Source organism: Anoplophora glabripennis, unplaced genomic scaffold, assembly GCF_000390285.2.
Source record: "Anoplophora glabripennis isolate ALB-LARVAE unplaced genomic scaffold, Agla_2.0 scaffold172, whole genome shotgun sequence".
NCBI classification, from domain to species: domain Eukaryota; kingdom Metazoa; phylum Arthropoda; class Insecta; order Coleoptera; family Cerambycidae; genus Anoplophora; species Anoplophora glabripennis.
In genome coordinates, this window is record NW_019416503.1 from 785,262 (window position 1) to 908,951 (window position 123,690).

Below are 123,690 nucleotides of genomic sequence, written 5' to 3' on the forward strand. Positions count from 1 at the left end.
GGTCAATCATTATTATAGGTTCATGTGACTTGTAATTTGCGCGCGAACTTCAAAACAAGTTCGATGCCGTTTTATGCCAGGTTCCCCTAAGAGTTTTATCGATTTTCAAAAAAATTAAAATGTAATGCTACCTTTTTTATTTTATGGCACTTTTACACATAAAATAAAGAAAAAATTGCCGCAAGCAGGAATCAGGTATCTGTTTTCAAACTGAAGTTATTAACAAAAGTTTAGATAAAATGGTATTTTTTTGAGAGATTTATCGATTTTCAAAATAAATTGAAATGTAATGCTACCTTTTTTATTTTATGGTATTTTTACACATAAAATAAAGAAATAAATGCCGCAAACAGGAACCTGGCATCTGTTTTCAAACTGAAGTTATTAACAAAAGTTTAGATAAAATGATGTTCATTTTTATTGAGTACCTGACCAAACTCTTCGGAAATATTAGGAATTTTGTAATCTTATTTTTAATCTGTCTGGTTTAGTGTTAAGTGTTACCGCAAAAGAATATTCTTTGATAATCCCCAGAAAGCATGTTTTCAAAATTGTTATTGAGCAGTAAGTGGCACATTTATGTTATCCATGTTATTTATTTCTATAAATAATATTTTCCATTGCAGTTTAAACGGTTTGAAATGTATCGCAAAATAAACAAAACTTTGAGGAAGATTTGACGTGCTAAAAAACTGGAACAGGAATAAAGGGAAAAAGAACATTTTGTAGATATCGCTATAGGTTCTTTAGTAATAAATGTGAATGATGACGATGAAGATACAGGTGTTAGCGAGGAGTTGGCTGATGATGATGAAGACACCGATGTATGCTTGTAAAATATGCCTTTATTGCCCTTAATAATGTTGACTATGTATAGGTTGCTTTGGAGAAATCTTTGTATTTTTTAAAAATTCAGTATGTATTTTACAATACAAAATATATAAATAACATACTATGAAAGTTTTCTTGATTTTTTAAAATATACTTACTATTTATCGTAAATATTGTAAGTTTCTTAAAAGGCCTCTCTCTGATCCCTACATTTAATTTTCTGTTTCGAATTTTCACGTCTTCAAATTACATAAATAATTTCTTGGTAAATAAACATTTGAAAGTACAGTTAGATAATACTGTTTTTGACAATGATAATTTTATAAAATGCCTTTTTTACTTACTTCTACAAACCATCTACTCTTGAAGTACAGTAGGTATCTTTGAAGGGAAAAAAACAGAAATCGTCCCGTCGATGTCGGTTGTCGGAGCGAGCTCGGGAAATCACATCAAAATTGTCAGCAACGCCATTGCAGCGAACCTCTTACCTCGCACTCCTCGATCGGACCGTGAACGTAATTGACCACTGCGATACAGTTTTTAAGAATATCATATTTATAACTGTATTATTTTAATACATTTTTTCAGATCGTTGTTTACAGTTATTTACTACCTGTCAGTTTTTTATTTTTTTAAAGAACGCAATATTTACGGAGATAGCACCTTTCTGCTTAAATATAAAAAAGAAGAGCTTTTGAGACAAATGACCTTCACAGTAATAAGGACAATAGTTCGACTTATAGTCAGTAAAAATTTGGAATTTTTTTTATCAATTAACAAAAACATTACGTCGAGTTAAAGTGAGAGGTATCAATTTTGTACGTAGAAAACCGTGATTTGGGATAACGAAACTAAGTGAAATTTTAGCACACAATAGAGTAATAGTGAGGCTAGTATATGGTCCAAACTTCAAATGTTTTCGCTCCTACGTTTTCTTAATATCGGTCTATTTCATTTATTTCGATAGTAGATTGTAAAGAAATCTGATGCAGGATATAAATCGCTTTTCTAAAGACTGAAAATTAAACCCAGTTGCTAGTAAGTTTTTGTCAAGGCCCCGTGCCGGATAAATACCAACAGATAAATAAATCAAATGTACTTAAGAAAATTTCTCGGAAGAGATTAAATATTATTAACGTAATATTCACAATATGGATCCCAAATTAAAGAGCGGTATTAAATATTGAATCTAACGAAAGCATAATATAATATTTTGAAGTATTAGGGTCTTTTTCTGTTTGTAATTATAAATCTTAACGTCTTCGAAGCTGCTTTGACATTATAATCAATATGCTGAGAAAAGCTGAAGGTACTGTCAAAAATAACTCCCAAATCCTTAGTAAAACTGTGTCGATTGAGTATCTGCGAATTAATATGGACAGGACAGGATTGAGATTTCAAACACAAGCCTTGTGCGACTGATTATTTTACATTTATTCTCATTTAGTTTAAGTTTTGTACTCGTTCCTACTACAACATTTGTTTTCCATTTCATGTTGCAGTCCTAGAGTGAATGCATTACCCGAATTTAATATAATAGGATGTTAGGAGCTATTTAACACGTGTCTGTGCACGTCAAGCATTCCTCGATTCCGGTACGTTGCCCTGTAGGAACGCCGTACAAAACATCAGCTTTGTTGTAAATACCTAGTCAAATGACCGTAGAACGTGTGCTATGGCTCTAGAGCCTCGACGCGTGTTTCACGTGATTAAGCCTTAATACGGTAATTTCAGGTTACAAGGTAAAGCATTTTTTGTTAATTAATTTGATTAAGTCGTGCAGGACCCTACTGCTAGACGTCCTAATGTTCAAGTGTACCAAATACTAAAACTGAAATGCCTACGCTTAACCTGTCGATGTCCAATCAAATAAAACGTTCCATTATTTTAATATAATTAAAAATAATTATATTCTGATCCAGTAATGCCTACAACACAGATTGCCAGTGTTAAGGTGACAATATTTTTATATCTAAATACTTGTTTTAACCACGTTTGCGTTTCTCTGATATAGTCCAGCCGAATTACAGTTTGAACGTAAAAAAATTAATAGTTCAAGCAAAAAATCTCGGGCGCAGTCGAGAGCGGCGCTTGCGCGCACAGCTCTCCTTTTCCGTTTATTAACGTTAATTTTTACTTGTTTATTTGCGACATTTTGTTTACGACTGGGTAAAAGCCAATAAGATATAACATAGGTTTAATTAAATTACGAAACGGACTGGATGGGACTGAGTTAGATGTTTCAGAAAATGTAATCCATATCTTACTTTACGAAAACCAGAAAACATTTCGATAGCTAGAGCAATGGCTTTTAACAAGCCAGTTATATCCAACTTCTTCAAAGTATATCAAAAAGTTATTGACAAATACAAAACTGCACCAGAAAGAAGCAAGCAAGTAGGTACACAGAAAGGGGAATACAGGTAACAGATGTTGGTTGTACAAATCCAATAGGACTTTACTCCTCCATCATATATTATTCCAAGGAAGAACTGGAAAGGTGGGCTACTAGAAGAAGCTCCGATAGGTTCCTGGTAGTTTCCTCAGGAATCTCGTTGGATGACAAGCGAACTATTTGATAAATGGTTCATTTTCAGAAGTTCAGTCATGCAACTAATAAGTCACTTATATTAGATGAACATGTCAGCCACAAAAACTGGGCAGTTCTGCAATATGCCAAAGAAAATGGTATAGTACTCATATGTCTACCTGCTGATTGTAGCCATCGTGTCCAGTCCCTTGAAGTATCTTTTTTTGCACCTTTAAAAGTTTATTTAAACCAGGAATTGATGAAAAAATTAGATCTAATGACAGGAAACCAATTTCTCAAATACAAATCGCTGGAGTATTTCGCACAGCATATAAGAAATCTACTGCTGTAGAGAACACTGCTGGTGGTTTCAGGTCTTCGGCCCATAAATCCCGATGTTTTTCCGTGTCTTCGAATACAACAGATAAATCTGAAGAAACAGTTGCTAATTAATTTGCTGAACCAGCACTGGAACATAATCCACATCAAGTATCTAATATAATATAACGCATAATGCACAAGTGGGAACGAGGGGATGAGGAAGGGTTAGTTCTATTACCAACGTTAGCCCTATGTTATCCACATCTAAAGTTCGAATAATAAAACACAAAAAAACAACAATATTAACTAGTAGCCTCTTTCATGGCGGAGATTAAACAAAACGAACTTGAAAAGACAAAGAAATTAAGGCGACAATCGGCGCGCCAAATAAAGAAACGCCCAATGATGTATTTGAAGAGGAAATCGAATTCCTTGGCAATAATGAGAACGATGATAATGCATTTTGTTTGTTTTGTGGAGAAACATTTTCAAGATCAAAAACAAGAGATTCAAATGTTGTAATTGTGGAGAATGGGTTCATGTTTATGTTTATTACGCCAGAGTTAGTCCCGAAACTAAAATTTATATTTGTGATGCTTGTAAATAGTATATTCTATTTTTTTTATAGAATAATACATTTTGCGTCCTCTAGCGGCCAAAATTAGAAGCTAAAAATAATTTTATTAAATTTCTAGTTTCCAAGACACAGCTGGTCGATGACCTTAATAGAACATCCGGTTTATACAGGGTATTGCGTTTAAATGTGATACCAGCCTGTGTAGTTTCTTTGTTTTTTGACCGATTTCAAAATATTTTTTTTAGAATGTAAAATAAAAAAACTCTATCTAACTGTAATGCTGCTGTTTTTTTAATGCAATTCACGGCCAACTAAGACGCGTTTTTTTGAAGTCAAAACAGCTAATTGGTATAACCAATTTTTTTTCCAAAAGACAGATTACGTATTCTTATTCAGCATCCCTTAAAATGTCTTATCACCAAGTTTCATCAAATTCGATACATCTTCAGACGAGCACTAGTTGGCCGTATATTGTATTAATAACAAACAATAGTATAACAGTTAGATAGAGTTTTTTTACCCTACATTCCCTAATAAAAATTTTTGAAATCGGCCAAAAAATAAAGAAGTTACAGGCTTGTATCATATTTAAACGCGAAACCCTGTATATGGTGCACCCTGTATACAGGGTGCATATTTCGGATGAGAATTAATGTTTTCCCACTAGCATCTACAATTTTTTTAGTTTGAGTATCAAATTAGAGTAGGAAGCCGTGGTATTATCAATAGAGAATGGAAATACGAAAAAATATAGCTTTAATTGTTCCCTTGCTAAAATAATGTTTAAAATATTCGTGTATCTACTTTTCAATACGTTCTCTGATGAATCTTCTTGTACCTTCTTTTTAAAAAACTTTCCATCTCAAAAATGAGAGCTTTTATATTCCAGTAAGGTCGAGGAATTTTGGAAATCTAACTTTGAGAATACCTATGTTTATCTGTAATGGTAAATGGTGCATACCAAAAATAAATTAATTCTAACAGATGCTTCAGTTACTATCGTCAAACTAAATTTTAGTGAAAATTTAAAAATAACCCTATATAAAAAGTAAGCCTATGAACTTTCTTGGAGGGCAAAGATTGCTGAGTGTGCTTTGCCCCCAAGTAGCTATTGGTTGATTGAATACAGAATACATTAGTGGTACTAGCTTCAAATAATATAGCTTTAACCAAAAAATTGGCCAAATTTAATCAAAAAACAAAAAAGTTACAGTTATTTTCAGTTCTCAACATCAAGAACTGAAAACTTTACAAGGTGAACACGAATGATGATATGATACTGTTAATTTCCTGGACACCCTGTATATTTGAACAGAAGAATTTTCACGCGTCGTCCACATATTTTTAATATTATTACCCTCAAGAAGGTAATAGGTTAGCTAGCTTTAGTATCTAAAGGGAAAGGATCTTATTTTTCTTGAATACTTAAAAAAATGTACGCTAACAGCAAAACGTGAGTACATAAAACCTAGGAATAAACGTTTTTATTTGCAGCAGACGTGCAAAAAGATAACCACCTGTTAGTTTCCGGCGCAAAGATGTATTTTACACCGGATAAATGGCTCCGACAGAGCCAATTTAATTATTTATAGAGGGATAATGTACCTTTCAATCGTAAAGTTAAGTAAGATAGAATGCCTTAATGGTCTCCAGTGTAGGTCTGTTTCCGACGCTTTAATAGGTACGTCTCTCCTGGTCAAGACTGATGCCCTGTACATCTTCCTGGGCTGAGGTTGTTAACTGCCTGTATAGAAAAAGTTGTCGGGCAGGAACTGCCGTTTTATTTCAGCCTTGATTTATTTTACTACTGCGGATTCCTTGTTTCTAATTTTCCCTTTATTTCCTGAATCTCAATATAAACAAAGAAAACGTTTCCCTAGATTTTTTATATACAATATGTCTGAAATTTTGATAATCATTGTGGATAGCTCGGTTAATAATAGCAATGCATTGGCAACTTTTGTTGTAGGTTATTAAATATAGTCCAATCGCTCTAGTAGAAATTGCAATGAAAGATGGCATTAATACCGAAGTGCACAATTCTTGGCATGTCGCTAGTTTTTTGTTAGTATCACATCAGAAAAAGAATTGTTAGGAAAAATTCGAAAATGGCCGGATAACTGCAAAAAGACTTATTTCGTGGATAACTTGAAAAATATTAAGTATTTCACAAACATGCAAAAAACCGAACTTGTACAGTATAAAATTCGTTATGAAAAAGGTATGTATGATATTTTTGAGAAAATTAAATTTTGTTCCATAATTAAATTTTTTAATCAGAAAATTTGGGATAAAGGTGAAATAATATAAAGGAACAAGAGATTTATAGAAAATTGAGGATTTATTACAGCTGGAATATTTGTTTTAATGTAATTTACAGAATATTTACTAGATCCACTGGGTGTTTTTATTTCTGCTTCTTTTTTCTGGTGATAGAGTTATAACGACTTTTTCATGACATATTCGTAAAGAACTACTATACAGAGTTCTTCACGGTAAGTGGTCTATTAAACGTTTTAGAGTAACCAAAGACAAAATGACTGAAATTTTGTTGGGGGGGGGGGGGTTATCAGATATATTCTCTTCAATGAAAATACTGCCATCAACGTAGCACTTCTGGTTAAAACAGAAGTAGCTGTCAATTTCGTTATTTTAAATGGGAGACCCTATATATTATTGCATTGTCGACAAGATAAAATAAAAATAAATCAAAAATGTTAAACCTTCCCTGTACCTAAATTTTACAAAAATTTTGACAGATGCAAGCGTTTCGAAAATTCCTTATATCTTTCTTAGTTCCGGGAGCTTTTACTTACTTTTCGGAATATACAAAGAACATAAGATGCACTACCTCCCGCTATCAAAATTACCCGAGGAAAATTATACTAAGTGTCCCATTTTTCACGTTACATTTTGAAAACTTAAAACCGACAAAACTTTTTAAATTCAATCTGTATCTTTCTGCTTCATATTATAGAAAATCAAATTCTCTTTTCACTGATATAGGCATTGTAGGAGTTACAATGTCAATTTTCTCAGATATTTGAGGTTTACTTACATTCTCAAAAATATTACGTTAAATGTCATCAAATGTGCCTTGAAAGGCAAATATTGGTATTGTCATTCAGTATTCTACAAGTATCAAGTATTTTCTCGACAAAAAAAAAATAGAATAATTATTCTAATGAAGATATTTTTAAAGAAGAAATTATTTTTCCCTGTAAAATAGTACATTGAAGGAAAGTTTGAAGCTTCCCCTTTCTTGTTTCGTGCATTTTCATCAACAAACGAAAGAGTAGTCGCACATTGTGAAACGCCGCTTTCAAATACGTATTTTTCTGGCTGATTTGTATAAGAATCGTCATTTTATGTAAATCCATAAATATCTTTTAAATAACGCACTGTACGAAGAAATTCAATAGCAATCTTTTTTGTAGATAATTTTATGCTCTACAAATTTGATCCTTTTCGTGTTTGCGAAACTCTCAATACTCTTCAAGTTATTCACGAAATACGTTTTTTTTTGCAGTTTTCAGGCCATGCCACGTGCAAAAAATTGTGTAATTCGAAATTACTCTCATATCAAAACCTCTAGCTACTGGACTAATAAATAGTCTATTCACTTAAAAATTGCTGGCCAACAATTCATGTTACACAAGCAATCTACCTCCACGACCAAAAATTTTAATTAGTTTAAACAGATTATGTTATGAACAATTTTTTCTGTGAGATCAGCTGGTTTAAGGACTGTGAAGATTTAGCTTCTCCTAATTCGCTTTGGCAATCACGGTACTAAACTGTTATGTTCACAGACAAGAAATATAAAAAGCCCTGACACACCAGAAACCTTCAAGACATATGTCTACAGAAATAAACTCTGGAAAAAGTTCAAAAGATGATTTCCAGTACTACAGATCATTCTCAAATTCTTTAACTGGTCCCATTTATTGAGAAAGGCAAACTTACGAAAGTCAGTTACTTGAAAAAGGACCTAAAGCATTATATCTAAATATCTAACAGCGTATCCATACTGTTTGTTCGCAACGACAACATGGGAAGTAGCAAAAACGGTTGCAGCTTTTTTAAAAGCTTGTTATTTGGAAACTAACAACCATCTTTAATGAATCGTGCCACTCGAGTAAATAATAGTTCGAATCATGTATAAATTGACTGAAATTTTTCTCCTAACGTAGACAACATACATTCTTTCTTTCAAGATGCGCTGAGGGTCACTGCAATGAGAGAGATCTCATTTGTTATGATGCTTGATACAAGTGTTCTCCAGGGTATAAGATAGTTTACAACCTGACAATACACTGAGAATAAGGAAAAAAAGCATATTTTTACTTCTTATATCTTACCTTACATTTCCTGACTATTCACACATGAATTAGTCATAATTCTTGAGTATTTTTACAAAATTCTCGACAAAACAGGAAATGTACATTCCGATGTTTCTTCTTTCCTCTTTTCCTAGTGGTTGGTTCTGATCAAGCCCCATAGTACCGCAGTCTTATCAGGCCTATTGTGCGTCACTACTCAGTCGTATTCAGCAAGTAGTTTTGTCCTTTTTACAAAGTCCAAAAGAGCGTCATTTTACTACGTGGGCATTCGCCCGGGATATGCAGAGATTTCATTCGCCGAGTCACATCTTCCGCAGACCGGACTGTCTACAAGCTTCAGTTTAGGTAGATGTTTCCTAAAGTGACAGTTTCCTGTCATACGTCCCTTCATTCTCTTGAACCGAATGTTATGCGAGCTAAGCTCATTCGTTCGTTCCTTCAAAGGATACTCTATAAATTCTTTCGAATGAAGTCCAGTATTTCCTGTGTTCTGTCTCAGTCCATTTATCTATAACAACCTGACACACTGGTATGTATGTACCGCAGAAATGCTCAGGACCAATGAAATTGGTCTCTTCCTAGCAAGTTCATCAGCTTTCTCGTTCCCGTTAATGCCTTTGTGACTTGGCAACCAACACAGTCTAACTATATTAGTGGCAGCCAGTTCAGTCAGCATTTGTAAACATTCCTACACAAATTCTGAACTTATCTTGTGTATACCTAAAGCATTAATTGCAGCTCGACTATCAGAGAATATGTATACGAGTTTGTATTTATAACCTCTACATATTATATTCTCTGCTAAATACGCCATTATCGCGAAAATTTCTGCTTGAAATACAGTAGGAAATCTCCCCAGGCTGTAGCTGCACTCAATCTAGGTCTGAGTCCATATGTTCCTGCACCCATCCTGACCATTTTGCAGCCGTTCATAAGTCATATTAGACTCCATCATTCCAAGGTATCAAACGTTCTCTCCCATTTGCTTTGAACCTCTATTCGCGTCTCAAATACCTTATGGAAATGAAACCTTGAAACCATCTTACTGGATACCATCCCAAAAGTTGGTTCCGACATAGATGTTTCCATAACCCTGGAATAAGGACTACCTCATCAGTTGTTATTGTTCCTGAGTCGGTATGCTGCTAGCCACGCTTCCATTTCCACCACTATATGCAACGGTGGTAGATTTAGCATGACTTCTAGTGCAGTCGATGCCATCGACCTCGTTAGATCCAAACAAGCTAGTGTCTGAAACCTATTCAGTTCATATGTTTACGTGGATGTCCATGTTTTCCGTGATCGTTCACTGCGAAAAATTATAGAAACCCTTGCATTTCAATTTTTTTTTTATAGTTTAGATAGATTTTCTTGTTCTATCATTGTCTTCCTAAAGGTGCGATTTCTTGTCTATAAAACGCCAGCCTTAACTTATTTCTAGTATACACAATTACCAGTAGTAGTCGATAGATTCTTGCAATTCTAGGATCTTAGAAGGAAAATCTTATTTCTTTGTGACTGCTCCCAAAATTCTCCGTGCATATTTTTTCTAATATTTCGTATAGTTTATTGAAAGTAGAACAATCATGATTTAAATTTTTGTATCTTCTCAACTTTTAAAATAACAATAAAATTCTGATAACGCATATGATAATATAGTACATTGTGCAACGAGTGGGGAAAAGTTGCCAATAGCGCCACGCGGCAATTGACGCACGAGCGAAGCGAGTGCGGAAAGCGCCCAAGTGCGCTATGGCAACTTTCCGAACGAGTTCCACATACTATTTTCTATCACAAGTGCGAGTCGTTATGGGACCTGAGCGTTGCGCTATGAAAATAACATCACGCTGTTGTACTATCTATCACTTTCCGTGTACCTAACCCCCTACACTATAGGTCCCATAGCGAGCGCGGTGATAGAAATGAACATTGGATACCGAATATTTGTACGCACGAATAACACACGTATCAAGTCGAGGTGAGAGTAGAAGCACACAAAATATATTTTACAATTCACTGTATCACTTCAAATTTTTAATTCATAGGTAGGTTATCTTATACGATATTCTTGTCACTTCAGCGTCATAATATTCCCGGCACTTTTTAACTTCCTTAACTAGAGTAAAGTTGGGAAACATTCCTAATTTAATAAAACTCAACTCATACTTGACGCCTTGTGAAATTATAACAAATTTTTCTTTGAAAGGCGCGCAAAAGGTCTTAAAAACACTTTTCAAGGAAACAAAGGGGCGACAAAGAAAGACCCGGTATTAATTTTAAGTGGATTCCTGTGTAGTTATTAATTACCATTGGATAAAGTTTTGTAGATAACCCGTTTTTGTTTTCGTTTTTTTTTTTTTTGGAAAAGTTTTCTTTCTCCAGTCCAGGAACTTGCGTAACGAGAATATAAATCAGGATTTGCTCTAGTTAAGATCTGTTGCAATCAGCAGCCGTCTGCTGTGTTTTGCTATTTGGAGAATCCATTTATATGTGTCAGTGGCGTTTCAGTTTAGGATAAGCTCTAAGTCAAAAACTTTTTCCGATGCTTCTAGCAATTGTGCGGGATGATCCATAATTCCATTTTTATTGCAATTTACTGTATCGTGAAAAGTTGAGCGGCTACATTTTGTTCCATTCAAATATATTAATTGCAAAGAATTAAATTGCAGTAAAAGAAGAATTGGGGATCACTTTTTAATTAATAATCTTTTTAGTTGATCCCTTACTGCAATTGTTGATGATCAATTACTTGTCTAGGATGAAAAAAGGTCAATCTGTGGTTTAGGTCACCACTACTATGGCGTACTGATGAGAACTAATAAGTTCTAAATTGGACATCGTCTGGTCGATATCGACTGTGTTGCACTGTATTTATTTTAAATAATTAATATCAATTGCAGTAACATATAATTAACGTTTTTCAGAGAGTTTTTAACATTGAAAATATTTAAGGAATCGACATCCTCTAGCTGTTAGGAAAATATGTAGAATCTAACCGTGTATAGGAAAGTAAATTTTTATAATACAGCAAATGTTCGGTCGCGACCGCTGGGCGCTGGGGTGGTCCGGTCGGAGTAATTCGTTGTATAAGTTGGAGTTTTCTACGTCAAGTAGAAGTAGTCTGGTTATTCTACATTTACGAGGGTTAACAAGGTAAAGGAAAACGGCGAACTTCTATATTTTGGTTATTTTTATAAGACTCAAGACTAGATGTTTAAATACCATATAAAACATAAAAAGAACATAAAAACTGTTTTCCAGGACACATAAATTTGCCTGTAGGCAGGCAAGGAAAATGGAAAAAATGACTTGGTACAGACTTGTGTCGATAAGGATGTGCAGTTGGATATGTTGATAAGGGTGTGCAATTGGAGTGGCTGTAGAGGTTTCAGCAGTGTACAGATTTTGAGGCAGGTAATGAAAATTTATCTTGTATACTTTTCTTCTTAAATTTCGGTAAACTGACAAAACCCTATATCTCTCCTTTTAAACTAAATATTGTAAAATAATTTAAATAAGTATTTTCCAGACACTTTTTTGTATATGCTATGACAATAATAATTTTGAGTTTATTTTACTCAGTTATTAATTAAGTTGTCATTTGTCGGTGTTTGTATAAATACTTATTTAAATTCACTTAAAAGGATGTTTCACTTTATTTATGATAACTACGCTCATTTTCAATACTTGGTGGCGAATTCTACAAATTACTTTTTTATGGAAATGTACTACAGATTGGCAAAGTTTGTTACATTATTTTCTGAAGTTATTCAGATCTAGTTCATATTTATTTAAACCATTCTTTCTCTTAAAGGGAGTACCGACTTCAGCCTTTTACTCCGAACGGGCAGTTCGGCTAATCGGAACCTGCCTTTGAGCTGAACTGAACACCCCATGGAATGGAGCAGGGAAAACTGTTTGCCTGACCCTGGTATTCCTAAGTATTTTTAGACGCTTAATCCGAATCCAAGTTCAAAAAAATTAATATACCCCTTAAATATTTCTGTAGAGCCAGAAGCATCCATTAAATAGAGTTAAGTTTTGAAAATCATTACAGAAAGGAGTATGCACTCATTTAGTATTGCCAAAGGCTTCCCCGAAGAATTTGGTAGCTCTTCTACACCCCTTGTACTTCTATACCCTTCCGGACATCTGGGTCATGAAAGCTTCTAGCTTACAAGCTCTTGAGAATTCAATAGAGACGTGGTGGAGGGTGAACACGGCCAAAGAACAAACCCCTTATAGGGGTGAACCACCCTCTGCTGGACAGGATGGAGGGAGATGTGGGATAACAAATTTTTCTTGTTTTTACTGCGCAATAGTCGCAGTTCGTTGAGCAGAACAGCCCTCAGTTGTTTTGCCCGTACCCGTCTAAAGGGGGAAACCACCCCCAAATTCACAAGGAGTAAGTATTCGAAAAACTTTTAAGACCAGAAATATGCACTCTGGAGTTTTTCAATCTGAGAGAAGGGAAATCTGCCAGTCGTATTGAAACGGTTAAGAACATCCCTGGATGAGTGGGAAACAGGAAGGCGGAGAAGGATGTGGGTCAATTAATTTTTTCAGTGCGGTATTTATCGAGCTCTCATACACCTTCTATTATCCCTTGTCCAACCCTCGAACATTTGCTCTGCCTGGTCTGCCTTAACCTTTTACCCTACCTCTGCGTTCTATACATTCAACACACACTTTTTCTAACACACCCCTTCAAAATTCAACGTAAGGAATAACATCAAAGAGTCGACAAAAATGAACAAAATAGGTTTCCACCCCTTAGACGGATACGGGCAAACAGTTGAGGGCTGTTCTGCTCAGTGCACTGCGACTGTTGCGTAGTAAAAACAAGAAAAATTTAATCTCTCACATCTCCTTCTACCCCGTTCAGCAAAGGGTAGTTTTCATCCCTCTAGGGGGTTGATCCTTTGTATGTGTTCACCCTTTGCATTCTCAAGAACTTATAAGCTAGAATCTTTCATTTATGTCCGGAAGGGTATAGAAGTAGAAGGCGTACCAACCCCTTCGACGGAAGCCCTTGGCAGTAGTAGATGAGAGCACGTGGGTTGCAAAGTGCCCATTCATACTCATTTTCGTAATGATATTGATATTCATAACTTTACCCCTATTTAAGGGATTTTTGGCTCTACACAAAAATTTAAGAGGTATACGAATTTTTTTGACCTTTGATTCGGATTCAGAGTCGAAAAGTACAGGCTGGTCCATTTTCGATGGGAATTCAGGGTATATCAGAAACTACTAAAGATATGATAAATCTGACACCACGTTCTCGAGCTCGATTTTTTTCATGGCCAACTCAACTGTCAGATCGGAAATTTGCTATCTTCATTTGTTTCTCAGTTACAGGGCGTTTCTCGTTATTGTGACACTTTTTAACATGTCTGTATCTCAGCTGTTAAATAAGTTAGAGTTAAAATAAAAACTGCTCAAGACTAAATCTTTGGCGTAGAATTGAATGCCGGTATTAGATTAGTAGTAGATCTTATGATTTCGGAGTTATGACCCAAAGTTATATTTTTTTAAATGGAAATCGTAGCTGACTATGGCCTAAAAAAATAGAGATTTTTTCCGCGTTTCAGCAATATATCACATGCTGTAGTTATTTTTTACAAATACGGGAGATACGGGGTGTTTTATATATAAATTATATTTATAATACTAACGGAATTTTAGGACATAGGTGGATAGGAACAAACGGACCGATCAGATGGCCAGCTAGGGTACCTGATTTCAGTCCGTTGGACTTTTTCCTTTGAGGTTTTCTAAAAGACATTATATTTAAAATTCCTTTTAATAATATTTCAAATACCTATACATTTAATGAATGCTACCCGAAGTGTTGCCAAAAGATGCGTGAAATGTGTGACGGCATTTTGAACATTTAGCTATCATTTTTGAAAGTTTTTAAATAAACGTCATATTTTTACAGATATGAGTTTTGTAAAAGTAAGAATTATAGTTTTGTATGTATTTTCATAGCCAGCCATATTAAAATGTAAAAAAGGATCGAATTTATAAATAAAACAACCCGTATCTTCTGTGTTTGGAAAAATAACTATAGCATGTGGTATATTGCTGAAAAGCAAAAAAAAAATATCAATTTTTTTTAGGTCATAACCAGCTACGATTTCCATTTAAAAAATTATACCTTTGGGTCATAACTCCTAAATCTTAAGACCTACTAAAAATCTAATACCGGCATTCAATTCTACGCCAAAGAATTAGTCTTGAGCAGTTTTCACTTTAACCCTAACTTATTTAACAGCTGAGATACAGACATGTTCAAAAGTGTCACAATAACGAGAAACACCCTGTAACTCAGAAACAAATAAAGATAGCAAATTTCTGATTTGACAGTCGAGTTTGCCATGAAAATCGAGCTCGAGAATATCGCGATCATTTGCTCAAAAATGTTCGGTCTGTTCGTCTGTGCAACTTCTGCTGGTTCGGTTCAATGCGGAATAAAATGCTCAAATCAGTGCCCACGTTTAAGAAATGTTATAACATCAATAAATTTTATATTTTTTTCTTATTCTTAATCTATTTCTTTTTGATAGAAAATTGGTATTACTGTACTTTACTCTGACGCGAACTTTGAGCGCAATTTATCAAGTACTTTGCTTATTGCTGTTAATTTTGTTAGTCCACCTAAAGTGTGTTCCGCGATTTTTACTGTAGATAATGTTTGCCTAAAATTTTGTGCTACTAACGGAATTGTTGATAATTCAGTTGTATCGACAACTCAAGCATCCGAATTGTTCAAAGTATGGTCGAGTAGTAGTTGATGATTTTCTACATTCTAGTCGTCCTTCAACGTACTCGGTTGAAGAAAGCATCGATAAAGTGAAAGAAATGGTGCTTTCAAACCATCATTATAATTGGAGAGAGCTCTCACAAATTAGTTCGCACCATTTTTACCATTTTAGTTGGTATTTTTGATATGAAACGTCGCAGCATGGTTGGTTCCAAAAGAGCTGAATTTGCTTCAAAAAGAGCAGTGCAAATATGTTGCTGAAAACATGCTTAAACGAGCTAATTCGGACTCTATATTCATGCAACGCATCATAACGGGTGATGAGATATAGGTTTAAAATTTGAAATGAAGGCGGGCTAGCTCGAAATGGCGCTTTTCTAATGGAACCAAAAAAAAACACGTCAAAGTTGATCAAAACTCAAAATTATGTGGACTGTTTCCTTTGACTATCGTGGTGTTATCCACACAGAATTCCTTCCGGATGAAGAAATAGTCAACAAAAGGGGACCGCCTAGCCGGGTGTCTTGGCCGGTGGATTTCGATCTGCCGAGTTAAGCATCACGGACGCAGGCTGGGACTTGGATGGGTGACCTAAGGCAGGCTCGGGGATATGGCTGTGGCAGCCTACCAGAGGCCTGGGTCGCTCAATATCTTCCGCCTGCGTATGGTCGCCGATAAAAATAGTAATGAGAATAGAACAATAAGACCAACTCAAGACCATGCTATCATACATAAAAATTGTACGAGACTTTGCCACCAAGCCACCCGTGTAGTAATAGGATGGTTTGAAGAAAAGTACTCGAGTAATGAAGGAGCGTGTACAAGGGGCCTAATAAGGCCTAAGTGCCGCGGTGGAAAAAGCAATTCCACCACCCTTCGACATACAGACAGTCAGACAAACAGTCAACAAAGAATATTATCTTGGCGTTATGAGCCGCGAAAGACCAAATTTATGGAAGGACGATTCTTGGATTTGCACCGCGATAATGCGCCATCACACAAAGCGATAATTGTGAATGAATTTTTAATCAAATACCTACTCAACGAATGTCATCGAGTAGCCACTGTATTTTCCGCATATGGCCCCTACTAATTTTTTGAATTAATCCACTCAGTGGAACACGTTTCGAGTCAACCAGAATTTTTTGACACAATGTATATCTCAAATTCTTCCCAAAGTTTAAAACCAATTTCTTTTGATTTTACTTAATTGCATTTCCTGTACCTACATATCACCACATACCACAAACGTATAAGAACTATTTTGTGTTCGCCAGCTTTTGTCCAGGAAAGAAAATAAAATAAAGAATCAGCCACATACAATTTTATATTTATTGATCACATTGCAACAGTCAACTTTGGTATATTTTCACTTAATATCATATAATTATTAGTATACAAAATGTATCAAATACTAAATTTTATGAAACCTATTACTGTGTTTGATACATTTTCTGCTGCTTATTTATATATTACAATAATTTACATTTTGTATTTTTTTATATACACTATAAACTAATCAGTTTCAACCATAATGAATCACTGACTTATTGCTACCTAACCCACACATTGTATAGAATATACAGGGTGTAACTGATAAAAGAAAGTGATTAGCAGGTTTTTGGATGGATACAAATTATTATTTATATAGTGATTCATTAAACTAAAAGAAACAATATTGTCTGTGACTGAATTGAAAATGCACCCTGTATATACCTAAGTCTTCCCGTAAATAATAAAACAGTAAAAATAGATATCTTGAAAACCTCATACATTGTTACCTATTTAAATAAGTCACCTAAAATTAAAATTTTAACGATAATTCATACATCAATAAAAATATCATTGGCACTTTTTTTAAATTATAATTTTTCGTCCTAGTATTTACTAAATAGGTAACATGTCAAAAATAATTATTGAGCATTACAAGTAAACTAAGAAAAACATAACAACTAAAATATCCCTAGCACATTTTTGGTATGAAATGACTATTGCTGCGTGCAGAAAAAAAAAACTCTTTTCAATAATACCAATAACAAACTGATTGTACCTTTACTAATATGATTATCAGACGAGTTGGTAACATTATGTTTTTGGTGTTTAATAAATATAAATTTATTTATATAGTCTCAGAAAAAATTAAATAATTACAGTAATATGTACAAAATTTTTCCTTCCTCTGATATCAAAATGATGCAAATGTTCATAACGGAAAAATAGAAAAAGAAAACAGTTTACTATAGAAAGGAGAAAGTTTAGATCGTGATCTAGATAAAATATTGTTTCACATTCATTGATTAATATATACAGGGTGTTATATAAATGGCATACCCGTAAAACGCTTGCAATCTGTTGGCCAAATTGCTGTTTCCAGTCAGATATAACAGAAACCGGATTTACATATTTGGATACAACTTTTCTTACAGTTACAGTGAAAATGTGCTAATTGTCAGTAGTTGCTTTGCAAAGGAGTCTTTAGCTGACGGAGTGTTTATCTAACATATTATCATAAGCTAGGTACATATCTGAGCATGAATGGTTTGGAAACAAGGCAAAAAACAAGCAAAATCATGGATGAGACACCTCGATATAACGTCTACATACATTTGTGCATTCGTAAGGTTTTTGCTTTGCCTCGTATACGTACCTGGCTGTATGACACACTCTCTTAGATATGTTTCCCTCATCGAATTATATATGACACTAAGAGCAAAATAGGTTTTATCCAAATAAGTAAAAATGTATAGAATGTTTCGTTAAAAAAATATAAATAAGTTTTTTTATTCTGGCAACAACTTGATTGCTTTCAATAGATCGATCATGTCCTTCCGCTCCTGGATATCAAATCTAATATCAATCAGATGGTATAAAATTTCCAAACCATATGCCATAAAAAACACCCTGTATGTTTTAAAATAGGTTCTCAACGAATCAACATAGAAGTTCTTCAATTCTAACGTCATTTAAAATATTTTTCTATACATATTAACATGTATTTATCTTTCGTAATATTGATTTTTATTCGACCTTTTGATGGTAGCAAATCATTTTTTAAGCACATAATTGTTACATTTCCAGTTCATTAAAAGCTATAAACAGAAAATATTAAACACCATTGGCTGTATAAAGTGTCCCAAAGTTTTAACATATAATTAATCAAATACAAGTTTTTAAGATAAGTAACGTTTTGTTAACTGGAACATAAGTTGAATCGTTTAATTGAGACATAAAAAGCTCAAAAATGTCAATGAATAATATTTTGATTTTTAGCATTAAACAACTGCGGAAGTTACTTATATGTTTTTTTAATCCATAGGCAGCTTGTTGGCGTTATTATAATGGGTACAAAATACCGCACGAAAATGTGAATTTCGGGAAAAATTACTAGACAAAAGTTATTGCTTTTGATGAGTTGATAAATGATTAAAATTTTGGGACTTACTTTTGGGTCAATAAGTGTACTCTTCCAGTATAGTTAACTCTTTCATTCACGGTAGAAACAACTAGCTTATTTGTTGTTGACTTTTGCTCTTTGCGAGTATTTTTTGTACTAACTCCAATATCGTAATGTTTATACCGAAATTCTTACTGTTCCGTTAAATGAAATTATTCTTAATATTGAACTAATTTCAAAAACTCTTTGCGGAATATATCAGAGAAAGAAAATCCCAAAGCTGTACATTAGTTTACAAATATTACAATAATTACAATTTGGGCCTATTCAGTGGCATGAGTCACTACGTGTCCTCACTGTTCTCCGAGACGGGGTTTTCGCCTTTCTGCAGGCACTCTCGGAGGCCCCTCAGCACGATCTCCACTCTACGGTCTATGGCGACTAGGTGGGGTTCCCACAGTATAGGGGCGATGGGGTCTCTGGCCAAGCTCTGACGCAGCGCCTCGCTCAGTTTGGTGGGGCCGTTGTGGAACCTAGAAAGATGGAATATTTTTATAAGTCGCGTTAAAAAAAGGAAAAATCTTTCATTAAAATATATATATATATATATGGCTTTTCAAACGGAGAGAGAAAATGTAGTATTTATTTTGTTCTTTAAATATTAAGAAAGATACAAAAATTATATAGCGTATACTTTTCCTACTAATAAAACGGATTTTACTGATGTAATTTCTTGATTTGCCCCTTTTGCAAGAGGTCACATCCCTCCAAGTAATTCATTAGGTACGTATTGCCAATTAAAAATCTGTTTTGATATAGTTCAGATATTTAAAGCAAATTTGACTCTTTTATTTTATCTTAATTCTAATAGGTTTTTAGCAAAAAAAAATCATAAAACAGATCAACGTGCACACATAATTTTGTTCCGCCGGAGAATAATTCTTGTATATTTTGCACACGTTTTTTGTATACTGAAGATTTTAAAAGACTCCATCGCATAAATCTATAAGATTTAATCGGGTGGACCAAGAGGCCAAAATTGAGGTCGGCTACAACCTATCTGATTTCAAAATGCTTCGTTTAAATATTGCTCTTACACTAAAAAAGTGAGTGTATACAGGGTTGTCTAGATTTTAATAGACAAACTTCGGGAAAGTACTAAACTGCAAAAATTAACATCACTTTGCTCTATGAACATAGGCGCAAAAAGCCACTAAGCCGACTAAATTCCGATGTGATTTTAAATATTTTGGACGATAGCCTCTTCCAGTTAATGGAGGACATACCTTGGGACCAACGAATCGGGACCTGGTTTCAAATAACACATTCTGGCCAGGTAGTTCGTGAATGTCTGACAAACAACTACTAAAACAGATAGATTGGTCGGAATGGCCCCATACCTTAGCCACCTAGATCACCTTATCTAAATATTTTAGATTATTTTATTTGGGGGTAACTTAGAAAAATGACGTTTATGCCGTTCCTATAGCAAAATCCAGTTTCAATCAGAGCTGCTGTGAATCCCATAACCAAAAGATGCCAAAAGCAAGAAACATTTTTTTTCTAACCATTTGAAGAACGAATAACCCTAATTTTTTCGCTTTTTTTAATTTGCATCCTATATGCAAAAGTTGACGCCTACTGAGATATAATCCTCTCATTATGGTACTGCCAAACAACATTTTTTAATATTATTTTAAAGCTATTGTAGTTAGATACTTTTTATTTAGTATGTTTTTATTTATTTGAGCGTAATATATTCCTTGAATATGTAAGAAAATAATATAAAAGGTATAATTTTTTCATCACCCTTTTTGTTCCCCTTAACTTTTTTTATATACGCCAGTGGTTACCGGATGTCCGTTTGCTAAAACAGAATTTCTTTATACAATTTTTTATCTCTTGTAAAACATGTAATCTTCGGCGTTAATTGTAACAAATTATCAGGTAATTTCGTTCTCTGGGACAAATTTTTGGAACAAATTTTAAACAGCTATAGTTAGTACCTACTCATTTTTATGTTTGTTTCTAAACGAAAATAGTGTTCGATATAACAGAGAAAAAATGTCAATTTCGTATAAACTAATCCTAAAAAAAACAAAAAAAAAATCCATATTCGCCTATACAAGTAGAAAAAATATTACAAAGCGTCTTATATCTTAAAAATTAAATATCATATGCTGCTGTAGAAATACAATATTGCTATTGAACACCATATAATTTTGACTGGCGATTACAGAAAATTTTATTTTATTTATAACAGGATCATTTTTAAGTTGTTTTATTTAATTTACTGTAAGCCTTCCACCATATTGAATAAATGATTCTAAAACTACCCATTTTGTTTTTTAAAAATAAAATTTTAAATACACTGTACATTGGAAGTTAAACAGTTATTAGCGAAGAAATTTTTAATTTTATAGAAGATAGTATGGAGTAGAGGAGAAGGTCCGAATATGGGCCATGTACTTAATATGGGCCCCATGGCTATTCCTACTAGAACATCTAGCGGCATCACTGAATAATACTTTAAAAGACAGCTATCTAGTAGCGAACTGTTTTACCGACATTGTGCAGTTGATTTCCTATATTGTTAGAAACAAGTGGTGGTGAATGTGTTACTGGAATTCTGAATATTATCTGAAGGTAAGTTGTTATTATGTTTTATACGATTTTTAGTAGGTATGTTTGTATATTCACCTAGATATTTTGTATAAAGATCAAAGTTTGTTTTGTTCAGAAAATATTTTGATTCACTTAAACTCTACTGTCTACGCCTCCGTTTCCTAGTAGATTCTTGTTACCCGATTTTTTTCGAAGCCGCGGCTAGTGAGACTCCTAGGAAGGCGTAGAACTTAGTATTGCTGTTTTTTTTGTAAAAAAAATCACAGAATATTTCTAAAATGGTTTGATACTAAAATAATAGTCAGAGATTTGGTTTACCGTGGCCCGAGAGTCAGTAGTGGATTCGTAATTATGCGTCTGTCACAATTTAATTTAATTGATGACTGATGACAGCGATGTCGCCGTGTTTTTTCGCTGTCTACGATGATTTTTTGCTTATTTTTCATTAATTTTAATTGAAAATCTCTGGTTCGGTGACACTACAAATAATAGGTATTTATTGTTAAATGACATGCAATGCTGGTAATATGGGCCTTTTGTGGGTCCGAATATGGGCCAGGGCCTATATTCTCCCCTGATTTTGAATTCAGTTCTTTTTCCAGGTTGACCATGCCATGTAACAAACCAAAGTTTTCGCCAAAGAATTTAAGGAAACAATGAAACTCCGAAGACATGATGAAGGCTATGGATAGCGTAAATAAAAAAAATTACATTTGTGACTTTTGCAAATAATTTATTTCTTTCCAATTTCTGTTGTTGCCATTACTCTTTTGTATAATCATATATGAAGTTTTTTACTAGAAAATAAAGTTTCCTTTGTTAAACGTAAACGTATGCATCATTTTTATAGGGGCCCATATTTCATACACTCTACCCTCATACAAGATATTGTTCAATTTTCATGTTTTAACTGATATCTCAGTATTTTTTATCTTTTCGGAACGTTGCCGCGCTCATTATTGTAGACGAGTTCTTGGTCTAAGTGTGTCCCAATTTTTAGGTGTAATTTGTTAATAATCTATAAAAAACAAAACAGGGGTCCATATTCGGACCTTCTCATCTATATCTCTTTTAAAAAAAGGAAAAAAATCTTACTACACGATTTTTTACTTAATTAAATACGTACCTATTTCAAATTGTATTTTTCTAAAAAAGTATTCTTTTGTGCAGACCGACACAAATAAGTTTGCGTCTGAGAGAGCTCCGCCTACAAATGGACTAAATGGATAAAGCTCCTATCCCAAATTGAAATAAGTAGCTTTAGAATTATTTGCAATTTGTTTAACTAAGCTTAATAAAAAAAACCTTTACCGTTAAAAATTAAATGCGTTGATAGAATTTCCAAAATTTTCAATGTCGTGGATATCCTGGTAAACTCAGAGGATGTGCCTCTAGTAACTCTACCACATCTTTTCTGGTTGCCACATTTTAATTTTTTCGTTTAATTAGATAAGACGCTAATCCAAATTCTTCCTGTCTAGATAAAATATTTACCAAAATACTTTTGATTATGTTATATTTCTCAAAACTCTCAGAACTTAATTACTGTAGGCAAGTTTTTTGAAAATTATTACAAAAGAAATCAGGACACGGAAATATTACAAAATTAGAATTATCGTTTCATTATATTTTTCTAAGTATATTTAAATTTAGGTTCTCGATTATGAAGAATGTCATATTAACAGATTTGAACCAGCTGGCCGTCCGGTATAAATCGTAAATAGTTTTTTTTATTGCAAGAAGACCAAATACCTTTCATATCCTCCCCTTATTTATCTCCTTTGAGTTTGCAGCGGGCCAATATAAAAGTTTCCCCGTATACAAGCAGGAAAATACCTAGATTGTATTCGCGTAAAGTTAAACAAAAGTTGACATCTAATCTCCTTACCGGGGCAAATAATATCGTATTATAGATATGAAATTCAAGATCACAGAATATTTTATGTATGTTCCGTTTGAGCCGCGAATTCGCCAGGCCCTAAACCTGATAAAGATAAATCGAGAACAAACCATCACCGAAAGCGTAATACCCATAGAGGTAAGCCCCTTCCTTTGTTGTGGCACCGAATTTATTCAGGCAAAGCATAAAAAATATTTTAGTGTTTTTTTTTTCTTGGCGTTTTATTGACACGAAGTTAAGGGATCGTGATCTGAATCTGAGCAATGGTTTAGAGGTTCGTTATGTAATGCTAAAAAAAATGAGATCACAGAGTTTTCAACATGTTAAATACGCAGGAATGTACAGGGTGTACTATATATGTATACTATACTATAGAACGTAGATAAAACAAAATATAACTATCGTGTCCTTTCCAGTGTTTTCAATTTTATGGTTATAAATTTTAATTCGCTTTCCCGTAGCATTAAAATCTTTGTTCAAAATAAAACCCGAGATCAATTACTCGCGTCCGATTTGCTACTGATGTCTCTACAAGAAAGTTATATAGTTGTATGGTTGTACAACCTATTGTACAATAACTTTTTAATAATTATCTGCTAAACTATGAAAAGTAGAAGAAGGAAGAGAAGTCTTGAGGTGTCCAAGTAGACGGTTTTGATTTTAATTCCTTGCACAGTGATATTTAGGAAAATAAATTTTTATAAATTTTCGTCTTGAAAATTATCGGATAAAAAATGTCTTACATAAGAGAATACTGAAAAAATTCTCTTTAACTAATTAGTGCCTTCTAAATTTATTTCTGAAATACGTTTTTCGCTAAAGTTTTAAGGGTACCAAAAGGAACCCCGAAGGTCGAAAACTAGGGAACAACAAATCGCGGACACTGCGACAGATAGTCCAGGAGCTCAGAAATGAGCTACTAGTCCAGAGGCGGGCTTTCTAAGACCTAGACAGAAGCACCAGGGACTGCTCCAGGTCCTCAAGGCTAAACAAGCTCTCGAACGGAACAAAGAGAGACAAACCAGGAACATCATCCCGCTCAGAAGAGGAGCCTCAGCAGACGAAGAAGAAGCCAGCCGGAGTGACGGAAAAGGCCGTCATCGTTGAAATACTATTCTACACAAAGTACCCTTTATTTTTTATGTAGAATCCGAAAAAAATATAAAAAATGTGTGTTTCCATTTAAAAAACCAAAGTTGGTGTCTGTCCAGGAAAAGTAGAACACCCTGTACAGTTGAATATATTTTTAATTTGTACATTTCGAGAAACGTGGCAACACAATAAAAAGAAAAATCCATATATTCCTCATTTTAACATAGATATTGGACTTTCCCGCACTAGTGGGACACGCTGTATAGTTAATATTTTTGTTGAGCCTGATGTAGACATATTTTCATTCTTTTTGCAGGACGATCTCTGCAGGAAGCTGTACAGACAGAACGAGCAGCATTCGAAGATGTATGTTCCTAGTACCTAGACGTTGGATAAATCGTCTGTGTCTAGGAATATATTTTTGTTGTTGCTCCTATCAACATATACAAGGAAATGCAGCGCACAAAATTGTGTGGAGAAATTAAATGAATTTTGTTTTAATAAAACAACGCCCCTTTTTGTTACAGGTTGGCGGACACTTTTCTCTTTATTTAAAAAAAATAATAAACTCCGCCTATCCCATTAATTTTTTGTACCGTTTTTCGTCAATTTTTTACAAAAAATCAAGATGCTACTTTAGATTATGCTAATGAGATAAATGAGGGAGGGTTTTTTGCTACATTTTTTCTTATAAAAAAAATCCCCTCCACCTTTCCACCGAATTTTTTATTACATTTTTTGTCAATTTTTAACAAAAAATAAAAATACCAATTTCAATTAAATTTTAAGGAAAAAGAGGCGGAATTTTTTGTTAAATTTTTTGTTATATATTTTTTGTTATAAAAAAATTCCCCTCCGCCCCCTTCTGAATTTTTTGTGGATGTACTCCCCTACCATTCCAGGCTGGACCGAGAGGAGAGGGATTTTTTTTTAACAAAAAATTAATCAAAAAAATTCTTTCTCGCTCCAAACTTTTCCAGAATTATTTCTAGATTACCTGAAGACTAGTTTAATTTAAATTTTATTATTAATTTGATTATATCAATGAAATAAAACTCATGAAATTTAACTTATTAAATAAAAAAAAAACATTTTACACAATATTTCTGTACCAATATTACACAATTTAGTACACTGTAATAACTGATATAAGATAAGGGTTGCCTAATAACTAGACTGTTTCATCACGCGTCAAAGATACAGCACGAATGAGACAAACCGGTTTCCGTCATTTCTCAAATTGTTTTGTTGGTTTTGATTACGCAACATATTTCACCGTCTTCGTGGTCTAACTTACTCTAAAGAATTCTATAAAATGAAATAAATAGGGTTGTTACATACAAGGCGTTTTTACTATAATATGCAATAAAATGATTTAGACAATAGATCGTTTTTTTTTTCTGGAAACAGCCCTTTATAATTTTTTTACTTAATATTTGATTTCTGTCAAATTTGACATACCGTAAAAAAGAATATATTATTTCCATTATTGCAAGACCGTTGTTTTTGCAGATATAACGAAAAACCTTTTCAATAAAATTACAATTAAAACATAACACTTTTTCACAACAATATCAAAAATGTACAATAAGAATGGAAGATATTCATTTGAAATATTACATAAGTTAATAGTTTCAATACACGAGGTTTGTCCGGAAAATACGTATAAAAGTGGAATAATAACTTTATTTTACAATTATTCGGGTATTTCAATATGGTCTCCTTCAAAGTACTCCCCCTGAGACAAGATGCACTTCTGCTAACGCCGTTTCCACTGTTGATAAGATCGCTGAAAGTCTTCAGTTGCCGTGTCGTTGCTGCCTTGATGGCTTCCACATTCCCCAAGTGCCGCCCCTGAAGCACCATTTTGCATTTTGGAAACAGGAAGAAGTCGCAAGGGGCTAAATCGGGTGAATAAGGTGGCTGTTCTGTCACGGTGATTGAGCTTCGGGCCAAAAAGTCACGCACAACGAGAGACGTGTGAACAGGCGCGTTGTCGTGATGAAGGATCCACCTGCCCCCTTGTGCCAAATCCGGTCGAACTCGGACTACACGAGCTCTGAGACGTCTCAAAACTTCAACGTAGAAATTTCCGGTCACTGTCTGGCCAGGAGGGACAAATTCCTGATGAACAATGCTAGAATCAAAGAAAACAATCAACATTGTTTTCAGTCAGAATTTCGTGGACGATTGTTTTGGGAATTGACAGATCCTCAGCTATCATTCTATTTGCCAATCGACGGTCTTTAAGAACACAAACCCGAATTCGTTCAACATTTCCCTCAGAACTCGATGTGGAGGAGCGTCCTGAGCGAAGATCATCTTTCGGGTCTTCTCGGACTTCTCGGAACCTTTTTAACCACTTGTTGACGGTAGGTTCCTTCAGAGAATTTTACCCGTAAATTTGTTTCAAGCATTCAAAAATCTCACAGCCATTCTTGCCTAACTTTGCAAGAAACTTGATGTTGATGCCTGTTCCTCAATCAGAGAGAGGTCCATGCCGACGGCAAGTAAAAAAAGGATTATTTTCAACAAGCAGACGTAAACTCCTACTTACTCGCAGAACGCTCTGGCTCGAACCGAGCGTTGAGAGGATTGCATAACGAGGGAGGACCACCGGGCCACCCCTCCATAACGCCTTGACACGTCGCCCCGAATTTTTTATACGTATTTTCCGGACAAACCTCGTATCAGGTATGTATTTTAATTAATAATATTTACCTACGACCACTACTGTACGTACTTAAAAACGCACTGTCTGCAATCAATGTAAGATTCCTATTACGTACGGTAAAAAAAACGTACAGTTTTCCTAGCAACTGCCTAGCAACGGCCAATACAATACTGTTTGTATTGACCGTTGCTAGGCGGTTACTAGGAAAACTGTACGATTTTTTTACGAAGCTGTGTGATTTTTTTACCGTACGACGTAATAGGAATCTTGCATTGATCGCAGACGGTATGTTTTTAAGTATTTAAAGTAGTGGTCGTAGGTAAAGTATAGTAGGTACGTAATACGTGGTGTAATGCAATTACGCACTCATAGAATTACAAAAAAGGGTTTTTGGTATGATAGAATTATTTACTGGAAACGGCGATACGGCAAAAACATTATGAAAATTTTATAAAGGCTTTTTCCATACAAGTTCTGGTCAGTTCTATTTTAAGCTTTATTATAATGAAAAACTGGTTTTACATGATAATATAATTACAGGATTAGAGTGCTTGTAGAAATTTTAAAGAAATAATTATTATTCTTGTTAAATTTCAGAAAAACTTCTGAAGCGATTTTATTCAAATCGATATGTAAAAGGAAAGCTCATTATAAATAACACAAATTATTTGTGTTATTTGTATTAGTGTCCTACTACTTGACATTGTTGCGGAGCTTGACTGATGAATGATGACGATGACTACGCAACATGCATTTCGGAGATTCGCCCGAAAATTAACCTGTGGGCGATTGACGTTCAACGCTACGAATACATTTGTTAGTTTACCTGTCAGCAAATTTGTGGATGCATTTCACAACAACAAAAATTTTGGTGCAGATTACTGTATTCATATGGAAACTTCCAACTTCCAACACCGCAAATTTTATTTCAAGCTGTAAATAAGTCATGGGTGTACATTTACTAACGAGAGAGTAAGAAACTGTCATGCTGCCGCATGTACCAAGAGACATTCAGACAGACCTAGGGCCCAATAGAATTAAAAATATAATGGGGAGTACAGTCTACTCGTATATGATATTTGCTGAGATAGAATTCCGAAATAGAAGATCCCTGCGTCACTTTTTTTTTTTAAATTAACCGCATTCGACACCCGCAGTAGAAAGATATTGGCGGAAAATTTCACGCCTCTGCCGCGGTAAATTGTTACAGTAGTTCCGATAACAGAACTTTATTGGCTAAAAAGGTCATACCATCAAATTATTTATAAAAATACATAGATCAAATAATCACGTTATTCATGAATCAAATTTTTAACACGAATTTTGTAACAAAGAATTTACAGCCTCATAAGGCGGTTTTTTTTTGTAATCCATGACGTAGAATCTACTTCAAAAATCATAAAAAGTTTCGTGATGATTACATACAGAAATTATTATTTAAATTTTAAATGAAAATTGCGGTTCACATTTGAAGCGCCCCCGTATTTCAGGAATGTGATTAAATGTTTCAGCATGTAAAATGCAGCGGTTTTAAACGGGCATAAATTTTATCTCCGGAAGTATAATTTCTTTGTAGTCAGTTTGTTTACCGCAGAAATAAATTTTTACTAAGAACGGGGTAATATAAATTTAAATTACTTTTTCTGGGAGAGAAACAACATCGCTTTGACGAGCATTTCCCTTGTACAACAGCTTGTAACTGAGCTTCATTCAATTTATTCATAAATAAATAAATCAAATCAATAAATATTAATTTCCTACACAAGTCAGTACTAAATTAGTGTATTAAAATACTATAAAATATATGTCGGTTTCTTAAATCAATTAAAATATTTCTAAAAGGAACGGATATCTCGTCAGAAAAGTGTTCATAAATGCTAAAAGATATACAATAAAATAAAAATATCGCCTATGTAGGTAGGTATATAGCTCACAGATATCCTCAATAAAAATCAGATGTTTGTGTACACGTTACACTTATTCACTTGTTTATAAATTATGTTTGTGGCATTGTCGATGGCTTGCAATATACCTTATTGTTCTCTATTAATTGGTCGAATGTACACCGAACTCTTCATATATCGAGGCCCAAGAAATGAAGCCACCGTTTCGACATTCGGCATTAAAATGATATGGTTCATGGTTAAAATACGGAGATGTTAGTTGTGCATAAATCAAACTCTTCCGTACGGTACCTAAAGGCAAATCTTCAAATAATGGGTATTGGAGAAATATCAAGTTATTCACCAGTGATCGTGCTATCTTTTTGATTACTGATCTTCATTCTGCTGATTTTCTTATTAGTCAATAGAATTTTTCGTAAATTGCAACATGAAATGGTCACGAAATCTTTGGAGAGTTTGTAAAATCATTCCTCAATTTGATACACGTCTACCAGGAAATTTGCCCATATCCTCCCGTATACAGGGTGTTTTTGAATGGAGTAGCATAAATGATACCAGTGAATCTGAAAAATCGCCTTAGTAAAATGTTCACACCTGAAGAGATATGGGCCATTAAAGTTTCCAAAAAAATTATGAAAATTGGCTGTAAGTAATTTGAAAACCGAAAGAGGTACAAATAACAATTTTTTACAGGTTGTTTACTAATACAGATGCGAGTTTTGAACTATTTTTCGAAAATTTTAACCCCTCGAAAGGGGTTGAAATAACCACCCCTCAAGCCATTTTTTGCCATAACTTTTATATTTCGTAAAAACTCGATATCCAAAAATACGCATTAGATAAACTGGTTCTTTTAGAAACTTTTACCTCTCTAGCAATTTTCCTTTAAAACTTTTCGTTTATTAATAAAAAAATAAAATGTATTACCATTCACCTCACACCGTATATGATTGCAATCAATCAAAGAAAAACTAAGTGTGCTGCTGTCATGCCAGTTGTCACAATTAACTCTTCTGTAAGTTGTCACTGTTATCAGCTAAATACTTTTTGGGTGTAAATTAACAAGAATTATGCCAAATTTTACTAATGATGAATATGTGGACATGCTACAAGTGTTTTTTTCTACGATCGTGCAAAATTTACTACTTATTGCACTACCTACTGTGCCAAAAGTTTAACTTTTTTTACAGTAGTACAAAAAAAATATTGATTACAAGTTTAATCTAAGCATATCCATAAGTACCTAACGTCTGACATTGACAATTTGCGCAATTAATTTCCAGTTGTCAGTTAAAATTTTAATATTATGTAAAATACTGTTAAATAAAATTTGAAATAAAAACAATCGTAGAAAAAATGTTGCGTGCAACATGTGCAAAAAGCATATTTGTTGCACTTAACATGATTGCAGCTCTCAACTTCGTCTCGAGCTGCAAACTTCATGCATCGTACAACAAATACACACTCTTTACAGTAGTTGCACAAATAACTGTTTGAATGTCGCAGAAACTTTTATTAAATAGAAGTACAATGAAAACGAAACTAAGAAATAATTTATTATCAAAAAGAGAAAAAACAAAAAACTTAGTTAAAGGACATTTTCAAAATAATTGCCATTTCTTTCTAAACACAACCTAACACGTTTATCAAAGTTGTTACGGACTCGAGCAAAAATTATGGGATTGTTGCGAATCTCATCAGCCGCCGCGAATATTCTTTCCTGTAGCTCTTCAACACTGTCAACTGGGGTCGCATAAACAATACTTTTTATATGTCCCCAAAAGAAAAAATCCATGGGCGTTAGATCGGGAGAACGTGCAGGCCAAGAGATAGGTGCCTCATTGCCGCGACCTATCCAACGATTCGGGTAATTTAAATTAAGCCACCGCCTAACTACTACAGTGCTGTGAGCAGGAGCCCCGTCATGCATGTACCACATGGCCTGACGTACATTTAATGGTACTTCCTCCAGAAGTGGTGGTAGATGCTCATTTAAGAACTGCAAATATTCAACAGCACCAAGTCGATGAGGTAAAACAAAAGGGCCGACAAGCACATTTTCTACAATTCCTGCCCAAATGTTTAAACTAAAATTATGTTGAAATGTTGTCATAGATACTTCGTGAGGATTTTCATGAGCCCAGGAATGAAGATTGTGCATATTGGTTAAACCATGTCTTTGAAAAGTTGCTTCATCTGTGAAAAGTATCTTTGAGGCAAAATTCAAATTATTTCTTAGAATATTAAGATACGATTCGCAAAAAACAACTCGCTTATGCATGTCTGGTTCAAGTAGAGCTTGAACTGGCCGGTGGTGAAAAGGATATAATAAATTATCATGGACAATATTCCAAACAACACTATGGGACACATTTAAGTGCATTGCTGTTTTTCTCGTACTAGTCTGACGATTTTCGTCAAACTCTTCAAGTACTGCATCCTCAAGATAAATAGTACGAACAGTAGGTCTTCGGCCGGTACCCTCAATATGCGGCTGTATTTTTCCAGTTTCCCGAAGTCTTCGTTCTACCGCCGAAAAAGTTTGTCTGTGGGGAACTTGACGATTTGGATATCTCTCATTATACGCTCTTGTTGCCGCAGCACAGTTTTTGCGACATTCAAAATACACTTGTAGCATGTCCACATATTCATCATTAGTAAAATTTGGCATAATTCTTGTTAATTTACACCCAAAAAGTATTTAGCTGATAACAGTGACAACTTACAGAAGAGTTAATTGTGACAACTGGCATGACAGCAGCACACTTAGTTTTTCTTTGATTGATTGCAATCATATACGGTGTGAGGTGAATGGTAATACATTTTATTTTTTTATTAATAAACGAAAAGTTTTAAAGGAAAATTGCTAGAGAGGTAAAAGTTTCTAAAAGAACCAGTTTATCTAATGCGTATTTTTGGATATCGAGTTTTTACGAAATATAAAAGTTATGGCAAAAAATGGCTTGAGGGGTGGTTATTTCAACCCCTTTCGAGGGGTTAAAATTTTCGAAAAATAGTTGAAAACTCGCATCTGTATTAGTAAACAACCTGTAAAAAATTTGTTATTTGTACCTCGTTCGGTTTTCAAATTACAGCCAATTTTCATAATTTTTTTGGAAACTTTGATGGCCCATATCTCTTCAGGGGTGAACATTTTACTAAGGCGATTTTTTGCAGATCGTGTTCTTTTGAAATGTAGATTCACTGGTATCATTTATGCTACTCCATTCAAACACACCCTGTATATGGATTTGTTACTTAGATATAATAGTCTTCTTTAACTAGTTATAGCCGTAATATTTTATATTGTACGATTAGAGAAAAACATTGGATTGATAATTTTATATTGACAATTATTAAATTTAACAAAACAGTTCTCATGACACTCGATATTCGCTATTATAATGTTCATAGAAATTTTTCCAAACAGAAAATGGGATTATATAAATGCATCATAAATTCCCTGACATCTACAGTCCAATTTTTCCAATCAGCGTTAATGATTCTCCAATATCCCATCAAAGAGAGTCCGGTGCATTAAATGGTCGTCTGATTTCAATTCGTGGGTTAGCTGAATCTTGAACGGATGCAGATGCAGATCAGTTGTTAAAATCTGCTGCTTTGAGCTTCTTGAAATGTTTAATTGCAGTGACCGACGGTGCTCTGAGGTTACGGGAATTTCCGCCACACTATCACTCACCATAGCAATATTTTTTACTCAATGGCCAGTACAACAGCGGCCTGTTTTTTTACTGTCTGCAACCAAACCTGTTTGCTCGAATTTGGTAACTAATATTTCCGTAGTTGTTTCATTTGGGGCGTTCCCCCTATCAAAAATTCCACGTAATTTGCCCATAGTCTCAGCTACACACTCTCCGTACTTTTGCAACACTCTTTACTTGTAAGTTTTTAGTAATACATTTTAATTAGGTGGTTTACAGTAATGCGGATCGTCGTTGTGTAATGTGAAGCAGATGCAAATAAAGGGGGGCGTCTCCAGACTGAGGGTAAACACGATGAAATATTCTCCAGTGGCAGAAGGCACCTAACAGGAAATTGACACGTATGAAATATGTGTACTGTTTATTCAACGCTCTGCAGCAGGAAGAGCTTAGCCGGGTCGTGCATCTTTAAAGCCGGGCGGCCGACTATGAACTTGGCACTGTGAGGATTCACTCTTATCGTAATTACCGTGTCGGGGGAGGCAGACGGTTTGTAATGGCCCCGCTCCCCTCGGCGGCGGCGACACTTAGACGGGTTAAATTATTTAGGAGGTCCAGATGAAGGACAATGTAACGTTTGACGAGGGGCGCTTGTACCCAAATAGTCAGATATTTGATTTATTAACAAGAGCGGTATGAAATTAATTCCATTACGCACTTTGACTAAATAGAATATACAACATAATTCAGAATATATCCCAAAATAATAATAAAAATGAAAGTATAGTATCAAAATTGAAGTCGATTATGTTGTAATTGTTCAATTCTTTTCAGTGCTACAAGAAAATGGTCTGGGTCATGGACTAGACCAATGTACTCTACACTGTTTTGAATTGATAAATCCGAATCTAAAGCCAGAACTTCCGGGTTGGTTAATTGTTTGACTCTAACACCAAAAACTCCTCCCAAAAGTGGTTTTCAATATTTCAAACTAACTTGATTAGTTTACCGTTTAGTTGAAACATTTCAACAAACGGGCTCATAGAACATCGTTTCTGTAGATACAGTGTAAGAAATAACCAGAACCTCTCTATTCCTTGTCACTATTAAGAGCATGGTCTTTCTCAGACGACGATGTGGCCAATTTTGCATCAATATCTTCATCTAATAGCTCTACTCAGAAACTGAAGCCAGCTGATCATTATCTACGTTGAATTTTCACGAACTGGACTTTAGAGAAATTGGAACTCGATTCATATTTTGAGTAATTTTTTTTTCTGATGGAGGGTTTTTCTAGCTCAATGGACATAAACATAATTTGCTGATGAAAATCCTCAAGTGATTCAAAAGGTGAGTCTTTATCCTCAGAAGGTTACTATTTGGTGTGGTTCGTGCAATCAAAGTGTGATGAAACCTTATTATTTTGAAGGCGATGATGGAAATCGTGTTACTCTTAATGGTAAAAGATACAGGGATACGCTAATAGAGTATCTTCGGTCTGAATTAATAGATACTGACATGATCAATGTTTTTTTTTTTCAACAAAATGCGACTTGTCAGATATGTCGTCAGACAATTGATTTATTGCAACAGTTTTCTGGGCGGGTTATCCCAAGAAATACTAATGTCAATTGACCACCAAGATCCTGTGATCTCACCCCCTTGAAATTTTTCCTATGGAGTTATGCGAAATGACTGAAATCTTTGATTAGGTACAGAAATAAGCAATTCTCGACCTTAAACTGAATACGTAAAATGTGAGAGCAAATTGTCGAAAATTGGACCTCCATTATTCATTTAGTCAGATGAAGTCAAAATAAAGCAAATGTTATATCATTAGTAATTATTACTGTGTTCACTTTAAAGTTCTGACATATTTATTGGAAAACCGTAACGTAAAATTTTGCGCTCTTTCTGAATCTGGTATAAAAAATAGGTTTCTATTTAAAAAATTATATTTGACCTTCTAATGACCTTGAAGGTCACGATCAAGGTCAAATTGAGGATCACCATCCGATGTCCCCCTCCGAACCCAACAACTTATTTTCGTAAGAGTTATTTTCGGATTGACGGTTTCCTTGAAGATATATTGAGGTGCATAGTTTAAATACTTTGTCCTTGAAATAACTTTTAATGGTCAGTCCAAAGAAGAGCCTTAAATACCTATCTAAACGTAAAATTTTGTACTCTTTCCGAATCCGGGGTCAAAAATAATGTTTCCTATTTAAACAATTCCAACCTTCAATTGACTCTGAAAGTTAATGTCAAGGTCAAATTGAAAGTCAGCATCGTTGTCCCCCTCTGAATCCAACAATTTTGTAAGGGTGATATTCAGATGCGTAATTTAAAATGGGACGCCCTGTATATACCAAACAACCAAAATAGGATATTTTCGTCTAATAAGATTTGTGTGGTCTTATTTACAAAAATCTTTTACAGCAGATTACAGTGAGGTTGATAATATTACATCAGTACATTACTTGGGATACTCTGTGTTTGTATACAGGGTGGCACAAACATATGGAAACCCCTGAAAAACTCGTTAGAAGTGCATTTTCTTGAAAAATTATAAATACAAAAGTTTTAGGAATTTTTCCTGGATATTCAATGGCGCCCCTGTATTCAACCTTGACCTTGACCTTCGAGGTTATTTCAAGGTCAAAATTGTTTTTTCAAGTGGGAACCCTATTTTTTATTGCGGATTTGGAAAGAGCAGGCAATTTTACGTCCAATAATGGTCTTGACCATGACTGACAATGACCTTGCTCTTTCCAAATCCGCAATAAAAAATAGGGGTCCCAATTTAAAAAACTTAACTTGACCTTCAAATGACCTTGAAGGTCAAATCCAAGGTTACCATCAGATAGCCAGGGAAAAATCCTTACACTTTTGTCTGAAACGTTTTTTCCCAAAATGCATTCTTCGAAAGTTCTGCCGTAGCGGGAATTTTGGAAGTCGACCCACATTTGAGACCATATTTGGACGTAAAATTTTTTACTTTCTCCAAATCCGCAATAAAAACTAGGAGTTCCAATTTGAAAAATCAATTTTGACCTTGAAATGACCTTGAAGGTCAAGGTCAAAGTCGAATACAAGGGCGCCATTGAATAGCCAGAGAAAAATCCTAAAACTTTTGTGTTTATCATTTTTCAAGGAAATGCACTCCTGACTAATTATTCAGGGGTTTCCATACTTTTGTGTCACCCTGTATATTTTAATTGTGAATATTTCCTAAAAATATTTTGACTCTATCTAATACATATTCCAAAATCCTAGATTTCTAAAAGCACTCTTTATAATTCTAATTCTATTCTACTTATACTACTTTTTTTTTATACTACTTAAACGAAATATGTAGTTAATCAAGCAATAAAACCACATAAATAGAGTAAACACCCAAGAAAAAAATTATTACAATACCGGTTGATTTAGTTGATTAAAAAATGACAAAGCATTTCAATTAAAATCCACTGTTTATTAACACAGCCTTTTGTATCGCCGATAACTCTTCCTGAATCTTTATGCGTAGACCGACAAAAATGTTACGACGTTTCCATTCCCGAACCACCTGTCACCTCAAATGAACTGCGGTTCTTTATCTTGTAATTACTGGGGAAAATGGGGGACTTTGCGTGACCCTCGGTGATTTCCCTTGATTTATAAAAGCTTGCAAATATTTACTAAGTAAAATATATCTGGAATTATAAACAGAGCCGCCATATATTTATATAATGATTACATCGAATGGGGGGGGATTAGCGCGTAAACAACGAAGGTTAACATCTCTAGAAATAAAACGATTCGGAAAATACAAAAATAACCGACGGATGGAGCTGTATCTGTTTCTGAAGTAACTATTTTAATATTTGTCATAAATATGTATTTTAGAAATGTCAACTAAAAAATTTAAACTGTTCTGTACAGGGTGTTAGCGAACTCATGCCAAAAATTTAAAAGGGTGAAAAAGCAGCAAAAACTGAGATAACTGATGTCACAAACTTGTACCACATCGGAAGTTTAAAGTCATAAAGAAAAAAGCTAATTAAAAATGTGTTTAAAACTGTTTTGGAACCACTGAAATACATGTATTTTATCGCGGTGAGTACTTACAAAAAATTCTGTAATACTTTTTACGAGTTTGTAGGTTTTTTATTAAGTCAGTTTGTAATACATTGTTGTAGTGATTGCTGTGATGTTTTTCGATAGTACATTAATAGACGTATTTCCAAGTTTTCTTTTAAAAATGGCGCATTTATTTAGCAATCGCGAATATTATGATATGGTAATATCATAATATGGTAATTATCGTAATTTATGGCAAAGCAAACGAAAAGGCCCACAGAGCTTGTCAAGTGTACCGTATACTAAGATATCATGAACGACGTGCCAGGGGCAAAGAGTTTTGGAGACAGGTGACACGCGGTTACATCGAGGTCGAGACGGTGGCCCAGGGCGACCACTAAGAATCTTAAATGTCGAGGAGATGATTTTAGTTATCGTCGAAGAAGATCCGCATCGTAGCACCAGAAATATCGCACAGCAAGTAAATATTTCACATCCTGTTGTATGGCGGACATTACAAGAAGCTCAGTTGTACCCATTTCATATTCAACGTGTTCAAGCACTTACTCCTGAAGATTTTCCACTACGTCGAGGTTTTTGCGAATGGTTGCTTCAGAAACATGCAAGAAATCCTCAATTTACGGAACAAATACTTGTTTCAGATGAAGCTTGTTTCAGTCGAAATAGTATATGTAACATCCACAACACTCACCACGAAAATCCACACGAAATACGTCACGGTGCCTTTCAGTAACAGTTTTCAGTAAACATGTGGGCCGGTAATGTTAATGACACTTTAATAGGGCTTTTTAAATTGCTTAGGTGCTTAGACGGTGCTTCATATCAAGACTTTTTGCGAAACCGCTTGCCGGAGTTATTGGGAGACGTACCACTAAATGTTCGGCAAAATATGTGGTTACTGCATGACGGAACCACCGCTCACTTTTTTCGGAGAGTGCGCGACTTTCTAAACATTACTTTTCCCGATCGCTGGATAGGCCGCGGTAGCCTAGTTAGATGGTCATCCCTTTAGACTTCTATTTGTGGGGATATGTGAAAAGTGTTGTGTATTCCACGGACGTTCATGACATCGACCAACTGCGACATCGTATTGCCGAAGTTTGTAATACGATTCGAGAGGACGTGGCAATGTTGCAATGCGTGCGAGCGAATTGGATACGTCGCGTTGAAGCTTGTTTGCAAGCAACTGGTACATACATACATCGAACATCTTCTATGAAAATCAGCAGTTCTCAAAAGGTGGCTCCTTGCAATGTTGAGGTAAATCAGATTTTAAAATTACATTTTACTCAACACAAATCCGTGTAATTATCTCATTCTGCCATAACATGTGGCAAAAATATTTGACATACGTTAATTAACGCCCTGTATAAAGATACTTTTAAAATTTTTCAAAAGGACTTCTAATTTAATTTTGTAAATATTAATATCGTTAAAAAAATTTGTAAACATTACAAACAGATCATCCTTTTCCTACGCTGAGGCTGCTGTGGACTTTGTTAAAACCCTAGCAATGTGGTCCTTTATCGAGCGGGTTAATTTCGCATATGCGGGTGATAAAATTTAACTAATTAACCCTGGCGAGTAGAAATTGAGCTTATACAGAGTATTGTATACAATTTGCGCCACACGGTTGCAAATTCAGCGTGTTATTTCTTCTAACAAAGTTCCGCTACACGTGCAAAATGTTTGTTTTAGTACCTACCATATTGCTGACCCTCATATTAATTGAATTTAAATAATATAAGTTCATTTTCAGTTTCTGTGGTTAGTGCAATGTTAGTAGAGCAATTCTAAATTCTGGCGGATGCGCTGGTATGAAGATAAGTAGATACAATAATCTTAATATTTTAAATTAACTAATCTAACGATTCGCATATATTTACCACAAATAAACACAAAGGCTTTTAAAATTTCTGAAAACTAGTCATAATTTTCTATTAAATTTATAAATATACAAGACAAAAATTAATACCTATTAAATCAACCATGAAGTAGTTACTTAAGAAAATTTATAGGAGATATTCACCTTATAGTAAATCTTATTTGTTATCTTAAGGAGGTATATCGGGTTTACTCAAATGCACAGATGTACTTGAAATTTATAAAGCGTATTACCCAGGGCTCCCTCTGTGCGTCATATTTTTTTGAAATTTTTTTTGAATCTAGATTTTGAGATATTGTTGTGGAAAGTTGTTTATTTTAACATAGGTTTATATGGCGAAGATGGACGGTGCGGCTCTTTTTCTGCCCATAGATGAGAAAAAAATGTAGAAATTGTAAAACAAAACTTTTCCATAGATACACAGTATAACTTATTTTTGATGTAAAAATAATGTAAGTTTTGAACATAGTACAGCTGTATTAATTAGAAACAGAAACCAATAATTGCATTTCTGTCTGACTTGAGGATTAATGGGGCAACGTCGCAATCAGCTGACAGCAAGGAGGGAATACATTTGAAAGACTTGCTAAAAACGAAATTGATTTCAAACATATACATTTTTCATAAATCCCATTGTTATCAACAATAAATTATCCACAACAGATGATGATTTTGTAATGTTTTTAAAAAACTAGATTAATTAAAAAAGACTAAGAAACTGTGATATATTTATTGGAATAAAAAATACAGTTGATAAATCCTTTTAATATATTTAATGGTTTATAAAAACATCGTGATCATTACCCAGCAATATTTAGGGTTACATAAAGTTTTCTTTACTTGATTAATATAATTAGTAATACCTACTTGAGATAAAAGCATTTATACGGAATAATAAAGGAACATAAATATTTCTCAGCAAACTTTATATCTAAAAAATTAGTTATAGTTGCAAAACTTTTGTAACATTACTAAAATAGAGATTAAAAACACGAACAGTGAGTAATAATGTAATTTCTATCACACAACCTTCAAATAGCATCCAACATTTTCTTTGACTTGGACGAGAGATGGGCGCGAGTGTAATTTAATTTCTTTAGAACTAAATTAACATAATTCTCGTTGTTTTACCAGTTCACATGATTTACGTATTTTAAATAAAGGATACAAATCTTCGCGAGGATAATATGATATATTTGCTATATATAATAATTATATTGTACATAGTTTACACACAATACATTTTTGAACGCGTACGCATCTTTACCCGAATTTGACGAGCAATATCTTCGATGTCCGAGGTCTGTAGGTTCGCAGTGTGTACAACTGCTAGTCAGTTATTAGCGCTTTTGCCACCTCTACATAGTCTTTATGCCTTCATTAAATATAATTTAAAACTACTTAAATATGATATTTTTATGTTGTTAATTAGTCAATATGTATGCTATGTGCATATGAGTAGATTTCTTTGCTATATAGATAATGTTTATCGCAAATATTTTCAATAGAAATTAATTTTTTCAAATTGGCAGCGGATTTTAGTCCCATAAAAAAATATAGGACCCCCCTGCGCTCCTCACTTCCCTCGGACCCTGATATACCCCCTTAAAGGGGTATTTACATGAAACCCAAAACTCGAAAAAAAATTTTTTATTAGTTTGGTAGATAATAAATGTGTAGAATATGGTACTCAAACAGTTTTTTCGAAATTAACTTTGTATGTGAGCTATCCTATCATTTAGGCACAAACTTTATGGCTGTCTTTTTAAGTTTTTATTAGATTTTCTAGAATATTTTTGTTATTGCGAAATAAGCGTAAATGATACAAATGACGGTAGATAGCTGTGTAACAATTTATTTAAGTGACTGTAGATGGCGAAATTTTTCTGTAGACGTTTCACAAACACGAGTTAAAACTCGTGTGTTAGATGTGTTCGATAGTTTTATAAAGTACAGCCAAAACGGTGATAGATACAAAAAATCTGATATCGATATCCCGTCCTCTTCTATTGAGTTTACTTCGCTGGTACATACCAAAAAATCTTGGCTTAATTAGTTTTAGATATATAGGGTTTGAAAAATAGCCCATTTATATTAACCCCTCTTTCTCTCTCTCGCTCTCTCTGTTGTCGTTAAATTTAGAAGAAAAAAGTTTGAACATTATTTGTCTATTTTTTATGAGGAAGCCATTGGCGTATTCAATTTTTTTACAAATCGCACAGTTTTTCCGATATTACATAAACATAGGTGTTTTTAAATAGAACACCCTGTATTTGGCCATCCCGTTGAATAGAATTTTTTTTTACCTTTTCAACCATTTATAATAGATACTTTTTATTTGCCTGAAAGGAGAAAAATGTAAAAAATATATAGGTATTTTTTCAGTTGGCCATGTGATTTATTTAGTACTCATCTTTTGATTGAAAGCTCGTTGAACGAATTATAATAATGCTTGCCAGTCTTGGTTAGTCAACCGTCCAGGGCAAAGGGTTACCATTTATAACATTATTTTCACGTAATAATGATGTAACACAATCTTGGTTATCTATTTCATAAGAAATTAAATTAAAATTTACCCCTGAAGATTTTTTTATTTACTATATTTGGAATAATTGTAGTGCCTTAGAAAACACTATGGATATAAGATAGATTCGTTTAAACCATAGGCGCATCGTTAATGTTATTTAAATGAGTAGAAAATATTGGATTTGATGATTAAATGTGGTTTAACGGTTTTCTGGTACACTCTGTATATTGAGATTTCCCTTCACAAAAACGAAACTGTATTTATGCGGTTCTGGCTCCACCGTTGGCGTACTCGATCTCATCCTTTCGAACAGCGGAGAGCTTTTTGCTAAACGATCCATATCCGTCTTAGCGTTTGTGCCAAGATCGAAATTTTCTACCTACAGAGGTAGGATATGCTCTTTTATGCCTGCTACCTTGTATCTGACCCATTTCATATCGCTTTTGGTCACTAGACACTTTTTGTTACTGTCCTATTTTTTCTTTTAATCTAAATGATACATAAACTAAACACGTACTATTAAACATATCTAATATACTGTGGGGACCATAGTGAATCGATGAAGACAGCAGCTAACATCAGTGGCCATTTAGATTAATGTTTTATGAACCGTTGAGAAATATGAACGTTTTAAATAAATTTTATATCTTCATAGATATGTGAAACAGAACTAGGAGGTCAGTAGTAGCATTACAATTGTCCCCGGTTATATTACAAATCGTCCTTTTAATTAATTTTATTTCAAATGACTAGAAAGAGGTAGAACAATACCAAATAAAATCTTGAAAACCAATTTTACTTACAAAAGGATTAAAAAACACAGACGCAAGCTTTTGAGTTGTCCCATGTGTCCTCAGTGTTGTAAAGAAATAGAGACAATCCTTTGGTGAAAACATTTTAGCTGCCATGAGATACATTCATGTTAAAAGTTTAATTTTAATTAGCTCCTGTGACTGTTATAATTGATCCGAAATTGCGGTCATGTGCACCACCAACCAGATTTTCTTTAAACTGCCAATCTCTTTTTTTGGGCGACGTAATTAAACATATTGGCAGAAATGATAATCAGTTAAGTATTCTATATTCGTATACAGGTTCCAGCTCCTTAATTACATATACGTATTAGCCGCAAATACTCTCCAAAGATAAAATGGTACAATCAACCCCGGTCTCCCTATTCCACAGATTCGTGGACTCAAAATAGGCAAATTTAGGCTAATTCACCTATATCCAAAATTGCTTCGTTTGACCGCTAGATGGACTCAAAGTACGTGAAATTTTTTTAAATTTTATAAATAACTCCAATATGTATTATTCGATTTTGATTATTATTGGGGTGTGGACTTTTGCTTTCGATCTACACATTTTGGTATTATAATGTTTTTTAAAACAACTACAAAATGGTGATAATATCCGTTCATAACTTTTTCCTGTTTCGGGCAATAATGACAACTATTTTTATTTGATAGGTGATACCATTTTGGAAGTTTTTGGGGCTCTTTTTGGTTAAAAGAGTGGTTTGGGTACAAACAAATATTTTTTAAATGTCTACATTATCTTGCCACCCATATTACAATACTTAAAAGTGCTAGTAGTCACTAATTTTGTAGGTTGACTGTAATTTCAGTTTAATCTTTAAGTCATTGTACCTGCCAATTCTTAGTGAGTAACGATAAGATATACCTACCACATGTTACTTCATTTTTCGATATGGATAATCACATACGATGAATTATTTAAGAGTTATTTAGAACGTGCCCAATTTTATTGAAATTATTCGTAAAAACAATCAAATACAATAAAAAATACTGGAGATAAAAGTAACAAAGTTGATGTTATTAAATTTAGTACAACTTATTATAAAAACTGTTCAAAATGACCACCTACAACAAACTACAACAAAGGTTAATTCGGCGAAGGAAATTAAAGGACACCCTTTGCAGTTCTTAAGGGCATTTTTTAAAGACATTTATAGCATTTTGCATATACCTCCACAACTCTTCTTTGGTGTTAGATGTGGAAGCATACACTGTTGTTTTCAGAGTGTCCCAAAGATAATACTTGCAAAGTGTTAAGTCTGGCCAGTTAGCAGGAAAACATTATCCCCTCTACCCATCTATCGACGAGGGAAACGTTGGTTCAGATCCTGCTGGACATTTACAGTGAAATGTGATGGAACGCTATCATGCATAAACCACATATTAGCTTTGAGTAATAACGGCATCTGCCAATAACTCGGGTTTTGCAAAGATTCTAAATAAAATTCCGCTTTCAATCTATTGGGTAGAATAAAAGGGCCAATAACAATGCCATCAATGATCCCAAACCAAACAATGATGTTGATAATGTTTCTGTTTGACAGCATGTGGATTTTCTTGTACATGTTCATTATAAATATTTATTACTCCGCTTCTAGTAAAATAGAATTGGCAGGTACGAGTACAATGATTTAAAGATCAAACTGAAATTACAATCAACCTACAAAATCAGCACTTTGTTAAGTATTGTAATATGGGTGGCAAGATAATGCATACATTTTTTTGTACCCAAACCGCTCATTTAATCAAAATTCTACAAGAAGCCCAAAAACTTCCAAATGGTATCATCTATCAAATAAAAATAGTTGTCATTATTGCCCGAAAGAGAAACAAGTTCTGAACGGATATTATCACCTTACATCAAATTTATAGGAGTTGTAAGATTTAAAAAACACTCTGTATGTGTAGATTGAAAGCAAAAGTCCATACCCCAAAAATAATCAAAATCGAATAATACGTATTCGAGTTTTCACGAATTTTAAGGCCATCTAGCGACCAAACGATGCGATTTCGGATATAGGTTAATTAGCCTAGATCTGACTATATTGAGTCCACGAATCTGTGGTCTTCCATTGTACACGTTATTCTGGGACACCCTGTATAGTCCTGGTTAATTACTGTATCTGCCAGCAGTGAACGCTCGAACGCAATATTCGGTGGCGGAGGGTGAATCCGAAGGAAGTGAAAATCATCAAGTCAATAGTTCTTTTGGTTTGTCGGCTGTGTCGAGTTGCTCGAAAAGATATTTGTCAATATTGCCAATTTATTTCGGAAAAATGAAGATCTTGAGGGAAACCGTTTACACTTTAATGTAGATGATACAGGGCGACCAAAAAAATCTGAACCCTCCCCATAACTTTTCAAAACGGAGTTCTATCAAAAAAATTTCGTATAAATTGTATTGTAGGATACCTACAAAGAAGTCAGCATGCTGGTGACCTGTGATTTAACTTTGACTTTAAGTTTCAATGTCAAAAAAGCTCAAATTGAATATATTAAATGGAACATCCTATTTTTTGTGCCAGAAATTGATAGAGAGCGAAATTTACGCCCGAATATGGTGCATATCTACAGATATCATTTAGAGGTCGGAATAATTTTTCCCTGAATAACTTGACAAGGATATTTTAAGCAAAATTTGTAGGATTTTGAATGTAAAATTAGATGGTATCATAAAATTTTTAATTATTAATCCAACAAAATGTTAAATTTAAAAATTATTGTTAACGTCACAAGTTTTAATTATATAAAAATGTCTATTCACTTCTATTAATTTTTATGTCCATTCTTTACTGTGAAAAATGAACTTGACTTTCAAATAACCTGCAAGGACATTCTGCAAAAATGTTTTGATAAAAGTTTCCAACAAAAAATTTGGGGCTGTATCGCTAGCTAGCATTAAAAATAGAGTACTCAATCCATATAATTTGTCAATCAAAATCCCACAAATTTTGCCAGTTAATCAGAGAAAAATGAGTTTGACTCCCAAATAACTAGAAAAGTTTTCTGACTCCATATTTGGCGGTCTACCGATGGCATAAAAAATATGGTGTTCCATTTAATATTTTCAAGTTGACTTTGGTTTGACTTTGACATTTAAGCTCAAGGTCGAGTGCAAGGTCACCAGAATATTGGTTTCTTGATATTATCTCTTAATCTTAACTAAGATTGATTTCAGAGATACCTACGCATTGTCGAATATGGTAACTTTGGTGTTGGATTTCAAAACTGAGGTGATTTTTTCAAAGTTCGTTTTGTTCTTCTGGTACGACACCTTAAATACATTTACGTTTAACTTCTACATTGTTGGCAGCTAGGACTAAGTGTTTCTCTACTTTTATTTTTTAATTTTGCATAAATCCACGAAGGTTCGCAAACGCCTCGCGAAAAACCTTCCTTTCTCCTCGGCAATTTATAATATCGCAGCCGCCAGTCCCGCCGACGAAATATCCCTAATTACCCAGTCCTTACAGAGCCCCGCCGAAGAAAGAGCAACGCGGCTGCGATCCGACCGGCATTGTTCGGCGAGGGGGTGTCGTGACTGGCGCCTATTACTGCAGCGCGTCTTTAAGGGTCACGGTAGGCCGGGCCAGCAGTAAAAGTAATCTCAGAAACTGCTGCTCATTTCGGATGCGGTTACACGAATCGGACGAATGAATGGGAGATTAGCATCGCGTGCCGCACGCATTCCGATGCCGCACGGCCGCGGCGGGGGTGTATCTGCTCCGCGTGAAATACTGTCTCCTCGCGCTAAAGTATTGCTGGCTGTGAATACCACTTGAACGTTTTTACTATCGTAATAGGCCTCCTTAGTAGGCTTTAGTTAGCAAATTTTCAATACAGAGGCACACAAAAAAGGTGGCCTTGCACTCAGACCAAACTTAATGATTTATATTTATATAAACCTTTGCCCGGAAATGCTCCGTTTTTGAGATACAGGGTGTTGAAATTAGAATTTTATTCTCAATTTTCTTAAATAACTTTTAATCAAGGATACATTTTTCGCACAAAATTTGGTAACCGGAAGTTTTTTGACGTGAGAAATCATAATTTGGTATTAATTTTAGTGCAGCACTTAGAGGGCGCTACGTATGCTATCATTTTAATTTGCCATCACTATTTTGACAGAAGACTTCTGGTGATTTTTCACGAATGAACCGTGTGCCTACATCTTTTTTAGGCAAAAAAGTAGACTTCCTTATCAACGCTTGAAGCCACCATTTTCGAGAAATTAGCAAATTTCTGCAAAGATGCAATTTGCTGGGTCCCTTAGGCGTTAAATGAAGTTGTTGAGAATTTTATGTTCAAAAGTTGTCTATGCGCTTGGTTACAACGTATCCAAATTTTGTTATGTCAAACTTAATCAGTGGGAAGCTGTAAATTATTTGAAGTTTGTAAAATAATTTTCTGGCACTATGACCGATTTTACAAATGCTGAAATGGCTGATTGGTTTCTGCGTACGGCTTAGCTGACGGAAATTCATTCCAAGCAAGACGCATGTATCAAAATACTTATTCCCAGCGCGTGACACCTTGTGCAGTGGCATTTGCTAATCTTTTCTGAATCTGGAAGCTTTAAAAGAAATTCGTATGGAACTCGCACATTGGTTACAGAGAAAAGTGCACAACATCCTCAATTCTTATCCAGTATCCTGTTCACAGATGAAGCTAATTTTTCTAGAAATGGTATTATGAACTTCCATAATAATCATATCTGAACCGAGGATAACTCACATGCAATAACGCAAACTCATTTCCAACACAGATTCTCCGTCAATGTGTGGATATTGATAATTGGGGATTATTTAATTGGACCCTATTTCCTCCCTTTACGATTGGATGGAACCTATCAACATTTTTAGAACATGAGTTGCCCCAACTAATGGAGGATGTTCCCGTTGATATCCGAATTAATTCTTGGTTTGTGCACGACGGAGCGTCTACTCATTTTTGTCCGGCAGCAAGAAAAGCTTAGACGTGGCAAAAGCCCAAAGATGGATCGGTAGAGGAAGTACACACTACTGACCCGCTAGGTCACCCGACCTCAACCCCGTCGGTTTTATCATCTGGGGTCACTTAAAATCCCTAGTTTATGATAGCCCCATTGAAGACAAGGAAATGTTAAGGAACCACAATAGATTGCTGCGAAACGATAAGAAATATTCTTAGTATTTTCCAACGGGTACGGAGGTCTTTGGTGAGGAGGGTAGAAGCTTGTATTAATGTCAGGGGTAGCCACTTTCAGCAGCTGTTGTAATAATGATTGTGTTTATTTTAATTTCAACATCCTATATATCGGAAACGAAGCATTTCCGGACAAAGATTTTATATAAACTTTTTTTCTTAGAATTAACTCAGGAATACCCCACTTAAATATTTTAACGTACCTACTACTTAAGTTACACCCTGTATATTTTTAAATGGGATGTTATTTTCTTTATACTGACGTACAATTTTTTTTTTTTTTCGTCACAGTGTAGAGGAGTGGTGACGTCATCGATATTTTTTTAAATGAGATTATATAAATTTTCTTTCATGATTTGTTAGATTTTTTCTGCTCTTTCCAACCACATGAAATTTGTACGCTTTTGCATAATGAAATTTTTGAGAAGAAATTAAAAAACTTTCAACGTTTGACTTTAGTTTACGAACGATGGTCGCTTTCTAAATCGTAGCAAATAGAACCCCGTTTCCAAAGCCATGTATGGACTCGACGAACAATAATTTTTTAGTATAAAATATATATCTGATCTGATAGTTTTCCCGGTTTTTTTTCAGTCGTTTCACTAGTCCATTTCTTCTGAGATTGTATGTAGAGTAAATTTATAGTTGCAATTCCTTTTGAAATAAGATACTCTTACCTATTCCATAGGTATAAAATTATATCCGCGATCAAAGTAGATATATAAAACTATATCACACAGTAAGAAAATACTATTAAGATGTTTTATATCTGTATTAGCACTCATATCAGGAAATGCAAATGAAAATCTAGAAATTTCATCGATAATACTCAAAAGATAATGTGTGGCTGTGTGGCTGAAAGTAAAGGTTCCAAATCCAATATTAATCTCTCAAATGGCCTCTATTAAATGGTTTTGATATTTATAAAAATGAACTGAAACCGAATACGTAGCTATCGATTTCTTTATTTTAGCCAAGGAATATGGTAAATCTTTATTTTGTTTATCCAATTCAATGAGTCATTCTAGTAACTCCTGGATGACATAATAGCTTTGTTCCTAGAGCAATTCAATTCAATTCCGACAGTAGCATTTGATTCGAAACAATGAATTTTGAGCTTTATGTAAACACTATATCGAAATGCGCATGCGTCTGACTGAAATAAAAAAGTGAAAAAAGTACCAGTAGCTATATTTTTTCCTTGTCATATTTATCATATCATAATAGTTCTATACGCCATCTCAATATTTTGTAATTTTTTGTGTCTCTTCTTTAATGGATGTTTGTCGCTTTTTAGAATGCTTTTTTTTAATTACATGTATACATACAGTATGATGCAAATGTATGGAATAAATTCATTATTTCAAAAATGGACGACTTTTGAAAAAAAATCCTAAAACACGTCAATTTTAAATTTTATATATATTTTAACGGAAGTAACTTTATAATAAATTTGAAGACAAACACGTATTATGTCTCCCAGGCCAATATTCACTACTGACTATATTGCGTCGTAAATTTCAAATTAAATATTCATAAAGCAGTATTTTCACGACGAGATGTGATTCTTTTTCATTATTTTCAAAATTTGATGTAAAAAGCGCTTCACTTTCTGTGGTAGGTACATAATAAGTCCCCAGAAAAGAATAAACGGTTTGCTGTATCGTAAATGAAAATGGCAGCGTGATGAAATTCCGCTTAGAGGCAGATGTTTAACTTTTTTATCAAAGATACGAAAGACACACTAAGGAAAATTAAGTTTCCGACACATTTCTCGCATTGAATAACTTTTAATCAGTAAATGCAGATCGGATGAAAGTCGAAAGTAATAAAAAAAGGACTTTCCAATAAGTTCCTGCCGAGGAATAGCCAAAAATGGTCTTCGAGTTGAAAACCATAGGCGTACGCTGAAACTTTTCGTAAAAAGTTAGGCTGAAATTTGAATTTTAAAAGCAAATGTTGGTTTTAAAATTAAATAGACTAATTGTATGATGACATTAATATAATAGTTTCTCAAATTAAATGAACACTTTTGAAGTACGTATAGGGAAATACGTAGTTTAAATGTATTTATGTCAATGAATTAAGTGTTACATGACTGTTTTTTTAAATATTCAAACTTTTCGATTTACGTGAAAGATTACAGGGCTTGCAATGCGCTCTACACCATAACCAAACAATAACTCGTCCGATTCCATTTTTACTGATTAATATTAATTGGGATTCGTCGGTTTATAACCCGTCAACGCGCCTCATTTTTCACCACTGGCGAAACAGAATTGGATTTTTAATTGATGGGAAATTTACAATGTTTTAATCACAATCAGAACAATTTTAATGCGTCACTTTGAGTTCATTCGCATACATCAAAGGGCTAATGAAAATTCGGCCCGGATTTTTCAGATTTTAAAAGCCACCGAAAACTATTGCGATGCATGTACAGCGTGTTTTTTACGTTTGGCCACACTGCTACACTTAGACTTTTTCTTTAATTTTAGAAGACAAGTCAATTTTTGATGACAGGAAACAATACAGGATGGGATAAAACCTGATAATTTATAATAAATATGACACGAAATATCTGTATTAAGAAATTTTAGTTATACGTACCTCACAATTTATTTTTTTAATTTGTTTTATTATGCATGTATCACTTTATCAACAATTAGTATCTACGTAACACTATATTGTTCTTACACATTTTTCAGTCGCCATCCGTAAATGTCATAAAAAATTAACATGTGATGTACATTTGGACACGCACAGTATTGAAACCGTACTAATTTTGATTTAATTTTACTAATCAAGTTACACATTTTATTTTATATTTAAGTAGCTATGGAATAATAATGATAAAAAATGATGGTAATTATTGTTATCACTGAAAGATCTTTCTCAAACCAAAAATACTTCTGATATAGTTTTGGTCTTGTCGAAATAAAACTTACTGTCATCAGCAATTGTGAGAAAATTAAGTAATAATAAATTATTGTTATGATGATGGTAACAATGATAATGATAGAGGTATGATAACGATTACGATGATGGTGATGACGAGGATGATGATAACGCTGACTATAATGATGATGACGATGACGATAGTGATAATGACAATGATCACGATAACTATGGTGACGATGACGTGGACAACAATGACAAACGAAGACGACGACAATAGACATAACAATGACAACGATGACGGTGATGATAACAATGAGGACGAGGATGAAGATGATGGCTATGAGGATGATGCTGATGATGGTGATGATGATAATGATAAGAATAGTAATAATGACAATAATGATACAAATAATAATAGTTATCATCATAATTACTTGGGAATGATGTTAAGAATGCAAAAACAAGGAAAATAGTTAATTTAATTTTACATTTTGTGTAACTTTTTTATATACTTTTAATGTAAAGATAATTTTCTCATTAATTTGTAACTGTTAATGAAAAAATAATAGTTTTTTAAATATTTGTTAATTAACATTAACTGGAATCACCTCTCATTATGTGAATGTAAAGTAAGGACTAAAAATATTATTAAATATTATAATTAACAAAAGAAGCGGAAATCTATAAATCATAAAATATTCACAAGATATTTCCCCCCTTTATATACGGACTTTTGGTCCGAAACGAAATGTTTTTATTTTCAAAATGAGTCTGGTTACGATATATCGGAGATTCTCAAAGTTGTGTAATTTATTTCAACAGCTGGTAGATCTCCTAAAAAAAAGTCGATTTACCAAAATCGGTTATATAAAAGTTGCCAAATAAAGTCATTACTAACAATTATTTAAAAACATTGAAATTTTAAAACATATAACATAAACTTTGATTTATTGTCATTTTCGACCACTGCGCTGAAAAAATATAAATGGTGTAAACAAATGGTAACAATTTTGAACAATTTTTGTAGAACAATTTGAACAATTTTTGTAGATCAGGATTTTGATAACTCTCTTCTGCAATTTTTAATATAAACGATTTTTGGTAAATCTACTTTTTTACGAGTTCTACCAGCTGTTAAAATAAATTACACAACTTTGAGAACACCTTGTAAATGGTTCTATATTATACATATATAGGGTGTCCCAAAAGTGTGGAAACAGCAAACTTTCGAAAAATGCATTTTAAGGAAAAATGATTCAGACAAAAGATTTAAGATTATTCCCTGGCTATTCAATGGTGACCCTAGATTTGACTTGGACCTTGACCTTCAAGGTTATTTCAAGGTCAAGTTAATTTTTTCAAATGGGATGCCCTACTTTTGACCCCGGAAATGAAAAGAGGGGAAAATTTTACGTTCAGATATATCTTTGACCATTTTCCGAATTTGACCTCTGATGGTCATTAAAGGTCAAATCGAGGTCACGCATGGTTTGGCGCGCTGTATTGAAAACAACGGGTTGCAAAAAAATGATCTGAAATATCTGATGGTGACCCTTGATTTGACCGTGACCTTCACCTTCAAAAACCGCACTACGTATATCAATTTTGGCAAAATTCGGTTGATTTTTTGAAATCGCGTCCGCCATCTTGGACTAAAATTCCTCAAAAACAGATTTCAGATTCGTAGTCAGCAACCCCAAAAAACCCCCTATACCAAATTTGGCGTAAATCGGTTAATTTTTTGGAATCGCGTCCGCCATCTTGGATCCGCCATCTTGGAAAATGGTCAAGGACATATCTGAACGTAAAATTTTACGCTCTTTTCATTTCCGGGGTCAAAAGTAGGGCATCACATTTGAAAAATTTACTTGACCTTGAAATAACCTTGAAGGTCAAGGTCAAATCTAGGGTCACCATTGAATAGCCAGGAAAAAATCCTAAACCTTTTGTCTGAATCATTTTTTCTCAAAATGCATTTTTCGAAAGTTATTGTGCTGTTTCCATACTTTTGGGACACGTTGTATAGAAATGTTATGAGTTTATAAACAGATATATTGTACCATATAAATATTTTGTTTAATGTCGACTTAAACATTTTGCATTTTCGTCTAAAAATCATCTAAATTTGTATTTTTTTGCACCAAATGCACCATGTGAATAATAATTTAACTGAAGTCTGTTATAAAGACAGCGATCTGCGTAAGAAATAATTAATTTAGTATACCGGATTAAAATAATTATTTAATAGAAAACTATAAGCATATTGAGAATTGCGCAAGGTGGCTCAAATTTCAAAAAAGTATTGCAATATTTAACTGAGACATAGATTGATGATTATAAATATGAGTAATATTTTTTTAAATTTACCACTTCAAAAACAGTGGTAATATGTTGGTAGTAGGTTGAAATTCATGTATCTAGGGAATTGAATTTTATTAAATTATATTTATAGGTAAATAAGTTACATTACAAAATAAGTCAAGCATATTTTTTCATTATATTTTGGGAGATATTTCATCAAAATATTGGGAAATCCTTTGTAATTTCACCCACCCTGTATCTCTGACACTTTACGATATCCCTGAATTATCCCATTAAATAGTTCTACCCTGATATAATGCAGTACGTACCAATATTACAACGAAATTTTAAACCAAATAAAAAGTTTAATTACACCTTTTCTGTTTCAGTCACGAACGATATTTAAAAAACTGACTACCTGTTCGTAGTATAAAATCCGATTTATTTAATGGCAGGTTGTAAATATAAACGCTCCGCTCTCCTTTGTGAACGGATTACGGGGTATTAATTATTCAATTTTTTCAGCATCGACAGCCCAACAACCGTTTAAGTATAAAATATTAATAAGCTTTTATGTACGTAGTTCTGAGCTAATATTTGTAGTAGTGCGCTCCCTTTTAGAAGTTACACCTTTAAAAATGGATAAAGCACATGTCAGTCAAAGTTGGAGTGGTAAATATTTCACGGTAATTACTTGCTAGTCCCAGATTTAACGTAGTCTTTTCGTTTAAACTACTGGATAATACTTAATGGCTGCACATAAATTAGTCAGTAATTAATAAATATTAATAATAAAACGTTTCGTTAGTGGAAATTTTGTCCACGAGTGAAAAAGTTATATTACACATGAATATGAGAGGCATATTATTTCAGATACAAGTTTAAAAAGTCATTCTTCACTCATAGTCCAGTTGCGTTAGACAAAAAAAGGGCTTAACCGGGAAAAAATGAGGGACCACAATGTTATTGTTCTAACCTTTAGGGGGTGTCAATAGTAGTATAAATTCAGAATCGCGACTGAATTCCACTCCTGCATCAGCCGCCATCTTGAATTTAAGGAAAAATCGTTTTTGCTCAATATCTCGGCCATTTTCTACTTTACAACAAAAATGGTATGGACTTAAGTTGTTGAAATTGCAATTTTCTACAACTTCTTCAGTTACAAATTTTATCGTGCAAACGATATTTTTCAAGTTAAGGGGGAAAATAGTGACATTATTTAATTATCTCGTTTGTTATTGACTTTACGACATAAATGTACATAAATAAAGTTGGAAAGAATTATATTCTCTACAATTTTGATCACTTTGATTTTTTCGCTACTACCAACATTTAAGGTCCTACGCCTATGGCAAGCCTAACTAAACTCAAGGTATCAACATTCTATAGGCCTGACGTCACCGGCAGCTGGCCATGAACAAGAATGGTCCAAACTATATAAGAAAAAATAAATCTTAAAAAAACATGGCTTACACCTTTAACGCTTGCAAGAAACGTTTATAAAGATGAAGACGGCAGAAGTCGCAACTATCTTGCAATCAATGACACGTGGATTAGGCCTGTTGGGGATACCACGTAAAAAAAAAACGCGCCTGAAACTACCCCGGTGGTGGTGTGGAAAGGAGTTTGCCAAAACGATTTTCATATTGCTATGCGCCTTTACCGCAAGCATAGGACCTTAAATGTTGGTAGTAGCGAAAAAATCAAAGTGATCAAAACTGTAGAAAATATAATTCTTTCCAACTTTATTTATGTACATTTATGTCGTAAAGTCAATAACAAACGAGATAATTCAATAATTATACTTTGTCACTATTTTCCCCTTTAACTTGAAAAATATCGATCGCACGATAAAATTTGTAAATAAAGAAGTTGTAGAAAATCGCATTTGCAACAACTTAAGTCCGTATCATTTTTTTGTAAAGTTGAAAATGGCCGAGATATTGAGCAAAGGGGCCAAAATTGTAGAAAATATAATTCTTTCCAACTTTGTTTATGTACATTTATGTCGTAAAGTCAATAACAAACGAGATAATTAAATAATTATACTTTGTCACTATTTTCCCCCTTAACTTGAAAAATATCGATCGCACGATAAAATTTGTAGGAAATAAGTTGTAGGAAATCGCATTTGCAACAACTTACGTCCTTACCATTTTTGTTGTAAAGTTGAAAATGGCCGAGATATTGAGCAAAAACGATTTTTCCTTAAATTCAAGATGGCGGCTGATGCAAGGGTGGAATTCAGTCGCGATTCTGAATTTACACTACTATTGACCCCCCCCCCCTAAAGGTTAGAACAATAAAATTGTGGTCCCTAATTTTTTCCCGGTTAAATAACAACTCGACTGGGCTATCATTTGAGTGAAGAGTTTTACTAAAAACAGCATGACTGCAATAAAAACACGTTACGCGTATGTCCTACGTTTCATTTTCGATCGTGCAAATTCTCATATCGTATATGTCACTTTGATTGCTCAAATGTCATGGATTGGGTCTACAAAACTTACACTATGTACAGTGTGTTCCACCAAGGTCGGCGAGGTACAGCATTAGGGAAAGTATAGGCCCTAGAACTTTGGGGAACAAATTTTGATCATTAAATCGACCAAAAGAAATCGCTGGAAATAGTTTTCAAGTTCGTACCTCGGCCGCTAGGGGGTGCAATCAACCTATCAAAACATATAGTTGAATTTTTCTCAGAAATGTTTCCTACTCAGATATATTAAATAGTACAAAATAAACCAAATCCATTGCGCATAACTTTTGTTCTTGACATTTTGTTCTATCTCTCGACAGAAAGAGTGGGGAAAGCCCCCAATGTCTGATCAGAAAAATGCATTTTTTTAATGACAGGCTCATCAAAAGCCCATAGTGTTATGCCTCGTTGGAAAGGTCTTTTCATGCTTTATCTCGTGGTGGATGCTTAATGTCATTTACCTCAATATGGAAACCGATAGATGACGTTATTTTAAAAGAACGTCTCTTGTCGATTTATTCATCAAAATTTATTTCCCGAAGCTCTAGGGCTAATGCTTTCTTTAATATCGTACCTGGCCAACCTTAGTGGGACACCCTGTACAGTGGAATCTGTAGCATTGAGTTTTTTTTAAAGTTCCAGTGTTCCAGTTGGGTGGACCAGAAACAATTTTTTTATAGAGCATATAGCTCTTCATATTAAGGATTTTCCATTACAATGCTGATTATATTAAATTAACATTATCAATAATGTTTTGAAGATCATAAATGATTAAATAATAATAACAAAATGTTTACAAAATTCGCCTTATTTTTTACTTTAAGTGAAAAAATTCTTGAATCTATATAAAAAATATATAGATATAAATAGATATAAAAATATAAAAAAGTTTGCTTTGTTTAATCTATTTCTTAAACATTAATGAGTAAATTAGAAATTAGACCCGTCAAAAACGCCCAAGTAACAGTAATTCATAATTAAGACGTTGCTAGGTTGCAATAAATTAAATCTCAGTGAATATCATTATAAGTATACACCACCTTTGCAAAAAAATGCTATAACAGCGCGATACAACGGGAGGACTTGTCCCTACCCAATTTCTATGTCCTATACCAATACTGTTATCGCTCTATAAAGGGTGAGTAGGGAGAACCTCACCAAAAGCCAGGAAATGATTCTACACATCAAAATGTACTATGATATACATTTCAAAAAAAATAATAATTTATTGATATTCTGTTAATTCATGATGTGTCGAATTAGTACCTCCCGAGTGTTCACTGTAACTTTTTACACTTCGTTTTTGAACCAGCCCCATAAACACTAATCTAGTGCTGTGAGGTCTGGAGATCTTGGAGGCCACCGAATAGGACCACAGCAGCCAATCCAACGCCCTGGAAACCTTTAATTCAAATGTAGCTTGACAGGACGAGCGAAATGTGCAGGAGCTCCATCGTACTGGCAGTATATTCGCATTCTCATGTTTATAGTAACATCTTCTAGGATGGGAATGAAGGGGCCAATAAAATAACTATTGATCCTACCACAACACGCGTTTACCAAAAACCTATGCCGAAAATTACTTTTGAATTTGCGTGAGAGCTCCGAGCATTAGTTATGCCGTCACGGGAGAATGTTGCTTCATTCGTAAAAGGTATGCGGTAAGCGTTATTGTTGGACTTTACATTTTATTTTCTTTCTTCTTGTCTCCAGCCTGTTAATTTTAATATTGGCTTATAAATAAAATGCAGATAAAAATCATAAATGCAACAACCTTAGTTTCATGTAAGTCAGACTTTAGATTATAAATGACACCATTAAAACTGATTCCAAAAACATATATTATAGGTATAAGAGTTTTGCATAAGTAAAAATAATTTGCTAATCTTCCTGCTAATATTTCAACGTAATGTGTGCAATACACACACACACACACACTTCTTAAGGCTGGCGTTTTAAAGACAAAAAATCGCAGTTTTAGTAAGGCAATCCATTAGATCCATTCAAGAAGTGACGAAGCCTAATGCTAAACTAGAACGTCCTTAAATTTTTCGCATTGAAATATCACGGAGAACATAAAAACATCAGAAAATATACATTTCCTTTGTTGTCCAGTGAATTTCACGTAACATAAACAACGTGGTAAAAATATGGCTTTTTTCCTTATTTTTAATATATTGTCAGTCTTACACCTTGAAGAAAACTGATATAACTGGTACAGTGCAAAAATATTGTATCTAACTTGCTTAGATTTTCTAAATATATTGGACAAAAAATTGCCCACACGAACGAAATTATTAATTCCATGAGCAATTCCACTTCATCCAACTAAGTTTCTGTGCAGTGCGATCTGAGACCTCGCAAATATGTTAAGACAAGTACCCTTGGGTCCGGGTATGCTACAAGTCCTGCGAGACTATGTACCGGGATATTTTTGTTTCTGTTGGATTATGCATACGACTCAAAATTATTTACGGGGAAATCCAGACAGTACGAGAAGTAAATGTTTCATCTAAGAAGAATGACACGTAATATTTTTTCGGCAAAAATAAGAATTAATAAGAGTTTCCCTACTTTAACTTTTCTAATTACATTTGATTTATGACGGAAATCAAAGATGATAGAACATTTTTCTTCGATATTAAAATGAAAGAATCGACATTCCTTCGTTGAAATCAAGTGGATGTCGTGTTTCGGAAAACGTTTTTAGGAGGTTTATACTAATCTTCTACATATGCGCCACAATTTTTAATAGTATGTATATGTTGAATATAATAAAACATATTTTTTTCATTACCAGCATAAAAAAATAACTTTATGAACACTGTATACTTCTTAAAATTTAACTTTTTCAATGCATTGCGTTTCGGGTGGAAAAATCTACTTTTTACCAACGTTAAAAATATGTAATATTTTAATACTCTCAAGTGTCAAAAGAACGTCATTTTTTTAAAGCAGTGAAAGCGATGGGCAAATTTTTAAATTCATCGGGAAAAAATCGATGAATTAGTGTAGTGAATCGAAATGACGTCACTAATAAATTGGATAAGTGATGGAACATCAATGTTTTAAATTAAAACAACGCTCTGATAGTTTTTTAATTTTTTTCTGATCTCATTATTTGCTAAAATAATAAAAAGTTCAAACTCTGTCATAAATAAATAACTTGAATAGTTTCACTTGCCCCAACCGTTATCTGTGTCAGTTTAATTTGGTTTTTGAAACCATTGAGTTAATATTTTTGTGCTACGACTTACAAAATAACATAATGTTTTCGTCTAAAATTTACCTTTTTACTTTTTGAAATGCTACAACTAATTCCGTTACTATTATGGTTTGTTATTTTAACCAATACAAGTTTCATAACCATAACATAACCTCAACTAATAGGTGTCATTTACTTTACATCTTTTCCGTCGATCTCTGAACCTCAAAGATTTGTTGAGCAATTGGATCGATATGTGCACTTTGTTAAAACGGTTCTATAGAATTCATCGAATGGTACATAATTAATTTAAGAACTTTCCGAAAAAACACTGCATTGTCCAACTGTGACTTTAAAAGCTTGATGTTTGCTTAGAAGACGGACATGTATTTGCGATAAATTTCATCTGAATCATGTCGCTATTGTTGAGAACTGCAATTGTTCTTTGAATTTTGTTTCAAAATCGTAAATATTGACAATTATGAACGAATCTTTGGTCTCCACATCACTTATGGAAACGTTAGACAGGTCTGGAAACCAGAAGTATGTGCTAATCCAATTATCATAATTACCTTTATTCGAAAAATGTTGTAATGTGCAAAAGTAGTAAGGAGCTCAGGAAGAAACGCTTGCTTTTTTTGTTTGTTTATAGCCGGTACTTTGTCATTTAACAAATACTTTATTTACATTCAATCAAGCTGATTTTATTATCGACCACTTTAATCACACAGTTGAAGACTTCAAACTATTGGATTTTGTTCCTAAATAAATACGAATTGAATCCAGAAAACTCTTTTTGGTGACCTTTTGATTCGATTCATATTTATTGTTATACAGAATTCTACATTCCTCCAGAAGAAACGCTTCTGCAGATTCCTTCAGTTTGTGAGGATGTCTAAAGAATTACTATGATCACTTTGTGGTGCTTTAGATAGTTCTGGCTTCAATAACTTTGGTCCCTTTCTAGAAACACACATTATTTTGTTATTTTTATTTTTGGATTTGAACGAAAAATGTTCCATTTAAATTAAATTATTTGTTAACAAAGTTAAATTAAACTCAGTACTTTAAATTATAAATTTGACTTCCTCTTTTTTGTGTATAAAGGCGAACATATATTCATTAGGTTATGGTTGTTTGTCCCACGTATCGAACTCAAACAAGATTGAGAACAATTAATTCTACAAATTGAATAAATATAATTAGCCTAGTCACATCCGGCATTTCTCCTGATACCTTCATTAAGGAACGCTTAGTGCCAAGTTAAATAAGAGCAGAGTTATGTCCAACTTTGGTAAACTTCCACCGGATTAACTGGGTCTTAGACGGGATATGAGAATAAAAGGAGTCATCTAAAGGCACTTATTTTCTCTCAATTATAATTTGGTTGAACTATAAAACGATATCACCACAGAAAATGGCTTCAATTTGTTACCTTAATTTTCTATTGTACGTATTGCTTTTGTTTCTCTAAGTTTTATTTTCATAGCCAGCTATAGCAGAAATATGTTTTACTATATAATCTAATTAGTTAGTCCAAAAATTTAATTAATATTTGTAATTCTCCTACTTTTGAATTATTTTCCAACTCCCTGGCGAAAATAAGATAAAAAATATTAGATCTGTGTTCTTTTGTAAGGAAAGTAAACTCGAAGAATGCTATAAGAAAATTTTAAGAATACAATATGTGGAACAATTAAGGTGGAGATACAAGGACAAATAAAGATGTAGAAGATCTATTTAAAAAACAAATATTTTGGAAACAGTAAAGGTGCAAAGATCCAGGTAGTTGCGACATATAGCTGGATGTTCGACGACAAATGAGTTAAAAGAATACAGGAGGAGGAAAGAGAAGAAAGGAACAACCCTTTCAAAGAATAATTTGACCAAATTAGGAATCATGGACTAGGAAGAAATGTTAGAAGAAAATAGCCAAGAAAAGTAAGAAAACTTGAAGCTAAGTGCTTGTAAATATGTATGAGTAGCGCTGGAACATAATACGCATATAGGTAATGTTTGTAATTGTTTGTAAATTTAGTCTGGAAATAATGAACAAAAAATTAAGGATTCTAATACAAAATACAAGTACAAGTTGTTCTTTCGAAAATGATATTAATGGAGTTACATAACTTCAATTTTTTTTTAAACAGTTATTTTGCCATATATTATTATATATTAAACTGCATACAAAAAAATATATTAAAATCCTAAAGATATACAGTGTGTCCCCGGATGGGGTACCGCACTCTTGTAAACTTTTTCATTGTTAACTTTTCGAATAAAAGTTATTCTTGATAAAAACTTTTACTTATCTTGGAAAAACATGAGCAGTAACCAAATTTGTAATAAACATACAGGGCGTCCAAAAATTAGAAAACGTGACATTTTCCCTAACGAAATTTATCTTGTGAAATGTTATGGATTCGGTAATGTTCCATATCGATATGCTATACAAATTTTTAATGAAAAGTATCCAAATGTAACTGTTACTCGTAGATCAGTTCACAAGCTAATTATAAAATTCGATATATCTGGCGATGTAAAGAATATTAAAAAGATGAAAAAAAATAAAACCATGATAATGATGCTGCTACTGTTGTAGTTATGGACTCTGTACAAGACAATCCAAAGACATTACTCAAGAAAAGATTAGGAAACAGATATTGGCAGATCACATCACACAGTCAAAGAATGTTAGTATACAACAAAATCTGTCCAAACCAAATCATAAATTGCTCGTTGTTTGGATTTTTGTTTGGCAATGGACGAGAAATAGAAACAGATTCTTTCATCAAAATATTTTATTTACTGACGAATCAATATTCACAACTAATGGCGTGGTTTCTTCTTAAAATTAGACTAGATACTGAGCAAAAGATAATTCAAATTTAAAAAAATTTAAAAAACTAAATGTCTGGCGTGGCGTAATGTATCACAAAATAATTAGTCCTTACTTTTTGGTGGAAAATCTTCATCAAAATTCGTATTTGGAAATGTCCAATACTTTTGGATACTTTTGGCAGAACTAGATAGCGAAAATTTAAAGTTCAGAAGAAAACTAATATTTCAACAAGACGGATGCCCTGCACATTCCACACTTCTAGTGAGAAACTGGCTTGACGTTCACTTTCTGAACAAGTGTGCGCTATGGACCAATACCTTGGCGTGCAGGGCACCCGACTTGTCCCCATTAGATTATTTCTTATGGAAGAAAAATGCATAATCAAACGGTTTTGACGATAAGCTGTTCCACCACAAACGAAGAAATTATTTCGTCTGTGTACAAGGAATTTAGGAAAAGGTTAGAAAAATGTGTATCACTTGTAGGTTTACTAGTTGCATAGGACTTGCTCCGTAGTCGTTGTTAATTCCAGTTCTAATTTATTATTTCTATTTTTTAATTAGAAAAGCCACTTTTATTTGCTTTGCTAGTTACCGTAGCAGTTATTAATGGTACAACAATTTCCGGGTCCGTTGCCACGTCGTGGGTTTAGATTTCTTGACGTTCAAAAACTTTCAGAGTTACTTCTGAGGAAGAGAGTGATATATCTCTCGAAACGTCAAGAAACCTAAACCGACGACGTGGCAACCAACCAGGAAATTGTTTTACCGAGCTATTTTTATATTATATTAAATTTAATATAAAAGTTTACTTATTTTTTATAATTTCTGTCTATTTAAGTAAGATAGTTAAAAATCGCATCTTCTTATTTGCAAAATGTGATTATTCTTCTTTTTTGTCTAAACCTCGTTTTTAAGCATTTCTTGAGTTCTCGAACTTTGTTAAATACAGTTTTTAACGAAAACAAAAATTAAAGGCACTTTGTTTGAGGAAAAATTCATATTTTAACATTTTTTCTACGCCCTATATGTTTATTATTATTACATATTTGATTAGCCCATGGTTTCCCAAGATAAGCAAAGTTATTTATCAAGAATAACTTTTTCTTGAAAAATCAACAATAAAAAAGTTTACAAGAGTGCGGTACCCCATCTGGAAACACAGTGTGTATTAAGATATATCGATAAACAAGCATATAGCTAAATAGTTCGTCGGTCGTCTCTCTATAAGAAGTAAATTCGAATGTCCAGCGATTCTGCGGACGAATAAGCTTAGCTCTTCACTAGACATTGCGGGTGTAATGCAATGCTGGACAGGGTTGTAGTCAGCAGAGTAGTTGTTTCCCACAATATCATATGTTATAAAGTACAACTATTATTTCATTGGAAGTGATATTACGTCTTGAATTTTTTAACAGTTTTGCACCTTCCGAGCACCTAATAACTAGGACATGCCGTAGTAAATTCGCTGTGGCTTTTTTCTGACCATCGTATACCTATTAATTCATTGCTTTTCGCATTTCTGCTCCCGTAAATTCGCAACAACGCTTACTGACATTTAAAACGTACAACAGGAGGAAGTATTTTAATGAATATTTGCCCGACGCCGACCGACGGATCGGAGAAACCAACTTTCGATGGGATTCGGTATAATGAAACAAGTTCGAGTTTAATTACGATGGAGCGTTATTAACCGGCGGGGGAGAAAAGAATTCTAACGCAACGAAAACGCGAAACAAAAGAGATAGTGTGAAATTTATTGTTTGCTTCGAGTGTCCCCCGAGGACGCTTCCTCATTCCCGACTAGGAAGCTCGGCAGCGGGTCCGCTGGATCTGCTGCCCCGTCTATGGCCGGAGGCTTTAATTTACTGCAAAACTAAGAGCCGTATTTATGGGCCGCGCAAATTGTAGCGCAACGACTGACGTGGGTAAGACAGTGAACATGCCGGATAAGTTCCAACGCTGCGCTGAGGAAATTGAAAGGTTTGAATTGGCTACGGATCGTTGTTTTTGGGACATAGTTTTGATTTGGTAGGATCATTTTATCACAGAATCATTTAAATTCAGTCAGCGACTGTTGCTGCTCTTACAAATCTTACTCCGTGTGGCCTCTTACAATGCAACTAAAATGCTAAATAAGAAGGTACCTCAAAAGTTGTTAAATAATAGTATATTACATAAAAAGTATGGTAACTAGGTTTTTACCATACGAGACTGAAGATCTCAATCAATCGAATGCTGCAAAAGCCCAGTTACCACAGAAAAGTACAATCTACAACCATTTTGGTATGACTTTTGTAACTTTTTAATATGGCCTATATTCGAACAATTCTGAAAGGGAAATATCAGAAGTATCAGTGAAAGAATCAACACGAGTTTTACTCCTGAAAAAAATCTAGGGCACGATATGAAAAGGAATACAATAATTTCACGCAAAAAGCAATAACTCTCCGATTGTCCCACAAAAAAAATGTAGAATATCCGAAAGACAAGACCCTGGTATCTACATGTTTATGGGATCGCTGAATCCGAATTCGGTGTCCATTTGACCCGACTCTGAGTTAAGGTCTATTCAAGGTCAAATATAGATAATCAATTGCCAACAAAGTAAACCAATATATCTGTATGTTTTTGGGGTTGCTGAATCCGAACCCCGTGTTCGTTTGACATAATCAGATCTGGTTTAAGGTCAGTTCAAGGTTAAATGAGGTCGTTTTTGGGGTCGCTGAAGCCGAATCCGAGGACCTCGAACTGACCTTCAACCAGATCTGATTTTGTCAAACAGACACGTGATTCGAATTCAGCAACCCCAAAAACATACAGATATATTGGTATACTTTGTTGGCAAATAATTCTCTGCATTTGACTTTGAACTAACCTTAACGGACACCGGATTCGGATTTAGCGAACCCAAAAACATATAGATATCAGGGTCCTGTCTTTTAAATATTCCACTTTTTTTTGTGGGGTTGTGTAATTTTACACTTTGATAATATTTGAACTAAAACTGATAATTTTACTCGCAAATTCTTAGTTGCACTCATAATAATAGAGAAAAACGCTTAATCGGGTGTGGACAGAAACTGATACATTATTGAGTGAAATTGAGTAAAAATAAGTCCAATTTTTCTAACAGTGTAACTGAACCACAAAGGCGGCAATACAGGGTGTTCTTCAGTTTTATATATTTTGTATCATATGCAGAAATTCTTTGTTGTAACGAACATTTTAAGAAATAAAAATATAAGTATTTTTACGTAGAATCTAATAACGTAGATGAAACTAACTAGAGTTAAAAACATGAACAGCCTGATATAATTTTAGCATGCTTGCAAAACACTAATCTAAAGATATTTTTTGGCGGTCGATTATAGTTGTGCGGAAAAAATAGGTTTATTAAAAATTATAATTTGTACACTTAATTTTTACTTTATTATAAAGATATTGAGCTCATTTAATAAATTCAAAAAATAAAAAAATACCAGAAATTTAGGCAGGCAAAAGATGTCTAACCTCAGAAGATTACCAACTGTTAATATTGCAGGAAACAACTACTTTATGGGCTGCATACCCCAATTAGCATTGAATTTTTCTAGCAATATGTAGTAAATAATAATAATTACTATTATCCAAGATAAAAATTAAAGATGATATGTCTCAGTATTAATACAAAACACATACCTGACATAATGAGAATGTTAAATAATGTTGAAACACTGCATTATCTGATAATTTAGTTGTCAGGTGGGTATTGCTTTAATATTTCGAAAACGAATCTATCGCACAGATGTTTTAAGAGTCTGTTTCGTTAAACTGTAATGTAGAATGCGAAATTAATGTCTGGCAAATCATTTTATTTACTCCTTCATATTATGAAAATAAAAGAAATACGAGCGTAATGTCTCCTAATAAACAGATCCGAAAATAAAACCCAAACAGTTTTGCGAAGAGAACAAAATTAAGAATGAAGCAGAGAAAAACCTGTCTAAAGAACGAAATAAAGGCAAAGAAAACCGTTCTCATAAATAATAATAGCAAGAATATTATACTTTTTGTAAACTCTTTAGTTTGCTCTAGGTATTGCACTTTGATTCTTTTGGAATATAAAAAAATACAATCGAAAATTATTAAATTCACCCTCGAACCATGTCCTTGAATATAAAAGAAACTATGGCTTTCACATATGTGTATGAATAATCAAAAACTAAAACTGCATATCAAATTTGAATAAAATGAATTTAGTCCAGTCGAATTAGAGTTTTATTACCGTTAACTTTTACTGCTGCTAGCGCATTTATTATGTGAACTATCAAGTAAAACTTTCTGGAAATAAAAGTTTAATCCTTTCTTTAATTGTCTCTAATATCCCGATTCGATACGTCCAATAGTTAATTAACAATTAACGTTATAAAAAAAGTTATTTTGGCAACAAAGAGGATAATTGATTTTTTTAAAATTATCGTAAAAATAAGCTGTATTTAATACAAAAAGAGCGAATTCCCGAGCGGCTTTTGTCTGACCCTGGGACAATCTGTTTATAACGCTGTTTTGCACATCCTACTTTGTTAGTTATAAAGGGGACTAATTTTATGTTTTGAACATCTTGTAGATAAACAAAATATCTAAAGCATCATTAGGAATCAGTGAATTATACTCTAAGCTTTTCTAATTAACCAACATTATTTTTCCATTATTTCAAATTTTATAAAGATATAATGGCCAGCCTAAGTTTTGATCTAAAATAAACCATTAATATCTATTTCGTGGGTTCGGTATCCCTTGTTTAAGGACAAATAACCCTCGCCAGGTTAATTAATACCCCATTGTAATTACACGCAAACTTGTTTCATTACTTCCAATTCCGTCCAAAGTTGGATTCCCAATTCGTTTTGAAGTGCCGGCACCATGAAAATATGCCATTAAATGGTGATTTTTGTACGGGAAAATGCCTGCTCAGCCGTCACACCAAAGCAATAAAGCCGTGTAAATGCATTTAAACCTTTTCGATCCATTAAACTCTATACAGAAATGATTTCGGTTAAATTTATGTTTTTATGTCGAACAGGTTATATTTTATATTTTGAATTGGGGTCTAGGTGTCAAGAGAATCTAGAAACGTATATTTGTCTCTAAAAGTATTTAATGAAATTGTAAAATTTATTGGTCAATTCATTTTAAAGGATTTCAAGCGTTTTCGAATAAAAAAATGCTGTATTTTGGTTTAGTTCCCAAGAACATAGCGCCGAGTTAACTTTTTTTCAAGATTAAAATCAGAAGCAAAGTAAATATTGAATATTCTCATGAAACGTCAAATAAAAAACAACATAATTTTCGTTAAAGAACAAAGTCAAGAAAAAGATAAAGAAAAACTTTATGAACAAAATAAATAGAAAAATAAGGAAATTTGTTGTTAATAACAAAATCAACAACAGGAAAACATAAATTTTCTGTCGAAAGTGAGAACGAAATAGATATACGGGGTGTTTGGAAAAGTTGGTACAAAATTTAAGGAGGTGAAAGTAGAGCCAAAAATAGTAAAAAAGTTGTTAGAAACATTGGTCGTCTGGAGCACCGTTACTGAGATATGGCCCTCCAAAAGAGTCTTATCATTTGGATATTTTTTAAAATAACCTTTTTTTCTGATTAAAATAATGGAATGAAAATTGTAGGTAATAATCATACCATTAGGGTCTTTAACTATCATAAGTTTCATCAAAATCTGTTATAATATAAGGATAGTTTTCTAAGTACCCTTAACATTAACCCTTAACCCAATTTTTTTTTATTCCTTTGAATTATGAAGCAAATAATATTATTTTGTAATTAATTAGACTTTTTTGAAGAAAAAATTTACCTACTTTGTTTTCGAATTCTGAGAAGTTTAGTCAGAAATAGTTATTTTTTAAATAATGTATGGCTCAGACCAGTAACTTTTTTTTTAACGTTTTCACAAAGTAGGCACCTTTCATGGTCTTACGTTTCTTAGTTGTGATCTTTGCATTTTATTCAATTTTTTTACAACCATAAACCATCATGCTTTTACAAACCGTGAATATGCCGATATGCATTTTATTTATGGTTTCTGTAATGGAAATAGTTTGGCGGCTCAAAAAGAGTATCGGCAATGTTTCCCTGATTCTGCAAAATTGTTTGGAAAAATGCATGCATGAACGGTGGAATCAGGAGCCTAACTCCAAGATATCGTGAATTTGGCCGTCCAAGGAGGCGTAGGCATGATTTAGACGAAGTAATTTTAGGATTTTTTTAACATAATCCTACTGCGAGTGTAAGAAGAGCGTCTGCTCATGATGGTTCATGGTTGTAAAAAAATCGAGTGAAAGCAAAGTCAAGCACAAAGATCACAACTAAGAAGACAAAGAAACAAGAATTTAAACGGCACGCGAAAGTGACAATCATTAGTATCATTACAACGAAACTGTCGCCATGAAAGATGCCTACTTTGTGAAAACGTTAAAAAAAAGTTACTGTTCTGAGCCATACATTATTTAAAAAATAATCATTTCTGACTAAACTACGCAGAATTAAAAAAAAAGTAGGGACATGTTAAGGGTAGTTAGAAAAGTATCCTTATTTATAACCGATTTTGATATATATAATTATTACCTATAATTTTCATTCCATTGTCTTAATCAGAAGAAAAAGTTATTTTAAAAAATATCCAAATGATAAGACTCCTTTGGAAGGCCATATCTCAGTAACGGTGCTCCGGAGGGCCAATGTTTATAGCGACTTTTATTACTATTTTTGGCTCTACTTTCACCTCCTTAAATTTTGTACCTAACTTTTCCAAACACCTTGTATATTGATATAATGAATAAAATCGAGAAATACTTTTTGAGTTTTTTCTTATTATTTTGACCTATAGAATCCATTCCTGCAGTTTGCCGTGATTCTCCCGACTTGCTCTAAAATATTAATTATAAATCTAAATACTTTAAATGAATTTTGAATATTTTAAATCATTTTTTAAATAATATGTGCACCTATTAAAAATTGAACTCACATGTATCATCCATTATCTACTCCAAAATAAAATCAACAAAAAGGCAATATGTACAGTGAAAAATAGCTATTATAAATAAAAGTTCATTGAAACTTTGCAATACAAACAATTACATTTATTTGTAAATGTATATTTGCGGAAATCTACTTTTTATTTCAAAATTAATTTTAGGTGGTGTATTTTCAATGAAATACAGTTTTTGCAGTTGTCGAGGTAAATCCTTTTATTGTGAAAATAAAGTTATTTGCAAACAAATTCTCTGCACATTATTTGCATATTGGCGTGCTACATTTTGATTTATTTTATCTATAAATCTGTGGTTTTTAATTAACTAGATATAAAATTTCTAGATGTTCGCTTAGCTTGGTTGCAGCATCAAGAATATTGAACATTTTTCCTAGGATATGAGCTCGCCACTTGAAACTCCAGCAGTGAAGCAATTTAAAGAAAATATTGCGCCACTTGTGGCGTTAATAAAAATTTAATAAGTAATACCGCTTTTATATTTAAATATGTGCGTTCTTTTCATACTCGACAAAACTCCTCGCGAAAAATTACAAGTTTATTGGAGTAGGAATATTGAGTTAGAAAAACAATCAACTCAACAGGACTTAGTCGAAAATCGATTTGTATGAGGAAAAACTAAAGTTCCTTATCTTATATACTTTACCTTTATACAGGGTCTATTTTTGCTACAAGGATCTAAGATAATAGAGTACTTCTAAATAAATCTTTCACCGTTCAACTAAATAATCCCGGTTTATTTTAATTATTTTTAAAGGTATTATTTTCCTTCTCCAACATTTTGGGAGAATTTCATTATGGCCTTTTTCCAAAGGGTCGTAAATTTTTAATTTTTTAATTTCTCATTTGTTAATATAATTTTTGTGCTCATCTATTCTAATATTTACGAGTCGAGAAATGTTTCCAACAAAATGTTTATTGCATTCACAAGGCATGCTATAAAATCAATTTTTCAAATTGTAAATATTATTATTTGAGCACGTCTTTGGCAAAAAAGTCCTCCATAAAGTATTAGTTGTCTGAAAAACTGTTCTAATGTTAAATTTGTTCCTTATTCTCCTTCATTTTTCCGATAATTGAAGAATAATATGGAACTTTTATTGTGGATGTAATTTTTCCTTTTGTGTGACAGAATTTATTTTACTTTTTATATGTCATTATATGTTCAGAAGACGAAAACAAATAGATTTTGGAAATGTTAACGATTTTGTATTTATCTGCTTTTTTCGGCGTGAGATTTATTGTTAGGCAGAACCATTTTCTCAAAAAATAACAATTGACGGGTCCTTTTTAGCGCTATTGATTTAAATAAATTTTTTTACAGTGGTGAAATATCCAATATGTATAGAGAAGAAACTATGCCACAAATAAGTAACTTGCAAAATGTTGTTCATATAATTCTAGAGCAGATTCTACATCCAACAATACGAAAAAAATTTCTATAAGCGTAGAGGGTGTCAAATAAAAATTAAAAAAATGTTTTTTACTGATAATTTCAAAATTTTTCATTGGAAATTGTTTAAATTTGGGTCAATACATTTATGATACGTAGGTTATAATTTGGTATAATCGATTGCATATCAGACCCATCAGGGGCGTAGATATAGGGAAGTACCTATTGATTTTTGCCCAGAAAATCTACGCCGCTGGCTTTTCTACTAGTTTTTACTTTATTTTTAGGAACCTAATTTATTTTAAAGCTCACACATTTGTCATTTAGTGAGCTATTGGAGATTTTTTAAAATTTTTTAAAATCATGCTAATCTATCTATGAAACCATTAACTACTAAAAAACATAGTTGGTGACTGTTACTGAAAAATAACATGCGCTGTCACTATGGAGAAGTAAATGACCCAAATTTAAACGATTTCAAATGAAAAATATAGGAATCATCAATAAAAAAAACATATACCTATTTTTATTTTTTTATTTCGAAAATGAAGCATTTGCGGACCTACGTTTATAGGAATTTTTTCGTATCTTTGGATGTAAAATCTGCTCTAGAATTCTCTTAACAACATTTTGCAACACCCTGTATATAACTAATCGAACTTTTCCTTGGAATATTTCATTCATTATTTATTCACATCAAAAAGAATCATGTCAAGTTATTTCTTACTTTCCCAGCGTAATATTTATAGACAGAGTAAGTAGTGTTTTCACTTACCGAATTTTTTATTAATGCTAATGTAAACGAAAAAAAAATTTAAACTGTCCTACATACAGCACCCATGTGTAGCTGTTTTATGTCAGTAATAACAGTTGTAAATACATTAGATGTTGAAAATATATAGCATGTTTATATTTTATTTCAAAAGAAAGAAAATGGGCATGTCTTCATAATATTTACTTCTTCATTTTTTTAATTATAGATAAAAAAACCTATTATTTATAATTAATAATAACCACAATCTTGAATGGAATAAATACTCTTCAGTCAAGGTATATTTATTTAAGTGAACAAATTTTACTTGGTCCAAAATTAATTATTTTCATAGTATTATTATATCGTTTGGAAAAATATCGAATAAATTCATTATTTCCAATAACGAAGTTTCATAATCATTCATTCACGACAATTTTGTACTTTAAAAGAAAGATTTTTTTTCATTCTTCTTGTTGGGACAATATATGGCAATTTTTTTAACACAAAACTTATTGAGAACCGCTGCTTCATTGTAGAATCTACTCATAAAGTGGATCATCAATGCAGTGTTGCCGGTGTTACAAAGAATCTCCAAATTTTAATTTTTTATATGAAACAGATTGGAAAAAGTTAAATAAACAAGAAACTTTTTAAATGATACGTCAAAGAAACTACGAAATGTCTTTTTAAAAATATTTACGGTCTCCTATCTTCACCAATATGTACAGGGTTATTCACGTACCATCTGTATTGATTTTGTATTTTAAAAAAATTAGATCAGGCAAAATTTAGGAAATATTCTTATGATTTCAATACAATTTAATGCAGTATTTCGGATATATTTATTAAAGTCGTTTAAATGGGAAATGCCTATTCACGATGACCCACCTGCAATCGAATATACTGTTCCATACTGGGGGGTGAAGGATATTTATTCGGGAATACTCGCGCAAGCAAATCCAATAGATTATTTTGATTTGTTCTTGACACACGATATTTTGACACTTATTACCGAGAAAAAGAACTTGTATGCTACCCAAAACTTACTGCCCATTCTAGATCACATGCTTGGTATCCAGTAACAGCTGGTGAAGTTGAGAAATTTCTGGCTCTTGTGGCTTAGTAAAGTTACCGGCAATAAAATATTATTGGCGGACGCATAAACTTTACATCATTTCCTTAGCTCGAACAATAATGCCCAGAAACCGATTCGAGCTAATACTGAAATATATACACTTTTCCGATAATTCTGCTGCTGATCCCAGTGACAGACTTTATAAAGTAAGAGCATTGATGGACAAATTCATTCAGAACTATCAGAAGACATACACTCCCGGCGAAAATATCTGCGTGGATGAGTCTTTGATACCTTGGCGCGGAAGTTTGATATTCCGGCAGTACATACCAAATAAAGCAGCTAAATATGGCATCAAGGTCTTCAAACTTTGTACAGACAAAGGATACACCTGGAATATGATGGTTTATTGCAGCAAATCAAGGGATCCTCAGGGAACTCAGGTTTCTGAAAAAACCGTCATGTCACTAGCAGAGGGTCTGTTAGATGAAGGAAGAACCATATATACAGATAATTATTATACTAGTGTACCAATCGCCCATCGCTTGAGGCGCAGAAACACTCATTTAGTGGGTACACTAAAAGCAAATCGAAAATATCTACCAAAGAATGTTATAAACGCCAAATTGAAGAGCGGTGAAATGTCTGTTATGCAAACAAAGGACGGAATTGTTGTCACCAAATGGCGTGATAAGCGGGATGTCAGAATGCTTTCGACTAAAACGTCTGTACTAAAAACGACATCCAACAGAAGCAGAAGAAATGCTGCCATAGTAAAGCCGGAATGCATTTCCGAATACAATAATGGCAAATCCTCAATTGATCTAAGCGACCAGATGGCGACGTAGGGATCAGCTCTGCGGCGTTGTACAAAATGGTACCGTAAACTAGCATTTGAAATTATTTGGGGGACCAGCCTGGTAAACGCACATTTCTTGTATAATGAATATACAACAAAAGAGAGAAGATGACCATTACAGAGTTTAGAGAGGAAGTAATCACTGCAATGCTTGAACGAAATCGTGATGAAGATCAAGGTGAAGCTGGGCCATCAAGAAGGCGAAATGCGAATCCAGAATCTAATCACTTACTTGATAAAAAATGAAGAGGAAGGAAAAAAATACGTGGACGGTGTGCAGAATGCTATAAGATATATGGAAGAGAAGGAAGGGAAATCGGTGGTAAAATTGTGAAAGCTTCGCAGGTTATAACCAAATGCTCTGTTTGCGATATTTTTATTTGCCATAAATGTTTCAATGTTACCCACTAGTTAATACAATAATTTCTTTCTAACGTTTAGTTCCATTTGTCATTACTGTTACTTAATAAATCTTCATATGATAATTAGATATTGTTTTAATCTGACTGTGTCTTACAAAACTCTTATCCAACCTACAGTGTACGTAAAGTGTGTTAGTTAGCGATACACATGACCGAATCCGAAATTTACTGTATGTATATTTTTAGATACACAATGTTTTAACTATGTGTATCGAAAAAGATACACTGGCGCTGAACGTGTTAAAATAAACATTTCTTGCTATGAAAAGAAGATTCACTAATTTAAAATTAACAGGAAAAGCACAACACACTCCCTAATAGATAATTCGGCGTTCCAAAAAAATTTAATCAAAACCTAATATTTTTTATGCCCCCGCGTTTTGTTCTATGTACGTACCCCTCTTTGCGGTAAACCGCCCAGTGTGGTCGGGCGATTTCAGGCGTTTCATTTCGCCTGGATAACTGATCCGAAAGCAGCTTGGTAGCGGTAAAGACCATCTTACCTTGGATAAAGTATTAATATTGATGGTCTGTGCATATTACAGTAGCCAATCTGTGCTCCTGAGTAATGCATAGGACGTTGAGACAGTCGCTCGCTGGGCTGCTGACTACTTCTCTCTCTGTGTCTCTTTCTCTCTCTATAGTGCAATCCCTCACCACGATACCGCGGCGCTAGCGGCCGGGATTTTTGCCACAACGGGCTGAGAGAACCTTTAGTGATATAACGGTATATACATTCGGAACGTTGAAATTCATGCAGCATGTACAGGGTGATTCACTATATTTTGACCCACCTCCCCATTGTATTCTGATCATCTACACAAAACGTTCTTTTTTGTGGAACTGTGTAATTATTAAATTTAATAAATACTATTATGGCAACTACTGAAATTCAAAACAGAGGTATTAAAACCGCAATTCCATCCCGTGACAGCAAAGAATGCGATCATTCCAGTATCTACAAATACAGCAAAAAAGAACATAAAAATATTGGAAATATTGTAGTAGAATTAGGCGAAGCTTAAATTCTCAACAGTAAGCCACATTTACAATGAACAGTAAGCCATAAGAGATGGAACCATTTTATTGTCCAGGGCTGTGCTACTGTATAATTGATTTTGGTACAATTGAGGTAGTTTTGTTTCAAATAAAGAAAACTGAAACTTTATTATAATATTAGAACATTCATCCAAAACATAAAAATGGTGAACAAGAACTCCTGGAAGAGGCAAGCCAAAAAATCCTTAAAAGTACCATCCAAGGAATTCACGGACAACCTACTGAATCACAATTACCTGGATATTGTAGATTCAGGAAACATCTGAATAATACTAGGCCTGATAGAGCACAGCCTGTGGGGGTTGTAGCAGGAGGACCGTATCCATACAAGTGTGAAAGAATAACAATCGTGTTAACTGTTCGGAAGAGAAAATATGGAAATAGGAAGCTACATGTAAGGCTGCAGTCAAAGATTTTAAGTCTACTTATAATACTACAGTTAACTGAGGAGATCTATGGCTGGTCGTAAGATTCCACTATTTACATTTCCACTCTACAATCTATGGTATATGCAGTAAATAGCTAAGATCATTCGTGAGGAAAATCACCCAGAACTAGATTGGTTTCGAATTTATTAATTCTCCATACGACATAGGTGAGTGGTTAGTAGATCACTCTCTGCAATACTTTGTGCCAACAGCCACTGAGTAGCAATGACAATTAAAATATGACATACTTTGTGGGTTAATCTCTCTCAGTCTCTATATCTCTTATAATGAGACTAATAAGTAATTTATCATGTTCATTTTTCCTGCTTTTTTTGTACTACTGGTTTAACATTCGTCCAGTTAAACTATCTGGCACAAATTGTATAGTAATTCAGATGATCAGTAACGAAGTCATGAAGCAAAGAACGCAAAATCTGAAGAATACTAATATCGAATGTATCAAAAGCAAATTGGTGATATTTGAACACCTGGTTCGTCTATTGGTATCAAGCATTCGGAGATAGTTGACAGAGGCTCTGATCGTTTTTGATCTTGAATTTGAAATTTCCTTCTTTGAACACTATTTATGGAAGGTTCATCCACACCATACAATTACTTCTATAACCGCAATGAGTTGATAGTAGATTCAACAATGTGTGTGATTTTAAACTACTAAAAATCATATATCAGTGGGCATTTGCACATGACAGGAAGAAGTTATTTACGTTAAACATGGTTTTTAGAAATACTACCGCTAAATTTGTAAAATTTTTACAATTCGTGCTGCTTTGATGTGCGTGAGATTCTGGATGATCCTTTGTGCAAAACCGTACTTATCTTATCAACTTCGACGTCACCTGTTACATAAGTATTGTATAACAATGAAAAAGTAATATTAACGGTCGATAGAAGGAAGCACAAAAAACAGGCACTTAGGTAGGAAATTCTGGAAGGAAGCCTAAATAGTTGAAGATAGGCAGTTGAAGTGCGAACAGTGTGGAGATCGGTAGTAAGACGATCGGCGGGCAGTGTGTCAAAGTAGTGAAAAGTTAATTGTTTAAAGTGTTATTAGTTAGCAGGTAATATTCTTTAAGTACTTTGTTGTTAATTGTTCTATATAATCTTATGATTGTGATGGTTATAGATGTTTCATGATAATAATTCTTTGTATGTTTAGCTTTCATTGTTTTATGCTCAGGGGCGTATATTTTCCTAACGTAAGATTGTTACAATTGTTATTAACGATTGCCCATTATTTATTACATGTTAAAATATATATGTGCATATATATATTGTCGTATATATATAACGACTTCTTTGTTTCACATCTAACTTGTTTTTGTCATGAATACGTTATACGAAAAACATAGATGTTTCATAATAATAATTCTTTGTGTATGTTTAGCCTTCATTGTCTTACCCTCAGGGGCGTGTATTTTTCTAATATAAAATTGTTACAATTATTATTATAGATTGCTCATTATTTATTACATGTTAAAATATGTATATTGTCGTGACCGCCCGGATATTGCAATAACGACTTCTTTATTTCACATTTAACTTGTTTTACCATGATTAAGTTGTTCTTTGATTTCTTGTGCTCACTTTATGTCATACGTCTATACGAGCCTTGTTGAGTTTACTAACATTTTCGCCCGTGCGGAACGAATCTGGATTAAGCTCGATTGCCTCCCGTATGGGACTCCAGTGTTATGAAGGATCTTCCGAAATCTCAACTATAGCTGGATTGCCTCCCGTATGGGACTCCAGTACCTTCCGGCTCTGCCGGCTAACTAACACCAAACCTCTTCAGTTTTACTTGGAAGTGTGTATGACTAATATGAGGTAACAGATGACATTTAGTGACACATTAAATGAGACAGGTCTTATTTATCATTAGCAAAGGTTCTTAATTTATGCCTTTGGTTAGCGGTTGTTTTGTATTTATATTTGGGTGGTAAGAGCAACGATCGTGGGTTTCTCTGCCATGCTCTTTCCCCACAGGAGCTCTAGGTGAGCCTGGCACTCTCATTTTATGTTAAATGGTTGTTAATGTTTTTGTTGTTCTTTCTATTTGTCACATGTTTAATTTGAATTGTATGTAAATAAAGGTTAGGTGTATTTACTCTGCTTTTGTTTTATATAATTAAATAAACCATACATCCCTTCTACAAAGTTAGTAGCCAGTGCCTTCCGGTCAATTAAAAATGGATACACCCAACGTAGGTAGTCCTTATGACGATCACATATTTTTGGCCACAACTACGATATATTATTTTTTGTCGAACCTAGGGTTGTTATACTACACCTTATAATAGTTAGTTTTGAACTACTGAAAATTTCAAGGATTCTTCATAATTGTATATTTGCTCTCTGTGGTGAGTACACACATGTATCGTCTAAGCTGACAAATGAATACTACCTAGAGAGCTCTTGTTTTATAAGCCTTAGACTTATCTGACACCTTCGTAATGACTGGTTCTGCTACTAACACTTTGTTCACTTGGAGCTTTTCCACTACAGTTCTGAAAAAGGGCTATTGGGGCACTGTTTTTCCACCATAACATGAGTGATAATTTTGTCCTGCAGAGCACTCTGTAAGCAGTCACTCTACTAGGCGACTGCATGTGGAGCAACATCTACGCTGCCTCACTCAAAAATTCGAAAGTTGCGTGAAAATTTCAACCCCTGATTGCTGCGCGCGCATGGCTTCTCGGATATTTCTGGCAATCTCTTGACTGTCGATTGTCCTGCTGAAGAACTATGGAGCGACGATTCTGCTCTCTGGACAATTTCAAGTTGACAATTCGAATGTATGACGATTTTTGATAGTGGCCTCTCATATGGCAGTACCTCCAAAACTTCCTTGTTATACACGACAGCTTTCTATATGACTAACCCATCCCTTACATCTTGTCTTATACGCAAAATAATTAACACCCCTCCTATTGAAGGCATATAATAACCCACCCTCCGCTCACGTAACATTCTTAATACATCCCATTATTAGCATACTTTAATAGGGAAGACGACACCACATAAAACACCGTATAAATCGCAGACGATGACGGGTTTAAATTGAAACATTCGAGGCGAACAAACAAGGTCTTTCCTTACTCAGGATAAACCCCGACCCCCGGCAGCGCACCGACCCCTTTTTATGCAGCCACTTTACAAGCACGCAGGGGAAATGACTGATTAACGCTGAAAAGACGCCCAGATTATCTCTAGTAGCGGCGATGAAAGACGGCAGATTAAGATGATCGAATACCGGGACATTAACTTAATTTGCGTCTTTCGGATAAGGCGAAAAAAAAGGTGAGAACGTTTTGTTTTAATTAAAGCGGGGGATTCCGCGAATATGACAGATGGAGGGCTTTTTTTAATTATAACTTTTAAATTGGTAACTTTATACTTACATAATTAAAAAAAGAATCAAGTCGGTCTGATATTCTGGGAGTAATCAAGTAAGTGTGTGGTCCATGGTCTTCTCTAAGAGTCAGTACTTGTACCGATTAAACCTTGGTTATCTAATCGCGCAATACATTTTTATTTCCTTATTTTTTACTGTTTCTATTAAAAAAATACATATACACTACATCCAACTTCAATATATGTATATTACAAAACAGACAGGAAATTAAATTTTGCATCTGCCTGTGTCGAAATTAACACATGGTTCTGTCGTATTCCAGGTCCCGAGTGATTTCGAATCTGACCTACAAAGTCGTTTCAACAATCCCTACACACGAAAAACCTGGCCAAAAATCTCGAAGACATCTAGTCATTCATCCTTGTGAAGCAAAATATGCTAAGCGGATCCAACTATTCACCTATGTTTCGAATTCAACCGCCAAAACTGTCCACAGAACCGCAAACCGCTCCAAACACCCCAAACCGTAGCTAACGTGATCTAGAGAGCGCGATGTTGGCAGAGCAATCGTCGCAATCCCTCAAAGAGCGCCCAAAAATTTCACACGTTTCGAAATTTTCTGCGCAAATGCAAATAATGCTACGAAATTCGAGTTAGCTTACGAGACCGAGTTGATTAACATAAACCTAGATTAATAGCCAGATTTCACAACAGGGAAATCAAAAGCTGTGATTCGCTCGAATCTGGAGAAGCGACATGACATGATCCAAACACAACAGCAGTTCCTGAAAATTCCCGAAATCATAAAGTGTGATCGAACGTCAACTCTGATATTTCCCAATTCTGTAACCTGTAACCTGAGGGGAAGTATGTGGCCAATGTGAGTACATGACTTGAATTCAAGCATATCCGTTGCCTTTTAATACTTCAGTCCGTGCTTGCTTATTTAGAGGGAAATAAAACCCAAAAAAAAACTAAGAACATTTTTTTTCCAGATTCATCAATCGAATTCCAAATTGAACTACATTGCACAGCACAACTTTAGTTGTGATATACCGTGATACATTGTAAACTTACCGTTTTTGAAATTCAGAACACTGATAAAATTGCTTTGTGAGTGCACCCCATTCTAAGAGATAAAGCATGGCTTAAAAGACAATGATAATAGAATTTAAAGACAGAAATAGCCAAAAAACTTAAAATGTTCGTGAATCCTAAGGTTTAAAATAACTCGATAGAAAACAACTCATTGTCAGTTGAAAGTCTTTCTACCAAACTAGTGTCATTTCGACAATGCATCCAGTGTTGTTAGGCTAACTAACCAGAGCGTCGACTAAACCAGGAAGCAGAACTAATCGAACTGGAGAAAGATCGACCATGAGAGGTGTCCGACAATTCTGTTTACTTCTCCGCAGACTCTTCAAAACGATAGTATTATCTAAAACAGAGGTATAGAAAAAACAGACAGTTCCATTTAAAAATCAAAATATAAGTGATGGAAAACTTTAAGCTTTCGAGGTCCGCAATTACAATTTTTGTACTTGAAATCTTGAAAGTATGTAAAAGATAGTATTTTCATGTTTGAACGATTGGTGTTATTGATTATGTATAGTTCCAAGAATATTTGATGTACTCAAGAATTGTGCAATCGCTTACTTAAAAATAAATCATAAACACCAAAATTTTACGTTTTATGAAATGCAATATACATATAGGAAATGGAACACGGTATAATTTTGTCTTTGCTTTTACACCCCCTAAAAAAATTTCTATGGAAACCCATGACTAAAGAGATTATAAAAAATGTATAAACAACTCTCATTGAACGTGAAAAGTTCGGTAAAATGGAAGTTGTTGAGGAAGCGACCAAATTAATTTCTAATAAAAAGTATTATGAAAATTATGAATAGCCCCAATACCGAAAGGAGAACAAGGAAAGACTTTAGGACAAGCAAAAAAATTAGATGGGATCGATGAAGATTAAATATGGAGCAAAATTTGTAAGATGTATGAAGAGCATTTAGCACCAACATTGGATAATTTACTTAAACGTGATGTAGATGACATGGATATTAAATGTCATAGAATAGTAAACTAATGCAAAAAATTAAAAAGTCAAAAGAAAATTTTCTGTGAGTTTTGACAGACTGTATTTAGGTGAAAAATGGTCGTATCGGGAATTAAAAAAAGCATTTCCAAGAAATAGCGCGTCAAAAAAATTTTGCGGACTTGGAAAAATTTTGTTCAACTAAGCCATTGCTTGGACAGATAGCTTGTTTATTCAGCTTCAATTTGCTTTTTTTTTTAAATTTCGATACGACCATTTTTCATCGAAATATCGGATTTTCAATGGAAAGGGATCCTGTTGTCTTCAATCATCGATATCTCGGCGACAAATGATCGTTCAGAGAATTGAAGGGCAGTTTCGAAAACTGGAATATATTTGCTATAATATGCTGCCGCAACTTTTCGGAAAAAAAATATTTTTTCGTCTTTTACACTAAGTTTAAAAAACAGGAAAAAAGGGTAATTTATGGTTTTTTAGAAAATTGACGGCTAAATTAGAAATATTCACGAAATGACTAATGTTAAGCATGATTTTTACAGTTCGATATACCCAGAAGAACTCTGTGAAGATTCATCTCGATCTAGCAAACCGTTTCTTTGTTTCAAACAGTCAAACTTTTGAAAAAAATTAAATGGTCACTTAAACACTTCATAATCATGATTAAAATAGAAATTTTTTTTTTTGAGGTTTTTGAAAACTTTTTTTTTTCCGAAAAATTGCCGCAGTATGTTATAGGAAATTTATTCCAGTTTTCGAAACTGCCCTTCAATTCCCTGTACGACCATTTGTCGCCGAGATATCGATGATTGAAGACAAAAGGATCCTTTTCCATTAAAAGTCCGATATTTCGATGAAAAATGATCGTATCGGAATTTAAAAAAAAAGGAAATTGAAGCTGAATAAACAAGCTATCCGGTCCATGTAATGGGTTAGCTGAAAAAAATTTTTACAAGTCCGTGGAAGAAAACAAAAAAATTTGCAGAATTTTTTTTTCGCGCTATTTCTTAGAATTGCATAAAACCGTAGCTCCTAAAAAATTTCGACCGAAAGATCTACAAACTAGAATCTGAGAGCTTCAAAAAGCTTTTTTTAAATTCCCGACATGACCATTTTTCACCTAAATACAGTCTGTCAAAAATCACAGAAAAATTTCGGAAATTCATTAGACCCTTTAATTTTTTGCATTAGTTTATAACGCTATGAAGTGTCTTCAGCGCATTGGCTTTAAATGTTATGTGGCTAATGAATGTTCTGTCATTTACTGCTTGACGTCCTGTAACAGTGTAAAATAATGTAAAAGTAAATAACGGAGCAAAAAATAAAAAAGTCCATTTGAATATTTTTCCGGAAATGCTTCGGTTCCTAGATGCAGGGTAATTTTTTTCTTGACGGTATGCACATGACAACACAAATAGTGGGTTGTTATGAATTCGTTTCATGTCAAAAATAAAAAATCGGACGGCAAATTAAATTGAGATGCTTAACGTTTATATTTCGTGGAAAAACGCAGGCACAAATGAATTATAGCCCTCTAAAACATTGGTTGGTTGGGCTCTAATAGTGTTGTAGCCTTTGAATGTGCACTGAAAGAAATGCGTTTTATTCTTTATTAGAACTCTATATACTATTATAAGACCATTGTATACTATATGTGACAGTTAAACAGGTGAATATTGGATATAAAACGCGTATTGCTAGCACAGTTGTATAGTGACTATAAACCTTATTCTTTATTAAATTATTGTATAACTAGTATACAACGTTTTTTATACCCTTTACGAAATAATAGCAATAACTGTTATTAAAGTGTTCCATATCGTTATTAGAACATCTAGTACTGGTTATAAGTTTTATAATAATAAATGTATTAAACTGTTGTATACTCTGTATGAGTTAAAAACATATGTCATTAAGTTTTCAGAAATTTTATTGGATAACTGTAATTACAAGCTAAGGTTCTAATGTAAACATACATAAAACATACTTTTAAGCATTAAAAATGATGACAAATCGCTCCCAAAACTGTCCAGTTTATTTTCTTAGCAACGATGCACCCGTATTTTCTTGTATTACATGAGAATTTGCACTATAACTCTTCCACCTTAAGAATGAAGCATCCCCAGAAAGGTTGAGCTTCTTTCCATATAATTTTATTTCCTCTGGTTGATTGACTTTATACCCATGCTCTTCTTTGTCACCGTTAACCTTCTGTTCCTCCATCTTATGTAAAACTTAACATCAGCGATTTCTAATAGGACCTACAAAATAATAATTTTTAAGATTTAGACAAGATTTACATTTGAAAAAACAAAACAATTACAAGCCATAAAACAGTTAGATACTTACATAATAATTTTCCATTTCACACAACGCGATATGATCATGTATCCCACAAAACATGTGCATATACTGTCCATTTTCATCAAACTAGACGTGTGTAAGTCGATGCACAGCGGACTGTCGGAAATTTTACGATTGTTGTATTTTCTCTTCTTGAGTAAAGATAATAAAGACGTTGTGGTTTTGTGTGTTTATTTTGACAATGATTGAACATGTATGGACAATAAAAGTGGACTGTATAAGATAGTTGAGTACCGTTCTGCTTCATGCATAGCATGCTACTGAAATCTTAGAAGGGATGAGCTCGTGCGGCGAACCCTAAATCAGCGGCTGGAATAGCCAGGTTTCTTATTGAGTCGGCGCACTTCGCTCTCGGGTCTGACATATGATTATTATTACAAGACTATGAATATAACTTAACAACGATCATAACCGATTATGCACCGAGAGGTGACGATCACTTAACCATTATAAGATGCGTTTTACACGTTAAAAACGGAAACATATTCAGTATAAGAACGAATAATTCTGTTAATACAATTGTTATATACAAATTCGGATACTGGTCTTTATACAACAAATCTTCCCTACTATACAACTGGAATATAAAGTCTATAACACCTAATAATGTATAAGTAATTCATTATAACCTTTATTTCATAGATGCATAAGGTGTATTAAGCACCTTCCAGTTAAACTGATTGAATAATGAGTATGGAGATGATTGCTTTTTTTTAATAAAAGTTGTATATTGGTTATAAAAGTTTTAATATGCGCTATACACATTATTCTAGATAAACAGTTTAATAAGCCCATTTCTTTCAGTGGTTCAACTGATTCTGCATACATCAGTAATTGTTCTAGGAGAGAATGAACTCGCTTCAACGCCATCCGGAGCTGCCACTGGGGGTCTAGCAGATGTCACGGTGTTGATGTTTTCTAAGGTCTTACGAAAGAAGGGTCTATGGTGCAGGAGAACAGGTGGGGTATGTGGGCAATGACCTCTAATATCAGGCATCTTGACGTCGAATCTTTGGTCATTGTTCACGGACCCAATCTGTTGTTTTGCAGCTCTTGTTCCTCCAAAAACTATTATTTTAGCGAAAATTTCAATGACATGCAAATGCTACTACAAAATGAGGTCACGATACTCCGAATTGTCTCTTATCTTATCATCATATTCAATTTGTGCAGATTTGTTAAGTAACGCCTTGTACCAAATGTGGTTAACCCATTTGGAAATAGAAGAATAAATAAAAATCAGTAGACTCAACAGTTAGAAGCATGAAAGTCGATAAATAATTAAGTAAATGTGAAAGTTAAGCAAATCTGATCTACTGTTGTATTAATGCGATACCTCCGTCAAACGTAAGAATCGATCCCGAATCCCGAATCGTTTTTCATAGTCTAGCAGCTGACTTTATTATCGGAAAGTAAAAACTTAATAAACTCCTAAGTGGGCCCGAAGTGTCACTTAGAGGAGCCGTTCGAATTTCAGGATCCAGAGCAGACACATTTATTTTCCATTAGCCGCTGAATTATACAATCGAGTGCTGCTTAAATTTCAATAAGGACACGTCCAGGGGAAGTCCCGCTTAATTCTTTTCTCCCTAGGCGGAGCCGTACACGCCATAAAAAACTTTGCCACATTATCGCAGGGCCTTTACGATATTTATGGCCCAGACTTCTTTGTCTTGAATTATGTCAGGGCGACGGCTTATATTGGCAATTGAAAAACTAAATCACTTTCTCGTATAAAGTATAATATGACAGGGAATGGGCTCGTAAGCTCGCCGTTTAGAGGAATTTATGGCTTGGACGGACGTGATAGAAGTTCTTATGTTGCTCCGGAAGAAGACTGTTGACAAAGTCCTCATCCGGATACGGATTGCAATAAAAATTTAATAACACAGGAAATATTAGATGTTTTGAAGGATGTAGGAAGAAATTTAGGTTGTTTTGCAGGAATATGTGAATCTTTCTCATAGAAAACGAAAAGGTTCGTGAATAACCAAGTGTATTTATTTATTTTGCTATAGGATACACATAATTTAAAATATACAAAGTTTGGAAAAAATTACCAATACTGGTTCGGAAAGATATAATTCAGATTAATCTCAAGCAGTCATATCGTCAACACTTGCTATTGCTGCTTTAAAATTTCATTATTTCTAAAAGTTCTGTGTCAATTCCATTAGTATTATTAATCGACACGGTTTAAGGCGTCAGTACTTAAATCGATGTGTCGATCTGCCCGGGTTTCGAATCCCGCGGCCGGTAGACCGTAGATTAGCTATGCCTGTACGGAGGATTGGCACCCTCTGTGCAGGTATGGTAGGGTGGAAGAATGTTGGCTTGGGTCAATGTGAGAGATTGCCACCGGTTGGCATTTGACCACCCCCCTAATTAACGAGGTTTTCCAGGTTTCCCTCATTCCTGCACTTAATGGTGGTTAGGGCCTATAAGTCGTTCCTGGGCGCAAATGCGGCCTGCGTAATAATAATATGCCGCCTCCTCTCCCGCACAAGTTTCAGACTTCTGGGCTAATTCTCGTAGTTAGAATGAGGAGGAGAGATATTATTATTATTAATTCCATTTACAAGGAGGCCACTTGAAAAAGCAATCCAAAGTAATGTGTAGAAATAGTAATATATTTCTATCACAGCTATTTTTACGTGCTGATATTTGCTAAAGGATGGTGGTAAAGCGGCTAGAATACAAAATATTTCTTTGAAAAATTAGAATACTTGACCACTTCAATATGTCAGTTATGTGTCCGGAAAGGTTTTTATTTTGCGAAATTCGAAACTATGGTGAATTTTTTATTGCTGCAGAATGTCATCGACGGCTGCTCTGCTGAAAGCATAGGTCTCCGGTGTTTGCGGACGGCTGCGAACTTCGCTGTCTACTTCTCGTGGAGGGAAATTTGGGTTTCTTAGGTTTCTACTTTAGCCGGGATTGGCCCTGCGTAGAGTGATTGGAGACAGCTTCGTGCTTTCAATTGGAAAGTTGATCGAAAAGTTGAAATCTGCTCGGTGCTTGGATTACGACAACACCCTATATAATCGATAGCAAATTTAAACTGCGGTCAAGAAATTGATCCATAACAAGTTTGATTGCAGGCACTTTTTTATATTAGCAGTGTATGAATCCGTCTTCAGTAATTAGTCATTTTAATCCCCAATATTTGTTGTTTTACTTTTAATTAATTACAAGCAAAATAGTTTAATCCCATGAGTGTGAATAAATACAAGCCTACTCTGTTATTTAGCACAATATTTTAAGAAAACTCTACTGTATATTACAGGTGTATTTAAATGAAAGAGCACACATTATCAGATAATCTTGAGGCCAAATCATATAACTGAGGGAAATATACATTGATCCAAAGTTGCTTCATTTGCACATTACAGAATGTTTTTTAAAAAAACGTCACTGACTTTCAAACTGATGAAATTTGGGTTGGCGATTTAACTAAATAAGGGGAAAAATTCACTGAATTTGTACACGATTATATCAACAAGTGGCGGAGGTACTGGGGGACGTCCTCAATAAAATTCAATAATATCAACGCCGCTGAGTATCCTTTAGAACAAAATTCTATGAATTTATTTGATCCGCAGTTGTATTTCAAATAGAAAAAACATATTTACCATTGCATCTGTAAAACGATTTTCCCCTTACTATTTTTTAGTTTGTTTTTTTTTGTAAATAGAATGAAACCATTAGAACTATGAAACATGGGCCAAATTTGTATGGCACTGAATTTTCCTGTCTATTAATGGTAATATTTGCATTTAAAACTGTAAAAATAGTCGAGCAAATAAAGCACTGAACCTCCGAAATTTTTCGATCAAGTCGTATCAAGGTGGGGTTTCTTGCATTCGATTTGTGTTATGTTATGTGGAAAAAATGTAGCAACTTTGTATTATGTTTTTCGGCCAAATTGCATTTGTGCATCCGGAAAAATGCATTTTTTAAAGTCACTTAGAAAAAATTCAAAACTCGGTTAATAATGCCTGGAATGGACTCAAATCAGGATCCTGAGGGTTTTCGAGGTCGCTGATCCCCAATATGACCTTCAAATTGGTCCATCGCCGACCTGGAGCATAGGATTGATGATGAACGTCATCTCCGAGGGAAAATAGAGGGAATAAATTGAATGTATGCAAGTGTTGTTTCAAAAACAAATCAAAATCATTTATTACCAAATCTATACCATTTCTAACCTTCTTTTTTACCTTCATTTAACTTAACTCAAATATAATCTAACTCCATTTTATCCTAAACTAATCAACTATTAACTTTAATTTGAAAATATTCTACTAAATTAGAATCAGCGACCCGAAAAACCCCGGGTGTCAAGTCTCGTTACATATAAGAGTGAAATTCAGAAGAAGCCTCGGAGATGACGTTCATCATCAATTCTACCAATTTGAAGGTCATATTCGGGATCAGCGACCTCGAAAACCCTCAGGACCCTGATTTGAGTCCATTTTTAACCGAGTTATGAATTTTTTCTAAATGACTAAGAAATGCATTTTTCGGGATGCATTTTGCACTGCACAAATGCAATTTGGCCGGAAACCATAATACAAAGTTGCTACATTTTTCCCACATAATTTTAGAAAGCGAATGCAAAAAAAAGCATCTTGATACGACTTGATCGAAAAATATCGGAGATTTCGTCTCTTTGTGCTTTATTCCCTCGACTAAAATGAAAATCCTATGTTTAGAACTAATTTACGTTAATTGAACTGAGAGATAAGTTTAATTTACGCTATAAAAATAGTAACTTGAAAATGTTTTGTTTTTCAAATAAAATGGAAAAGACTGGTTCCACTATATTCACAAATTAAATGAATTTGTCGCATTCGAAACTACTCCTATTTACTTAATTAAGATGTCTCAGTATTTCCGCCAATTTTTAATGTAATTCTATATAAGTTAAGTGAATTTTTACTTAGTGGTCAAATTATATCCGGAAATTTTTTAGAGCTCACGAATATTTTGAAAATTATACCAAGTCGTTAGACGAGGAAAAATTTTCTGAATATATTCGTAAGCGAAAAAAAATTTCCGGGTATAATTTGATCTACAGTGGTATTCGGTAAGAAAATTTCATGGGTTTATAATAGAAAAAAATTATTTACAATATTTAGGTATTGTGTTTACTTCGTAGTAATTAAATTAGTTAAATATAGAAGTCTTTTTATAGAATGACCTTAAATATCAAATTTCGAGAACAATTACGTCAGTTGTTGTATAAGCGACCGCAGTTGTAGTCATACAAATAAAAAACACTTAGTTTTTGGATTGTATACAGTCGACAAAATGAATAGCTTTCGCCAAGACAGTAAGGCAAGAAACTACGAAGTTATAGTCTTTCCGAAGTCAGTTGAAGATGTATAAAAACGCCTAGCAATAAGATGAGTTTCATAGGTGTCCCTAAAAAAGTTGTCTGTTAAAGGTAAAAATAGAAAATATCTATTATATGTTCGTTTAATATTTTAATTATTTATGTCCTGAATGTTCTTTATATAAATTATAAATTGCCCGCCGAATTACGTCTCTCGTCAAGTCATCGATATTTTAAAATTTTTGTTTTCGCATTCTCTTTACACAATGATCTATAAAACCTTGTTTAATAACACGAAAAATTGTTTACACTGAAACTTTAGTTAATATGTGAATTCTATTTATAATTTCATTATTCGATTTTTCATTTTCTTTCTTTTTTAAACACTCGTAAATATTTAAAATGAGACCCTGAAATTGAACATGTAAATCTTTATTTTAAAATTCTAAATCTAATTCATCAACAGCCGGTTCTACTAATTCAATATTGTCTGGCGGTATTTCATTTTGTTTCGTTTCAAAAGGTCTCCAAAATGCCATGTAATAGTATTAGTAAACAAAATATCCCTCTTATTTCTCTCTTTCGCAATTATAATATGATTGATTAATAGAAGGTTCCTATAATAAATTAAAATTACCTACATCACACCAAATTTCGCATTACTGCACTGCACTGCTAGGCAATTTGTCAACAACTAAAATTTATGACCGGTCGCCCAGTACGGCTATGTATGTGCGGCGTTTGCTCACCGCGCATGCTTCAACTGGGCGACCAAATGGGTACAGCTAAATAAATGCGAGAACAAGTTTTTCAAATATTTCAATGCCGAGATGTTGCGTAGCGAGGGACCCTAGCTCTTTGGTCTTCAATTGAGATCGGAAAGACTGTAACACAAGCTAATACCAAGAAATCTAAAACAAGTGCTTCGAGACAATTTACTAACTTTTGCTTTGACAAATCATAATTTCAATAGGGGATCTGTAGAGGACTGATTTTGAAGGATTTTGGTTTCAATATGCGTAGGAAAGATGCAACTGATTACAAGGTGTACAAGTGTAGTGAAATATTTATGGAACTCTACTGCGAAACAGAGCATTTTTATAAAAAATATAATCGCATATTTGATCCTTTTTCGGGCATTGTTTTTATTCTTTTAATATTAAATAATATAGAAAGTTTAATAAACAGCACTGGTTGATTGTAGGCAGTCATTATCGTTTCAGTTCCACTGTCCCTTTCTATTATGTCAAAAAAATTCCACTGTACACCACCACCACCACTGTACATACCATATAAACTCAAACAAAATTCATGATTCTCTTTAAGAAGATGTATAAAAAGAAAGACATGCGAATCTTCTCTTTCTATAACCTAATATTCTCACGCTAAAAAGTTGGCGCCTCAGGCTAACAATACCAGCATAATTGAGCAGGAAATGACCGGATGGAAAATACCGATATAATTTCAATTATCAAAATCTGCGGAAATGGGTTGATGGAGAGTATTTCATTTCTCGTTGGGAATCCGGAATCGAAATCAATTAAAGTTTGTTAATTTCGACGGTGCCAACTATACTGGCGGCGATGAAGAAATAATAGACTGCCCTTAGCTCTCATAGCGGTCTGTAATCTGAAGATTGAGAATATGCGTTGGCCTTTCACATTTACTAGACTTAAAAATTGTATCTTACCAATTGCTTTCAGAAGGATATGTTTTTTACTCAAATAAATTAAATTAATTTTAAATCTTAAAAATATTGGAGTAACTTGGATATAGGGAATACCTACAATTAAACAGCTTGAATAAACCTGATAAATAAGTGGTGTATTGAATTGGCGTAAAAAGAATGCAAAATAAAAAATATCTCTATATGCATACCTACTTTATGTATCAAAGCGTATTTAGAACTGTCACAAAAATATAGTTTTTTTATTTGTCATGGTATTAATAAATAAATAATTTTATTTTTATGTTTGTGTGGAAATGTATAAAAATATTCATATTAAATCTCCTCGAAAGACTTTGCTTCAAACGATTTGCAACAAGAAATTTTTTATGTAAATAGGTACGTAGTTATTAAAAATATGTCCACGATGTAAAATAAGTCAAATCCGATGATGTTATTGAAAAAATAACTACAAATACTACCATTTCCGATTAAACTATTCATTTTTTTGTCAGCTGCTTTAGGGGCAAAATTTATACCAGTGTGAACATTATCGTTAAATTTTTTCCTGTTTAAAATTTACTACAAAAATAACAATTTTATGAGTTTACTCGTTCCTAACTCCCTTATTATATATTTGCGAACCCATGCTCATAGGAACTTTTTTTCATTTTTATGAGTACCTACTATCAGACATAATGATATATCTCATAAGTCACAAGAAATAAATTGGAGAATTATAGAGAATTACAAAAAACTGTATTGATTTCCAATTAGCAACATCATAATTTTTTTTAAACGAAACGCCCTGTATATTTTTACAAATTTGGAAATATGTTTTTTTTACTAATTGTGCCGTAGCACGATAGATTAGCCCATTTTTAGTAGTAAGGAAATATGAATAAAATCCTGTTAGCTAAAACTCTTTAACATTTGGATTTTGGATATTCCCTCTTGACCTTTCCTACTATTACCGATTGACCTATCATTCAGATACCAATTTAATTCTGACATAGCATCCTATCCAAATGTGTAATAATATATGGGAGGTTCAATGAAAAATATTTATATTATTTAATATGATACAGTTATTGTTAAATACAAGATATCTTATTTTCTTAATAAAAAACCTTTTCGTTTTTTAATATTATCTCGCTTATTATTAGAGATGGACCCAACAAACTGTATATGACTATACTCGACAGGGAACGTTCTATCTAAATATGTAAAAATATACAAATGTTCCATTTAAATTAACAAAGTTAACATCCGCGACGAAAAAGTTAAAGGGGGGGTCAAAATATAATAAATCACCCTGTACAATGCAACAATAAAAAAAGGAGAAACTATTAGATATACTTGGTTGTATTTTAAATAATTTTGACAATTTTTCTAGAATTCAAACGAGCCCAGGCTCATAATAGTTCGGCCAGGTATAGTTTTACAATAAAAGTAATAATACTCATAATAAAAATATTTGGATATAGAAACAAAGTATAAACTTTTAGCCGTTTTATCAAAATTGTGTTACAACACCTTTATTAAGAATAACAGCTTTAATTCAGGCAGGCATTGTATCTACCAGTTGAGCACTCTTTAGAAAGCGTGCTATCCCAAATTTCTTGCAATTTGATGCGTAGATCAGTAACTGAACGGGCTAGATGTTTGCGCAACTGTTTTATCATTTTATGCCACAATGTTTCTATTGGCAAGTGATCTGAACTGCTAGAGGGCCATTCCATAACAGGAACATTATGTTTCTGTTACCAATACTTTTCTTTAATAAAATAGTTTTGAAAGTATTAGTACTTTTATTGAAATATATTAGTTGTAAAATTATGCCTAGCCGAACTATTATGAGCCAGAGCTCGTATATTATTATAAGTATACATAATTCACAATTAAATAACACATTTTTTTCTATATTTTGGAGAAGGCGCCAATGTTACGGTTTAATTAAATTACAATATTTTTACAACAGCAAATAAAATCATTTCAATGCAGAAAAATCAATACAAAAGTAAGGAAAAATTTAATGTTGCAGTTTTAAAAATATACCAACAAGTCCCTCAATAAAATTTTTTAACTAACATTAAAAATAAAATTAATCTATTCATATTAGAAAAATGTAAGAAAATCATCTGTTTTCGTATATCGGGCGTTTCACGTCAACGGGCTGCCCAGAATAAAAATGAATCAATATTGACGTTCGATGTGTCAAAAGCTTCGTATTTAAAAACTCTATCGAATGCCGTCTGGTGATTTAAAAAAAAAATGGCGGTTTTAATATGGCGTCCGCAATCATGGAAAATTCTGTTTAATCAGCAATATTGATAGATAAGAAACATAAAAATACTGTATTGTAGACTGAATCACCATATCTATACGGTTTNTTGCCTCATTACAAGAAAAGGGAAATTCACTTAATAACGGTGTATAATTTATGGAGTTTTCATAAATAAATAACAAGATATTGAATATAATTATAATTTTTATAAAATAATCAAGTAGCCATGTGAAACATTTGAATTTTTTCTATAAAATCAATACGTGAGGTATGCGTTTCATTATTGTCACTATTTTCGTTAAAGATTTTCGTTACACTGTAAAAAAATTGATGTGAGTGAAAGCAATAAAGGAGTGAATTCATTGTGTGAAATTATTGAGTAAATTTTCACTCAATATTGAGCATTTTGACAATTTTACTCACTTAATAACTGTTTTTTATAATATTTGAATTAAAACTAAGCAGTTTCGCGCAACTATAGTTACCCGTTAAATTCTGCATATCAGAGAAAAAGTCAACTCGGAATTGGTTTTACATACTCGGAATAGAGTCAAAACTCACTCACTTGATTGTTAGCAGAAACTCAGATTTGAGTAAAATTCATCCACTTCTGTGGCAATAGTTTCACTAATAAATTCACTAATAAAATTTTAGTTGTACTCATACCAATAGAGTGAAAATTTCACTCAATTGGGTGTGGACAGAAACTGATACATTATTGAGTAAAATTGAGTAAATTTTAAAGAATTTTTTTAGAAAATTTTTTGAATTTATTTCCTCTAAAGCTGAAGTACAGCATCTAATAATAAAAAATTCTGAAATAAGCAATTTGTATACACAAATAACTAAAACTTCAAGGTGTTCTAATCAGAACAACGACAATAAATCTTTAAGCATTCATATACCTACAGAGCCAAGATAGCACTGTCCGAGTCATCTTAAACCGTTTATTACCCATTCCTACTCTAGTGTGGGGCCCATTTCGTATCTACGTCTACTCTGTCTGGGGAATGCATGTATTATTTAAGACAGTCCTGCAGAAAGCTGTGTACCAACTGTGCTTAGAGCCACTCTCACATCTTTTACGACCAGTTTGTCTAGTGATATATAAGGGCCCACTCCCTTTAATACGTACGAACATTCATAGCGAACACGTGAAGTTAGTACCAGCTAGGAACACACTAGACCAGGTTTTACGATACGGGATTGTAAGTTATATTAGCGTTGATAATGTAAACCTCGTTTTATCGCCTCGAAACGGATTGGGCTATATAAGGTGTTTCGGAGCTTTTAATCCACTAGAAATTGATGTAGTAAATATTTTCAGAAGTAGGTAGCAGATTCTAGTAAGTGTACAGATTGGTGTCAATCCAGGATAGAACTCATATAATCAAAGTTTTACATGAAAAAAATTACTTTAATCTTTTAAGAGGTAAAGCCACTGTAAAGTTTTGAAAAAAAAATGATATTTGGATAAATGGCTTAAACAATCTCTATTATGTGAAGAATATAGGAAAAAAGTTTTAGATGGCGGAAAAATCGGCGGAGAGCAGAAGAAATAACACGTGTTGAGTGCCGCTTTGTTGGACAAATTTACTACTGATAAAGCTGTGATGCTGACCTGAGTACAGAATTTATTACTACTTGTTTTTTTTTAATAATAAATAAAAAATCAGAAGTATTTTCTTTAGTTATAGCATGTATGAATTTTTTGCTGTTTTTTAGCCAGTAAATACGATCGACTTAATTACAAATAATTATGCATCAAAAGACAACTAAAATCGTAAAAGAAATCGTTCGATTACAAGGAGATTACATATTGGCGAGCGGTTCGCCCCTAAAAAGATGCTTCTAAATTTTTAAAACAAAAACTTACAGCATGAAACTTTTTTTATTTTATAAAGTGCATTTTTCTGATAATTTACATATATTTTTTATATTTTTCGGGGTGGTCAGTCAATTGTTATAAACAAAAAAGTTTAAAAAAAAAATTATTCGCCGAATGGTTTTGAAAACAGGTTTTTATTGTAAAATGGGCCAAAATAAACACTTATTGTTATTTGACAAAAATTTGAAAAATGCTTCGTTTCCGAGATATTTACAATTTAATGTGAAGAAAGTGACGAAATCGACAAACTTTTGGATTTTTTTTCTCAAAAACTACTGAACAGAGTTGAATTCTAAAAAAGCAAAATAATCGGCAGATCTTCTACTTTAAGATATATATATATATTTGGTATAGGTCAATTATTTTATTGAAGGTCTAAAGCGAGTAAAAAATGTTCCATCCGAAATTGATAATGAAACGCTTATTTCGACTCAAGAACTAACTTGTCGAAAATAACGAAAAACTCATTATTTAAAAATTAAATAAAAAAGAAATTAATATACTTTTATTGCTCTTAATATTTTTGTAAAATAAAAATAAAATAATTATCCTATACAATAAATTAACCTACAACATTTTTATTTTTCGAGACCGCTAGGTCAATTATTAATTAATTTTACGATTTATAAAGCTTATTTAGTTTAGTTTTGGTATAACTTTCAAGTCAATTTTAGCCATTTATAAAACCAAAAATCGAATATTTAAATTTTACTAATTACTTACAAAAACCTTACTCCGGCTACAAAACCAAACAAAATGATCTTTTGAACATTTGTACTGTTAACATATATCGATTAAAAAAAAACATAATAATGTTTATTGTAAATATAATCTAATCCAAGATTTTGTAAAAAGAAAATTTAAATTTGAAGTGTTATCATAATTTTCTTTAAAAGACTTTTTTATACTCGCTTTAGACCTTCAATAAAATGATTGACCCAGCAGAAAATCTACCGATTATTATGCTTTTTTTAGAATTAAAATCTGTTGTTTACAACAATTGACTGACCACGTCGAAAAATATACAAAAAATGTAAATTATCAGAAAAATACACTTTATAAAATATAAAAAGTTTCATGCTGTAGGTTTTTGTTTTAAAAATTTAGTCGGTTCTTGCCTTTTTTTTAGGGGTGAACCGCTCGCCTAATATAACGAATTTCATATGCTGAATGGCAACAAAAACTTTAAAAAATAGACTTGAAATTTTGTACAGAGCTTCACAGTAACATAATTCAGGGAACATCGTAGGGGTTTTTAGATTGATTAACAATTTTCATTGTTATTAACAATTTAATTCAAAATTTTTCGTATTTTTTCGATAATTCTTTATAAATGTTCACTTAATCAACAGTTATTAATATTTCTTAATTTTCATACGATGTTTCCTAGGTTTTAGTACATAATACCAAAAAAATTTTAGTTTTTTTGTTTAGCTGTTCTATTGAGGCTAAAATGTATGGTTTTGTTTTCATTGTTAAGGAACTATTCAATGAATTACTTAAATTACTATTAAGTTATTAACTTTGGTACAAACAGGCAATATAGAATTATTTACATAAGTATGCTTAATAATGTCAATTTTTTGCACGCGTGCTTAAAAATACATCCTTTCGAATTTAAAATGACGACTAAAGACAATATTACCTAGCGTTTTTTTTTTTTTTGGAAAATAACTATTTTGGTTTCTTCGTCTTTGATAATATATCAAAGTGATAAACTGAAAAGCGTTATTCTTCTTCTCTAATTCTGTTCCGCCTTGTATAGTTTTAGGATAACCCCGCAAAGACTGTGATTAAAAACACTCTCGTGAGTTTATAATCCACTTGTTCAGTGAGGTGCAGCTAAAGTTTTACGAGGGCTAGGAGAGCGATACCCAGTTTTATGTATACTATCCTAAGATGGTACTACTTCAGCTATACGGACATTAATAAAATAAACTTTGTTTTATAGTCCGAATGTGGATTGACGCGTATTCTGTTTAGGGTTTGTTATAAAGTCGGAATTTATGCGTTAAACCGAACATATTCTTAAACAGACAGTGTTAATTTTAAATTGGGTGTTATCTTCGAATAACAAACTAAAATTTAATTCAATCTGTGGCAAAAAATTTCAGATATTTAGATATTTTACAATTAGTATAATTATGTATTGGGTAACAATCATCTTCACATTAGTGCAAAAATAATACTTTAGACACTAATAGAAGGAAGAAATAAATTGTTATATTTTAATTTATGACGTTAAACTATGTAAAAAAGTAATCAATCAGTCACTTTCTACACAGCCTTCATAAATGTATACAAGTCACGTGACCGCCAGCTTAGGTAACAATGATACGTTTACAATGAGCAATGACAAACCGTTACGTCTACTCTCGACATAATGCGAACACTGATTGGTAAGTGATTACTTACCGATCTAATAAATGCATATTTTAAAAAGCAATTTTTATTAAAGACAAAATAAAATTACAATTTGAACAATTATTAAAATTTATTGCAGCAATAGAATTTGAGTTTAAAACAACTTTCTCTTCTGATGATATTATAGTTGTTGCACATCTTGTAGTAACACTCTGGGATACTGTATCACTTTCTGTCACCGTAAAAATTCGTCAAGAATTCCCATGTAAAATCTTGTTTGAAAATTGATTTTAATTTTCCACAGAATCCAAGATATACCCCACAGACACAGAAAAAAAACCACACACACCACACCTTAAAACCCAAAAAATATACACATACACAGGGGTGTCACAAAAGAAGCACAAAACCCCCGCAAAGCGCGTCCCGGATAAAAGGACACAGACCACAAAATTAAAAACACTGCAAAATTGCGAGCCCAAAAACGCATAGGGGCGCGACACTCCCACATCGCACAGCCAAAAAAAAAAGAGAGCACACTGCCCCTGTTGGGCGGAGAGCGCAATATTTTTTTAAAAAATTCCAAATAATTAACTGTCTCGTTTCCTTGAAACGTTCGTGATGTATACGTTTTAGTATCGGGAATATTTACTATTACAAACGCACCTTTATCTTCAATTTCATTTATTTTCATATTGTATTTTATAGTTCTTCCCTATTGCAAGCTAATGCTATTCCAATTATCGTTCCTACTTTTGTATTTAAATAGACTTTATCAGAAAAATTACTTAAAAACTTGTACAGTCTGACAACTTATTGTGAGTTTAATATTGAAATTACAAAAAAATTATTAATATAAAAGTATTAGCTTTTTTATAAATTTTTATAGAATAGAAAAAACTATTGAATAATGGAAATTACTAAATTAATGAATTTTTTTAATGGAACACTATATATTAGTGCATACTTAGCTTCGTTAAATTTTTCTCTTTTCAAAAATATATAATATGTTACTGTTTGATTAAGGACTTTTCGACATATTTCAGTTTAAAACTATTTTTGAAAAAACAGGAGGAAAATTTATATGAACGAGGCACGCAAAACAAACAAATAACAGAAGTTTATTTATCATCATTAATTTATTTCCTATAACAAACTATTTTAACAAAGAAATAATGTTTAGTGAGAACGAAAAATTTGTTATTAAGTTATCCGTTTATTTTATGATAATAATAAAAATCATTCTTAACTTTAACAAAAAAAAAATTAATACCTAATTAATAAAAACCAAGTAAAACACATATTGTCACAGATGCTCAATGTGACCGCCATTATTCTTGATGCACTTCGTATAATCTTCATTAATTTTCAGAACTGCATTTAGTATGAAATGGGAATTAAATTCACTTAAATTTTGTATACATTCATCAACTTTGGCCATTGAATATTTCCTTCATTACCAATCCACAAATCAAACGTATTATTTAAATAATTTCGTACTGCTCTGGTTCTATGCGGAGGCCCTCTTGGTGCCAAATTAAATTAGTATAGTCAATCAGCGACAGGTCTTCCAATTTGTGTAAGAAAATGAGGTATTTTTCCCCAGTCAAAGCACCTTCATAAAATAGTGGGCTAATGATTTTATTTCTCAATATACCGCACCAAACATTAAACGATATGGGTTCCTGCACTTGGAATTTCCGTATTACAGTGAGGATTTCCATTTGCCCAGGTATGAGTATTTTTTTCTATTATAAATGCCAGCTGTTGTAAAAGTTCTAATAATTTTACTTTGGCTTATTTCTAACTGTCTTGAAGCATTTACTGTGGATTCTAGTGGCCTATAATAATTTAATATTTGAATTTACCATGGTAAACCTCCAATGAATATTTGCTTACCTTGAAAATATAGTAATATCTATAGTTAGTTCTAATTCTTCACTTGGAATAATATCTTCGTTTCTGTCTTCAAAGAGATTTTGTTTCTCTAAAGCGTCGCTCAAAAATGCAGCTCGAGATGGAATTGGATACCCGGAATGCAAACGAGCATACTCGGCGCGCGCTGCATTAATATTATTATTATTCTTGTAAAATAAACGGATCGTTCTCACTAAACATTATTTCGTTGTTAAAATAGTTTGTTATAGGAAATAAATTAATGATAATAAATAAACTTATATCAAAGTCATTTGTTTGTTCCACGTGTCTCGCCTATAGCCACTGCGATCCGTCAGACATAAACCCTCTTGTTTTTTTTCCAAAAATAGTTTTAAACTGAAGTATGTCGAAAAGTCCTGAATCAAACAGTAACATATTATATATTTTTGAAAAAAGAAAAATTTTACGAAGCTAAGTATGCACTAATATACAAGGTGTTCCATTAAAAAAAAGGTTTTCCTTAAATTGGGGAATTCCAATAATCAAATGGTTTTTCTAATACTCTATTATAAAAATTCATAAAAAAAATCTAAAACTTCTGTATTAAAAACTTTTTTTTTGTAATGTCAATAATGAACTCGCAATAAGTTGTCAAATTATAGTGACTAACCCTGTACTTGATTGTGTTCTCTGGTAAAGATTCTTGATTTTTTCGCTTTATGTCCTTTTCTCCTCTTAAAAAAGCAATTTTAAAACATCAAAAGTATATTTTGAAGTATCAACAGCTTTATACAAAAATATTTTGGTTTTGAGGATTCAGCCCATATGTTTCCTGGATACTTTAGGGTTTCATTTCTTGAAAAAAAAAAATAGGCTAGCATTACCTTCTCTGTGATTTTTTCAAAATTTTTCTTATACCAAGCTGCAAATAGCTTGATGTAAATGTAAAAGCATTCTAAGCTGAAAATAACAAGTAGATCAATAGTCTAGTATAATATACAGGGCATCCCAACGAAAATTTGACCCCCCCTATAATTGGAAAACCGAATAATATTTCAAAATTCGCCGAGACCCGTCGATTTTTGTTCTTGGGGGGAGATTTTTTGACAGTCAAGCCAACTCGATATGTTCATCCCCCTAATGCCTAGCAACCCCAACTTAAAAATTTCAAATGCAACTACCCCACTTGTGGCACATCATTTTAAAGCCCTTTTCATTGCGAATACAGTGACGTACCGTTTTTAGAAATCGGTTGAGATTTGACAGAATTATTGGTTACAAACGAAAAGATGACAAACCAACTTAGGCGTAGTAATTTCTACACAAATGCCCACCACTAATAAGTTTTTCATCTACTACACATGACCGCATTACCTAATTGTTATTGATGTGTCTATCAGTTTACAAAAAAGTCAGAAATGAAATAAAAAAGCTGAAGCAAATAAAACTAGATACTAAAATAGTTATTAGTAGAAGATACTTAAGTTTATAGGAATTCAGACCTTTTCAAAATAACAAAAAATCAGTACTACAAAAACTTATAATAGTATAAGTTTTTGTTTTCCCTTACCGCATTTTGCTTAAAAACACATATCTTGTTACTTACTTTAGATACTCCTGTTGATATTTAACATACAGATGACATAGGTTCATTTACCTCAATATTTATGTTTTTTATGGGATTGATAATACTTTTAATACTAGTACTGTAATTCTTTTGAAATTAATTTACAGTTTTATATAAATATATCCCAATTACAGGTTTAAATACAATTTTATGCAGATTTATTAATGAAGTATCATAGGAATAATTAACGTTAATTCAGAAAAATCCGAAATCTGAATCTTACGGATCATTTACCATCACGTTCCATGAAAAACTCAACAATAGGAATAACCTTTCATCCCCCATCCATTACTATGTGAAAAATTTTGAATTCCACCTTGCTAAATTACACATAACATCGACACCAGCTGCGCAAAGCGCGTATCAGAAACTAATGTAGCCTTTTGGAAACCAATACGCAGAAAAGATTAATGTTATGAGGAACGTATCAGCGACTTATTCGGAAAGTATGAAAATCTTACGTGTGGCTGTCAGGAAACGAAGCCGTATGATTAAGTGGGATATTTGACTGGGATATTAATTATCCCCGTTTACAGACCCACTTAGCTGGCGGTTACACAGGGAATCGTCTCGAATGCATTACAGTATCCCGTTACCTGCTGCTTGTGGTCGGCGATGAGCGGAAAATTAAGGTAACTTTAAGTAGATCCATGTTCCTTGGCTTTCTGTATTAAAAGTATGGTTTTGACAAATTTCATTACACTGATAAAAACTGTGGAAATTCACATAGAATTTTTGTATATTTACTCGTATATTGGTTTTTATATACAAAAAATGTAAATTAATTGAACATACATGATATATTGTGTAGAATTACACGTTTGAGTGCATATTTTATTTTTGCTATGTATTTTTGCGTTGTACTTTTACATTTTAAAATTCATTATTCCTAATCATTTATGCCAGCCAATCAGATTAATCATGTGATTCCTCGGTGTAGTGCTACCATACGTGTGTAGAGAACTGTGCGAGTTGTTCAGTAGGCATGTTTAGATTCATTTGTGGCGTAACAATTATTATGTAATTTGGTGATTGGTAGCGGTGTATTTATTATTTTGATATTTATTTATTTATTTTTATTATATTATAATTATTATTTAATTTGGTGATTAATTTTGTTTCTGGTGTGTAAATTTTGTGTGTGTATAAGAATTAATTATCCGTTTGGGCGCCTTTTTTATGTAAAATGTCATTTGGGTGTATTTATATCTAATTTTCCATTGAGTGTAAATTCTGATAAGAAATTTTAATAATAACAATGACAAACATAGACGAACTAGACTTTCTTACCTTATCATTGCTAACATCGCCTCCGGCAGCTTTACTTTGTATAAATAATGTTCACAGTGTAGACAGGATTTTATTAGTGTAGATAAGAATGTTCATTTTCTACACTGTCCCTCAAGAAAAAACACTTTATTTTATCAATAGCATGAGTCCTTACCTCATAGGGGCGGTTCTATGCTCTTTTAATTAACCTTTACTATTTAATTTTGGGTAAAAAACATTGAATAAAAACAAAATTGGAAATATTTACACCAGATGACATTTATTACTTATTTATCTTTCAATTTCGAACAATATTTTTATGAACACAGAAACTAGAATATTTTTTATACACTTTTACATGAATAATTGTCTGAGAAATGCCTTATTCTACCTATCATAATTGAGAAAATGTTTGGTTAACCAATTATCATTATTTTAAACGTTTTTCAAAACAAATCAACTTATACTACGAACATTTGAAATTAAACTAATACTTAAATTATAGAATGTTCAAAAATGTCAATTTAAACTTTAATCACTGACATTGTTTATAGTTTGTAACGGGTTTTGTATTTCACAAATAGCTTTTATAGTTCGAATTTGCAACACTTTATGGCATGGAGAAAACTCTTATGCAACTGGACTTAATTGGTTTCGTTCTGCCTGGCAATTTGCGGTCGTCTCTATAACCTCACTTTATTGTTGTCATTTGTCTGCTATTCTCGGGCATTGAGTATGGCTATTGGGTCTGTGTAGACTGCTTCCTGGTGTTTTTTATGTTGTTTGGGGAGCCACAGGACAACATGCACCCCTCACCAGTCTCTAGAATCTCCTCTCGTCACTCTCTCAGCTTGTTGACTTCTTACGATGTTTTTTTGTTTTTTCGGTACCAGGTAAATTCACTGATTTGGCCTATTGCCATTGGTTGCTCGTATCCCTGCTATCATTTTCTAACTGTGCAATTTCTCCAGCATATTGCGATTAATTTGATTTTAATTAACTTACGGCGTAATTTATATTTTATAACTGCGTAGTAGATTTTATACGTCTTAATACTAATTTACAAGAAATTTTTATATGATATTTTGCATGACAAATTTTTTTTTAAGAAACTTCTAGCCTATGTGTTTCTGATGTTATAATATTTGAACTTTCTTTTGTACTAGATTATTTAACATTAATTTACTCATAAAATCTCTAAATTGGCCCTTCTTGTGGCATTTTCTTTTACTTTAATGCTTCTACTTCGTACCCAAAATTTATTTTCTTGACATGCTTATCATTAAAACGTATTATTTAAAATTTTGACTGATAATGTTTTAGTTTATATATAAAATAACTATGAAATGAGCTTTTTATTTTACTTTAAAAGTATTTTATGTCTTTATTTTATTCTACATTATAATTTCATGAAATTTTTCTATGAAATTTCTCGGTGTTGTGTCTTGAGATACAGTGTGTTCATTTCACAATGTAGCTTAGCAAGTAAATACTGAGGTAAGTAAATAATAGGACTTTGCGTAAATTATATAAATCTCTAAGTAAATTCATTTAAAGTTATTGAAGAGTATGAGAAACATAAATAATAATCATACTGAAGTTTGCCTAACCTTTACACGCAGACATACAGATTGGAGCTGACCTATTTTATTTATTGTTTTCAGTTTAATGTTCTGAAGAAGTGGTCATTACTCTCTAAATGGTTCAAAGATTACACCTCAAAATCCAAGAAAAGTTTTTATACAAGGTGTCCCATTTGAATGTACCAAAATTTTTTTAATTCGACTTTTCAAACAATATCAGATTTCGAGGGGGTCAAATTATGGTGACCTTGAATTTTACCTTGAAGTAAATTGACAAGGTTATTTCAAGGTCAACCTTGATATTTTAAATGGAAACCCATATTTTTTATTGCAGATTCGCATTTTGCGGGAAAAAATACGTAACTCTCATATGAAACAATTCTTTGAAAAGGCTTTGTTCTCTCGCCAGAGTGCGCTATACCTGTACTGTTCCATTTTAATTCTCAGGCTAATATCTCAAGAAATAGGCAGGATGGTGAAAAATATTTCCAACAAAAGTTGTCAGATTTCGGGGATAAAATTACCGTGACCTTGAAATTAACCTTAAAGTCAATTATCAAAGTTTGAAATGACCTTGATACCTTGATTTATTATATGGAAAACCATATTTTTATTACAGGAAGCCTGTTCAAGAAAAATGCTTCTTACAAAAGTTACATATTTTTTCCCGCAGAATACGAAACTGTAATAAAAATATGTTTCTACTTTTGACCTTGAAATTACCTTGATAATTGACTTCAAGGTCAAATTCAAGGTTACCATAATTTAACCCCTTCGAGACCTGATAACTTTTGTACGAAATATTTTTTTAATAAAAGTCAAATTAGAAAAATTATGCGGTCTGGAACATTAAAATGGGACATCTTGTATAAATGAAAATCGTAGTCATTCCCAGAGAATATATGAAGAATGTTTTTCCTTATACTTAATTATTTTAAATTAGAACTCAATTTTATGGAAGACAATGTATTTCATTTATCTTATAAAAGTACATATTGTTTGTTTAATTAGTCCTTTAAGAAGTATAAGATTAATTGAAAAATATGACAACGTATCATCATTTTTAAATTATAACCTTCTGGCTTGTAAATCATTGCAAGACGCAAGACCATACATGAGATGTAAATCTGCATACTCGATAAATATTCCATATTCCGAACTAATTCACAATTAAATTCACCACGAAATCAAAAAATCGGTAAACTAATAACGAAGTAAAGGATCAATGTGTTAGCGATGTCACTTTGTTGTCGAGAAAAAAAAATTGAAGTCATGGCCCATTTTATTAAAAATAAAATATGAATTCGTTTATTATTATTTTTCTCGTAAACGGTTCATTTTATCTACAATAAAAAAGAGGACGTTTTTTTTATTGTAAGGTTGAAGCTACCCAGATTTATTACTTTAAAGTCTTTATCATACGTGGTGTTAAAAATTTAGGCATTAAGCTGTAAAGCTTAGCCCGCCCCTGGTAAACTAAAAAAGCTAAATATGCTTCAAGGACACTATTTTAAGAGGTCCATTTTATAATTCAGAAATTTATATTTTACTCTAGGAAATATCTGTCATTTACTGCATTTAATATTATTTTTCCTTCACTTAAATACGTCGGTCATAACCTGTCTTGTAAAAATATTTGAGTAGGTATGTAAAAAAATACATATATTTTTACTAAAAATAATACAAAACACTAATACCTAGATTTTTTTAAATACTGTTGGTTTCCTATGTCTAGTAAAATTTTCGTATATAAAATTCAATATTTCTGGAACTATTACACTCGGAAAAGTGTAATTTTGAAACATTACTCATGTATTTATTATGTGGTAACCCATATTTCAAATATAGTTATACATAATGATTTATAGTAAAATACTGGGCACATATTTTTTTTTAAACGGGACATCTTATATTTTTATATCATCGAAATAAATAAAATATTTCCCTTACAACAAAATAGTGCATAAAATTGGGAAATGTCAGAGTAATACTTTTTTTGTGAAAGGTTTGCATGCAAACAAAAAATTACATATTTTGTAAAACCAAAATTTCTTTTATAGGCATTGCAAGGGTTAAAGATATCACGCGATTTTTTATGATCAAGAATTTTTTCGCAATAAAATTAGAATAAAACATCGAAAGAAACTAAAGGCTACGTATAATATAGATTGTAAGGGTTAAAGGCACCTTTTCTTGTGAATTTCCTTCTTGAATTTAAAGATTGTTTCATTGACGTTGGAATAAAACAGCATTTCTTGAACAATTGTAGTTTGTCATAAATAAAATGGCAAAATTTATTTTACTACTAAATATAAAATATCAAATGAAAATTAAAGCAGCTTTTCGTTAACGACCACAATTGAAATCGGGCTGACAGGTATAAATTTTGCTTCTATCCTGCATTTGTGTTTACCAAACACTCTGTAAACTCAATGCAAATTTAATGTTGGGTGTATATCGAGCACAAGAAACCGCCTGGTATTTATTGGATTAGGATAATTGACAGTAATCCTGAACCACGTACTAATACAAGTCGGTGTGTACGGCAACGTTAGATCGTTGAAGCCGGGGTACAAATGAGGCAAAAATGAACACATAATGGATGTTTTAAGGGGTAATACTACCGTAAAATTTTAAAACGAACTGTTTTTTGCAAGTTTTTCGTGAATTGAAGTAAAAGTAAGAAGATATTCAATACCTACCATGTCTTAGTGTTCAAAAAAATATATAGTATTCATAAATAGTACAAAATGGCGACGCTTCAGACATCCTCGCGAGATATGTTGAATTTGGGGGGTTCAATGGCACGCAGTGTAACTGACGCAAATTTGAATATGGAAAAAAAAACAAAAAAAATTCTCTTAATCAACGTGAGCATGGCGAGAGAACATTAATTTTTATGTGATTGGCGAGCATTTGAATAAAAAGTTAAATTTTTGACAAAAAAAAATATGTTAATTATACAGTAGATATACAGGGTGACCGAGACCTGACGGATCGCTGCCATTACAGGAAATCGGAAATAGTAAATAGGAAACCACAAACGGAGATCTTTATGACATAATGATATAAGTATTTGACCTAAAATTATATGTTGATCCTAAGGGCTTTCCTAATTTTATAACTATTTTAGTACAACGTGTGAAAGTTCCCTTTTTTACAAAACCTTTATTAGGAATATTTTTCTACATCTTTCCCCATTCAAAAAATTGAAGACGATATGTATAGACACTAGCAGATCAAGTATGTACTGACATAGTCAGCATTGCAGCATAAAATACTTACTATGCTTATATTCATTACTGACATGTTTTAATTACATCTGTGCAAATGTACTACATTTATTAAAAAAATTAATACTCAATTAAAAAATCGATATGGGTCTGATTTTTGGGGAGGCTCAGAAAAATTTATAGGCTTTATAGAGTCAACAATAGATATAAGCATTGACAATATTGTGCTTGTCACGGCAATACTAATAAATTCAGACTCGGTTGAATGATTTCCGGGCTAGCTACCACGTCGTCGATTTACAACTCTTGGCATTTCGAGAGACATATCGCTCTCTTCTTCAGAAGTTACTCTGAAACTGGAGACCTACTAATCTTGTCACTATTTATATTTGATGTGGTCAGTGATCCATGACGTTCCGATGGGTGACCTCGTACGCCTTGTTGACGTTCCAGTGGATTGCTTTCACGGATGACTCTCTTCCATATACCTGGCAGATCCACGCCACCATCCCTGTTGAAATTGTTCGGATTTTTGTAAATTTCTAATGTTTCTCTGTATAGTCGGGGCCAAAATATTCTCTCTCTCACCACCATGTTGGCTTCACTCAGATCCATTGCGTGTCCCGTGTCCGCTCTACTACTGCCGATTTTTCCCAGTTGTTATTTCCGAGGTGACTTATGTGTTCCTTTAACCTCGTGTTGATGTGCCTTCCTGTTTGTCCTATGTAGATCTTTCCACAAGAACAAGGAATACTGTACACACCGGGGTCCTAGAGCTGTTGCAGGGCTTTGGAAACGCTGCCGCCACCTTCTTTACAGTGCTGAATACTGGGTTGATATTCCTCTTCTTCAGAAGACGCCCGATTTTATCTGTACAACCTTTCACGTAAGGTAGATACGTCGTCGCTAAGTACTCCTGTTTCTCCATAGGCGTATGTCTCCTCCTGATAGCTCGTTCGATATTTCTCGCCGTGCGTAGGTATTCTGGTTCCTCGGCCAAGTGTCTTGGCTCGCTGATGATCCGCGCTCGATGAATCAAGGTATTTATGATCCCCTGTTTCTGGGCTGGATGGTGGTGGGACTCCGCATTCAGATATCTGTCTGTGTGAGTTGGCTTCCTATATACTCGATGTCCTAAAGTGCCATCTGGTTTCCTCTCAATCAAAACAACCAAGAAGGAAAGGGCGGCATTTTTCTCTACTTCCATGGTAAACTGGATATCTGGATGTATCCCATTGATGTGACCCATGAAATCCGGTACCAGCACTTAGGCTTCAACGTTGTGGAATCCAGGGATTTCTTCTCAAAAGCTTCCATGTATATATTGGCCAGGACTGGAGATAACGGTGAACCCATTGCTGCTCCCTCCATCTGTTCGTAGAATTGGTCCCGGCCAAATCCATTAGGCTCTCATCCTTGTCATCTGCGGTTAGTCTTCGATGCAGTTGGTCCAAGGCTTCGTCAACGGGTACTTTCGTAAATAGAGATGTAACACCGAAGCTCACCAGGATATCTCCTGGTTGGAGTTCAATTTCTCGAATTCTGTCGATAAAGTCTCCGGCGCTTTTGACGTGATGCTCTGTCCTCCCTACTAAGTCCCTTATCTCATGTGCGACGTATCGAGCCACAGGATGTGTTGCTGATCCAACTGCACTCACTATCGGTCGAAGAGGGATATTTGACAAGCAGTACAGCTGAGGTGTCCTTGAGTCGGTTTGGATCAAACTATATACTGAATCTTTGAAGTAATCGCATTAATAATAATTATTATAAACAAAATATAAGAACAGCTGTTATTTAAGTAAGTTCTACATCCGTGACTTTGTATATGATATTAATATTGATTTTATTTTTTATACATTCAACTTATTCCATTTCCAAGTATCTGCTAGTGTATAATTCAAAGAAACCACCGCGACGTTGCATGAGTTGATACAAATTAATCCGCATCTGATATTTTGTAGAGCTTCCTCAAGGTATACCTGTTATATTTACTCCCACCCGAATTAGGTGTCACTCCCGATTTCAATCTGTCGACTGAATAATTTCTATTATTTCAAACACGCTCCTCGTTTGTTCATCGATTAGGTACCTTGATCCCTAATAGGAAAAGTTCAGTCGTGCTTACTTTTCATTTAAATGATGCAAGAGTAAATGGTCGAACGAAACCAATTTAGAATTGTCATGCTTAATGGGAGGACAGTTTGCATAATGTACAGAGTGGGAAATATACCTACCCATGTTGACTCAAGACAGAAATATGAAAAACCGTAATGCAATTTAGTAATTGTGCTCGATTGAGGGTGTAATTAAAATGCTTTACTATACTCAAGTGGTGGATCTATCTCATAAATTAACGAATAAAATCCCATAAACAGGTGAGGTTTAAATTAATGAAGGTTGCGTTTTTAGTTGTAAGAGACCTACTGCAGCAATTTTATTCAAATTTGGTATGAAGTTTTACTGTGACTGTAACTTTGATGAAAGATAAATTTTTGCACAAAATTTGGTAACCGGGTTTTTTTTGAGGTGAAAAATCATAATTGGTATTAATTTTTGTGCAGCACTTAGAGGGCGCTACATACGCTATCATTATTAATTTTAATTTGCCATTACTTTTTTTTTACAGAGGACTTTTGCGAATTTTTATGAATAAACCATATTGTTACGCCTTTTATAAGAAAAAAAGTACAACAAAGCTAGAAAGCTAGAAGAAATTTGCAAATTTCTGCAAAGATGCAACTTGCTGAGTCCCGTTAAATGAAGTTGTTGAGAATTATATGTTCAAAAGTAGGCTATGCGATTCTTTGGTGAGGAGAGCAGAAGCTTAATGTAGTGGGTAGCCACTTTCAGCAGCTGTTGTAATAATGATTTTGTTTAATTTTAATTTCAACACCCTGTATCTCAGAAACGAATCATTTCCGGGCAAAGGTTTATAAAAGTTTTTTTATTATAATTAACTCAGGAATACCTCAATTAATTATTTTAATGTACTTAGGTAACACCCTGTATATGGAAACAGTCGATTAACTCTTAAAATAAGATAGCTATCGAAAATATCATAACACACAAACGTTTTAGGGTTTTTTAAAATCTATTACAATAAAGAAAAATTAAGTATACAGGGTCAGTCAAAAAGTTGCCATTTCTTTGATGGGACGCCCTATATTATTCCATATTTCAGTTTCTGGTGAAATTCTAAACAAAATTCATATAGCACATCATGTACCTAAGCTTAACCGTTTTCGAGATATCAAATTTTGAAAGTACTTAACTCTAGTACCTACTCCCAAATTTAAAAAACAAAATGGCACCAAATTATGGATATTTATTTTGAAAATAACACAAGGTGGAGATGGATACGATTTAATCTTATTATTAGTTTTTATAGAAAATAAAAAAGCATGAAATGAAAAAATGTATTGTTTAATGTTAATGAATGGATATTTTCAATTTTATGAAAACAATAGTTATGCCAGAATAAAAGAAGAGAGAAAGCAAGTTTTAATAAACGACAAATATTTTCTTTGGAATTCTATTTAATAAGGTGTTCAAAGTGTTGACCATTTACCTCCAGACAGCAATGAATTCGCTGAACATTCTGTAGTGAATCTAAAAGGGTGTTGGGAGAAATAGAGGAAATTTCATGTTACCCCACAGAAAAAAGTCAAGCGGGGTCATATCGGGAGACCTAACTAGTCATTCAATTGCCCCTCTGCGTCCAATTCATTTATCAGGAAAAATTACACATACACCTGCAACAATTTCCACTAATTTTTTAATAAATGATGGAAAATAAAACGTAAACTATCAAATACATAAAAACATAGCAGCACTGAAAAGAAAGAACACAGTACTACAGAATAGAAACAAGGAAAACATTCGAAAAGGTACAATTTAAAAAAGGCTTATAATTACGTTTGACAAAATCTATAAAAGAATTTAATGATGAGGACAAAATGTCAACACAACAATCATTATTTGAAAAATAATTATTAAAATATGACGTTATTCTACATACAGAGCTGTTCGTATCTAAATTGGTTCTACAAAAATTTATATCGAATGAATCTATCGGAGTATTCAGAAAAGGATAAGTTAACTGTTATTGTGACTTACGAATTGTTTTCCGTGAATTCGGAGTAGTCAATTGAAAACCATTCTCATCACAACAGTACACTACAGAAGCGATCAGGACATACCCCACCCGCTTGGAAGATACTCGTATCATAGCCTGTGATTTCATTACTTCAAACAAACGCAAAACCTTTTTACATTTCCTTTTACCGTGAAACTAAATTCGAAATGAATTTCGTAATTTTATACGTTTCTTTATTCTCCGAAGGAGAATTACCTTCGACACAAAAAAAATACACGTTTACTACGGAAACTGAGTTCCGCGCAATTTTAAATTTCGCCAAGATAGGAGCGCTATTATATTTCTTTCATAAGACACGAATTAAATGAAGAAGAACTCGGGCTTGTCAAACGTGAATTCATTCGGCAGGTTACCTCCGTAGTTTTGAATAACATGTTGCCAAACAAGGCATTGCGGCTTCTGCTTCTTTATGCCGCAAATGCATTTTATGGTAATTGTAATTTTATTAAAATATTTAAATAAATACATCCAATAATGATATTAGTTTCTAAAAAATAAAGAATTTGTAAGGCAACCTCCATGTTTTATTTCTTATTTTGGTGTTTTGCCACCTGTGAAAAATTAAAAAATTAATGCAATGATTCCTTGCGCCAGAACTATTTGTAAACCTAAATTGTGTCTGTAACCAAGGGTTGTCTGTAAACAAACGATATTTTTTGAGTTGAAATCACTTTGAAATCCTAAAACCTATACTGAAAAAATGGAAAATATGGAAATTCCATCTGAAATTTTAAAAAAAGCTAATGCGGCTACTACAGGCATCATTCCGGAGAAATCTATATATAAATTCTATATACAACAAAGAACTGAAGGAATTTCAAGATTGGAAAATCAAAGAAGGGGTGAAAGGTGTAACAAAAGCCGGGACGCGTAGTATCTAATTTATTTGTTAGTTCTCGGAACGGATGGGTCAAAAAGTAAAATATTTCAGTCAACACAAATTATCGAAAGTGAAAGGCTCTCAAGTAGGTTAGCATTGTCCTTTGGAGAAATTTAGCAATATTTTTTGAACAAGTTCACTTTAGAGTCGGGGCCATGTGTTAAGCAGGTATAAAGAGAGAAATGTTTTTAATAACGTGCGAAACCACGAGAAGAGCGTAAAGATTCCAAAGTAGAATTAAATCAAATTGTTAAATTGATAGTAATTGGAAAAGAAAGTTACAGATCAATAGCTGTTTTTTTGGCGGATTTTCCAAGCTATAGAGATATATTAAATGAGATCGACTAATATGTCTCGTATCGCTACACGGAGTCACTAGAGGAAGGCTAGGGTTAGTTGTAAGTAAGTTTCGTTTCAAAATTATTTAGACAATTGTAAAATCAGTCAATTAGATAATTATTAACATGGCATAGTTATGCCAAAGAATCCCGACATTTAGGGTTCCCGCCAATAACATAAGAACAGAAACATCTGGACCCAAGAAATGGGCGTGTCGAAGCGAAGTGTCGAATTCAAGAGAGATCTAGGAGAAAAAGTCAGTTCTTCTTTGTGTTCCACATTGAGCAGTCGACTTAGTTTTAGAATCTCGGGCTAGTTAATTAAATTTAATAATGGATAAAGTTTTTTCCAAATTTTGTTATGGAGCGCGCATTTCCTGAATCTCGGTACGCTGTCGCGTGTCAATAAATTAAATTAAAAAATTAAAACTACCAAACTATCAAAAACTGGGATGTACCTGTTATTATTTTCCATATCAATAGTCTATTCTAGTCTTAGACTTATACTTTCTGTATGAAAAAATTGATAATATGTAAAATTAAGTAAGCAAATAATTTCCACAGCTTTTATCGACACAGGCAGGCGAACATATTAACGACCGTGATAATTAACTATTAACCGAAATATCTTTTTATATTGTAGCAAGCAAACAGAGGTCTCCATTATCTGTGCTATTACTAAGGGTTAATAAGCAAGAAACTACAACGCAGGCATTATGGTAGAGCAAATATAACCCATAAATGGGCTAAAAAAATTAATTATCCTGTCACGCAACGACCTTACGAACGAGTCTTTACGTATATTACCTAATTATACCACTATTAAATAGACACTGAACCATCCTTACTAACCCTATATTTGATTTAAAAAATAATTAAAGAATTTCTAGCACTAAGGCTTTGTTCACACTTTTATTTGGAAGATACAAAGTGGTTAAAAAAGCAAGTAACTTTTTTATTTTTGGGTTTAGTTCTATTTAGAAAAATTAATTCCCGTGTTTTGTTTTTCGTGTCAAGTAAGGTTATTTTTATGAGTATAGGAAAACATGTTAGGGATTTTTTATCGCAAAAATAGCAGCATTAGAATTATTTCACGTTTCCCAACATACTTGTGTTCGAAATTTGGAGAAAAAATATTTTTCTTCAAGCGGATACACTTTAAAGAAAATACCATAGATACAAGTGTGATGAAAAAACATCAGGTGGTTATATATGAAAATTATTCATAAATGTTATTAATCATAACTTTTTTTCTGTTCCAAATTATATTTTTCATTTTTTTAAGATTATCGGCGTTTAGAAATTTTAACCAATAATATATTTTCTTCAATTTGGTATACAACTTTTTCAATAAAAAATTCCTGACATGTGTTTCTGAAAAATGCACTCTTATAAAAAAATAGCGGTAAGCAAAGCATTCGTGGAAACAGGAAACCGTCAGTTTGGTTTACCCACCACTTTCAAGAAAATGTTATATCCTGAAAAATGGGTCATTTGTGAATATGCTTGAAGACTGCAACGTCGTGGCAGAAGCTGGTTGAAATATCAGAAATCATTGGAACGTTGAAGCGGATCCCAACTCTATTAAGTGCTATGGACGAACGAGTGTTTCAGCCGTACTAGAATTTTAAATAGATATGTACCACTACTCTTTGAAAAGCAAAGGTCACTTTTATAATTAAATATGAGTTTTTAATCAATTAATTATTCAGTTTGTAGTACGTATATCTGAAATAACAATATTAAAGTTATGTTAGTGACCGAACGTTACGATAGGTCAAAATTCACTCTCGATAATCCTTTGTATGTCAGCGGTTAGGGGCGGTCCAAAAAGGGGTTTAAATAATGATTTAAATTTTTTTTTTCAGCGTAAATATGCATTTTAATTTTTTTTTAATCGCGTATTCCTATTCTACTCATTTTTCCTATCTTCCCTTAAAATTAATGATATTATGACTAAATCACCCTTTATAATACACACTTTTTTTTGTAAATAAGTGAAAACCAAGACAGCTACTTCCATTAGATGGATTTCCCATTATCAAAATGTCAATGTATCGTAGTAGTATCAGATTCAAACAAAACCGGGTTAGAACGTGGGGAGAGCACACACGAGTGAATTAGAGTGGAAATTAATCATTCTGTCACGCGATGGCGTTGCAAACAGGCCCTCACGATTATTGCCTAATTATATCACTACTAAATACCAAATTGCATTAGTACCATGCCTTTTACAACTCCTATACCGTAATAATTGTGAACATTATCTGTCGAATTAATCACTTTCGATTATGTACCTTGCAATCTGAAATCTAGGGAGGCTATTAAGTTCCCATTAGGAGTGTTTTGTTTGATGATATCTCGGCAAGGTCTTCTTGCTACTGTTACTCCGATTCAGACGACTGTATCTGAGAGGTTGGATTTGAAAGCTTATCCAGTATTTACGTCATCTTCGGGAGCATTATGTTTCGCACATGTAAATTGAATTCGACATAGACTGTGACAGTTGGTAGTCAAATTTCTAATTTAAGGATGTAAATATGTAATAACCAGAGGGCCGTTTGTTTATTATAACAACACGCTCACAGGTGGTATAAGTTGTGTGGAGTATTTATATAAACACCCACAAAGAAATTAAGTTTAAGGTGTGATAGGTACTAGTACCCCGCAGGACAGTCGAAAGTAGCTATACAGGGTGTTTCTAAAATAGGGTTCCAAACTTCTGCTGCGTTTATAACTCATTAAAAAAAGCCAAAAAGTTCCTATTAACATGTGCCCTAAAACGCACCCTTAGGAAGTTATATGCCCTTAAAAGGGCTCAAACAAAACTGTTTTTTTTTTGTTATTGACAAAACGGTCGCAAATAAATAGAAAAAAAAATTATGGATCTTTTCGACATGCAAATCATATGCGTCCCATTTAGGTTGGTGAAGGGGGTTTTCGGCCCGTAATTTTCTTTATTTCAATTTTTTTACAATTTTAGCAAAAATTCAGTACCTAAAACCTTGACGGTTTGATCGTTTTTTGCACGTGTTTATTCGTTGTACTGCGGCGTCTTTGAAAATACTCACATGACATATCATTCCTATTATTTGATAACCTTTAAACTATTCAGTTATTAAATGTTTGAAATTATTTGTCATTTCGGAAAATAGCCCTTAAAGGCCTTTAAATCATAACATGAGTCGATATTCTATTAAAAAAATTTGCAAGCGGGAAAAATTACATCCATATAAAATTCATTTGTTAGAAGAATTGAGTGAGGACGATTATGATCGTAGAATCGAGTTCTGCGAAGTTATTATGGATAAACTAGTGGACCCGGCAAACGTTGTTTTGCCATATAAATTATTCCTAGGATTATTTTAGTAGATTTTTCATAAAGAAATTTCACTTCTACCATCTATATTATATTTAGTGTTGTTATTCAGTGTATATCGTGTATATTTTTTTATTAATGTTAATAGTAAACGTCACTATTACGATTGATGCACAAACAATAATAATTATGGCCGAAAACTGTAGAGAGTGAGAAACGGCTTATTGTGTGAGAGAGATCTCATCCCTACTCCGTTCTGTTTACTGGGTCAGAAGTGACACCGGTCGACGCCTGGCGGGGATAAAAAAATGATCAAGTGATAATTGATCAGTTATCGACCGGGGTTGAAAATTATTGAATTACTAATATCGCTATTAAAAAATAGGGGTTGATGGTAGAAGGGTGAAAATTTAGGATTGTATGTATTTTTTAAAGCCACATCATAAAAAAATAAAAATAAAAAATTTTGTCCAAAAAATTAAAAAAAAAATTTTGGGGTGGACCACCCTTAACATTTAGGGGTATGAAAAATAGATGTTGGCAGATTCTCAGACCTACTCAATATGCTCACAAAATTTCATGAGAATCGGTCAAGCCGCTTCGGAGGAGTACGGGAACGAACATTGTGACACGAGAATTTTATATATAAGATTAAAATAAATAAAAATATCAACTTTGTGAAACACATGTATATTGTTTTCTGGCGAATCTACATTTTGTTTAAACGGACATGTAAACCGATACAACTGTAGGTATTGGTCAGACCAAAATCCACATTGGATGGAGGAAGTTCACACCCAATGACCACAGAAAGTAAATGTTCGGTGTGACATTATTGGTGGACACATCATAGGATTTTATAAACAGAAATTTGACATCTGAACGATATTTATTACTTTTGCAAGAACATATTATTCCAGAGCTTAGACGAATCCCGAACAATAACAATCCTAATTTACCGCCAGAACAAATATGGTTTCAACATGATCGGGTACTTCCACATTTTGGACGTGTGGTACGGGCATATTTACTTGAAACTTTTCCTGATGAATGTATTGAATGCAGAGGGGCAATTCAATTCAATTCAGCTAGGTCTCCGCTTGACTTTTTTCTGTAGGGTCACATAAAAAATGTAGTCTACAAAAATAGGCCACAAAATATCTAAGAGTTGCAGAAAAGGTTAAGGCATGAAATTTCCACTATTCCTCTTTTAGATTCACTACAAAATTTTGTTCAGCGAATTAATTACTATCAGGAGGTAAATGGTGAACACTGAGCACCTTACAGAATAGAATTCCAAAGAAAATATTGTTCATTAAAACTTCTTTCCTCTCTTTTTTTTATTCTGGCAACTATTGTTTTTATAAAATTTAATTAAAAATACATTTCTTGGTTTCATGCATTTTTATCTATCCTGAACTATTATGCTTTTTTAGTTTATGTAAAAAAAACTAATAATAAAATTAAATCATATCCATATCCTCCACCTTGTGTTATTTTCAAAATAGATATCCATAATTTGTGCCCATTTTCTTTTATACATTTGAGAGTAGTAAAAAGTTACTTTTAAAATTTGATATCTCGAAAACGGTTAATTTAGGTACATGATGTGCCGTACGAATTTTGGTAAGAATTTTGAGGGGAATTGAAGCATGGAATAATAGGCAGGATGTTCCATTGAAGAAAAAGGAAGCATTCATTGGGTAGAAAAGGCAGGCCTCCAAACTACCAAGTTCTGTTTATAAATCGGTAAGGCATAAACGTATTGGAAATTCTACTTCCAATAGTTTTGCGTGATATTTACGCGTCTATTTTTAATTGTAAATATAATATTCTGTTTAGGAAGACCAATCTTTCCTATGGAAATTTCTAAACGCCATGCATATTTATATTAGTAGTTGGATCGTCGTTCTAACACGCTTAAAAGAACATTTTTGGTGGGTGGTCACCTAAAGCTCGTTACACACATCCGGCAAAGGAAGATGCGGTTCCGTAACGGAGACGGAGTTGCGTCACACGTTATCTTGCTGGATGTATAGTATAGTACGACTACAAAATGGAAATCTGGGACGACAATGTTACACATATCTGTGTATTTCACGCAAATCTCTTGAAAAATAACGGGTAACGATCCTATCGTTTTATTAATCTTACCGTAAAATTTTATGCTTAATGAGTATACTAGACATTTTCTGAGGACGTACTTAATAAATACAAAGAAAATATGGTATTCAAAAAAAGTGCCAAAGTTTAAAAATAGAGGAAAGCGACTTTCCGGTTTAAATAGAATAAGTAGTTTAAATAGAGTAAATACGAAAACTGTCAAAAATTACTTACCTCAATAATGTTTCTAATGTTGACTGCCGTAGCATACAGCACTGTAGTAGAGGACCCAAGATGGATAGTTCATCATGAAAGGGCTTACCAAATCCACGCCCATGATCCAAATGTAAGGTGAACGTGTTGTTACCAAATAACCTGAAAAATTAGATGGTTTTCTAAATATTTATATCATTTTTGGACAGAACTAACTATATTTTTTAATAAAAAAGTTTCAACTACATTTTGAGAAGAATCAGCACTCGATTGGAAGTCAACTGACTGACTATATTGTTTCATCCAACCATCAATTTTATTCTCTTTTGTATTTACAAAACTTATACTCTCTTATTAGCTTTCGTATATTTTACTATATTTTAAAGGTATCAAACAAAATAAAAAAAAAATTGAATCAAATGAGGTCAATGTTCTTTGATAGTAGAAATGTTATAAACTATATGGTTTTACGTGTCAGTCTTTGTCAAAGGTGATGATAGAACAACAAAATTAAAAGATACTTCTTTGAAAATTACATAGTTTGACAATGGTAGGTATGTGGTTTTTGTTCTAATTATATTTAAATATATTATTTTTAGATTTTATTTTAGATAATTATTTATTGCTAGCTGTTTGATAGGTATTGTTGTGGTGCATTAAATAATTTGAATCTGAATTAGTTTAATACATCAATTGTATATAAGTTAGATCTCAAAATACAATTATTATGATACATCTATCTTTTTGGCTATCAAGTGGAAAAATTACATTTAAATCATTATCATAAAAAATTTAAATATCCGTGTTTTTATTAATACATGCTATGTCTTTCCGGTTTATAAAAAATGATCGAGAAACTTAAAGCATTCATTTTTAAATTCTATTCCAATTTCGATTATGATAAGTAAAAATATTACCGATTTTACAGAAAGGAAATCCATTCATCCGATAATTGCACTTCCATCAATTTTTATCACGTTTTCCGTGGCACTTTGTCACTTCGGCATTGGATAATTTAATGGGCAATAAATGAATGCTGTCGCCATGACAACGAACCCAATTTTAAGACTAAATTGTGTGACGAATGACAGTGAAAAAAATGTGGGCAAGATATACAGGGTGTTAGAAGTTTGACTGCCTTAATTTTAACAGACGATAGAATACATTAAAATAAACTAAAAAAAACCTTATATGACATGGGTCCTAAACTCAACCATTTCCAAGAAAAAATTTATCAAAACCTCCAACTTGATGTACAAAAGTTCGATTAAATTTAAAATTCGATAAAATTCATATCGAGCAATGTGACAACGGCGCGGCGGTTAACACGAGGTACCACGCAACCAGCAATACGCAATCCAGTTGGTATCTGGAATGGCAAAATAATAGCGAAAAATCATCAAAACTAGCGAAAAATCGTCAAAAATCACGTTAGTGAGCCAAAAGAATTCGAAATAATTTTTTTAGCATTTAAATAAATGATTTGCTTGTAATTTATAACAAATGCAATGAAATATCTGGATTTAAGTTGTAATTTAGAGACAAAAATTAAAAATATATTACTTGTGTCGCACTTTTTATATGTGACAGTAGTATTTCTACTATTATTAATTTGAGCACCCATAGCAATTTAGAAGTTTTGGCGCTTATGCAGTAAGCAACTCTAAATTCAAACTTACCTAAACGTCTCGTAGTGATGCCTATCCATGTTCCCCATGAGAAAATCGAACACAGACATGTCCATGAGATCGTAAAGTCTGCGTCCCTTGTCGTAAGGCGGAATCTCCCTCACCAGCTGGCAGTAGTTGGGGTCCGTCTCCCACTGAGCTTTCCTCCGCTTGTGGTAGGACCGCCGCCATGGATGCCTCCATACCTGCGATAATATTCCCGGTTAATGTACGAGAAACGTCAATGAACGCTAGTAGAGAGTTTTAATCAGGAACTAATATCAGGAAAAGCGAAAAAGGAATTTACGTTCTATAAAAAAGTTGTGTAGTGAACAAAAAAGACATCAGTTTTGTGTAGAAGTGACATTACTCTCCAAAACTGCCCACGGTCTCAGAAAATTTTTTTCCGATTAATCAGTGACAGGGGCATTTAGCCTGATTCATCAGCTTGAATTTTTTTGTTTTTTTTTTAATTTTCTGCACGATTATTTTTCATTGAAATGTCGGCTATTGAGTGAAAAGTCACCTTTTTTTATCATCGATATGTCATGAACTAATGATCGTACATCGAACGGAAGGTGGGTTTGAGAAACCTGAATCAATTCTCTTCAAGGGCCTTTTGGTATGTTTGAGAATTTTTTTTATACAGGGTTCCCTATACATATCTCTTCTAGTTTTAAGTTATGTACTATTTTTTGTGTAACCACCTAAAATGATGTAATTTCTTGCGAGGATAGCTGTGGAATTTTTAGCAAAACTTCAAAACAAACAACTAAACTGTCAATTTGTTGTTAGTCTCTTGCAGTGACAATTTAATTTAGTGTATATAAGTGTTTATACCTATTCAAATGCTGATATTTTAAATTTATTATTCATTCACGGATGTTGCAATGGGATTTTAAGCAGAACATGTACAGTTTTTAATGAAACATATCCAAATTTGCAACCAATGAGCAGAAGAAAGTTAAGAAGAATTTTAGCAAATCAACTAGAGTATGGTCGAATTAGTGTAGAAAGAATTTTACCAAAACCAATAACTTCAAATGAAGATAATGTAATAAATGTGCTAGCCTATTTTCATGTTCATCCAGAATCCTCAACTCGTGCCGCAGAGTATGATTTATGCATTTCACGAGCGTCCATTCACAGGATGCTAAGAACTAATGATATGCATCCATACAAATTTAAGCTACTTTCTACTCATCATCCGGGTGACGCCGTGCAACGTGTACAATTTTGTGAAACGATGTTAGTGCGATACCAAGAAGATCCACATTTTTTGCAACATATTATATGGACAGACGAGTCAAAATTTACGAGAGAAGGTATTTTTAATAGACATAATACTCATTTGTGGTCATCTGAAAATCCTCATGTTATCCGGGAAAGAAACTTTTGAAATAAATTTAGCGTAAATGTTTTTTGTCTAATTAAAGATAACCAAATTTTTTACCATATCTACGAAGAAAATTTAAATGCCGACAGATATCTCAATATTTTGCAAACGATTGTGGCAGATTTTCTAGATGATATACCCTTGAACCAACTAAGGAAGTGTTGGTATCAATTAGACGGCGCTCCACTGTCACAATCAAATCGATCAACAGCTGACTGAAATGTTTGAAGATAGATGGATGAGACGCCTAGGACCGTGGAATTGGCCAGTGAGGTCTCCCGATCTCACTCCATTAGATTTTTATGTTTGGGGAGTAATAAAGCAAATAGTTTATTCTACACCCGTTGCTTCAAAAGAGGATTTGATTGCTCGAATACAAGAGCGTTCCATGAATTGCCTGTAGCTGAAATAGCAAAAACGGTGACTGATGGTGTTATCTCTAGAATCCACAAGTGCTTAGCTGTTAATGGGGGTCATATTGAATACTTAAGTCATTTTTATTATCTTAGTGCATTATTATTATCAACATACATAATTAAAATTGTGTATTACTATGTATGAAGTTGATTTTTTAGAATTCTTCTTAACTTTATTCTGCTCATTGGTGGAAAATTGGGATCTCATTAAAAACTGTAAATGTTCTGCTTAGAATCTCATTGCAACGTCTGTGAACAAATAATAATAAATAACTGGTGACAGTTTAGTTGTTTGTTTTGAAGTTTTGCTAAAAATTCCACAGCTATCCTCGCAAGAAATTACATGATTTTAGGTGATTACACAAAAAATAGTAGATAACTTAAAAACTAGAAGAAATAGGTATAGGAAACCCTGATACCGTCCGAAAGAGAATAAAATTGTGCATCAGAATATTAAAAAACATACAGGGTGTTCCATTTAAAAAAAGCGACTTATGAATGTTTGAAATTAACTAAACTCGGCATTAAATTTCCAGCACCCTGTATACAATTAAGCCACTTTGAAAGTATGGATGGGAAGCTTAGGGGTCTAGCTATCCCCCCTATAAATATTGTTGCTGTATCTTTCTTACTATAAAATACACATGGTTTGAAGCTAGTCACCGTTTCTCTCCATTTTTTTTTTTTAATTAAATATCTCGAAAACGGTTAAATTTAGGAATAGGAAAACTTCATAAAAGCCCACCCTAAAATAACACGTAGAATCCAAAATTGCAATAATATATAGGATGTTCCGTTTAAAATAAGCAAGTTGATGGCGACTTACGGTATAACCGGAAGCGGTACATGGACGCCATTATTTTAGTTGAGAAGGGCATGCCCGAAAACCCGATATCCCAAATTTTCAAAATTCAAATCGATGTAGTCTCTGAAATAATTCTAATGGGTCGTGAGACACATATATTCAGCATTAATTTGAAAAAGTGTGAAAAATTACTTTTTCTGTTTTTATTTTATTTATTTATTTATTTATTTATTTGATATACAATTCAATAGAAAATATCCAATTACTGAATGGGTGGGAACACAATATGTAATATAAAACAGAAAAATGACAGTAACAATAAATAAAACAATTCAAAGAAAAAAAACTATACATAAATTCAAGAGTAATAAAACTAATACAAGTAGAATAAAATACAATAAACATTATACATGTACACAAGCTAAAATGAAAAATGCCCATAAAGACACAACATAAAATGAATAACAAAACAAACAAAATCCAATTAAAATAGGTTCGTTATTGATTTTATGTTACAAGAAAAAATGTCAATATTATGTTGGAGGCTGTTGCAATTTTCACATAAGACATAAATTGGTGATGACAATAATTAATTATTATTAGGCATTGCGAGGTACATCATATTCGAGTAGCGTAGATTGGCGCGAGGCACGTTGAAGTTAAAACGTTCCAAAATTTGAGGACAATCATACACATAATTAATGACTTTGTACAAAAAAACAACATAATGCATATCTCGATGTGTTTCTAAGGACTTACAGTCCAAAAGAATATTATGAGAAAATCCAATGTTGGGATATATTCCTTGAGTTCTGAAGTGCATGTATTTTAAGAATTTTCTAAGAATGTTTTCTAAGTTATTTTTGTAGACTGCATACTGAGGATACAAAACTATTGAAGCATACTCCAAGCGAGATAATTATATAAATTTACTTTTGTAAAAGGATCAGCAAAATCTCTACAATTTCTGATCACAAATCAAAGGCTTCTATTAAGTTGATGAAGAGATATTGCGTATGTGTTCATGAAAAGATAATTTTTGATCAAACGTTACTCCAAAATCTTTTATATAATTGGGACGAGTAAGAGAGTGATTCTTAATCCCATAATCGTAGATCACAGGACAAGTTATTATATTATATATTATATTACATTTACTTATGTTAAGGGGAAGTCTGTTTTCTGTACACCATGTATTCACCGATGTTAAAGCATTTCGTAAGTTCTGAAAATCATTTAAGGTATCAATCTTAACAAATATTTTCATATCATCAGCGTAAAGTAACATCTAAATATTTATTAATATCATTCAAAACAATATTGAACATTAGGGGTCTTAAAACAGAACCTTGGGGAACTCCAGACAATACATTTATGAGTTCAGATTTAAATCCCCTATATTGTACATACTGTATCCTCCGAATCAAGTACGATTTAAACAAATTCAACAGTCTCGTAGAGACATCACATACGTCTAACCTTTCCAACAGAATACTATAACCTAACCTGTTGAACGTTTTAGAAAAATCTATATATATAACGTTGACTTGACCGTGATTGTCCAAAGATCTAGAGATATAATCTGTAATGCACACAAGATTTGTTGTAGTCGATCTACCTCTCATAAAAACATGCTGATTAATATCTATAATTTGTTTAACGTGCTCATATAAATGATTATGTAAAATGATTTCTAATATTTTGCTAAAATTACATATAAATGTAATAGCACGATAGTTGGATATATTACTATAATCGCCATTTTAATATTTTAATTTTTTGTTTTGGAAAATCAACCATTACTTTGCAAATATTGCGAAAAGTACCAATGTTTGTAGTTTTTTTTAGCTCAATACATGCCCATGAGGCTTGCACATTTTGAAATTAATTGGTATAACCGTTTTTCTTTCCTGAATCGTCTGTTTTATAAAAAATTAAAGTAGCAGGTTTATTATTGCTCCTTAAACATCAATTAATGATTAAGATGAAACAAATGTTTTTGCGTTATTAGGTATTCTCACAATTTCGAACAAAATACTCACCAAATATCGAAACAAAAATCAAAATTTTGAAAAAAATAATTCAATTTTGAAAAAAATCAAATTTTTCAAAATTTTTTAAATTTTTTTGCGTCCTATTTTACAATTTTATTGAATATTTCAAATGTCGAAAAATTTTTTTTAATTTGAAAAAGTTTTGAAAATTTTTATTTTTAGTAAGTAGTCATGTTATTGAAGTAATTAAATTAGTACTTAAGTAACAGCTTCATGAAAGACTATTCGCTTTAGAGTTAAAAAGACTTCGTTGGAGTTAAATAAAGTATTATTTTGACATCTAGAAAACAGAATAAAATTTAAAAAATACTTCTTTAATTCAATTCCTTAAAAGAACTGAAGGAAAAGTCATGCCAAATTACACAATATTTTAATATTTATTAATCCACCTTTAAATTTTATCGAAAAAGACATAAGCCTGGTACCTATCTAACAATACCTAATAGCAATAAGTTCTCAATATTTTCTATTGGATGAACACGACACGGAATTATAAATGTACTCAAATAAACTTGATTATATCTGCTACGATTGGGCGAATATAGCAAGCGCGCAGGATAATTTATTGTCCTTTTATTGGCAGCACAAAAATATAATTTAATTTGACACATATTAAAAAATATTAATATTAGTCTGTTCCGAATACCCTCCCATACTAATAAATTTATTTATGTAATAAATGTAACGACAACCTGTAATTTCGCATATTAAATTCTTTACAAGTATGTATATACTATTACTTTCAAAATAATAAAACGGCGAAAACGTCAAATATAAAAAAATTATTAAATACCTATTCCGTGGATTATTAATGAATAAGTATATTTATTAAATATGGACTGTTTGATTTAAGAGAACACAATTTATATTGAATATAAATTGCACTCTTGAATAATAAGAATAAACGCATTGAATTTATGATTTGTTTCAATAATTTACCAATGTGCGATGCCATTACTAGAATTACTAAAATTAGTATGGGTTTTAAAACACACGATAATACATTCCAGGATCTTAGTACTTATTGTAACATTTGAAAAATGATACAGTGTGATTTAATAAGTCGTATAATGGTTAGTTTACCATGTAAAAGACCAACTGCAAAATTTCAGGATTGCTCCAGCTCATTAATTCTACTTTTTCTTATCATAATTCTCAATGTGATGTACTGTATAGGACCACTTAGGCATCTGTTTTATGAAAAAAATGAAGGAGCAGTTTTGACAAAACAATTCCTGAACGCAGTAAATGCTTTTGAAATTGGAGTATTTGTTCAGATACGAGGTCTGTTCAGAAAATATCCGAACCTTTTGAATTAGGTACGCGCTAATGGAGATATTTAGTGATATGCGGTTGGCAACATTGCGTGCCCCATGAATATAACAAGCTATGATTCCTGAACCACAGTAACCAAATAAATCTAGACATCAGTTTCGTCGTGAAAGAAAATTATTCACTGTCCTTGTTTGAATTGCTGCCGTTGCTGAATTTGGAAACGACTCCTCTACAAAAATCAAGGAC

The 123,690-nt window shown here is 33.1% G+C and overlaps 1 protein-coding gene across 1 annotated transcript; it reads right to left on the reverse strand.

Moving 5' to 3' along the window:
* Positions 1 to 16,685: 16,685 nt before the first annotated feature.
* On the reverse strand, positions 16,686 to 117,704 carry LOC108905252 (extracellular serine/threonine protein CG31145-like; the record flags this gene model as incomplete). The annotated part of the gene is made up of 3 exons (XM_018708053.1): positions 16,686 to 19,298; positions 115,853 to 115,993; positions 117,511 to 117,704. Coding segments are annotated over 3 exons (525 nt in total), but the record flags the coding sequence as incomplete, so codon positions are not given.
* Between the last annotated feature and the right edge of the window lie 5,986 nt (positions 117,705 to 123,690).